General features: G+C 36.9%; 7 protein-coding genes across 7 annotated transcripts in view; 6 read left to right on the top strand and 1 right to left on the bottom strand.

Moving 5' to 3' along the window:
* Positions 1-5,817: 5,817 nt before the first annotated feature.
* Positions 5,818-11,854, bottom strand: snapc2 (small nuclear RNA activating complex, polypeptide 2). Its single transcript, XM_022678356.2, has 5 exons — positions 11,757-11,854; positions 9,881-10,089; positions 9,581-9,754; positions 8,422-8,944; positions 5,818-7,034 (listed from the first exon to the last, which is right to left on the bottom strand). The coding sequence occupies exons 2-5, from the start codon at positions 10,082-10,084 to the stop codon at positions 6,634-6,636; spliced, it is 1,302 nt and encodes a 433-aa protein (XP_022534077.2). The 5' UTR covers positions 10,085-10,089; positions 11,757-11,854; the 3' UTR covers positions 5,818-6,633.
* A 6,646-nt stretch (positions 11,855-18,500) lies between these two features.
* On the top strand, positions 18,501-38,100 carry nat16 (N-acetyltransferase 16). The gene is made up of 4 exons (XM_007248122.4): positions 18,501-18,731; positions 24,774-24,997; positions 26,554-26,778; positions 27,767-38,100. Exons 2-4 carry the CDS (start codon positions 24,782-24,784, stop codon positions 28,328-28,330), a joined length of 1,005 nt encoding a protein of 334 aa, XP_007248184.2. The 5' UTR covers positions 18,501-18,731; positions 24,774-24,781; the 3' UTR covers positions 28,331-38,100.
* A 13,871-nt stretch (positions 38,101-51,971) lies between these two features.
* si:ch211-196f2.6 (immunoglobulin domain-containing protein) lies at positions 51,972-63,514 on the top strand. Its single transcript, XM_007248123.4, has 5 exons — positions 51,972-52,272; positions 58,092-58,442; positions 58,976-59,105; positions 59,402-59,459; positions 62,853-63,514. Exons 1-5 carry the CDS (start codon positions 52,221-52,223, stop codon positions 63,111-63,113), a joined length of 852 nt encoding a protein of 283 aa, XP_007248185.3. The 5' UTR covers positions 51,972-52,220; the 3' UTR covers positions 63,114-63,514.
* Positions 63,515-68,878: 5,364 nt separating this feature from the next.
* LOC103040220 (histidine N-acetyltransferase) lies at positions 68,879-72,449 on the top strand. The gene is given in 5 exon segments (XM_049482903.1): positions 68,879-69,045; positions 70,519-70,731; positions 70,930-71,154; positions 71,327-71,425; positions 71,427-72,449. Coding segments are annotated over 4 exon segments (1,008 nt in total). The 5' UTR covers positions 68,879-69,045; positions 70,519-70,542; the 3' UTR covers positions 71,922-72,449.
* Positions 72,450-72,903: 454 nt separating this feature from the next.
* On the top strand, positions 72,904-80,945 carry LOC103040536 (histidine N-acetyltransferase). Its single transcript, XM_007248124.4, has 4 exons — positions 72,904-73,275; positions 78,813-79,022; positions 79,275-79,499; positions 79,726-80,945. Exons 2-4 carry the CDS (start codon positions 78,834-78,836, stop codon positions 80,305-80,307), a joined length of 996 nt encoding a protein of 331 aa, XP_007248186.2. The 5' UTR covers positions 72,904-73,275; positions 78,813-78,833; the 3' UTR covers positions 80,308-80,945.
* Positions 80,946-81,071: 126 nt separating this feature from the next.
* LOC103040840 (histidine N-acetyltransferase-like) lies at positions 81,072-84,591 on the top strand. The gene is made up of 4 exons (XM_007248125.4): positions 81,072-81,765; positions 82,313-82,535; positions 82,839-83,063; positions 83,261-84,591. The coding sequence occupies exons 2-4, from the start codon at positions 82,347-82,349 to the stop codon at positions 83,843-83,845; spliced, it is 999 nt and encodes a 332-aa protein (XP_007248187.3). The 5' UTR covers positions 81,072-81,765; positions 82,313-82,346; the 3' UTR covers positions 83,846-84,591.
* Positions 84,592-137,829: 53,238 nt separating this feature from the next.
* vgf (VGF nerve growth factor inducible) overlaps positions 137,830-144,179 on the top strand; it is a 7,078-nt gene continuing 728 nt past the window's right edge. The window contains exons 1-2 of the mRNA XM_007248126.4: positions 137,830-138,141; positions 140,774-144,179. The exon at positions 140,774-144,179 is cut by the window's right edge and continues 728 nt beyond it. Of these exons, the coding sequence (XP_007248188.2) occupies positions 140,814-142,772 (1,959 nt within the window). The 5' untranslated portion in view covers positions 137,830-138,141; positions 140,774-140,813 and the 3' untranslated portion in view covers positions 142,773-144,179. The remainder of the gene's footprint in view (positions 138,142-140,773) is intronic.

The raw sequence follows: 144,179 nt of genomic DNA on the forward strand, positions 1-144,179 counted from the left end.
TGATCAGAGTCCCTGTAAATCAGCAGGGTTTTAATATATGAGGCAGGAAAGCCTGAAACTTCTCTTGCAGGCTTCTCTGGACACTTGAAAGTGGAACTAAATGTTTTCAGACACTGCGCTGCAGACACGTATCAGGCGAACACCTGCTCTCTGATTGGATAGACGCATTGCGTTGGACCAGAGACTGTAAAAAAGATGGACGCCGTGTCTCCGTTCCCATTCATTCAATGAAAATGAAGCCAAAATCTTCCGCCATGTTGGCGATCCTGCCACCTGATTCTGCGCAGTAGAGACCAGAGGAGGCAGAAAGACTGTGGATAGCAGCCTACTCATTTAAATAACCCCGCCCCTGAGGTCTGCCTCGCGGTCACAGACTGCAGAGGGGGCGGAGCGGAGCTGACGGTCTGTTATTGGTCCCGCCCATAAGCAGCCCTTTTACCATAACCACACCTTTTTTGAATAGAGCTGAATAACGTTTTAAAAACTGAATTCTGGGGGGATATAAAATGTTGACAATATAAGCAGAGGTTACACTAACTGCTGCATTTAAATAATGGAGGTAGAATTACAGTATATCAGAAAAAAACGTGATTGAATGTTGTCTGTTTTGCCATTGAAACCTATGGGAATGGGTGGAGTTACACAGCTTTCTGCAGCCGAACAGCAGGGGGCGCCTGACCTGTGGTGGCTTCACTTTTAATAGACGATACTCTGTCCAGCTATATACAGTCTATGCGTTGGACGGATTCAATTGCATAAAGTTCAGCTCGGCTCAACTTTTCATCGCATCGCATCCCCCGCTCTCGACGCATCGGAGCCATGATGCACCGCGCGACTGCGTCTGATGGAGGCGGCGCTTCCCATTGAAAATGAATGGGATCCGTCGCTGTGCGTTGTCGCGACGGAGCAGTGTAACGGTGAATTTACACTGCTCCGTCGCGACAACGCACATGGTCGCACTACCCCCCTCCAACCGGTCGCATGTGGGCGTGACAAAGGCGTTCCCTGCGACCTCCAATTAAATCGTTTTAATAAATGGGAAATGCTTTTATATAAGCTATTATTATTTCCAATAATTAAAACATATAAATGTATCTTTATAGATATAAATGTTTGAATGAGCTTCATTACACTGTCTAGTGAGCAATATATAAGCTGACAAAAGCAAACTTTTCCAATTAAATTACATATTAATATTTTAAAAACCCACCAGAGACTCCAACAATCACAGCAGCCTTTCTCCTCGCTGACAGAGTCCCTGTGAATCAGCAGGGATTTTATAAAGAACAGGGAAGCCTGAAACTTCTCTTCCAGGCTTCTCTGGACGCTTGAAAGCAGAACTAAAATATTTTCATACGCTGCGCTGAGGATGCGTTACAGGCCAACACCTGCTCACTGATTGTATAGACGCGTTGGACGGATTCATTTGCATAAAGTTGAGCCGAGCTCAACTTTTCATCGCATCGCATCCCCCGCTCTCGACGCATCGGACCCATGATGCACCGCGCGACTGCGTCTGACGGAGGCGGCGCTTCCCATTGAAAATGAATGGGATCCGTCGCTGTGCGTTGTCGCGTCGGAGCAGTGTAAATTCAGCCTAAATTCACCCTTCAAAGCTGAATAGACATTTATAAATAGAGCTTTTGTAATTGATTTTTCTTTATAAATCAAAACATTTAGGTTATATAATTTCATTATTGCTATAGTAAAAAATTGGAAAAACAAATATGTTTAGTATTCACATTATCAAATACATTTTTCAAAAAGAAGTTTCCATTTTAAGATATCTAAAATTATTTTAACCTAAACATTTTCTGTATGTTTCAGATGTAATTGAAAGGTCAGCCACTGCTATAATAGAAGTCATTGAAAATTACCACCCTCAGTTTAGTAATACATCTTCAGTAGAATATAAAGAATTTGCAACAAACATCATAGATCAGGTAAGTTTTAAAAAAATCAATATGTAAACACCATTCAGCTGTACATAGCATGGATACATTAATGACATGGCACACAAATGCAACTCAGAACAAAATCTTATTTTCTTACAGCTGACGCCATTCTACACCTCCAGACTCAAGAACTTTGTAGCTATCATAAACATAATATTCAGGTAGAACTCTTGCTTTGATGTGAAAAAACAATCACACTGAATAACTGCATTACAAATATAAGATTGTTTTTGTGGAGGAAGTGTAGGAATTAATTCTTGTTTATTGTTATAAAAATATCAGTGTGTTTTGTTTGTCATTAACAGTGAAGGAAGCTCCATCAATGGTAAAATAAAAAGTAGATTGATTAGAAGAACAACCTCAACTGAGGCAAGGTGACTAACCTAAAACTGAATGCATTAAACTTAACAATCACACATTTTGCAAAACAACCATTGTTACATACCAGCATTTGTGTATTACCATTTTTATGTGTTCATGTTTTTTTTATATTTGATATAGAAATATATATTTGATTCTCATCTTTCTATTCTAGTTCACCTTCCAGTGTAAATGTTCAACATGACATTGTTGTAAACATTGAAAACAACAACATTGATGATGCCTATAATGAAGTCTTTGAGCAGGTGAAAGAAGCTGTATTAACAGTTAAAAACTGTTCATTAGACAGTGGTAAGTTGATTGTGCTTGACATTTAATTTATTTTGCCATTATTCATTCATTGCTGTTATTATATGAATCTATGTAATGTTATTTTTTTCCACTCAAGTCTGCCCAAACCTCACTGTTACTGCAGTAACTGAAGTTAGACAAACTGAACTAAATGAAACAGGTAATCAGATCAGACCTAAATTCATTATACAAAATCTGATACAATATTATACAACATTTATGGTATGTAATCTGAGTCTAATGTAACCCACCAAAACAAGATGTGTTTAAGAATTGTACATAATCTTTACATTTATGTCTGTGTTAGAGCTCTGTGAAAGTGTTACCGCTGTACTTCCTGAGGAGTACCGGCAGTATTATGCTCCTGCAACTGTGTCAGACAAATTTACATGTGTGAGCCAATGCCATCAAGCTCATTCTAATCCAAAAATCTGCATGAACAGAGGCACATGTGAGCTGACCAAGGAAGGCCCATCCTGCTAGTGAGTAACTATCTTTTATCTTTTTCTTGTATGTAAAATTACATTTTGCTCTGGAAAAAAAAAGATTCCAAAACATATACCCATTGTCAGAAAAATAGCTGCACCCACACTGAACTTATAGAATTGAAACTTGGTGGGCTGTTGCGATAGTCTGTCATGGAGTGACTCAGAATGGAAGTGGTTCATCTTCAGTAATGAGTCCTGCTTTTGTGTTGGTGGAGACAACCAAGAAATTTGTTGTGTAAAGACACATTGGTCAGCTTCAAAATCAACGATTTGTTGTCAAGCATAACCCATCCATCCAGGCCGGCTGTCATGAACTTGGCACTTCAGCAGCCCAACATTACATTACTAAGGTCCTGCAACCAGTGACCTATTACAACAGGACTATGCTCATCCACACACTGCTGCCTACTCAAGAACCCGCTTTAAAGTCACAGATACTTTTCTATGGCCATTCCTGATTGAAAATCTATGGGATGTTATTGGATGCACTGCATTGGATAAACAACTCCTCCCCTATTGTAAAATTTGCATGAACTGCTTGAGAATATTCAAGCTACATGGGATAGAATATCACAGGACAGCACACTATTTCTGTGTGTGTAGCTTAACATGACTAAAATGTGTTCATATCATTCTAAATGTTTAATCATTTATAGATCCTGGTAACTCTTACCTTCATTCTGAATAGGATTGCAATACCACACTTCTTTCTGGGTGTAACTATTTGTGTAACGATTTTTTAATGAGTGTTTTTGGCTGCAATGCTGACAAAGCTTTAGATTTTAGATTATACACAATTAGAAAATGCAGGGCGGCAAGTGGTCCAGCACTAAATAAATAAATAAATGAATAATAAAAAAATATTTTAAAATGCTTTGAAGACAACTATTCTATTTAGAAATGTATTGTCCAGGTAATGCAGAAATGTTTGTGTTATGAAGTGTATTTCTTGTAACAGCTATAGTATAAAGCACGCTGAAGATAATGTGATGAGATGACAAGACTTTCTCCTGAGTCATTTTCTGTGTTTTAGCTGTCTTCACACAGATGTAAATTGGTATCTTGGAGAAGACTGCATGTTCCAAGTTAACAAAGTGGGCGTCTATGCTGGAATTGGAGTTTTTTCAGTGGTAATGGCAATAACAATAGCTGTGCTGTCTGCATATGTCCTTATCACTAACAGGAAAAAGAAAAGGTAGAATTAATTTCGTGAAAATCTTAATTATTATCAAATTAAACACAGTTTGTAATCTACAGAGTGCTACATTTTATTTGTTAAATGCATAAGCGGTTGAATGTGTGAAAGCCAAATTTAGAATTGTGTCAGTGTAAATTATCATGACTGTTCTTCCTTTCCCTTTTCGAACAATGTTACATAGGAATAAGGACATGAAAGAAGAAATAGTCAATCAGTGGCTAGAAGATGACTTTGAGTGGCCTTCACGTAGTAGACCAATCATATCAGGTACCCACCTTTTAAATAAATCCACATGCTTTAAACAGGCCAAATTAAAATAAAAATAAAATAGACAAACATTTGCACATTACACTTTTATTCTGTCTTAGATTCTATCATATTCTCTCACTCTACTGTTAGCTAAATTGCTCTTTTTAAATGTTTTTTGTTGGTAAAAATGTTACATTTGCTTTTACAATTACAATAACAATTCTGTGTTGCAGTTAATTACACATCACGTGATAATCTAGCATACTCAAGAAGAAGTGAGGTTGTACAGATAGAAGATGTGAACTTTTACAGACACTTTTCTAGTCAACATTCTTCCTCCCAAAATAACTCCTCTTAACAACAAATTCCAATGGAGTATATTCACAGCAGTCACCCTGTAAGTACACTATTTTGAACTTCACTTAAGCAGAAATTAATTTGACATTTTCGGCCAAAAGAACTACAACAATGATACTAGGCCAAATAGCTACAATTATACTGACACTGTAAAGAAACATCTTAAATAATAATAATATAAATGGTAAATCTTGGGTAATTAGGTGCTGGACCAACAGAGGTCTAAATGTAAGGTACATAAATCTGTTCACATTAAATAATAAAAAATGTCTTTGTCTTCTTTCGAAACAGGTGAGGATCCGCATCCCCAAAATCCGTGCTTCCAACTTGAATCACAGGAACACAGAGTGGAAACTGTAAAGAATTATAATCACTGTATACCTATACATCACAGAAATGAGAATCGCTGTTCTAAACAGTTACAACCATTTCTTGCCCGAGGCCCAGTGGGCAGTGTCATTAGCAGGATTAAGGAACACTGGCCTAGATATTGGCAGTGCAATTTAGTTCACGACTGAACTCATTTTTCTAGTTCAGCTTCTTTATAAATCAGTCAGATTCATAACAGATTATTTGCTTTTACTTTACATCAGGCCAGGTATGACTGTCTGTATAGCCTTGGCAATAAAGAGAAATAGTACGGTTTAGCTCCCATTTACAATGCCACATTTAAAAACTTCTGATTAAATAAAATAATATGATCATATTCACAAAACCAACAGGCATGTCTCCAATACATTTAGCGCAGGTGTTTATTAATTTAGTTAAACAGGTCTGTAATAAGTTTTGAGATCTGGCAAAGAATCATTTTTAAAGAATCTAGTTATTGTATTATTACTGATTTACACAAACAGTAGACCACCGTGACTGCTTTGAAAAAGAAACGAGAGTAACAATCTTAAATCACAAAAATAAATTGTTTATTAAATATCTTTGATAAAGTATTAAAAAAACAACAAAAAACAACTGTACAACAGTCAAATAATTCTGACAACCATGATGCAGCAACCATTTGTCCTCAAATCTGTTCTTTACTTTTGTATGCCATTTTATTTGAAGTGTCTAAATAAATAAAGAAACAAAAGTGTAAATAAATCATATTTTAGTTAAGGTGTTTGTTTTACATTTAAGAAAAAACAATTAACAGAACTTGTGAATCAAAGACATTAATTAAGATCCTCTGTATTAAAGCTACATTCACATTAAAAGCCTCTTTAATCAATTAATAATTTTTTTGTTCAGAATTTGGTTTAAGTAATCTGAATTTGGCTTGAGTAATCTGTATCCAAGGGAATAAATCTGTCCCTAAAACAACACTCGTTTGCCATGCTGCTGGTGCTTCACACCAGAATCCAGCTGCTCTTATGTGATGTTTTGTTGTCAAAGGAAACTTCATATTAATAGTTATTCATGGTGCATGCTCATTAAAGGTGAAATATCCTTATATTGGACTATATGTGTGTGTCAAATCCAATTAGAAAAGAAAATACCTGTCCACACAGCCCTAAAAAAATCTAATCTTTATCACAATAAGAAAAAAAATCTGTTTTGATTCACTTCGGTCTAGTAATGTAAATGCAGCTCAAGACACTAGCGCTTCTTACAGAGCAAGTGGTTCCTTATTACCACGATATAAATTCAGTCTTAAATAACTATAAAAAACATCATACTTTCTAAAGGATGCCACAGACATAAGCTTAGATTATGCCTAGGGCTACTGACGTTTAAGAAGTGAAATTGGGAACATGAACGGATTGAGGGGAAACAGGCCAGATGTTGCCCAATTATCACGATCATTTGGTGGGTTTACTGGACATGGCTGGCCAGAGATATCATCAGCCATTTCACCAGCATTTCTCTGCTCTGTACCCGCACTTGTATCAGCTTCTGTCTGGAGATTCTGTCCTGCTGCAGTGTGTAAATGTTGCATCTGTGGAGAGATATCAGTGCCTTCAGCTCTAGCTGGATTAGCAGCTGAAGGTCTCTGGTCAGAGACTGAGGCCTCTGAGGTTAGACTTGAGTGGACCTGAAGCAGATGATGCTGTAGTTCTTTACAGTCCAGCAGAGGGAGCTCCTCAGGCAAAGACATCAGCAGGTCCAGAAGCACTGCACTCTCTGACGTTAGAAAAGATAACAGTATATTAGAATGGAAATATTCAAGTTGTCCATTAATTAAGTACGTACACCTATCTTGTACCTTTATACTAACTGGCAGCTTTATCTGAAACACCCACCATTTATGTGGACTAATTATATGCTGACTGTAGCATCCTGATAAAGTATCTGATACTACTTAATTTAAAGACTGAATGTTAGAGGAATAGGGTACTAAAGTATTAAGGACACTCTCTTACAACAGTAATGCTAGTGTGGAGTATAAGGATACATTTCTATTCAGCACCTGCAGATAAATTGTGTATGTGATTACATGTAGGTGTTGCAAGTCATAAATAGTTAAAAGTGTAATAATTTGTACAAAAGCAACACGGGACACGTGACACTGAGCACAATCTTCCCATGGCCCACATATTGATTCCAATGACTTATGAGAGTCAATATTAAAAATATTAACGTCCCATTTGTGTATGCAGCATAGTTTTACTGTGTAACAACAAATTCTCAAGATTAATCCTAAAGATTACAAATATAGAGGAATGTTAGCATTTACTTTAATCCAAAAGAGCCCATGGTGTTGTATGTCACACACTTTTAAAAAAATAGGAACGTTCCTTGCATCACTTTCTTAATCATTTTGAGTAACATATACTGCACATCCTGAGAACATCACAGGACAGTGAGTGTGTAAATGTGTGTTTGTTCATCTGACCTTATTTACAGAATGTATGTGTGCTAGACATAAAACTAGCTCCTTTTAAAATTTATTTTTAGCTTTTACATGTCCCTTATAACCATTTTAACAATTAAAATGCTTTAATTATTTTTTTTACAACTGTTAGAACCAGTATTGACCTCACTTTTGGAACATATTGTTGTAATATAAAGTTAGGAAATTATGTCATTTATGTCTGTTGTGTCATTTAATTTAGCCTTAAAACAGAATTTATGTGATTGAATTTTTAATTTTACATCAATATTTAGAAATAGGTCTGGGTTTTATGGGTTAAAGTACTTTTTGTACATTTTATGTTTTTTCTGTTGTTTTAAAACGTTATATTTTAAATACATTTTTATCCAAATAAATTCATTTGACTTTCATAGAAATGTCACATAGTTTAATGAATAGCTACTTAATTACTTATACACTTTTCTATTTAAATACATAGGCAGTTTATAATTCACTGTGTGTATCTTTGTCTATGCTATATATATATATATATATATATATATATATATATATATATATATATATATATATTCTGGATCAGGTGCGTGAAAATATACTTCATTTTCACATCCAAATGTTAACAGGAATAAATTAACTATAATAAAACAAAGACTATATGCATAACAATACAAGAATTCATCAGTAAAGAATACATACCCATTGCAGTGAGGGTTGATCTCCCTTTGTTTGTGTTAATGTTGCTCATAAATTTGTAAATCTTGCCAAAATCCACCGTAGAGTCCCTTTCCACTGACCTCTGCTGGTGAGCCTGCTTAGATTGCCCATGTGCACGATGCTTAGCTTGCCTTTTTGAGTTTGGTGGGATCGAGACTGTAGTAGCTCTTGGAGTGGTTGCTGGTGGTGGTATTTTAGAGACTGTCTCGCTCTGGTTGACAGAGGTTTGACAGAGGTTTGTTTTTGGCACAGTGGGTGTGGATACCTTTTCTGATACTTGACTTTCTGCACTGCTTGCCTCTGTGCCATTGGATTTTTTTTTTGTGCTGGAAATGGAGGAGGGCTGAACAAGGGAAGATGCTTTTTTGCTAGAGGGGCTTGAAGTTCCATTTGCCATGCCACGTGTACTGTTCAATTTATTCTCTACTTTGCTCGGAAGGTCAATCTGGAGCGAAGGTACAGAGTGCAGTTGGCTGAGAGGCTCTGTGGCAGCAATCACAAGCATCTGATGACAGACATATACAATTATTTCAGTTACTTTACATTTAAGTGCGTCATAAGGTATAAACACAGGCTTACAGTATAATTAAATGTGTTCAGATGTTTGACAAAAACACGTTTTCAATCTTAACCAATTTAAACTGCTTTAAATAAAAACGGAATATGTTTAAATGCTAAGTAATTACACTTATAGTCTCAAGAAACTACGTCATGAAGTGAAACATAAAGGCAGTTTTCCCACACAGGGAGTAAGCCTTGTCCTGGACTACACAGCATTTTGAATGGAGATTAATTACTATTAAAAAAGTATCAATGATAAACCCTGTTTGGGAAATTAACCCATAATGTACAGCAAAAAAAATTCTCAACTTTTGATACTTATTTGTACAACATGCTAATAAACTATCTAGTATTCTTTATTAGTATGCAGTTGGGACACACCCCAGGAGACCTGTGACTCCACTTACTTTTTAAATTTGTGAAAACCTACAACCAGTAAACCCATACCAGATAGAATTATGACAAATGAATGACAGTCATAAACTTTAATACAAATATCACAGCATTATAGGTCATAGTTAGAGAATTAGGGACACTTCTCTAAATGTTTTCTGTCAAAATGGGAAGGATGTTTACGCACTTGAGAAAAGGCGGTGGATATGGTTTCCTCATGGACAGCAGCCATTTTATGTGCCAGTTCATCCCATAATTCAATTGGAACTTTGCTCTTTTGCTCTTCATGTATTTGTTTTCGGACACAGTGATGCACTCGCCGCGCCAAAGAGGCCTTCAAAGATTTAAGCAGGTTCTGAATCTGAAAGCAAACATGTCACACAAACACCATTATTGGAATAAGATATTTTGCTAATATTATCAAAGCATTAATAAGCGTGGACTAAAACCACACTCATTAAGTGTATAAAATCTAGTGTGTACATACCTCAAGAAGAGAACGTTTGGGCACTCTTTTCTGAAGCTCCAACAGATCTGGTACTGCATTTGACCTCAGTTGCTGAGACAGACCTTGTATAAGACTTTGTTGCTCTTTCTTGTACCAAGAATTAGAGACACTGCGCTTAGTCTCAGTTCTCTTTACGCCCAAAAGTCGTGTTGATTTGACCCGTTGACGAACTGGAGGCTTCATAGTAACTGTAAAGAAGATTATATATAATAAAGGAGAATATTTTTTATAGCTAGTTAAATTGATTGATTTTTAGCTACTCATTATTCCCCTACTAATTACATGACATATAAGCACACATATACTTCTATACCTTTTCTGTACTATGTACTCAATAAACTAAACCTACCACATCATCACTCTTCTTGCAGTGGTCATTTAACAGCACATTAGACTGGAAATTAAAACTAAACACTTTTGATCCGCAACCTCACTGGTTGACAATCTTACAGTAAGAGCTAACCTAGCTAGTTAGTTATATGAATTAGTTAGGTTAGGATTTAGCTAGGGTATTTAAACAGTTAGTGCACCCTTCTATTACCTCCCTGACTGAATAGAAGGGATTAAAGGAGCAAACAAATGCTGGAAAATGTTAGAAAGCTCAGCTAGCTCAATCTGTACAGAATGGTTCACCACAAAATATCCTCACCTAAAATAATAATCATAGCTACTCAGAGTTAGGCCACACACACATACAGTGTACAAATACCAACATATTATACACCAACCAGATGCAGAACTATACAGCTCTGGAAACAAAATAAGAGAACAGTTCAGTTTCTAAATCAGTTTCTCTGATTTTGCTATTTAAATGTATATGTTTGAGTAATTAACATTGTTGTTTTATTCTATCAACTAAGGACAACGTTCCCCCTAAATTTCAAATAAAAATATTGTCATTTAGAGCATTCAGTTGCAGAAACTGAGAAATGGCTGAAATAACAAAAAAAGATGCAGAGCTTTTAGACATCAAATAATGCAAAGAAACCAAGTTTATACTATCAGTTTTAGGAGTTCAGAAATCAATATTTGGTGGAATAACCCTGTTTTTTTATCACAATTGTCATGCATCTTGGCATGTTCTCCTCCACCAGTCTTACACACTGCTTTTGGATAACATTATGCCACTCCTGGTGCAAAAATTTAAGCAGTTCAGTTTGGTTTGATCTTTGAGGTTTTCAATTTGGTAAAATCAAAGAAACTCATCATTTTAAGTGGTCTCTTATTTTTTTCCAGCGTTGTAAAGTATTCAAATTCAAATATACCTTATAATACGCAATAAATAAATATACAATACATATGTAATGTGCAACTGATATAGGTTAAGTATTCAAGGTTTTTGATTATACACATTTTTAGTATTATTTAACCTATTTATAGTTTACAGCTATTGTTAAACCTTTTCTCTGCTTCTGTGTGCTTTGATATTAATGTGCTGCTGTAATACTGCAGCTAAATATCCTTATTGTGGGGCTAAAAAAAGGACCATCATACCCCATCTTCTCTTAGCTGTCAACTAGCTAGCTTGCTAGCCTAGCTACCCAACTTTAACCAGAAAATTAACGTTTAACATTGCCCTATCTAGGTTACATAGCTATTTACGCTACCATACGTGACCATACGTTACATTAACTCATCTTCCTTATTTCTAAACGTAACCGTAACTTAATTTAGCCAATTCAGCTAGCGCAGCTTTCAGATAATCTGACCATGCTAAAACCCGTTTAACACACAAATAAACTGTATTAGTTATGTTAGTTAACGCTATGTTAGCAGCATTTTATTAAGTGAACCGGACAGCCGTTATAGCTCATTATAATCAGTGATAAAGTAAGATTAATCCGCATTCGTTCACCTCGACAGCTCTCTTCAGATAGACCCAGTTCAAAACAAACGCTCCTGCCTCATGTCTCACAACGGGTCGCTGCAAAGGCCATACAGTACGTCCCTCAAAAACGCGTTTGGTGGCGCAGCAACTAAAAAACGCCGCAGCGCTGAGTGAAGTATGCACCTCAAAACTACTACAGGCATCATACCAAATATATACCCCATCCTGCACTCAGCAAATCAAATCAAATTTATTTGTATAGCGCTTTTTACAACTGGTGTTGGCACAAAGCAGCTTTACAGAAACATGATTACAGGACAAAGAATCAGGCAAAACATTAAACATAGAATATACATAATACAGAACCCCCAGTGAGTGCACAACATGCACAACAAGAGGAAAATACAGGTAGACACTGAGAGCAAATCAAAAACAACTATCTTCATTTTGTTCATTTTTAGTTTACTGCATAATTTCAACACATACAATCCCTTGCTGCCTTCACATTTTTTGGGTCCTTCTAATTAGCTTTGTTGCTATTTCTTAATAACATGAATTCTTTGGACAGCAATGAAATGCGCATAATCAACAATGATTCAGCATCTCTTTTCTATCTTGAGTACCTATTTTTTTTTTTAAATAGGAGTACATCAGGCCAACAAACAAAATAAAAGTGCTGTAACAAAAACTTATTCCCACCTCACACAGTATGTTTCTCAGAAGACAATGCAACAATGCCAGACATCCCAAGTTGCAAAAAATGGATTCCGGAAGACTTTGTCTGATTTTTGGACATCAGAGAGCCTTTATTGATATGCGATAGACTCCCACAACTTCGGGGAGACTTGGGACATCTGTAATGCTGATTATAAAAAATGCTAACTAATCAATCAAATAACCATTAGCATAGTCGACTGCCCAAAAAAATCTTTAGTTACAGCCTTAAAAGACTATAGAGGTGAAACTTGTTTAACCACCTTGGCCACCATCACACGGTTTGTATGGAAGATAAAGAAAACCGATGAGATACGTTTGTAAAATGTATTTTAGGCTACATAACATATGTTGGTTGTGTATGTTTAAAATGTTTTAAACTATTACATTAAAAACAAGAAAAAAGTACTTTAATATTTGATATTTTACAGTTGGGTATATGTGTAGATACAGTGGAAAGTCAATAGGCAGCTCCTTCAGTCTTTAATTCCTCTCACTAAATGTTTGTGTGGCCAAGTAAGCTTCTCTTTTTGTAGTTGGGTGTTTTCTTATGCTTCTCTAAGTTTGCTAGTACTGAGATATACTTGAGTTAGGTTGCATCACATCTTGATTAAAGCCTATTAACATTTTTTCTGATATGCAGGTCAAGGGACTTTAAGGATCATTTTACAAGCTCCAATTATATGTCACTTCAGGTAGTAATGGTGGGGTTGAGGTATGATTTCTTTTTTAGTTTAAACCATTTAACATGGTTTGCTATTTGCTAGTACATATGGAATCCAATCTTCTCTCCACCTGTTTTAAATCCAAATCGCTAATGCCTCTGGCAGCAACACCTCATGGTTCTCAGCATGGTAGATTCCCCACCATGCTTCACAATTGCTCTTTTCATAAAAATCTGTTTCTTTTTTCTCCAAAAAACACTGTTGATGACTGTTGGCAAAAAAATATACTTCATATGCTCACAGTTTGTTTTTGAAACCTATCTGCACTATAGCATCTGCAGAGGTCACAGGTCAGATTTCTTTCTTATGACTATTCCACTAAGATTATATTTGTGCAAGCACTGCTGCACAGTGAAATAGTGCACTACCTCCTTGACAGTTGACTTGGTGACATGCCTTAGACCTGATTTTTTAAGAAAGGATTTGCTGATATAGGTTGTATTTTTAATTACAAAACAATTTTAAAAATTAAATCTCGAAAAACATTCTGTAGTTGTGGAAAAGATGTTGGTATTTTTCAGAAGGGTCAAATTATTGGCAGGCATCAAACTGAGAAAACAGCTAAGAAGATTATTAAAATTTTTGTGGTTGGAAAAAATAGTGTTTAAGGGAGCATGAGACATCATTTTATACATAGATTGGCCACCAAAGAGTCCAGACCTTAACCCCATTAAGAATCTGTTCAGGATGTGTTGAAGAAGGCAGGTTATAATCTATTTATATATATCCTATTATATGAATTAGTGTCAGAGTAGGAGACAAAAGGCTTTAAGTATAGTTCACACTTTACAACAATGCCTTTACCAAAAATCTTCAGAAATGCTGATTTCCAGACTGTGCACCGCAGCTTCTTTCAGCTGTATCTTCCTCTCAACTCCAGCCAGTCTATATTTAACACCTCTTTCTGAGTTTGTGTCAAAAATAGCATTTGGTGTCACTGGAGCCCACTTCAAAACAACTGATACCTCCAGGAAGTCGTCTCTCTCTTAATAAGAGCTGACTCTGTCAACAGAGTCTAATGGTTAGAGATGCATTCTGAAGTCTGGCAGAAACATTTGCACTTGTTTTGAGACCATGCAAGCAAAAGTAAAGACACTGGTACCACTCAGAGAAAACAATAAAATGTGACCAGTTAGATCTAAATATTTATTATAGGGGTAATCTAAAATAAAACATACTGTGATCTCCATCAGCTATGGGACAGTTTCAGTTAACAATTAAGTTATATTAATTACATAACAGTTAGGATTTTTATTGGGTTATATTTGAGACTTTGTAGATTTTGTTAGTATTTATGCTGATATACTTACATTACATGCTGTCCACATACCAGTCATAAAATCAATGATTTAAAAACATAATTCCTCAAACAGATATACAATTGGTCTTTTTTCCCCAGAACTGTCTACATTTAGACACTGATATATGCATTATGCATGTTAAAGAATACATAAAATAAATTAAAGGCATTGGTGAAGTTGGTGGCCTTCAAATAGTTTCCACTTTCTTCAATTAAGCTTTGTAAATTTGTAAAGGAATACTAAGTTCATATTATTTAAATGAAATAAATAATTTCCAGTTTAATTTAATTCATTATTATTATTTTTTTTTACCTTTTGAAACTAATGTTATTGAAAAGCAGATTTACAGGCATACATATCCAAACCTCTTGTTAGTGAGCACAAAGGCAATAGGGGCAGAAAACATCCCTCAGATTTAGAGGAAGAAACCTGGGAGGAACCAAGACTCAGTAAGAGGAATCCATCCTCCTCTGTTTGACAAGAGACAGCACGACAAATAACATAACAACAAAACAACTAGACAGATTGATAATGAGAAACCATGGCTAATGTGACAGCAGGTTATGAGTTATTATAATGTAAATGAATCAATGCAGGGATAAAAGAAAATACAGAAATAATGTCCACATTGGTATGAAGTATAGTCAATTAATGCAATTTGGCTAAATTATCTACCATTAAGCAACCAAAAAATTAATTTGGATAAATTATCTGCTTTGATTACTAGAAGCTATTGTTGTATCTGACATTGAAGCTCATATAATATTTACTGACAGGCTGCTCAATAGGGTAGTACTTTTTAGAACAGTTCTTAGCTGTTTCAGGTCTTATTTAGAAGGCTAGTGTTACTTTGCCACTGTCAGCAGTTATTAATCTGGCTATGACATAGAGAATCCCCCAAGGATCAGTTCTTGGACCGCCTTGTTTAATCTATATATGTGTCCCTGGGGCTAAATATGTCAACACAGCAGCATTGATTATCATAGACATGCTGATAGTACAGATATGCTTGGCTCACTTTGCTGATGATTGGTTGCAAGAAAAACATAAATAATTGGATAGAACATTTTTTTACTAAATATGAACAAAGTGGAGTTTATTTCGTTTAGCAACTTTTAACAAAAGACTTAAATTTTGTTCCCAACCCGAAGCCAAAGTTAACAACATCAAAGTTCTGACATCCTGTGATAAATAATGCCAAAAAATGCATAACATGTTACAATGCATTGAATTATAAATGCATTTTTTCAATATAATTTTGCTGTGATTCTAAAAGCTTGCAGAAGTTAGAAATAGTGAACACTGTAACAAAACACTGTAATTATTCCCAAACCTTATAAAATAGTGTTGGTGTCCTCAAGTCGTGTTCTCTCAGCGTAATGCTGTTAGCAATATGAAGCGACTGTGGCCAGTTGGCTTTACCAAAATCAAGCAAAAACACAAGGCTATCACAATAATGTTAATTTTCTTACAATGTTGTTACAACGTTGCAACAACCTTATCATTAAGTAACATTGTTTCAGATCTTAAGAGTACCAATCAGATACATTTTGACCAAAATGTCAACCATAATCCATTTTTAACTTTCTAAATATAATTATATTTTAGTAACAATGTAATAGTTTTTTGTTGGCCACACACTTCTCCATGTTAGTATTACCTGTAAAAAATCTGTTATTTTCCATTCTGATGTATGTTTAGCTCCAGTTTAGTATTCAGTTTTTGTTAAGGCTGGCATTAGCTTTTAGCCTAACATAGATCCCTTTTGTGTTCCCAATTTTTATTTTGCTTCATACAAAAGCTCATCTACTAAGCTTTCCGTTTTTATAACAAGTTAACAAAAATAATAAGCCTGTTAAAACTCATTTATATAAAGTAGCTTTACAGATATCTGAGTAAGTTAAATGTGAAGGTGGCTAGAAAAAAGTCTTTAGCCAAAAAGGAAGAAACTTTAGATGTTGAGATAACAGATAGGATAATCCTTTATTAGACCAACAATGGGACATTTTACAGTGTTACATCAGCAAAGAAATAGCAAGAGGCACAGACTCAAGATAAACATTATAAATACAGACATAAGACAAACATTATAAATAACAAATTAATTATGGCATGTATAACAATATTAAATTCTGCATCCTGTAAGTGTTTAATAAAGGTGTGTGTATACTGTATGTTTATGTGGTCTGCTGAGAGCAGTACCATTTAGAATTTAGCCTTTTTTTCAGCCATTATAAAGGAGATCATAAACTTGTTAGTTGTTTATTGTATATCATGTACTGAATATTTTAGAGCAGGCACTTTAAAGTCTGCTCCCAACATTATATCTTAATTTTAGCTGTTCTGTGCATTCATTTATTCAGTGCCACACTCTGTAGCTGTGCACAAGGCTAATTAACCTGCATGGACTTTTACATTAATACTGAACATGTGTCCAATACGTAGCCTTATACTATGCATACTTGAGCATTCATAACCTGTTCTTAAATTAGCTATAGCTTCCCATTAGCTTTGTGTCTTGTTTGTTTTTGTTGACCAGAGGAGGATGGGTTCATCTCAATGTTCATTTCTCTCAGTCTGAGTGTGCTTTCACACCTACCAGACTTTCAGACTTTTCAGTTTGGTCTGAACCAAAATAACAGGTGGGAAAAGGCTTAAACCATTAATCAGATTCGTCTGCAGTGTGAAAACGGTGGTCTTTCTGACCAGTTACAGGAATCTGACCCAATCATTAAACAAACCAGACGAAAAAAAAAGAATTGGTTTTGTGCTGAAATTCAACTTCCCTTGGCCTGCAGGCATGTCACGCAACAGTATGGACACAAATGCTTAGACTGGGAATTCATGTATTTACTATAACAGTAGATTAACTCGTATGTATAAACAGAAAAAAGAATCTGAGGATAATCTTATACACTCATCCTGCTGCAGGTATTGCGTGTATTCCGACAGAGAGCAGATTCTGAAAGACACCTGGCAAAGCAACTCACTAAACTGATAACAAGTATAGAGAGACGCAGACCAAAAATAACCAGACCAAATGTAAATAATGTAACAAAGACACAAACATTGGTGTAGACTCTGGTCTAGTTTTCACGTGTGAAAATGCCCAGAAAGAGTTTTTGTTGCCACTGTTGCCTTTGTGCTTATTCGTAGCTCTATATAATAACATTTTAATTAAATTGTATTACAATGGTAATTTATGTGTTTTTGAAGAACCATCCATTTTGAGCATTTTTGGGAGAAGAGGTAGCATATCTGTAGAGTAGTTAGTATACCCAGCTTTTACCCAGCTTAATATTTTCTGAATATTTACCGTTTTTAGACCGTTCAATCTATCGAATTTTCGGAATGTTTCAAGAAGGTATATCATTAACATTTTTAAACATTCTGGCACATCTTCACTTGTGTCAGTGTTACTTTTAATGTTTACATAATGTTAGTATTTGTCTAGCTGGGAACGTCATGTAAGAAACGTTCTAATAATGTTGTCATGCAAACCACAAACCATCACATTTCCAAAACATGCCTTCTTGAACATTATTTCTGTAAAATAACAGGCTAGCTGAGTAGGCTGTTGTGTTTTAATGCTGACCCACCTCTGTGTTGGCCTTGATCTTCACAGTAAGTCAGTTAAGATTTGTGAACAGTGTGGAAAAACCAACATAAAACCTACTGGTGCGAAAAAAGAGGACCTCAATTTAGTCCTCCTTTTTCTCACTGTAGGCGTTAAAGAAACCCAATGAGAAACAAGCTCAGCAGCATCATCCTGAGGATCACGAGAGAGAGAGAGAAAGAGAGAGAGAGAGAGGTAGAGTAAGAAAGAGGGATACAGTGAGAGAGAGAGGAATAGAGAGAAAGGGATAAAGTGAGAGAGAGAGGTGTGGATAAAGTGAGCGAGAGAGAGGGATAGAGAGAGAGAGAGGTGTGGATAAAGTGAGTGAGAGAGAGAGAGGGATAGAGAGAGAGGTGGGGGGCGACAGAAGCTGGCTGAATGACGTTTGAGGGGTACGTCGTCGTGCCCACTGATTCCGCGGGCGGTACTTGTGGGCGGGGCCTAGACGTGATGGTCTATATTGAGGGCTGAACCGGCCGGGGTTAAAATTTCTCTCATCAGCTGAGGCTCCGCGCGCTGGCTGTATCCCGCTCTCTCGCTCTCTGTGTCTCTCAGCACCTGTCTGTCTGTCTGACTGACTGACTGCCCGCCTGACCTGTCTGTCTTCTGCTCCGCTCCTGCAAACGTCCTCCAGGCGCCTTTCAAGGTGGGTAAAATTCCACCAACATTTGGCATCGTCCACCTCCTCTCTAGAGTCTAGAGTAGCCTAGATGTCATCCTCCATCTTCGGCGCACGCAGGGGCTCTGCGCGGTGTAGCCGGCGGGCGTGCTGCATGATACGGCGCGGTGACAATAGGCTGTGTTTGGTGTGAAGAGTAACCTCCTTTTTTCTGCAGGTTTTCTCCTTTTCTCTCCATCACTGCCACTGAATACGCTCAATCATTGAGTGCATTGGATTCTGTCTATACCCCCCAACCCCCACCGGCCATTTTGAATGGCCCAATTATGGGATTTCGCAGAGAGATTTAAAGGAAAATGGCTAAAATGATCAGAATCTGCCGTTAAATCTCGTATTTTGTAAGCACCGGGCTGTGGACACGTTTGGACATATCCAGGGCATGCTGAATGTGCGCGTATATTGGAGCGCAGTTCCTTCCTCTCCTCAGTGATGATCTCCCACCACACAAATCCCCCTCAAAACCCTCCTCCCCTCTCCCTCTCCCTCTCTCTATCTCTCTCTCTCTCTCACTCTCTCTCTCTCTCTCTCTCTCTCTCTCTCTCTCTCTCTCTCTCTCCAGTGTAGCTAGCTAGCTTTTTATCCATTGATCACTGTGGTAAAGGGGCTTTGTGCTTTCTAGCTAGGTTTTTTTCCCAGCGTAAAAAAATGTAAAATGTATACCCTGCATTTTTAATAAGCATTACTCATTTAATATCCCAGCTTTAATTACCGACATATGATCATCTCCAAAACGCCCTAAGCCTGCATGGGCGACCAGCTGCTGGTTTATGACTTAGTAGTGGGGGGCAGGCCGAATGCAGGTCATGCACGAGGAGAAGGAGGAGGAGGAGGATGATGGTGAAGAGGATGATGCTCAAAGAGCAGTACTTCATCATGCATGAAGCTCGCGACCTTGTGTGTCCATGTACAGTTGAATTATGTAAGGATTATGATGATTGGCCTGTTAGAGTAACTGCGCAGCTCCAAGGCTGTATAGGGGTCATTCAACAAATACCCATTTAAAAATGAGATTATGTGCAGCGGTAAGTTGGATTGCCTTCTAATTGTGTGTGCATGTGCGTGTATGAGCATGTGTGAGTGTGTGTATGTGAGTGAGAGTGTGTGTGTGTGTGTGTGTGTGTGTGTGTGTGTGTGAGTGAGAGTGTGTGAGTGTGTGGTGCAGGTTTATGTGTGTGAGATGTCCAAGCTTCAGTGCTTACATAAATATGTAGTGTATATACAGTAAGTCAGGTGCGTCCTCATGTTGGCTAAACTCTAAAAACTGTATATTTTACACAAAAAACGGTAAGGATTCATATGTCTTCATCATATAAAAATATATGAAGAAGAATGTGTTTTTCACTCTACGTATTTATGCGTATTTATGCAACCACACTTCTTCTAGCATTCAGCATGTGCTTAACATCTGCTTGAATACATAACGCATTATATAACAACCCATAGCCATGATCATTACCAACAGTAACACAGTGCTGACATACAGTGTTTGCATCACAAAATTCACAAACACACACACACACTGACTATAATATATACATTGCTGTTCAATGTGTTTATTTCACAGGTGTTTATTCTCATTAAGACAAAAAATGGTCACAGCTGTCATAATAGTGTTTAATACTAAATAAGGTCATGGAAAAAACCCACAAACATTTGTCCCCAGATAAGCGTGTTCTCATTTTCACAAAGCGGCAGTGTACCTTCTCAGGATGTTCCTGCATTAGCCCTCATTGAGGTGACACTCCAAGATTAATGGGCTCCTGGTGGAGGCAGGGTGCTGCAGTGATGGAGGGCAGGCACCAGGGTCGTGCTTGGCCAATTTTTATGGCTCTTGCTTAGTTTCTGTGCAGCCCAAAATACCGCAAAGTCATTTACCATCAGCACGTAATGACGAACAGGTATGATGCAGCACCTTTCCTTTAATAAAGGCTCGCAATAGAAACTTGCCTCTATTGATCAATCCTTTGTGGGAAAAAATGTAGATCAGCTGACCTATTATTAAATGGGTTATGAAGTACCATGAAAACGATACAAAACTAAATGTTCCTCACTTGTTTTTAAATAAAATAATTTGCTGCATAATGGAAACATTGCTCAAGTTGAAAACCCATATTAAGGACATTTACACAAATCAGTTTTAAGGGCACAGTAACAAAACAGCCTGTATAATTCCAGAGGATAAAGCAAGTTTGGAAACTGGACAAAAAATTGTTTTGATTGTTTTGGTCCATAAATCCACACAAATATTATAAGTGGATCTTAGAGCTTAAAATACACTTGAAGTTACAGGAGTGTGGAGTTCATGTCTGGAACCACAGACAGTTCTGTGGAGTTTAAGACAAAATACAAATAAAACTTAAAACATCCATGTAATGTTAAAGTTGTGCATCTTTATATAAAATCTCCTTTGAAATGTCTCTTTATTTCTAAGGGTGTTTTTACACTTGAAGGTCTGGACTGAAGTCTGAACCAAGGATTATGAGTTTGTTACGTTGTGTTGATGTCACAGAGTAATTTAATAAGCAGACTAAAGAACTTGTTCTGCTATGTTATGTCATCATCATTGCGTGGGATACATCTTTATTCTCGAATCAAGACTGACACTACCTGATTTAGTTGAACTAAATTTTGGTCTTTTGGTCAGCACCATGCTTCGCAGCACTATTCACACCTGCTTTTTTGATTCAGACCAAACAAGAGCTAGGGTGGTTTAAAAAGCAGATATTTTCCTATTCTGTATGCTTTTCTTTGCCACAAAATGTGTGAAAATCAGGATCGTGACTGGGGTGCAATTTGTTCCTGACCCAACATGTAAGCTCATGGCACTGTCATGAATGTGTCTGGACCAATTATGTCAAATAGTGTACAGTTCCTATATATATTTTTTTACCCTCAGTTTTTATGAAACCCACAGTGTGCCTTACACTCATATTACTTTCTTTTCTTATATGTTCATATGTTCTTGCTCTACAGTGAAAATGAAAATAAAACACTGTATTCACACAAAGAAACAAGCTCGGAATTTGAGTTTGCGAGAAAAACGGCTTGGACAGTACTAATGTTTTCAGTGCATGCTGGAATCTTATCCTATTGGGCAGTTCCTAAATCCCAGACTTTATTTTGGTCAGAGGGTTATGTTGGAGGTTTTTCATGCATAATCTGCTTTAATGATGCTTATATAAACATGGGATGAGACGACATTTATGATGCTGTGGTATTAGCTGAGCTCTATTTTTAAACACAAGTGCAGCAGAATGCAGTGTTGCTGAATGAGTGAGGGATAAAAAGAAAGACACAATCAAACAAGGTCAGACCATCTATCAGTACAGATACAAACAGACCAAATACATTTCTGTGGCTTAATCTGTAGGATTGAGTCTTTTTCAAATTAGCAGTCCCTTTAATTTTAGGTCATTAAGTAACACTAAGTAATATTTTGCACACTGTATCCTATTACCAGTCTTAATCATCTCTGAATTATAGAAGGATTTAAAGCCCAGATGGTGGTGAACTGTGAACTCTCCATGGGATCGCAGGCATGAGTGCCAGTATACAGCGTCATCGGATTTGAACCACGATTGACAAATACTGGAGTTATGTAAACATACAACAATTAACAAGAGGGAGAGCGAGGGAGGGGGAAAGAAAGGGAGAGGCAGACAGACCAAAAAATGTTTTCACTTTTCTACTTTTTTGTGTTATATGTTGAAATTAATGCATGCAATATGTTCTACATTGTGTAAACCTTCTACATATACACGTACACACACGCCACACACACACACACACACACACATAAAATAAAATTTGACATCTCAGAGCAAACTTTTGAGGTATGGTAAGACCTGAAACACCTCATTGCATGGTATTCTCAGTGCTATACCTTATACTGTCTGCAAAAACAGTAAATGTAAGACACTGCACACACTGCATTTGTATATTCAGATTTCATATTTATTTCAATTCTTACAAATAAAGCAACTTATGCTTGTTGCCCTAAAGTGTGGATGGTTGATATAGAATGCTTTGGTCCAGCAATCACCTAGATCACTTAGAAGGCAGCCTTGTGTTTTGCGTAAAATAAAATAATTGCATAGAAAAAGTTTTCTACATTCACAACTGCTTAAAGGCCCTAATGAGATCCAATTGTTGCGATGTGGACAGGCATCATGCTGCCAGATATCCTGCAATAATCCATTAGAGTGTGAAACCACAGCTCTGTAATCACCACAGTCCTTAGTGGAAATTAGGTAGGATCTGTAATGGCCTTATATTATTACATAATTGCACATTTATAAACATAGAGAACACCCATTTTGCTCCCCTTTAATCATATACTGTACATCACACACTCACACACGTCAAGGAATGAAGACAGGTGTTGTGTTGCATATATCACTTAAGAGTCTCTGTTGGCCATATAAATATTTCATGATAAGTAATTATTTATCATAAGACCGTAATTATTAATGTGTCATTCGCCAGTCCCTGCTTAAAAGCTCCTATGTTCCTTTAAAGAGTATTTTTCCATAACAGCAGCTGCATTTGATCCTATTAAGATAGTGGAGCCTTTATTCTCTTACTAATCTGATTATCTGAATTTGATAACTGGTGGCCTAAGATGTCCCAGTAATTTTTTCAGAGTGAAATGAATTTAAGGTTAATGACGGTCACAGACAGTGGACCAGGGGACAGCACATTAATTAGGCCAAAACAGGGGAAAGAGACAGGCACCCAGCGATTGATTCAGGTCAGAAGGATGATTTGACATCTAATCAGTCAAAACGTGCCATCCAGTACAAAGTCAAGGTCAGCACAAAGAGCTTCAATCACATGCGAGTCACATGTGCATCAGCAAATCAAACTGCGTAGACTGTCAGTGAATGAACCATGAATGAAAACTTTTGTTGCAGGTTCACAAATAAGCACCGTAATCCCTTTGTCTCTCGGCTACACCCAAATAAGCTGTCAGAGAACACCCCGATAGGCGATACTCCCATCACATGCTCGCAAATAAGTAGGCTAGCATAATCCCATTGTTTCTGTGCCGTGCTCAGATAAGCTGTCAGAGAACACATAGATGTGCGTTACTCACATTTCGACACTGTACTGATGGAAAAAAACAAGAGTGTTTTCCGACCAGCCTACCCTGGGGGGGGGGGGGGGGAGGGTGGGGGGCAGACAGTGTTTTCTCTGGGAATTGTCCATCGTTTTTCTCCCACTGTGCAGATATTTAGATCCAAAGTCTTTCAGTCAGTTCAATCCCTTCCACTCCTCTCTGCCCATGCATGCATGCCTGCACACATCTGCCTGCCCATCCGCTCTACCTTTCCCCGATACCATTCCTCTATATCTCGGCCCATTATCTTCCTAGGCCTGAAAAAATGTGTTTGTTTTCTGAAGGGAGCCGGGCCGGAGAGGCTGAGTGGGAATTAGAATGGGGATTAGGGGTTCTGGCAACAAGGGATGGAGATGTGAGAGAAAGGCAGGGAGAATTTGGTAATGGTTGCCAGTTGCCAATGGTCATGCAAGCCTGCTGCCAAACTGCACAGGGAGGTAAACATACTGCTGTTTTATGCTGCGTTTCATTTACCTCGAATGCCGGATCTGGAAATGATGTCAGAACCTAGTTGAAAATGTTCCATTTAAACATTACAACAATTTTACACAAGTTTGAAACATTTTTAAAAACAATTAGGAAATAACTCTGGCATTTTACCACAATTATTTTGACAGTCATTTAGCCTTGTTTTATTTGACAAATCCAAGTATTTTCCTTTTTACGTCCCTGGGTTAGAATTGTTAGGAATGCCACTTGCATTATGCAGTATTTTATGCATCCAAGCACATTGAAAACACACCCACAGATTGAAGTTAGACTGTGAAGTACTGCTGATTTTACTACTACTGTTGATGTTCAAGGCAGCCATCTTGGATCCTGAACTTGGGGTTGAAGCCTTAAAGCTTTGACGCACATCATCTCCATGACTCATCTTTTTGCTCTTTCAGCAATAACAATGAAGATCGAGAACAGCCTGCCTTGCCAACAGCTCCCTGAGGTGCATTCCCAGACTGGACTGCAATTCACTGTGGCCACTGAGGAGGACTTTGATGACATCATGGCCATGAGCCAGGATATCTATGGGGGCCTAGACTACCTTCCCACCCGCTATCAGTCTTGGTTGCAGGAGACCAACCGCACTGTCATCCTGGCTCGCAAGCAAGGCAAAGTGGTAAGATCGTCTACCAGTAGATAAATTCAAATTAGGGATGCACTGAAATTAAATGTTTTGGCCAAAGCTGATCGAAATGACACATTTGACTAAAGGCTTGTCTTTTTTTTAACATTTTTAATATCCTAGCTGACATACCAACAAAGCATGATGCATTTATTTCAGACGGCTATTCAATTGATGAATTATTTTAGCAGTGCTGTTGTAATCACACATTTAGTAATCATAAATTTACTTTCTAGTCACTCATTTAGCTAACATGGTAACTAAGAAGCTACCTCAGCAGTGCTATTGTAGTCATAAATTACTTCAGTTAAGCTGTTTAAAGTGATTTATTTAGCTAACTAACTAGGTTACTAACTAACTAGCTAATGTTACCTCAGTAGTGCTACTGTAATCATAAATTAAATTCCATTGAACTGTTCTAGTGATTTATTTAGCTAGCTAGGTAATTACTATCTAGCTACCTCAGTAATGCTCTTGTAATCATGAATTTACTTTAGTTAAGCTGTTCTAGTGATCTATTTAGCTGTCTAGTTAACTAGGTAATGTTAACTAACTAGCTACCATAGTACTGCTATTGTAATAATAAATTAAGTGATTTATTTAGCTTACCAACTAGGTAAGTAACTAACTAGCTAACGTTACCTCAGTAGTCCTATTGTAATCATAAATTAAATTCAGTTAAGCTGTTCTATTGATTTATTTAGCTAACTAGCTACCTCAGTATGACTATTTTAATCATAAATTTACTTCAGTTAAACTGTTCTAGTGACTAATTTCGCTAAATAGATAACTAACTAGGTACTTTAGCAGTGCTTATGTAATCATTAATTTACCTAATCAGATAAAGTTTACTCTTAAATGTACCACATCAGCGCTACTTACATGAAGCTAGCTAGCTAACTGGGAATTTACACTAAAAATGTACTCAGTCTTTTGGTAAACAAAGTTAGCTAGTTATCTAGCTAACCAGTTGGTTAGCTTAGTTAGCTCAGCTTACCTTGCTATCTTAGCTAGCCCTGTACAGCACGTTACTAACTCCTAGCTGGAAAACAGACAGTTGTGAAAACATAAAAACGTATTTATTTCATTAAATTATTTTTAATACAGTGAAAAAATAAACAAACCTGCCATTTCTCGGCTCTCTCTCACTCGCTGCTCTGTATAGAGGGTGAGGGGAGTGAGGACGAGCTGCTGCTGTTGTTTTAGAAAGTCCTAATTTTACAGGAAACTCAACAGTATGATTTAAAATAAATAATTCATTGTTTTGTATAAATTATTTTATTTTGCCACTTTCAGACAAATATTTTGGTTTTCCAAATACTTGGTGCATCCCTAATTAGAATGGTCACTTATGATAAACATTTAAATTTAAACCTTGCTATCCTTTAAATTGTTCTCTTGGTTAGACAAGCTTTTCTAAAGTATGTTGTTTCCATAACAGAAGAACGCTCAAATAAAAGGGAAAAAAACATTTCACAATAAAGGTTTCTACATATTCATTTAAAAACTTGGTTAAACACTTCGGTCATCCCTTTAAATGTATTTCCCAGATTGCACTTGAGTCAGTGTGCGTGATTGATGATGGGGAGACTATGCTGGTGGAGGGGCTTCGTGTGGCCCCTCAGGAGAGGGGAAAGGGTGTGGCAGGGGTGCTGCTCCGCTTCTGCTCTCAGCTTGTGAAATCCAAGTTCCCTGATGTTAAAGTGACTAGACTGACCAGAGATGACCAACTGGGCCCTAAGGACTTCCAGAAGTACAGGCTTATCACAAAGCAGGTAAAAACCTACTTCTATTTTGGGAAATTACTTTTCTCAAAATACACTGACATGCCAAAGGTCATGGGACAGGAACTAGTATCATGTCCTGTGACTTCTGCCATGTCCCATGAAAGGTAAAGAATACTGCACTGACATGTAGGATATGTTTGTGGGGTCTTCTGAATTGAATTCTGATGTGCTTTTTGCCCGAGTAGCTTGTCTGTTTGCCCAGACAATTTTAGCCAGACAGTGCCAGGCATGATCATTACCACCCACTGTGATGTTCTCTGTGAAATATATAATACCTTCTACGATAGATGTATTCCTGGTACACACATGACACTGTGGATCAAGTAATGGTAAATAGCAGAACCCTCTCTATTAGGCCTCACTTAAACATCAATAATTTAATCTTAAACCTCCCAACTATAGTTGTATAGGTGTGGGCATTCCAAAGCCATCCCCCGAGATAACACTTCATGATCCCTTGACTTTTGACATGTCAGTGTATATGGTGACTTTTAAGTGTCTTCATACCATTCTGTGCGAGTCCACTATATTAATTTCAATATCCCGTCAAAATGGCCATTAAAATTTCTTGAGTTTTTTTTTTTTTTAATGAAAATGCTCTTGCTTCTAAGAGTAAACTTTTAAGTCAAAATAAAGAATGGGCACCATTAATGTTGAACATTTATATATTAAATTTAGATGCTAAAGCTTCTGTGTAATGTCCTCAGACTGAGAAATAGATTACTTTTATAACTTAATGGCTGTTTTGACTAAAAATGAACTAAATCACTAACATATACATGGTACTGTATGTATATGGCCAATGCAAATCATTTAATTGTTTTTGACTGAAATAAATGTGGTGGGACAGGGTCACAGGAAGGTACTGTTGAGCTTATCGTCCTTACTTTGAACAATATACAGTACATTTTTGATACCCAAGTATATATGGGCCAGGAAACATTCTCTCATCCCATCACTTAACTCCTGTTTCAAGGCAATCCTCCTGGTTCGCTTCAGTGCAGAAGACCTTAAGCTACGTCTTGCTGATCTTGGGCTGAATGCAGAAAGTGCAGGGGACGGCCTGCCTCCTTCTAACATTCCAGTACGTTTGGAGCCCTTAGAGGTTAGTCAGCTCTTTTTGAGCAGTAGTTTGATGCAAGATGTCCTACCCAATGCCACCATTGTCCAGGACTGGCAGCCCTTCAAGCCTCTACCTAGCAACATGGCAATCCTCTTGAAGAAGGACATCGATTGGCTGGTGGACGACATCAGCTGCCCATCCATGGCCAGCCTCTGCACCTTCCCATTCCGTGTGCCCATCGGTGACGACTGGTACTACCTCAACATCGACATGTTTGGAAAAGACCTGGCCCTGGCTATCCAGCAGCTCCTGTACCACCTGAGGCGCCACACCAACGTCCTGAAAGGCCACGTGATGTGCCAGGTGTTCCTGGACCCACCACTGTGGAAGCCAATGATGGAGTTCTTCAAGGAAACCCTGAAAGTGGAGCTGGTGAAAGAATACACCGAGCAGTGCGTGGTGGAGCAGGATGTGTAGCAGCAGGAGGGATGATGCGTCGAAGAACGAGGATCTAAAGACACCCCTCTCCTCACACCCAGACGCCAAACTTCAGTAGAAACTGGAAGAGCTTTGACATCTCTCAGATGGTTTCCTTTCATATCTTGCCCCGAACAAAATGCTAAGCTTGTAGAGATAACAACAAGCTGAGGACAAAGATGTCCTTCTAGATTAATTGAAAATACTTGAAGTCTCACAGTTAGTTTAATAACAGCTCTCATAAGGAATCAATTGCAAAAAATGAAACAACAAACCGTTTTAAAAAAGGTTAAAACTTCATATGCAACACTTCATTTTAAGATACATAACTTATTTCAGTATGCAGTAAAGTGTGTGTGGATTTACACACGCTGAGTTGCGAATAAGACTGCACAATCTTTAAGGCACTTTATGATAATCGATAACGGAATATCTCACTATAGAGAGTGAGATGGTTGCTTTAGAGACTATTTTGTCTGAATGTTGCACTGTAGCTGCCAATGTTGAAGATAAAACAAAATGTATTTCAGCTCATTTTTACTCGCAGTATTCCCAGAAGAGATCTAGAAAACGTTGAAGATGTTGTGATTAAGTGAGTAGCATTTCCTGAAGTTAAAAGACAAAAACACACAGCTGTCATTTCCATTAGGTAACAAACACTCCCCAAACCTACAATATTTACTCACCTTTCCTGCAAAAATGCTTTGTAGTTCTTAAATTCTATACGCACAGTAGTTGATGTCAGACAGAGACATTTGCTCATAATTTTAGGTTACAGTCTTAAATGTTTGCTTTATTTTATGCACTTGACCTTATTTGCTAGTATTATTGTGTCATCACTATATATATATTTAATATATTTGACAGGAACGGCAATATGAAGAATATAATTTTATTAAAACAAATGCACTGTAGATGAAATGTGCAATTTAGAATGTACACTACATCATTTCTAATATAATTTGCTTGATTATTTGTGATATGATTAAGGGCAAATAATGAGACATAACCACTAACATCAATTTTAGTTGTAGGCTTTAGTTAGTAATAGGCGATTTGTTTCTGTATTTATCATGCAACTAACTGAAAGACTTTGAAAGATATGAAAAGAGGAAAAAAAGAATTCAGAAAGAGAAAAGGTAACTAAAAATGACAACTATTGGACACACTGTCAATGGACTTTACATCGTTAGCAATCCATTTGAGAGGATCCAGACAGCACCTAAACTGATATTTCTGAAGACCTATGAAGATCCACATGTGAGATATTGGACCTACAGGACCTCCAGTTTTGTAATGCACAAATGATTTTGGTACCCTGTAATGGTTAAAACATCAACTAGTGACTTCAAAAGTTCATTCCAAAATAACTGACCTCTTTGTCTTCAGACGACTCAGGGGATGAAACCATCTTATCAGGAATCAAAAATCAAACACTTCTTTTGGAACATCAAATCTCCTTATGGAAATAAAAACGGAGATGACAGCCGCATTCGTGTCGAACTCGGCAAAGGAAGATTTTGATTCAGCAAAGGATCCTATTTCTTCATCCTGAAACTAAAACCTGAAGAACATTGATCTGCCTTTCCAATATTTGGAACCTCAACAGATATATAGAGCAGAGATGGAGGAAAATGAGGACAGTCACGATTTCGTTAGCCCAAATTCTAAACAGTTTAGCCTCCTTCTGGAAGAGCTTGACGAAAGCAACTGCGAATGAACACAGCGTTGAGTCTTTATAAATAGCACGGGATGTACGACAGAACTGAGCCCTTCACTGACCCTGCTGCAGAGAGATGAAGAAAAGCAGCACAAATGAAGAAAGAAGGTTGACCATCACCACAGGAAGAAAGTCCTCTACCCCAAGGAGATGCTGCTCCTCTATTTCCTTTTAAAGAGGCACAATCTGTGCAAGGAATCCAGGAAATCCCAGCTCCTGCATACCAGCCTATTCTACTACTTCTATTAAATTGATCATTTGATTACCAAATTTTGACCCTTGAAGGAATGAAGGGGTTGTGAGTTAAGGACAACCCATTATAGTATCCGTACTGGCCATTCTGCCTTTTCAAATGTGTCTGTTTGTGTTTCCACTAAATCTGATGTGATGAGAATGAATGATGGTTATATATAAATATTTAATGTAAATATCAAATGTGAAGTTGAGCGTTTCTACTGAGTGTATTTTTCAAGTATATTTTGGTCAGTGGTAATGTTGGTTGTAATTGTACAATTTGGAGTATTTACTCTGAAAGTTTATTTTCCATTTTTTTATTTTTTCTGTCCTTTTTTATTTTCTTTTCAATTGACATTTATAGTAAACGACAAAATGGCCAGAATGGGTTATTATACATGGCATATTAGTCCTTTAGGAGTGTCTAACAGAAAATCACACTATTCTTACAATGTGTCTATGATATTAAATGAAGTGAATTTCCAGTAAAATTCCACACTCCTTGGTAACTCCTCACAAAACCCAGTAGATAGATTTGTAATGATGTTGGGACTCTCTACAACCACTAAGGAACAGGAAATCCTCCTCTTCAGCTTCACTTGGACTGGCCGCACTATGTGGTTCTTGTAATGATGTCTAATATACTGTACATGTCCTTAATGAATTGAGGGCACCTGGCCCATCCTGCTCTGTTTCTTGTACCTGAAACCTTGTCGGATTTTGAGCTCCTGTTTTTTTTACTATGCTAATAGAGAAGAAAGATGACCCAGGAAGAGCCTGTTTTAATATTAAAGGCCATTTAAAATTGGAGATCAAAATGAACTGATAACGAACAAAGCTACTGTCCATGCAATTTGATCTTTTTATTAAGCAGCAACTTTAAAAAATTAAAAATAATCTGTACTCAATAAATTTGAAAATGGATGGGGGCTCAAAATCTTAAGTAAACAACATACCATATCTGCACAGCACATTTGCCTGTGTTAAATCAACAATATCAGTGTTAAATTCACACTGGGAGTTTTCAGTTTTAACAATCACAGTGGAAATTTTACACGAACGGTATTGATGAAACACTAGCTAATTTGCTGTGTGGAAATCTGTAAAATTTTAAGTTAAAGGCATTTTAGGTATTTTAAAATGTTTTAAGTTACTACTGAAAATCAAAATATGTTCTGCTGTTTTTTTAAAGAGAGATTTGGCACTGGCTGTACTCCGTTATATTATATTGTCTTTAAGAAATGATTGGCTGTATAAAGAATGTAAACTTGTTACTGTATGTAAGTTGGGTGCTTTAAGAGAGGAAATCAGTTGCAATACTACTTCTTACTACAAAACGGTAAAGTGAGTTTCCTTTTATTATGCAAAATTGGAAAAGGGTAAAATTTCTCACAACACTAATTGACTTTATTGACTTCACATTATTAACTTACATTACCTCTCAAAAGCACACAACGTTGTGATCAATTTGAGTACATATTTCCTACGTTCTTGTGTGTCTGACCCAAATCATGGAAGGTCCATTTTACTGTAAAACCACTTTATAAAGAAAGAAGAGAAGCACATACTCAGTTAAGTGAAGGCATTACTGCTGTAATATTAGTAATCACACTGAACGTAACCTCACTGAGCTGAAGTGTGTGGTTTTCTTTTTATATATATGGTATACTGGCATGGTAAACATGGTGACAACATGTCAGTATCTCATACACTGTACTGTATATGATAACATGATTCAATGGCCAACACTAAGATGGTTTCTTGAAATGTGAATATTTGTCTGTGAATTTTTAAGCTGTCATTGTTTGATCATTGTTTGATGAATATATTTCCTTTTCCTTTCTTTTCTTCTTTTTCCTTTTTTTAATTAGTTCCTGACCTCCCTTGTGACCTCAGTTCATCCCTTCTGAGCATTCCTAAAACAGAAATAGCGAGTGACCTCTCCATGCTCCGCCCACAAATGCCTTCTTTCGTAGCAACTGTTGTGAAGTTGGGGAAGATTTTCATTAAGCTGGAAAATCCTGTTCAACTTACCAAGAAAACATCATTTTTAGGTTACCAGTTGCAAACAGTTACCAATCTAGTACCTCCTAAGGCGTAAATTAAGATAGAATAAAATTTTACTGCAGGAAATACATGGGCTACACTACACAACGATTTGCCTAAAGTTTCCATTGTGCATTTTGTCTCCTCAAGAACCTCCATTTAAAAAAAAAAAAAAAACGAAAATCTCTTCCACATGATTTGGTGAAATATTTACACATTTTAATTTAAAATAGAAAATGTGCTGGAATCTGGATGCAGGAGCTTGCATTCCGTAAAAGTGATGCATTTTAATAAGCCAAAATCACTGAAAAACTCTACTACTAATTACAGTCCCACCTACTGAAAATGAATTGAATAAATATTACATTTATGGTCAGTTCTTTTTAGAAGTAACCTAACCAATAGGAGACTCTGCTTTACCATTCATAAGAAACAATGAAGAAAATCTTCCTGATTGGATCATTTTTGTTGGGGTCATAATATAATGATATCATGTCCTACTATAGAAAAATATGAGCATATATACATGCAAAGTATTGTATTGTATAAATCTGTCCTTTTGTATAAATCAAAAATGATTAGGTCATCTTTCATCTTTACCTTTTAATCAAGGTAACAAAAAAAGCTGAATAATTTTTGCTAACATCCTGTAAAGCTTGCTGTTGCTATGAATGAACACATTTTGGGGTGGAGCATTTTTAGGTCAGTGGCCTGGAATAGCAGTGCAGTTCTGCCCGTAGGTGAGAAAGCATGTGTCCACCAGATATTAGGGATATATGACAGATATGTTGCTGCACGAGCAAGTGAGAAGGGACCCCGTTGCTCACGAAAAAGGCTTTAGGTTGCAGACTGAGCTGAAAGACAAGGCCAGGGTAATACGATGGGCAGGTGGTAAGGGTAGGATGGAAGAGATCAGGTTACAAAAGGACGAACAGTGTGCAGTTAACATAGCACATGCAAGTCACTGTTCAGGACATAATCCAAATTGGACGAGCAAAGGATCTTTTAAGAATGCCTGACCTTGGTTCGTGGCTAATTTTGAGCCATGCTGTTTTGTTAGTAAATACAGAGGCTTATAAACGTAACTCCATTTAATATGTTGTAACTTATTTTCCGTATTTGAAGCTCTGAATTAGACTGACTATATTAGATAGACTGTGCTCTTGTGACAGAGCAGTGGAATTGTCCCAGACGTTCACGTTTATAGAACACAGACACAAAGCCTTTTATCTGAAGGCTTAGAATGTCCGGCCTTGCATCTCAGACCGAATGAAACAGGATCTAGTGAGTGCTCTGTGGTGTCGTCTTGCAGAAACAGAGCTCATTCAGATTGGAGTTCCCTCACCTTCCACCCAAACCTAAGTCTAGCGAGTCCCTCTGGAAGTTTGGATGGAAAGAGTGAGGAAGGGAGGTCAAAAGAGTGACTGGAGAGTCAGCCCTGTTCTGATAATGTGGCCCCCATTGGCTCTGTACTACAGTTGACCTACATTACTGAATCCATCCCTTCGATCGATTTTGGGGATCTGTTTCTATAATCTGTTGATTCCTTTGCCTTGAAATGTGATAAAAGGTCACTTTACGCCAGTGTGTGAAGGACTTGAGCAGGAAACTTTGGTCCCTTTAACTTATAAAGCTCCTCCCATACAATATGACTGGGCTGCTGTCTCTCCTTTTTGTTTTCTTTAAAGAATTGGTGTAAAAACGCCATGTGATGACACCATGCAAATGCTATTTTACTAACTACAAGAAAAACACTGACTTATGTTATTTCATCTACTGATCTTTCTGTACTGTATTTTGAAAAATATTCTGCAAGTGGATGCCAGTGCATGTGTTTTAGGTTACGCTCTGTGAATGACCATAATTTCTGATTGGACTAGCATGCATCCTTCATGTATATATATATATATATATATATATATATATATATATATATATATATATATATATATATATATATATATATACATATATATATGTATAAATAAATTCTATATTATGCTTCTACTGTAAATACACAGCTAATCAGCTTCTCTTGAAAGTCGGGATACATGCACTGTTGCATCCTAAGCACTAGAAACTATCTGAGTACTACTTGTCACAATGTCACTTTTTGTACCAGTCATGGTCATTTAGTGGTCTAGATAACTGTTCCTCAGGTAGTTCCTCTGGAGACATTGATCTTTTTTTAGTTCTTAGGTGTACACCTTGAATCTAAGGACAGTTTATATCAGGTACATTTCCACCACTGCAGTGGCTTGTCCAAACTTTTATTAGATCATACCAAAGACTTCAGTTTTAGACTTAAGTCAAAGGTTTAACTTGGACCCCATGTGGCCCTGTCACTAATCTGCTCTGTTTTAGAGCAATCAGGATACACGCCCTCGTAGAAATTCAATCTTATTAGCTGTAAGGAAACAACGGCAATAACTGATGTGCCTGATAAAGATTTTTGTGATCTACCTGAACCATAGAGAGTTTTTTCACGGACATGGTCATTAACATTACAATGTCAGCCTTTTTTTGACATCTTTGCTATTTGCTCTTTGCATTAGGGTCCAACTAAATGACCATGGTCTGAATGAACCTGAATTTGTACATGTCCTAGATGATTGGATTTGGGGGTGAGAAACACACAAACTCCGGTCAGTACAGTCGGAACAGCGGCTCCCTCTGTAACATAGGAGTTTGAGTGTCTGTGTAGCGCATTCCCTTGATGCAGCAGTAACTGTGGAGTTTTCAGTTTTTAGTATTTTGTACACTGAGTACTGAGTACTGTAAAGCTAACTTCTGTAAGATTTAAAAGATTGAAAAAGATAATAATATTAATATATTACTAGATTGATTAAAAAACTCAAAGCATTATTGTTCATCAAGGGGGTGTATATACAGTGCTAATGCCATTCAGAGGCATTATGATATATATTTTTTAAAATATACTTTTCTGTAACCCAACAAGACTGCTTATTCTTAAGCAGTGCTTTCGAATGAAATGAAGAGTATTTTGTTATTTTTATTTGTTACTTTTTTTCAAAATCTGTGAGAGATGCAAAGGTATTTTAAATACAGTATGTTTTTTAAAAAACCTTTCAATCCCTGAGAGATCTTTGGGATGTGTATGTTGTGTGCGTGAGGAGGGGGGTAAGGGGTTGGCATTAAGCATGTGGCTAGGTTTACACAATCTTTCAACTTCCATTTAAATACTTTATGATCAGTTTTATTGTCATAGAGATTTGTTCTTATCTAAAATATGACCAAACAATTAAAGCGACCATTAGTGTAGTAGCACTGTGGGGAGATAACATTAGGTTTATTTAGCCTTTATTTTAAGGAAGCATATGCTCATATAAAATAGTATAAATACATGTTTTCACAGAGAGAATATTGTTGGTGTGAACCTAGCCATATACATTTTTTGGAAGCTGTGAAATTCTATACTTATAATTGTTTCAAATGGTAGAAACAACAGTAACATTTTTCTTCTTTTTTGTGTTATATTAATATTGTGTAGTGCTGTAATTGTTTGCATCTGGACATACCTCTCTTTCTTTATATACTTAATTCGTAGCTTAACTAGGTGCATTTGCAATTGTAATGAACAATATTAACCATTCTTATATATAAGTACAAGCAAGTGTAACTCAGTTAAGGAATGAGGAACAGCAGCGCAGATAAGCTTTGTAAATTGTAGACTACTGTGTTTTGGGGTAAGTGAAACACTTTCATCTCTGACTGAGGCCCTGTGTTGCTAATGTTTAGGAAACACAAAGGACAAAGGTACAGGACAAAAACCATAGTGCTTCAGAATGATGGACTCTTAATTCCTTTTTTTTTTAGAAATTCTTTGTTAATATTTTATTTTAAATCCCTCTGTTTTAAGTTTATTTCTATGAGGTGTTAAAAAGAGGGTACAAAAGGAAGTTGCATGCTGGAATGTTAAGCTCCTCTTTATATAAATGTTTGCCATTTGTTTACACTTCTTTTTTACATGTCTATTCCAAGAGCCACAATGATTTGTATAAAATGTGTTTTATAAATTGACCACAGCTAAACAAATGGCCATTGAAACCCCCCACTATTCTGCATGTCAGGACAAATTGTGAACTTTTGATATAGTGCACGAGTTTGTTTACTGCGTGCACTGTATTCAAAAGTGTGGCATTTTTGGTTTTCCTCTTTGTTTTAATCACACGGTTTATGAGTGAAAGCTCTTCTGGAATCAGTATCATCTCCATACTCTACATAGATATTCAGCTCGTTTTCTGAAAGCAAAGGAGGTGTATTTTACTGTAAAAATGGATGATTGTTACTGTTGCAATTGTAAGTAGTATTTTTTTATTTTTTGCTACTTTTCCATTACTTTTCCATGAACAAACTGAATCAGATTTTCATTGTTGTGCACCATTAGAAAGGCACATATATACTAAAGTTAAAGGATGTTATGTAATCAAGCTAAACAATTGATCAAAGCACAAATCATGCTAAAGTTCAAGGGTGTCAAATTTCGACATTTCCACTTTCAGAACTCTAAAATCAATTCAGAGTCATCAGTGAAAGTTTGACGTAATATGAAGAGAAAGTATGCAACTTGTATTTGACAGAGGAACGCTTCGACACGTGTCCTGTATTAGATGGCACGTGGTATTAACAGTGCACTCCTGATAGTCATCTAGAAAACGGTTTGCGTTTCTCTCGACTGATGTTTTTTTTACGATGGCAGGAGTCATGTTTAAAGTCAACAATCCCGAAAAGGTTTTTATTACAGTATTGAACAAGCAGTAAAGGGGGTGCAGTTCCCCGGTGAGTAGGTACAGTCTGGGTATCGAGTACAATGGGTGACTGATGTCATATGGTGCCATTCCAGGCTACCAAAACACGGTTGCTGTAACTATTTTTGTTTTACTTTGTGTTAGTAACAAATAGTGTTTGTAAATGCTGCTTGTGCTGTGTCACAAGGTTGTTACGAGCATATTAGGCAAGAACCCTCATTCTACATATTTAGAGAACTGCGTAATGAAAAACTGAGACAATAACATGCTATGTTGAGGCTTATTAATTCTACAGCCACAATCAGGGATTTTTCAGAACGAAAAAGTGGTCACTGAATTCTGTACTGAAAAAGAGATTTTAAAGCATATTGCTTTTATGAAATTTACACATAATATCACAACATATGATGGTTATACTCTATAGTACTTTGGCTCATATCTGAGAAGACTGCAAAATGATGCATCTTTAAGAATCATCTTTAAAAATAAGACCAAAATGATTCATAATTCCATCTACCAATCCCTGATTGTGGCATTAAGACTGGGGTTTTGCTTGTTTTCCATCATGTCTGTAGTACTCATCTTTGTAAATGTAGCATCTACAGAGGCTATTGAATGACTGTGTAAGACAACCAGTGGCAGATAGCTGCCATTATACTGGATGAATGGCTTTGTACAGAGCTGGAGCATTTAATGCTGCTTGCTGGAATTGCAGTGTGGCACACTGACGAACAACACAAACTGTTTCCATATAGCATATAGCATGGCAATGTTAACCGTAGTCTGTGCTGATAGTGAACCGTTTTAAGTAGGTTTTCTTTTAAATGGCCATGAAACTAATCTTAGTGGTAGAGATTTTTTTGTGTGTACTTATAATTTGTGAATTGTATTGCGCCAGCTAACAATAAACAAAGAAAATAAGAAAAAAAATGAACGAAAAAAAAGAAAAAGAAAAGTCAAGAAAAACACCCTCCCAAAAAAACATTACTCAAACATGAAAAGGCATACTCCTCATTGAACACACATTCATGTATTTGAACAGTAAGGGAGTAAGTCAGTTTACTAGAGTGGTCTTTTTATTACTGCGTCAGTACTGTTTTCTTTTTTATTCTGGGTTTTTCATCTACACTATTAAATAAAGGGGCTTAAGGTTATTCTTTAAGCAGTGCCATAAAATAACCACTTTTTTCATGAAGAACCATGTTTATCTCAAAGATATGTTAATGTGAAGACGTCAGATCCGACGTCTGATCGGACTTGAGTCACTGTCATAAATACGGTACGTCTTAAATAGGATACGTATCCTATTCGTGTGAATGGTCAGATTAGATTTCATGAGTTGGCCTGTATGCATGTATTTAGTGCTGTCGTCATCAGCCAGCACCAGTGTTGTGCAGAATCCTGAATCCGACTCCACTTGTGCGTGTGTGCACAAGCAGTATGGACACAACAGATTCCACTCACAAAATAAATAGTGTGAGTGTATTCTGTTGTGAGTATACTGCTGCATAATGCAGGTGTGGGTGAAGGCGAGTCAGAATTCAGAACAACACCTTCAGGAGGGCAAACAACAGGCAGTGTTTCAGGGACAGTTTAGTTAACATTACCGATAGATACAGGTCATTACATTAATGAGTGTGAACCGCCAAGATCTGATCTGAGCAACAAAACGGAATTGATTATGTGATTAGGTTTTTAATGTAAATGTACCTTAAGGTAGGGCTGCACGATATTGGAAAAATATGACATTGCGATATTTGGTTATTTAGTGATGTATAGTGCAAAATAAATAAAATACAGAAATGTTGACCAGATTTCTCTAGAAGTCGACGATCCAACATTCCATGATTATTAATAATGCATTTTGGGTATCAAAATTTGGAGTAAAATAAATTAAATGATAAAAGGGCACATATAATATGTGTCTGTAAATTTGTCAGGGAAAACAATGTGGATTTCTCTTTTGTCTCAAGCAACAAAAAAGCTAAGAAATTTTTATTTGTGCGTGCTTACATTGCGATGCAGTGCTGAAACAATACATTATGCAGCCCTAGCCTAACTTTACTGCAAGGTATCTCCAGTTCTCTATTAGATCTCTATTATAAACATGGTTATTTATGGAATTAAAAGCAGTTCTTCAGTGGCATTGCTGAAAGAACCCTCTGAATCACATATATATTTTTTAAAGAGTAGAAAGATTTAGAAACACTTGACATCCCTTGAGGTTTCATTTGAGTGGTGTGTAAGAAGTGTATATGATACACACATCAGACAGAGCACTGATTCTGGTGTTGTAAGGGATGGAAATAAGGGATACATGTGATATTGAGTGTTTCCTGATGAGTATTAGCCTAGCAGTGTTTTTTTCATTTGGGATGAGCGCATTGATCACTACTTACATGTTTATTGGCATTTCACAAACACAGTGGAGTGAAACCATATCAGTGGTCTTTGCCAGTGGGCAATGCTGGTTCCTAGAAGTAGAAATTTCCACAACACCACCCCTCGGAAAATACAATACTGACGAGACACTACAGGCTAGACAAAAACATGGTACACATTTACTGTAATTCAATGAGATGCAAAAAAGCAGATATAGAATGCATGTTCTCAACAGAGTAGTGCTGTCCATAACACTTAAAGAGTTTAATCAGATGATGAACAAAGAAACATATATATATATATATATATATATATATATATATATATATGAAAGGAACATCATACCTTCATGTGTTGGAAACCACAGTCATACAACCCCAAATTAGAAAAGGTTGGAACAGTGTGGAAAATACAAAACATAAATATATAAAACACAGTGTCTATTATATTGATTGTTATTTCATTGCAGACACTATGAACCCAAGATTTATTATGCTTTGGTTGAAAAAAGGTTTGTCCAACTAATCCCTTTGCCCATGTGGTTCTATCAACTACTGTTGAATGGTGGTTCTTGATGCAGTGCTGTTTGATGGATCATTGCTCACATGTATTTAGCTTAGGCTTGTGCCCTTGTCCTTTACATATTGAAATTTCTTCCCATTCCTGGCTCTGTAGAGTGAGAAATATACAAATTCTGCAAAATCTTTCTTGAAGGAACATTAATTTAATCATTTTCACATGCATTTGGAGATCTTCTGGAGATCATCTGCCCATAATTTCTCTTACACTCTTACCAAGACAGTACCAAATCATGATTACAGCTTTCGGTTGAACATATATTAACAAATGAAATGAAGGTGACCAGAAGGTGACCACATGATCAAAACATGTGTCAACAAATAGAATTCATGCTGTCTGCAATGAAATGAAAGTCGTATAAGTTTTATTTGTAAAGGAGGTCAGCAGGACGGCACATTTTGGGTACTTTATATTTCAGGAAACAACAAATGGAAAATGTGAGCAGTGGGTCAGCTGGACTTGTCTGAAACGTAAAGCAGGTGGTTGGGCTAAAGCTGACCCTCTCTGCTGACCTCTTACCCTTTTGGTCTTCTATCTAAAGGAACTTACTTAGGTGGGTGGTATTTCTGTTATGCTACTCAGAGCAAAAATGATGGTCAAGGACCAGGTTTTAACAAGGTTTTAAACTGGTATCAGTAACAAACGTTTCTTACAGAAATGGACGTTCCTAAACAATTACCGTCCTGTTTGATGGTGCCATGGACATTCTTAAAAGAGAAAACCCCATTTTTGCTCCATTAAGAATATTTCAGTTAAGTTTAGTGGAGTGTTTTAGAGAAATCCTCTAAAAGTGTCTTAATGGAACCAACTAGTTCTTCCATGAACCCGTTCTGACAAAGTTACATTTTAGAGTCTGAGGGTCAAATCCAGGAATATATCTGGAAGTTACCATAATTACCTTGAAAAAGGTTTTAAAAAAATATTAATAGATATGGGTATTACAATTTTTCATTTTTTTTTACAAATGAGCTGACAAAAGGGTTCTTTTGAAAGGATATGTCATTAAAATGATGACAGGTGTTACTCTTTGGTGATTCCAAAAGATAACTATTTTGACTCCCAAAAATGAAGGTGAAAAAGCCAACGAAAGGTTTTCTTGAGAGGAATCACATTTGGGTCCATAAAGAAAAATTACTTGTTTAGATGACATGGGTGTTACTTATCTTGACCAATCTCAAAGGTAATAAGTTTTTAAAAATAAGGGTATCAAAAATGGTCCTCTTGAAAAAAAAAAATCCAGTAAAAAATATTTAAGATTTAAGAAGAGAATCATTCTCAAGCGTCAATTCCCCAAACTTTCTGATCCACAAGAAGAATTTATTTTAAAAACTGTAAAATTATATGGATGTTCATTATTTTGGCCATTCTTAAAGAATATAATTTTGACTTTTACAAATGAAGCTGAAAAAAGAATTTCTTCAGAGCAAGCAATCCATCCAAGCAAGAAAGTCGATTTTTAAATATTTAAAATTATCATAAATATGAATATTTAGCAATTACTTTAGAATCCATAATGATGGTCTGAATTTTTTAAAATCTTAAATGATGTGGGAGATTTTTTGTTCACAACTCATCTTAGGGCAGTGAAGAGGGCTTTGGATGGAGAAACAGCTTTGGACAGACAGCCAAACATTATGAAGGGCCCACAAATGAGCAGTTTTTCTTTGAGATTGAACCATTAATTGGTTGAGTGAGGACACACAGTGACACACAGACTGGAGATTGTGTTCAGAGGTCAGACACATGGCCGTTTTGGACCCGAGGAGGACCTCAATGGGGAATTATTTAAATTCCTCAGCGTTAAACTCAATGGAGTGCTTTTGTGATCAGGGGCTAGAAGCATCCAGGGTCTGCTTTGCAGAACTAACTTCATTTTCCACAAATGTTTAACTAAAATCAGTTTTAATATCTAACAATGCTTTAACAATATGCTGGGGGGCTTTTGGGTTTGGTATGTTAGGTTTCTATTTTAAACCATAGCGAGGTTTAAAATAGACTAGAGATTAAAAAAGATTTAAGTTAACTGCAGCTACAGAGCTTATCTGTTCATTTCATTGGCTGCTGGCTCACACTGCAGAGCTTAGAGTTAATATGTTAATTTGAAACGAGCAGTGAAGTGAGCAGTATATGTGGCATGCCTGCATGGAGCCTGACATGAATGAAAAGTCCTCTGGCCCTGTCAGTTAAATCTGATCCTAGAGGTTCACAGCACAGCTCAGTTTAAGTACAGTTTTACTTTTCTTCTTCCTCTTTTACACATATAACTTGTGCTTAGTTAGCGGACTTGTTTAATCACACATAAAAGTAATATTGTTTTCTTAATGTGATGCACAAAGTCCTAAAAAATCATATAGCCTTATCAATTATCCATAAATAAATACGCTCTCACATGAGACAACAGTGCTTATTTTTTTAACAACTGTGGTAGATAATAACAGTTTAATACAGCTTAAGATAATTAAATTAGTATATTTCATATGCTGGATGTCTCGGAGCATTTTATAGTTAAGCCCTTCCATCAAATAACCATATTTGATTTTAGGTGCATTCACAAATGAAAAGAAAAATCAAAATAAAGTCTACAATTCTAGGTATATAAGTATAAAGCAAGAGATAATTAATAAAAAATGTTGTCATTGTCCTTTCTCAGATTTTATATTGGTATAATCTACAATACAGTGCAATGTTGCCTTGTGTAAAACAATAAAACAAACCAGTTAAAGCAAGCTTTGGGAAATAATTAAATAACAAAAAAGATGCAGAGCTTTCAGACCACAAATAAATCCCAGTTTTCATGCATCTTGGCATGTTCTCCTCCACCAGTCTTACACACTGCTTTTGGATAAATTATGCCACTCCTGGTGCAAAAAATCAAGCAGTTCAGCTTGGTTTGATGGCTTGTGATCATCCATCTTCCTCTTGATTATATTACAGAGGTTTTCAATTTGGTAAAATCAAAGAAACTCGTCATTTTTAAGTGGTTTCTTTTTCCAGAGCTATGTATATATATTCTCCAGTATTACTTCATACATTAAATTAAATCCAAACACATTTATATACAACCTCTAGTGGTGGAAAGGAGCTTAAAATTATACTCATCTGAAATTCATTAAACAGTAATAGATGCAGTTTTGTTGATACAATTTAATTATAACAATTTAATTCTCACATATGAGACCTTTATTTACACTCAGATAGCTTCACCCAGGAGGCGAGGAGTTCTCATCAATGGCAATGAACTACACAGTCACCCAGAGTGGAATTTACCCAGAGCCCGCCTCCTGCTCTTCAATACTAGAGGACACAGAGAGGTGGGGGTGGCGAATGGGAGTCCTGTATTGTTTGTGTGTGTGTGTGTGTGTGCGCGCACGTGGTGGGGGTTTAGAATGAGCTGGGGTGAGGGGAAGGGAAGTTGGCGGGTAAAAAGAGGGTGAAAGGGGGTGGGTTGAGCTGCCTCAGACACCAGCTGGCTTTGTCTCTTCCTTAGCAACCATGCCAAGCACATAACAATACTAACAGAGAGAGACAGAGAGAATGAAGAGGATAGGAGATACAGGATAAAAGTGAGTTATGTAATGCTTTTCCCTTTCCCAATCCCTTAAACAGTCCCCTCTTTTACTATTGGTCACTCTGACAAAATGAAAAGACACACACAGGACAGGACATGGGGTAGAACATGCGTGTGTGCTATGTGTTACAAGTAGTGCCATATCAAAGCTCTGTATCTTTTTTTTTTTTTTTGTATATTTTATATTATTTAAATAAAATAACTAAAGACTTTGATAATCAAACATTAAGACCTGAGTAAATATAAATATTTATATACATTTTTAAATTATGATTTCATTTATTAATGGAAAAAAATATCTAAACAAATTTAGCCAATTGTAAAAAAAAAAAAAAATTGCCCCCCATAAATTAACGGTGATTATTCACACTTTTTGGAAAGCTGAGTTAAATTTTACTTTGCCACAACCAGGCCTGATTACTAACAGCTCTGTAGAATCCACTTAAATAAGAATTCACTTAAATAGAACATGTCTGACAACATGAATCAGATAAAAGATCTCAAAAAGCAACAAAGTATACTGCAATTTTAAGAAATTCAAAAACAGATGTCAGTCTGAAAAAGGTTACCAAATAATTTCTAAGGTATTGAGACTCCAGTGGACCAGAGTAAGAGCTAATATTCATAAATGAAAAAACATGGGACAATGGTGGACCTTCCTAGGAGTGGCCTGTTGACCAAATTATTACAAAAGGGCATGAACAACTCATCCAAGAGATCACAATAAGACCCAGAACAACTTTTAAAGAACTGCAGGTCTCACTTGCCTCAATTAAGGTCAGTGTTCATGATTCTATAATAAGATAGGGACTGTAGGAGGGCAAATACTTGTTCATGCCACTGTATATATAATGTGGCTATGTTTAAATGTATACAAAAATAATCATAATGGTTTGTTTAAAACTTTCTTTTGTTTACTACATAATTCTATCTGCCTTAGAAAGTGCTTCTGAAATAGCATTATATCCACTGAAAATGTTATGACATCTCATTCTGAATTTATAAGCTTTAAAATTGAGTGAGTTTATTGCAGAATAGCATAGTATGGCTAGGGGCTTGATTTTATACACCTGTGACAATGGTGCTGTTTTTAAACACTTGCATCCTCTGATTAAGATGTGTCCCAATACTTTGACTGCAGTAACAAAATATTACATAACTATCTTTTTATGTTTCAGGAAAAAAAAAATATATATATATGATATATGATATTATATGATATAATATCAAATATAATATCACATTATCTAAAGGAGATGCTTCAAATGCACAATCCTTTAGATGATAGCAGAAAATAAAAATAGTGTGTAGGTCAAAAATACTGTGTACAGAGGTCCCCTCAGGGCACTCTAAGGACACACACACACACACACACACCACACACGAGGCATAACATGCATAGCTACTTCACTATATGGCATTACATCAGCAGTGGGTGACGGTAGACAGCTCAACCAAAAGCCAGAGGAGATCCACTAAAGCAACAGTAATAAGCAGCAGTTGTATGAAAGTGCTGCGTGTTTGCTCAACACTGCAGCACACTATCCTCACAGTAAGATATCCCGCAGTCACGACACACTCTCTCTCTCTCTCTCTTACACACACAGCTCTCCTGTATCCTGCTCTCCTCTGGAACGGACAGATGGGCAATGGGGGATGGAAGGAGAATGAGATGGTAAAAAGAAATGAGAGAGGGAGCATGAGACACCAGATTACAGGAAGAAAAAAGGCATGATTGTATTAAATAAAACCTGCTTTCCATGTGAGAAAAATAATATTTAATACTGTCAATGCAACTGGGACTCAATAAGGAGATGAAACTAATTTAAATTTAGGGACGACATATAAATCACCAGTCATAAGCTGATAAAAGGAAATTATACTTAAATAATGTAAATAAGGAACATAAAAGAAAAAGTGTGACCTACTAATTATACTGAATATAGAATTCAGTACTTACATTGGGCCCCCTGGTGGCTTAGAGGGGACTATGAGACTGTTTACACCAAATGTATTTCAAAATGAAATACTCTTTTCAATATTTTAAAATGTCGAAATGTCCCAGCTCTAAAAGCTATTAAATATTACCTACAAGTATTGATTTGGCTGTACCCAGATAATTGGTTAGATAATTGGTTTGGCTCATTTTTACAGTAGTAAAAATGTAAAGGAAAGGAAATAGCATCAGAACAGACCAACAAGCAGATTTGTTATACATTTAAATTTAAATTGAAAAAGTATAAGTATAAGATAATGTATGTTTTTTTTTAAATAATACTGCACAGTACATTTTCCACTCATTAAAAGTGAAGAAAGAGAGTCTGTGAGTAATCTACTTGTGAAACAATTCTATCAGCACTTCTACATTTTCACTAAGAGGTCAAGAGGTCAAGGAGGCTAATGTTTATTAATGTATTGATTCAAGCCTGTATGAAAAGAACCGTGTCTAACAAAGGCAGGAGAGTATGCTTTTTACTCTCATATGCCCTCACAAACCGATGTCCAGCAAGAGTCTAATACACTTTTCTCACCAATTTAGCTACGCCAATTATCCCACCCACTCGGCTGCACTCCCTTCTATCACTAGCAGTTCCCCAACACCAGTAAAGACTAGCACATACATGTAAAGTCAGCCACCGCCTCTTTACAAACTGCTGCTGATGTAGCATTACAGAGTAGCCAGCATGCTCAGAAGAAAGCACAGCGATTTGGATCCAATACATTAGCTTCATGCTGACCAACACCACCTTTTAAGTCATGTGGGGAGAGTGCCAACAATGTTGAGACACAGAAAACCTGAAAATGCAAATGGCACTAAGATCAGTGCGGGTCAGTATGGTTGTAGATTAGACATTGGGGACCTGCCCTGCAGAAACATATACATCTTTTGTTTATTACAGAAAATTAAAACACACAAACTGTCCCATACACTGTGTCAAAATATATTGATAAATTAACCAATATAAATCTATTTTACATTGATTCCATTGAAAGTTTTTATTTTATTTTTTTCCTGTAGAGTTGTGTTTTGAAGATACGTGTTTTTCATTGGACAGCAACGACATGCAGTTTAGTGACTGTTGGAAAAAAGGGAGACTGGGACTCGGTAAGGGTAAAAGCGAATAAGAATAAAATTCAGTAATGAGGGGTGAAAACAAAACAACAGTAAACACACACACACACACACACACACACACACACACACACACACAGGACTTAAAGGATCTGCTGCTAACAATTTGTGCCAGATTGCACAGGACACCTTTACAGTAGTAATAAGTAGGAGTCCAACAATTGGGACCCAACATATTAGGCAATAGTTTGTATGTTATGGCTATTCTATGTGCTGATCTGCTTTAGAAATAATGTATAAAGGTATGTGAAAATAATCTGTGTCAATTGTAGCAAAATGCCATAACAGTAAAATGTATATATATTTATTTACATGAACAAAAAGTTAATGATAAAACTATGGGCTTTCTATCCAGCCAGTGGACCCAGGTATGGTTAAGGATGAAATGCTGAAAAAAGTGAACCGTGGGAGAGATTTTTTTTTTTTAAATAGACAAATTCTTCAAGATGTGACTCATAACTTCATGGCTGTGGATACAGTCACACATTAAATAATGAAATATTTAAAGCAAAGAAAAAAGCAGAGCAAAAAAAAGAAAAGAACAAAATTCAATAGCCAGCGACAGACATTGTTTGAACTGGAGTCAAGTATTAGTCACCATGGTTACATGGTCTTGACACCCCCATACAGTCTATTTATTGTGTGTGTGTGTGTGTGTGTGTATGTGTGTAAGAGAGATTGCAAGAGTGTGAGAGAGAGAGAGTGAGAGGGAGGAAGAACGTGTTTGTGTGTGTGTGTGTGTGTGAGAGAGAGAGAGAGAGAGAGAGACAGGGGGAGCGTTTCTTATTTCTACTTATACCCAAATCGTTAGTCTACACTGATGGTCTCTAGAGACCCACTGTCCTGCAATCATTAGAGCTTTCCCTGCTCAAAGCACCCCTGACCCAATTTATCCACTCATTATCTAATAAAGCTCAAGTGAGTGTGTCAAAGCAAGCAAATATAAAAATGTGCAGGGCAGTGATTCTCTAAGATGAGTGTTAGGGACCACTGATCTACACAATAAAAAATAAAATACTGGGGGATAGAAACAATCAATTTTGCCAATGCAACACTTTCCCAATGTAGTACTTACTTAGCAGGAAAAAGTTACAAAAGTCCTGCTATTTACTAAAGAGAACACTGAATAAAAAATGTTGTTAAAGCAAAAAACAAACAAAATATACAGTATATTATATGTAACGATACATGTGGGCAGGATTTCTATGTATGTATGTAGTCAAACAAGATATCCAACAGAAATGCTGCTCAAAAGTGACAAGCTGTTCAATAAAAATCTCATTTTTGAATTTCTAATTTATGCTTATCATGCAGATGGCATGTTTATACAAATCTAAAAAGTTAAAATGACTTAAATTTAGCAGCTAAACGTACAATATTTCGCACTAAGAAACACCTTATGTAAATAACAAGTCAATCATTACAAGAAGTTTAGTGAAATACAGTATCTAGGCTAACCAGATTTGTTTGGTTAGCTAGCTAGCAAAGTTAGCTAAGTAACAGAGTGTGCATTCTAAAGTAACATAACTTAATAATTATTACACAGATAATGTTAATTTAATGTTGACTTAAAATGTACATTTTCAAATATAAACAACATAAACATGGGCTACAGTTACTAGTAGCCCTCTGAAAAAACAGTGAAAACATATCGCTTCATAGCAAGCTAATGTTAGCTAATCCTTTACCTGAAAAAAAAAAACATACATTGGTTTGTAGATTTCCAAGATTTCCAAGACGTCCAAGCATTCTTAAAGCACTAATAAACTATACTATTTGTTACTGTATTAGAAATACAGTCTATTATATTGCTACACTTAGTATGTTTACAATCAGTCTGCCCTTACATAAATGTGGAATGTTGCCAGAAATGCACATATCATAAAGGGGCCCAGTTTCAAATAATTTGTTCTTATATATTTGATATATTGCTATAAAATAGTTAATCATAGGTTCAAAAATACAGTATTTTGGTAGCGGCCCTAATGCTGACATAGCAACGATGTGTAGGAGTGTATTCTGTTGGTGTGAGAGTATCAGGTATAGCAGCGTTACTTGAGCTTATAATAACTCTGCACACTTAGTCACAACGTTTTTTCAGTGTGCTGGTCTTCATCTAGAATGTGTTTAGCATCTTCTCTAAAGAAAAAGTGCTGTGTGATTTTTTTTGTGGACTATTTTAATAAACAGGACATTGATGTGTTTCAAAATAAAATGCATCCAGATCTTTATTTGTTTGGCGCAGAAAAATAGCTAAATGGTGGTGTAGCAGTTTAAGCTTAAATATTAAAATTATGACTATCCATGATGTTTAAAAAAATATTTTTTGTCAAAAGATTTTAAACTAATAAATTAAGACCATGACTTCTATATGTAAGATGTATTTGGTGGCATACTTAATCATACTTATTGTTTATCAGTGTTAAACTAGCCTCTCTTAAAAAAAACTAAAGAATCAATCACCTGTGATGTTTTGGCTGATTAATTATATCTGAGAAAGGGAAAAAATGATTATACAATTTTGTAAATTAGATGTTCACTTTTTTAGTCCTTTAGGAATTTTCCACACAACATACAGTAAAGGAGCAATTCAGTAAAAGCTGGGACTGTAGCATACCTGTTATTGTAGCTAATTGTCACTGGGCAAAGACCTGCTCTTAAAGTCCTGGGAAATTGTTTTCTAAAAATAGTATGAACTTTGTTATCAGAGTTCATGCCAATAAATGACAGAACTGCCAGTCCATTCAATTTATTACTACCTTGTACCTGCACTCATTGGAAATTGGAAAGGAACCAACAGAGGATCATTCACTGAGCAGCTTTTATGTTGGAGGTGAACAAAATACACAGCACAGTAGTGACACCAACATAGCAGTTCATGAAAGTGTGTTGTTTTTGTTTAAGCATACCTGTGTCAAGCACTGAGGGCTGAGAGACATTTTAAACATATATTAGCATGAATGATATTGATTACAGTCTTTGTTAGCAACATTAGCTTGTTAGCATTTCCTGTTCCTGTTCTAAAGAAGCAAACTACCGTATTTTTTGCACAATAAGGTGCACCATATTATAAGGCGCACTATCAATAAACGTCTATTTTCTGGTTTATTTTCATACATAAGGCGCACCGGATTATAAGGTGCATTATGCAACCCTAGTAAGGAATAAGGGTGTCGCCATGTTTTCCTTCTAATTCAGCAGGTCTCACCACTGGGTATGCCAGTGACCTGTAAAGCTAAGCTAAGTAAACAAAACTGTAATTCTTAAACAAAACAAAAAAAAAACTCATAATTTCAACATTTAATTCAAACAAGCGCTGGATGTTTATTTACATAGATTTCTCTGAATAAAGCGCTTCAATTTATTTATAGTTACCGTAGATTTTCAGATTTCCATTAATACCACTAATCCCGACAGTGCTACACTGAAGAAAGCACCCCTAATTAATCCACTCACTAACTAATAAAGCTCAAGTGAGTGTATCAAAGCAAGCAAATATAAAAATGTGCAGGGCAGTGCTTTTTCAAGATCTTTCAAGTTTTAGGGACCACTGATCTACACAAAAAAAAATAAATTACGGTAGGGTTAAAAACAATTAATTTAGCCAGTGCAACACTTTCCCAAAGCAGTACACTGAAGAACCCTGAGTGTTACTGTACCCCAGGGCGATAGCTACGAGTTTGTCATACTCAAAGTGAGGTATTAGGTAACTAGCACCTAGTGCAGTTAGCAAGTACTGCTAATGCTGCTCCAGCAGTGCTAGCCAGGGTTAGCAGCAGGCTACAGTCCGATACACTCGCCTCTAAAGTGTGAAAGAGCGAACGCTAACTGTATTTTGCAGCTAATGCTAATATTACTTTAGTCTCTTTGCTGGAGAACTAAACTGAAACTCTTGCTTCAAGACTGTCATGGAAATTGACACAAAGTGTCAAAAGAAAAAAGTATAAGCAACGAAATGAAATTGAGAATCAGAAAAAGAGTGAGCGCGCTGTCACCTCCTCACAACGGTACACTTATATACCTTGAAAAGGGTGCGGCAACGCTTATACAGGCAGTAATCTTCCTGTCTTTAGCTGCCTGTTCTTCTTTTGGAGCTGAGAGCTTGAACACTCCCCTTTCGCCCAGATGCATATGCCCCTAAAAACAGGAATTGAAAACTTGCTCGTACTAGGACAAAGATACATGGTGTAAATTATAAGACACATGATGTACTGAACATTCAGATAAAGATACTGTATCAGTGGGCCATTGGATGGCCCTCATCGGTTTCTAGGCAGAAAAGGTTTTCTTTCCAGACCAGCGCTTACACAGGGTCTTTATGAAACATACATTCACATTAGAGGTCAGGAGTAAAACACATAAAAGTAATATAATGTAAAACACACAAGCAAGTAATTTAATGGATAACAAACAATCAAATGAAGGAAAGTCAATTAACCAAGAATAAAATACTGATTTGATGATTAGAATGATAATAAGGATTAAGGAGTAAACTGCTGATTTTGCTCACAAGACAAGACATATTTTTTTCCTTAATTTAAAAGCATCCATTGCCTGTTCATAAAAACTCCCCCTATCACTAGTAGCTTATACCCCAGCATCACACTGGGGGTGATGTGGGGTGAGAGCGCCATCTACTCATCCAGAAAAAGCAAGGCCAATTGTGCTCTCTCAGACTCTGGCTGCTGATGGAAAATGGATTAGAAACAGAATCCCTCAGCCCCTCAGAGCCCCTTCTGGACACATCTTATGTGATCTTCATATAAGCATTACAATAATTAGATGTATAGAAATATTAATAATAGCAACACTCTGAACTGAATGCAGGCAAAAATAAATCATTCTTACCATCCATATGACCCATTTCATTATTAACTGGAGCATTATATATATATATATATATATATATATATATATATATATATATATATATATTTATTTATTTACTTTATTTTTTTTTTTTAAGGCAACATCATTGAAGAGACACTTTTTGTTCTTTCGGCTGGGTGTTTATTTTCTGCCACGGCTCTAAAGAGCCTTTTCTGCACCTTTTTTTTTTTAAGTGTAAAAAAATTCTACAGCATCATATTCAGCTATTCACAACTTTATGCGCTGCATGGTCTGATTTTGCAGGTGCAGTTTGAGAGTGAGAACTGAGCTTTATGGAAACTCCCACATGTTGAAGAGCTCACCATCACTTCCTTCCTCCGAAGAATTGCCTAATTATGATTGAGCTGACAATGAGGAAATAAGCGAGGAAGAAAAAAACAGGCAGAGCAGGGCTTAGAAAAGTCACTGACTCCAATTTTGATAAGATTAACATTTGAAAAGAGCAGCAGTTTTTTCTTTTTTTTAGTCTTTGTCTTCGTCTTCATACTTTCCTTAGCAGGTGCCAAGCGAGGTTAAGAGAGAACAGTGAACAGGAACCAACCCAACAGCGCCTGAATCGAAGAGGAGCCATGAGTGAGAAATCGCTTTGTGTGTTTTTCATCTTGGCCTTTCTCCAAACAGGTACAGTCTATTAGTATGTATATATGTACAGTCATATCCATACTGTCAGTCTCCTTTTTGGACATTTTTTTTTTTACTTTTTGGCATCATGTGAATCTGGCATTTGTTTTTCACATTGTCATATTTTGTGATAAATACAATTAAGTTGAAACACATTTTAACGCTGACTTCCATTGAAAGTTGAATAACTTTCGCCTGTACAGTTGCCAAGTTAGTGATACAAGGTTTCTGCTTGACAACAGTGATATACACCCATCTGAAAGCGGTAATATATGCTCAATATTAATTAGTGAATTACTGTGCGTTATTACATATTTTTCGATCTCGTCAAAAACTGTATTTTTGTCATACTGAAGCATCGTGTTTATAAAAATCAGCAGTGAGAGAATTCAGTGATTATTGTAGTGGTTTTTATTAGAATAAGTCAAATTAATACGCAAAATGGCAATAAAAACATATGATGTTCCAGCTTGGATAGTTTTTGCATTGCGAGGTTCTGAAACTTCATAAGTGAATAACCTTTCCCTTAGAAGGCAAAGACTTGCCTTTACCTGAAATGTCGTAGTTAAAGCACCTACAATGGAAAGAATGGCTATTTATATTACTTATATACTGTAATTAAAAAACCTAGGACGGAATAGAGTATCATTGCTCATAAAGGCACACTGCGATTATGGAAAGAATGTTTTAAACAGGATATCACACTTTTTTTTGTGTTCGTATTAAAAGAAAAAGCCAGTGCTTAACTGCATCATGTAAACAGTGAACAAATCTTAATGAGGAATAATTATAGATAAACTTCTATAAGATAAACTTATAGAGTCAACAGTTATGTAAATACATTGTGCAGACATGACTCCTGAAACAATTTATACTCATGACCTATTATCAAAACTGGATTTTATAATGTGTCACATGTTTTCTCATTAAATTCTGTATTATCAGATCACTTATTAGCAGCCAGACACATCAGAAGCTGATGAATCCTCACTGATTGGCACTGTGACAAAACAACTCAAAACTGCCAGCGGCTGATTCATTTCTCTATATTAGCAGCACATATTGTACATCTGTTTCAATCACAATGTGATGGGATTTAGTTCACTGGTTCTATGCTGCTGTACAAATGAAATAAAATGAAAAATATCTGCATGTATATAAACTGCGATGAGACTGTAGGCCCATTATTCTTAGAATCGATAACCAACTGACACAGTTACAGGGCTGAGACAGGTTTGAAAACGCATTCTTTAAAGGTTCTACAAGACATTTTTGCACAGTTCTTCAAATAAACAGTTATTAACCAGTTCTGTTTTTTTTACATAAAAAATTAAAATGTGAACAATACAAAAGACTTTAATGAGACTGCACTGTAATGGAGTCACATGTTAAGTTAATTATGAATATTATGTATACTTTTATATTTTTTGCTGTATTTTGTTGTTATGTAAACTGTTCTTCCTTTAGCTCTCTAATTCCTACTGTCATATTGAATATTAAAATCAAATGAATTTATTAATTAAAAAAATATGCTTTATTTAGATTTTTGGATTAAAATAAACAGATTTATCCCAAATTGGGTTGATATACTGTTAATACATATTTGTTGAAATACCTTAATTATAACTAATTATAATTATAATTGCATATGACACAAAAAAAAACATTCCATTTATGATCATCTGACCACAGTGTTGACCATAATTTCCATTAAAAACACTTTATTTATTATTACATTTATAATGGGAGAATTTGGACTTTTCTCACTGTTAACGGTTTTGAATGTATAGGAAATACTGTGTTACGACCAAAACCTGCTGCGTGGAGGCTCTCCTTTAATATTTTAGCCTGGCTAGATTTATCTGTGGGTTGTTAGCATGATTCAAAATGGTGCCGTATCACACAGACCCAGAAGGAGAATAAAATAATATTAGAGAGAATTTATTCATGGAAATATACACTTTTATTGTACTTTATATGAGAAAATTAACAAAAGCATGTTCCATTTTTTTTTGGTAGAATTATAAAACAGTACAAAAGACAAACAAGCATGACAGTGGAGAGGGAGTCTGTTGCTATTTAACATGTACACAAACTTTATACAGCTCTGGAAAAAATTAAGAGACCACTTCAGTTTCTGAATCAGTTTATCTGATTTTGGTATTACAGGTATATGTTTGAGTAAAATGAACATTGTTGTTTTATTCTATAAACTACAGACAACATTTTTCCCTAAATATTTTTGGCTAAAATAACAAAAAGGATGCAGACCTTTCGGACCTCAAATAATGCAAAGAAAACAAGTTCAAATTCAAAGTTTTAAGTGTTCAGAAATCAATATTTGGTGGAATAACCCTGTTTTTTGCAGCTTTCATGCATCTTGGCATCATGTTCTCCTCCATTAGTCTTACACACTGCTTTTGGATAACTTTATGCCACTCCTGGTGCAAAAAAATCAAGCAATTCAGCTTGGTTTGATGGCTTGTGATCATCCATCTTCTACTTGATTATATTCCAGAGGTTTTCAACTTGGTGAAATCAAGCAAACTTGTCGTTTTTAATTGGTCTTATTTTTTTCTAGAACTGTATATATAGCATGTACTATATGTAATGTTATGTTTAACTTTCTCTTTTTTTTACTTCAAGCATGTTGTAATTGCACGACATCCTGTTGTAAGTTGTTACATTTTACCCCACATGTTTTTTGCAGCTGCTCTCTCACTACTGATAAAAGCAAGAAATAGCTCTCTCTCTCCAACCCACAAACCACTAGGGGCATTTATTTTAAAGAGTAGGGTCTAATAAAAAAAGCGATGCTCTGAACAGACACACCTGCCCACTTACAATGTGTACATTTAAAAAACAGAAAAATAATACTAACTCTCATAAAATAAAACCTTTTAAAATGCAAGCAGTAAAACAGTAAACATAATAGCTAATTTGTTAAAGTCCTAATGAAACAGAAAGGTCTTAACCCTTCTGTTAAAAGTGCAGATATTTTAAGGAGCCCTCAGGTCATCAGGAACAGGGTTCCAAAGATTGAGGTCGTAATGGGAAAAGGCTGCCTCTCCACTTTTGAAGCTGGGCGGCCGGTACGGTCAGCATGTTCCCGTTGGCTGATCTGAGGACTCTTGAGGGAACAGCGTATAATTAGATCACTGAGATACTCTGTGGAGCAAGACCGTGAAGGCATTTCTAAATTAGTAAAGAATCTTTAAATCAATTCTAAGTGACACTGGTAACCAGAGCAAAGCTAATAATCTGGTAGACATGGAAGCTTCTCAAAAGCTTTGGAGCCTTAATATTATTTGTGCGGACAGACAAGCATTTAAAAGCAGAGCTTTTTCTTAGGCCTTTAAAACAATTGCCCCAAAATGACCATTTCTTTGTTTCTTAGTTTTTCTTTCTTTCCTTCTGTGTAACATTTTGTGGAAAATGAAACATCTTTAAAGACTCTCAAAATCTCTCATATATTCTCAGAAAAAAGGTGCTACAAAGGTTTAACTTGGTGATCCCAAAAAAAAAAAAAAAACACTTTTGGCTCTTAAAAGAACCATGTTAGTAAGAAAGCTGTGTAAGTGTGAACAATCTTTTAAAGTTTTTAAGATTGTTAAAGAAGAAGATGTTAAAGTTTTAAGGTTCATCATGCTCAGACATCATTTACAACATCTGACCTTATTCCCCAACCGTTCATAACCATTAAATATTCTGCTCAACTTTTTGGTAGAGCACATTTTAAGATGCACATTTTAAATATTAAAGAAGATATTGATCTGAACTTATTAACCTGACCCTGCCATCTCTCTGGCCATCTCATTCACTGTGTTTTAATAGAATGTCTTTTCATTCTCAGTCCTAAATTACTCCACACATGTGGATTGTTTTTGTGGGATTTTTGAAATGGAAGCATGCTATTTTATCATAATATAGTTTCAGAGGTTTTTGTGAAAAGGTTTGTACAAAAGCAGAAGAGTTGAAATTTCAGGATTAAACAGTTGATTTTCACTCTCAAAGTGTGATTTTAACTCAGATTTAAATGGTGTTATTTGGTGTTTATATGGTAGTTATTTGACAGAGTTGAATATTTCAGTATTGACCCAAATAAACCCAATCAATACTGACCAACTCCACCTAATTAAACTCATTATTTGCATAATGGGCATGCACCCCCCAATCCTAACTTACCATCAGTGTGTAGTCTTGCCCACCAGGGCTACCTTCCATTGTGTATTCTATTATATTTTGTGTAATAGTTGTTTGCCTAGCCAACATATTATAGGCTATTTGAGCAAGTTACCATCTACTGTACTGTAAATTGTGATAAAGTGTTGGCAATGCACTGAAAACTGCAACGCAGGATTAATGTTCCAATGTAATTTAAAAATACACTGGCAGGAGGTAATCAGAAATGTTTTATCTTGTATTCGCATCAATTGGACAACTGATTATTTTTTTTAACTCTTTTCAGTTACTGTAACAATTTAAGAAGTTTAATTTAAGAAACACAAATGTGAGTTATAAAAGAACTCTGGCAAGGTGTTAAATGTTGAACTATTTTGAAAGTTTTGATTTTACTCTAAAGAGTGTGGAGCTATATAAACCTGGCTAACGAGTTGAAATCAACTCTGTGGGAGTTCATTTAACCCTTGACTTTTTGCTGTGCATGTCATTGCTCTTTAAAATGTGGTGTGTGTATACTGGATTTAGAACTGAAAGAATCTGAAAAGAACTACTGTTTTAAAATATTGTATTCTTTTATTATTGCCACAAACAAACAAAAAAAGTACAATCTAAAGAGCAGTTTTGTGAACAATTCTGGCCACCAAATGGAAACAAAAGTGCTTCTTCTCTGGCATTGCTAAAAAAAAAAAAAAAAAACTTAAAAAAACTTAAAGAGTACCAGTTGGCTAGCTCTTGGCTTATAGTTACCTTGGGGAGTTCATCCTCTGTAGAAGGGGAGGGGTGTTAAGAACCCAAAAGAAAGATATTATGCACATTATTAATTATGTTTATGCAAATAATGTTCTAACGTGGATTTCTAGAACATTTAGAAATTGGTTGGTTTTACCTTTGCCCATTTTTATTTTTGTGTATCCTTTTTTGTGTGTATATTCCAATTGTAACATACCTGTTATCAGACATGTTAGATTCAGGGGAGTATATATACTAAGAGTATATATGCTTTCTGAAACAGATGTTGGGGAGCTTAGGTGGGAAATTTATTTTTTGCTCTTGTCCTAGAAGGTAGCTGATGCTCAGTGTTACCTTTGTGTGGGAATAATTTGGTTTTAATGACTTTGTAGTCATTTTAGTCAAATCCTCTAATTAGAGGCTTTTTGTTTTCTTTTGTTTGTTTTTATTTTTTTGAAATGTGCGCTTGTAAATAGCTCCACTGCTGGTGAAAAAATAAATAAATTCCAAACTCAAAGGATTTCCTTGCCTTCACACATTTTTTCTACTTTTACCCGGTGCCCAAGGTCATTCGCCCAAACACTATCCATAGGGTGTTTTTTTTTTTTAATAGCTTTTTAATATTCGTGAGGGGCACCTTATCACAAATGGTGGCAGCGAACTTTTTTTTTTTTAAACCCACAAGGGTGTGAATGGCAGTGAGTTGGAAAACTGGCATGTCTGTAAGGAGATAATGGCTTAGCCAAAACAATTTCTGTTTTTCATTAGACTTCCTTTAATCATGTAAATGTGGCGTACCACTGTGTACCTCAAACACAGCTTTCTTAATAACTGTAGTATCTTAACCATGATTTATTTTTTTCGGTTGTAATTCATGCTTGTCTTCTCTGCTGTCTCTCCTTCCGCAGGCAGTTCTGACAGTAGTGTACATATCAGTCAAAGACACGAGGGAGCTCGTCTGAATGTGACCTGTATCCTGACTGGACGAGAAAGTCTCACTCAAGTCGCCTGGGAAATGGTGCAAGACTATAATTACACCAGTCTGGGTGTCTTTCATCCCAACCTCGGCACCCACATTCCATCAGAGCATGTTGACAAAGTACAGATTAAGGGGAGTCAATCTCCTCACGCCTGCTCCTCCGTTTCTCTGGACATGACGGCATCAAACATCAGCGGATCAATCTGCTGTACTGTCACGACGTTTCCTTCTGGCAACCTGAAGCAGTGTGCTGAAATCACCAGCGCCAATACAGAAAAACGTATTCTGACATCCTTTTTACACTCATATAACAATTTTATATTTGATTTACAATGTCGCTAGTGTGGCAAAACCTCATTATGTATGCCCATTTCTCAGGAAATGTTAGGAGTTAAGATAGGGTGACCAAACGTCCGTATTTCCCAGGACATGTCCGTATTTCACTTCCTGTGAGAAAAAAGTGAGGAAATGTCCCGGAAATGTCCTGGTTTTTAAATTACCTTCATTGGACCAGAGAGCAGTAGACAGCGTGACTGTCAGCGTGCAACACCCCCCCCCCCCCCCCCCCTCCCTTCTGGTGCAGTCTCACAGTAAGAGCACACACACAAGACTCCACGCCTCAACCCCCCAACCCCCTCCCGCCACCAGGTGTCCTGGTTTACCCAAATGAAAATATGGTCACCCTAGTTAAGAGCTATGAGGTTTTAAAAAAGAACTTTATATATATACTACATCTGAATGTAGTAACATAATTTGTGTATGTGAGTGAGCCCAAAAAATTCTCTTTGTATCTATTTGTGTGTCTTTCTCCAGCTGAAGCGCAGCTAGCAGGCCGTGAACTGGGCTTACTTGGACAACTTGGAGTGTTGATAATTGTCTCCATCCTTTCTTTGGGGTTCTTCATCTTAACAGGGTATTTTTGCTACAGCTGTTGCTGTACAAGGTAGGGCTATCCTTTACTTAATTTATTAATATATCATAGGATTTTTATATAATCTTTAATGTTTGACTCCATCATGGCTTAGAAATAATAATAAAATAAAAAAAATACATTTTGGAGAGTAAATAAATATAGCGACATCGGTGCACTTATAAAAAAAATTCAATCATAAATATGATATTTCCAATAAGCTGAAAGATTGTTCTCACATTGTTTGTTGTGATTACATTTTAGTGTATATGTAGTATGCAAAAATGTTTATGTATTATTTACACTGAAATCGTTTAATATTAATTCAGGAAGCAAGTTTTTCACGTGCAGCAAGCAAACCTTACAGCCCCACTGGCGTCTACTGAGGTGAGTAGATAAAATCAACCATATTTTAACTTTAATATGAAATTAACCAGGATTTAATTTAAACGTGATTTATTTTCAAAAGAACTGACCAATTAAAAACATTTAATTTAAAAAAACTTTTGTCACAAAGCAGTAGCACATGAGTAATGAGTAAGTACCACAGTGATAGTGACAAGTGTTGTAAGAAAAAACTCCTTCACAATAGAAGAGAAATTTTTGGGAGGAACCAAAAACTCAGCAAGAGGAACCCATCCTCCTCTGGTCGACCTGAACAGCACAAACAAATAACACAACAAAAACAAAAGTACAGAGAGATAATGGAGAGCTATAGCCAATGTAGAAACAGGTTACGAATTACGAGTGTAAGTAGGTGCTGGGCACAGGCTCAGTGTTGATGTCCTTATTGCTATATTCTAAATCAATTTCACATTTAAAAACATAGGTTTTAGTACAAGCTAATGTTTTTTTAGCTCAGCCTGTAGTCGGGTTTCAAACTGACCTTAGCAGCAGCTTACAGTTGTGGTGTGTGAGTTTCCTGTGTTTTCTGTTTCAGTTGTATTTGTACTGTGTGTGTACCGTGGTTTAGATGTGTTGGCCACTGCTCTTCTCAGCATGTTCACACAGATTGCAATCTTAACATTTTCCATTAAGTCACGGCAAAAGATCAAAGGCAGGAACCAATCTAAAAAAGATCAGTCATTTTTTTTGTTTTACATTTCTGTAGAAGGTCAGACTTGCGAGCATATGTTTAACTGACATGAGAAAATGTGTGTTTTAGAAAGAATAGTCTACTAAACACGGCTCTCTGTTAGCAAGCTGTTAGCAAATCATGCAAGAAAGGCAGACAAAAAGAAGAGATCCTTTTAAATGGCCTAATGTATAGTATATAAATAGTAAATAGTAATATTATTTTTTTAATCTAAGCACCTGTAGTACTTCACATCCAAAATTATAAGTGCTACAAAAGGACAAAACAAAAGACGAATGAATAATGTGAGTGCCTTTGGCGATCATTACACTGATTGGAAAGTCCTTTTAGTTTAAAAGGTGGCTAAAAATAGAGGCTGGGTATTGAAATTCAATGCTCATGACCAAATTACTTCAGTGTTGTATGATACTCAATTTAAATAACTGAGCAGCCAGCATCACAGCACAAGTCAGATAAAAATCATGATTTAAAAAAAAAAAACAGGCAAAAAATACATGCTGCTTTTAGTATTTAGAAAATAAATTAAATAATTAATAAAAAAAAAAAAGATTTGAGCTTTAACTCAATACTTTTTGTACTTAAATCGTGGTATAAAATTTACTCTTCAGAATTTGAAAGTAAAGTCATTGTATTGATATTTGCATGCTTGGTTAGCTTGCCCTGAACTGTATGGAAATATGTAAACCAATCACCAGAGTTACTACACATTTTAAAATATACCACAAGCAGTTAGTGGAAAGTATTCTTTGGTTCGGTTTCAGTTCCTTTTGTTTCCACATCATCGCATAAACATTTCTAAGATTTATTAGAAACTGGTCCTCACACCGGAAAATGTTATTTGCATAAGTATTCAGGTAATTTCAAGTTAACACACATGACAGAGATGAACGTTTACAATTGCTCCTTACCAGTAAATCATTAACATTTAGAGTTTCTGGATGAATAAGATTCTCTTGTTCACATACTACAGATCAATACTACAGAGGTGAATCTGAAAAATAGATAAGCAAATTACAATCAAAGGGAATACTAGGGAAATCAGAGATAAACCTATGTATATATGCACAAGAAAATAAAAGACTACAGTGTTTAGATATCTCAGTCACCCCTGTTGGATTAAGAGGTCTTAGAAGCTGCATTATACCACCCAGATACCGCCTAGGCAAGGTCGTTTCTCTAAACTCTGCATCAGAACAAGAAGTGAAATTGTAAGGGAAACCACAGACAAACCTCATCATTCTAAATGAACTATAAAGTTCAGTGGCTATGATGCAGAAGGACTTATTCACTGATTCTGGCTTACATGAAAGCTTTGTCTTTAGATAAGACAAAATTACTTTTGACCGAAATTCTAAATGCAACTTATATGTACACAGACCACTCCTTAACAAACACTACAACAAATGTTAAGCATGAGGGTGGCAGCATCATGCTGTAAGGATTCTTTACCTCAGCAGAAACTATGACTATGGTAAAAATGTAAAAACAGGTGGAGGGTGCAAACATAAGGAGATACTGCATACCTAATACCAAAGCTTGGGAGAAAGATCACATTGTACCAGGACAGTACAATTAAATCAAAGAAATTAATAAAATTTATATAGAGAAATTATTTTTGTGTCTTAAAAAAATGTCATTCAGGGTTTTTTGTTGCAAATGTGGTTTTATTTCCTTTGTTTATTCCTGAATTAATTAGTAAGAAGGTCAGATAAACAAAATACTTTTAAATATTTTTTGACAATCTTATAATGTTTCAGACCCTGAATGGTTAAAAGCTCAAAACCTTGTTTTTGTAGTCATTCATTTTATCGTCGCTGATATCATATCATATCATGTCGTCGCTGTCCAATGAAAAACACTTATCTACATTTTTGTCGATTTTTAGTTTACTACATAATTTAAAGAGACAAACTGTCCTTTACACTGCGCCAAAATTTCTTGATGAAAAGGCCAAAAGAAACTCTTAAAAATGACCTGAAATAAACTGTTTTTACATTGACGTCCATTGAAAGCTTACAAGGTTTTTTCTCCCTCCTGTAAAGTTGCTTTTGCTAGTATTGATCCACGCCCTTGACTGGGCAGAGAAGAAGAAAAGAGGGGGAGCGAACTCAGAGTATTTGGGGTGGAGTTCAGGGCAGCTTCGCCGGTAAAGCTTGAAGCAGAAGCCCCCCTCTCACGAAGAGAAACATGAGAAGAGAATAAAATTAAAGAAAGAGGAAGATGGGGAGAAGGTGGGTGCGAGGTTTGTTCAATGAACAGGTAGAGAGGAAGTGATGGTTTAAATAGGGAAGGAAGTGGGAGGACTTAGTTATGATACATAACTCCAAGTTTTGGAGAAGTGTTTTTCATTGGACAGCGACGATATACAGTATATACAGAACAGTAATCCTGAGCTCAAGGCAAACAATACAGAAGTAGTTGAAATCAAAGAGCATAAGGGGTTAAGGCTGCAGCAAATGATTAAGATCTGCTTACAAGTAATGAATTTTGACTTTGAGAATTAACTTAAAAAAATACACTGGTTTGCTATAAAAATCCTGGCTGGAACAATTTGTTGTTATTTATCCAGACAAATCCGATTACTTAAATACCTCTGCAAGGCACCACATATGCCCTGTTTGTGGTCTAAATAAAAACGTAACTTCTTGATGTACAATGGACTAATTCCACTTTTCTTTCTTCAGACAAATACAGAGGAGCTGCATGAAGACACAACTCCTGGATTTGACCCTGCAAAGCTTTACACAAAGATCAAAGTGGATCTTTATTATGGTCGCCTTTGGAAGTCCTACCAAGGCAGAGCCAGAGTCCCGACACAAGGGTCACCATTTGCCCCGAGACAGATTTACTACCGTCTAGGTGAAAGACCCCTGCCACAGAGAGAGGAAGAAAGCACACCCACAGGCACTGATTCAATAGCAGCACCACCAACAGACAGCAACTAATGAATGCATCCTAATTTATTACGGACTACAAGCTATCATTTGCACACAGTACCTAACAAACAACAGCCCATACCGCTGTGCAAGAGAAAAGAAAAAGAAAGAAAAAAGCAATACGTATATAAATGGTATGTAAATATCCTGCTCCAGCACATATGTTTCAATGTTAAAACTCTATAAACACCGTATATTGTATGTCTTTATGTTTTATTTCAAGCTGCTTAGAGAGCTTGCATGAATCTAATGAGTACACTTTCTGTAAAAAGCTGCATTTTAATTCTGAATATATTCATTTTAACTCATATTGAATGTACAGAAAATCGAAAAGGATTTTCATGTTTAATTACATAAAACATATAAGATATGTTTTTTGTATTTTTTAAATGTGTTCTTTTCATTCTTTAAGTAATATTTTAGTAAAATAACAAAAATAAAATAAAAAATGAATCATTTAAAAATGCAACCTCCTTATTTTGAAAACACTGTATATATGTGATATATATATATATATTTCTTTTTTTTTTTCTTTTTTAATTACTTTATGCCAGGAAAATAATGGTAAAAAAACAGCATTTTACACCAACTTAAAAGGAACACACTGTTAATTATTAAGAAAATTGTAATATTGCAATTGGAATATAAAATTTTCCAAAATAAATAAAAAACACATTTTATCCTGTTTTTAAAATTGAGTATGCTACTACTACTACTATTACTGTACTAATATAAGTATTTCTAATGATGATGAATTATTCTGAAATACTGTTATGTAAGGTAGTATATGATTTTTGACTTTTCATGTATCATAATACAGGATCTCATGACCCCATCCTGCTCTTGATCTCCTCCTGAACTGACCTCATTTCATTATGGGATGCAGTTTAACATGACGATAGCTCTGACTGCATACTGAAATATTTGGCTTATGTGCATGGCCTTAGAGTCTGGGTATATTTGGCACACAGGTTTAATTTATGTCTCAGATAACATTTTTCTTATGACCTGAACCAGGTCAGCATCTGTCAGTTTATTTTCTGATTGTGGCCCACATTCCTTACTGAAAGATGGCACAGAAGAGGGTCAGATATGGTTGATAGACCACAGCCTGTTTACAGCTCTGATCGGGTCAAATCGTAGCTATATTTAAACTAGTGGACGAGTGGAGAGTCAGTTCTGGCAGTGGAAGCATGAAAGTGGTTGATATGTGGCCCTCTCAGTGCTACAGCTATAGTACACTGCCTGGCCAAAATAGTCACCACCTGGATTTAACTAAAGCAAATGATCTGGGGTTGATGCTGCAGTTGGTCAGGTCTAGGTTCAGCAACAGTATGTGCTGAAAGAATGAGGTCAGCTGACTACCTGAATATACTGAATATAGACCAGGTTATTCCTGCAATGGATTTTTTCTTCCCTGATGACATGCCCATATTCCAAGATAACAATGTCAGGATTCATGAGGCTGGAATTGTGAAAGAGTGATTCAGGGAACATGAGATCATAATTTTCACACATGGATTGTTCACCACAGAGTTCAGACCTTAACCCCACTGAGAATCTTTGGGATGTGCTGGAGAAGTTTTCAGCGGTCAGACTCTACCAGCATCAATGCAAGATATTGGTTTAAAAAAAAAGGTGTCTTTTTTCTCCTTATCTTAAGCGGTGCACAATTATATATTAGGATTGTAATTTATGGAGTCAAATTGGGGTCTTTAATGCTGAAGAGAAATAAGACTATCACGCAAAAAATCTCAGCGAATTGCAAAATAAATCTGATATTGCAAACAAAGAAGAGAACATAAAACGTCAAAAAGGGGTCAAAATAGACTCGCAAACAAAACGGAGGAACGCAAAGGAGGGAAAGAACTGCAAAAAGAAAAAAGGAACGCAAAACGCAAAACACAAAGAAAAAGTGGTGTTGCAAAAGATTAATTCTAAAAAAAAACATTACAAGTGAAAAAGGTAACTTATGTTCTCTTTTTGTTTGCAATATCAGATTTTTTTTTGCAATTCGTGGAGGGTTTTTTTTCGTGACAGTTGTATTTTCCCTTCAGCATTAAAGACCCCAATTTGACTCCATAAATTACAATCCTAATATATCTTTTGACCAAATACTTAGTGTGTATGATTTCAGTCTTTGCCTCTTTATATAACTGAGTTCTGTTATTAATTATTATTGAAGTTTTACATTTCAATCTATATGAATTGTCACAAAAATAATTGCAACAAACAATATTATTGTTCTTGTGATACACTTTTTGGTACAAATTAAGTGAAAACCTAATATCAATATATATAATAGTGTAGTCACACTTTGTAGTCACTACCATTAAACTTTAGTTATTAAGAATATTCAGACATATAAAATATGTTTACACACCCTAAATAAATAAACCAAAACACTGTTTATAGGCAAAACTGAAACTGACACTAAGTACACAGTGGACAGTACTGAGGGCAGTAAAAATAATTGAGGTCAAGTAAATATAAAGTACAATAAGCTGAAAACATTACAATTACTGTGACAAGCCTACATGTGACCTATACAATTTTATTTGATTTGATTCTATACTGATAAACATTCTTATTCATTTTAGTGATGATATGATAATGATTATTATCTATTACATACAGAAAAAATACATATTTTTTGTACCAAAAGCCACATTTGACCTTCTTCTGTGTCATCACTCCATGAGGTAAGTGGGACACAAGTAAATGCAGGATGTGCCCCAGATTCAGATCGTATCAGACTTGCTGCTTTGGCCACATTCTGCGTACTGCTTTAACATCAGGCCCAAAAGATCCAATCTGCCTTTAAACCACATCACCTCTATCATTATGTGTCAAAATTCAGAACAAAAGTGTAATATAGTTCAGTCTAGTAAAAAACAGGTAGGAACACCCTAGTATAGTCTAGTCTAGTTTACTATAGTGCAGTATAGTCTTGCACAATCTTGTGTAGAATAATCTAGTCCAGCACAGTATACAGTACCTGTCAAAAGTTGGGACACATTTTCTAATTTAATTTTTTTTAACATTAATTCTGAAGTCATCCAGACTATAAAGGAACACATAAGGAATCATGTAGTAATTTAAAAGTGTTAAACAAACCAAAATACCTAGTTCAGCATTTAAGTGGCTCTTATCTGGGGTGCTATTCACTTGCAGTTTCCAAGGCTGGTAACTCTGATGAACTTATCCTGTACAACAGAGGAAACTCTTGGTCTTTTTTCCTGAGGTGAGCTGGATAAAAAAACATTTTCATCATATCTTTTTTTGATGGTCTTTGTGACTGAACTTTAAAATACTTTTAAAGTTTTTAAATTTTGATGTCTTCATGTCTTAAAAGTTTTTTTGCCCTTATTTATTAAAGTAATTTTTGCCATAATATGGATTATGAATTTTTTTCAAATAGCTATTCACTGTATACCAACTCTACTTCTTCACAACTTTACAACAGATGCTCTCAAACACATTAAGAGGCAATAAATTCAAGTAATAAACTCTGGACAAGTTTAGCACAGCTGTTAACTTAAAGCCATTCCAGGTGACTCTACCTCATAAAGCTGACTGAGAAAATCCAGACATGATATTCAAAGCTGTCATCTAAACAGCTGTCATCAGGTGCTACTTTTAAGAATCTAAAATATAAATATATTCTGGTTTGTTTAACACTTGTTTCAGTTTATTGAATGCAAGTTTTTCTTTATAGTTTGTATGACTTAAGTATTAATTAACAATGCAGAACTTTTTTTTTAAATAATGGAAAACAGAACAAATTTTTGACCTGTGCTATTGTCTAACATAGCATAGTATAGTATTGTAAAACATGAAATAACCTAGTATAGTATAGTGTAGCAGTCTAGAGTGTAATCTAGTTTAGTTTAGTCTAGTGTTGCACATGCAAGTGTTATTTAAAATAGTCTAGTATAGTATAAACACAATGTAGCATAGTCTAGCATGTTAGACTATGGTAGATAGTATAATATATCATAATATATTAAAGTGTAGTAAAGTCTGGCCCTGCACAGTCTAGAACATTATTAAATAGCCCAGTATAGTACAGTCTATTTATTTATTTAGTATGTTAACTAGTTGGTTGTTTGATTTTCCATCCATCCATCTATCCTGTCATCCACCTAGGCAGTGTACAGAGATGTGGTTTCACTGAAAATGAAACGGTTTGTCTTGTCCTCTTTTGAACACTAGGTGGCGCCACAGTACAGTTTTTGAGTTTTTAATGTTGTACTTAAAAGCATAAAAACGTTCTCAGAATAGGGTTAAATGCTTATTTAAATAATACAGTGACTAGATTTCGCTCTGTATAATACACTGAGTTCAACTGTTTAGTTACTTTATTCATACCGTTCATATAAAGTTACATTACTCTGTTTAGACTCCAGTGTTTGAACCTTGGAAAATGTTTCACCCTTTATTGAGGTTGAAGTGCATTTACGTCTAATGTGTCTAAGAACTAATGTGTCTTATTATATAGTTTTTTTAGCCATACAGTTGTTTACAGCAGAATACTCCAGGAATATAGTTAAACTGGCATTGATTTGTACAGTAATGATGCTGAAAAACTGTACCTAGATTACCATTTAACCCAGTAACCTTAAAGCTATCAGCACCACCTTTACACTGAGAACACAGGGGGAACATATTTAACTAGACTCTGAGAAAAGGAAAATGTTTCTTTTCTCACAGTCTGTCTTTCTTTGCCTTTTACTGTTTTTGCACTGATCTATCATGTGCTTTAATGCACTATGCTCTGTTTTTGTTTTGGTTTGTGTCTCCTCCCTTGTACCAGCCTTCTATTTAATGTGTGCAGACATATTTTGTTTCTGACCAGTTTTCCAATGTTACCAATACCACGTGTTGCCCATTTTCGTCTATGGCCCTTAGTTTATTTTATTTTTTTGGTGATGGAAGTGCCTGCTTCAGTTTTCTTTTTTTATGTTTTGTTTTTGGATTTGTTTTCTGGATGTTCTTTTCTCAGTCCAGCCGTGAAACTGGGGTGTTTAAAGACTCCAGCAGCACTGCTGTGTCTGAACTGTACATACCAGCACAACTTACATTAACACATCCAAATAATAGCTGTTCTGCAGGAGTCATGTGGATATAAAACTATTATACAAAGTAAAAACAAACAAACACAAGACTTATTTAGCATCATACTGTAAATTCACTCCAGCTTTATTAAACTATAGGGGAAGCACTTTTCTCAGAGTCTACTTAAATATGTTCCCCCTGTGTTCTCAGTGAAAAGATGGTGCAGGTAGTTTTAAAGTTTTTAGATGACATGGCAATTCAGATATAGTTTAGCAGCATCATTACTCTACTTTAAATCCACACCGGTTTATTTCTGTTCCCTGAGTATTCTGCTGTACACAACTATATGAATAAAAAAGCTGTAAGACACATTAGTATTGTAAAAGTAAATGCACTTCAACCTCAATAAAGGGGGAAACATTTTCCAAGGTGCAATTTAATCTAATAATGAAATCTAATAATTGCATTAGTTTACTGCTTTAAAGTACAGAAGTACATGGACACTATTTTTAAAAAAGTAAAAAAATCGCAGACCCAAAGAAGCAGAAAGAAACCAGTGCAAACACGACTATCTGAGCTGTGATTTCAACATGCTCCATACAGAACAGGGGGAACAGGGGCAACTGGCTCAGTGCTCCACCAAGCTAAATAACTTTAATTTTAGTCAAACAAAGAACACCAAAGCTGTTGGACACTATTTCGCCACTATTTGGCAATAACACAAGCTCTGCAGAGAAACCATGCAGGTTTATTATTATACGACTTCTGTGGTTTAATATCAGAACTTCAGGGTAAAGTTAATCAATCTAAACCTGTTCACACTTCACCTCTCCTCCACACGGACTGAACTCTGACCAAGGAGAGACTTCCACCAAACCACGAGGTAAGACAGCCAACATCTCTGAACCAATATTTATTTTTATAGTAAAATGTATTATTCTGAAATTCTTAAACTGATCCTTTACACTTGTTTACCTTTATTTATCGTCACAGTCTACTATGTCTATACCAGAAACTTTTAGCATGTGTTAACTAACTTTGAGTATCCGTTCAGTGTTAAGAGTGGAGTACAACTACTGGCATTCATAAATATTGGAACTTTTAAAAATAATATCTCAAGTATAACTGCCATTCAGTTATATCATTTTGATTAAAGTCTAACGAAATATAAACATGCTAAACGCAGAACATTGTTAGTTTCAAAGGTCAGTAACACTTTACAGCTAAGCAAAAATGGGCCTGCATTTAGAGGTTTTCCCAGGACACTAAGTCTGAAATGCAGAAATACTGTTTACTCAGACAGGATGTGTGTATAAATGACAGCACAGTTAAAGCGGCAGTCCGTATTATTTTTTTCTAATTTGAAAGAAGAAACATTTCTGAGTGGAGAAGGGACAAAATATTGTGTTTAATGGCACCAGTGTGCTGGAACGACCATTCCTGCTAAGCCTAATATATTCATTCTAAAAACTGTGGTGTGGTTCTTTTGACCACGTCACACATCTTTACATACTTACGTCACATGTACAGCCTCTGAAAGAGGATCCGGCTCAGTTTTACTGCGAGCATAGTCTCGCCGCTTATCAAATCTTTTGCCCGTTTTCCGTGCTACAACTGTGCACTCTCGTCGCTTTTAGACTCTTTGGTCCGTTTTCTGCGCTACAAATGAGCACTCTCGCCACTTTCAGACTCTTTGGTCTGTTTTCTGTGCTACAATTGCGCACTCTCGCCGCTTTTAGACTCTTTGGTTCATTTTCTGAGCTACAATGGCACACTCTCGTCGCTTTTAGACTCTTTAGTCCATTTTCTGCGCTACAATTATGCACTCTCGTTGCTTTTAGACTCTTTGGTCCGTTTTTTGCGCCACAATTGCGCACTCTCGTCGCTTTTAGACTCTTTAGTCCGTTTTCTGTGCTACAATTGCGCAATATCGTCGCTTTTAGACTCTTTGACCCGTTTTCTGTGCTACAATTGCGCACTCTCTTCGCTTTTAGACTCTTTGGTTCATTTTCTGAGCTACAATGGCGCACTCTCACCACTTTCAGACTCTTTGGCCCGTTTTCTGCGCTACAACTACACCCTCTCACCGCTTTTAGACTCTTTGGCTAGGTGGAATTACCCATTCTCACCAGAGAGGGCCCTCAATCCCCCAAATCCCTAAACTTATGTACATCAGCTTTAAACACTCATATCTAGCAATGATGTTTTAACACCTAGGAAATGTCAGGATGTACAGATTTATCTTTATGATTTGGTTACACAGACCTTTGTCACTAAATTGTATAAACAGCAAGGCATCAAGTTAGCAGGCAACTTCCAGTTTCATACACTAATATTGGTTTACAACATTTTTCAGTAGTATTTTATTATCAAGAAAGCAATGGAGGCACAGTGTGTAGGAGAGAGCGACGGACTCACATTCTGGCTGGCCAAACCACAGGACTATGATGAGGTGATGGCAATATCACATGGCATTTATGCAGGCAATGACTACCTGCCTCATCGATACCACATCTGGATGACAGAGAAGGACAGAGTCACCATTATTGCCAGAAGAGATGGAAAGTTGGTAAGGCAGGCTGAGATATGTTAAGTGCTCTGGTTACTTTTAGAATTGCTTAATCACAATGAAAAATGTATTAGAAATAATTACTTTTCATTTAATTTTATTATCTTTTTCTTAAGGTTACATCTAATAAACACAATGACAATTATTCTAATAAAAAAACACACGTGTCCTCAGCACTTAATATCTCTTTCCCTGTAGATTGCACTGGAGTCTGGACAGGTGGTGGATGGAGGCAAGACAGTGGTGGTAGAGGGGCTAAGGGTGTGTCCCAGTGAAAGGGGGCGTGGTGTGGCTGGTCTGATCCAGAGAATCACTGACGTCTATATTAAACAGGTTTACCCAAGTGTAAACATCAAACGACTGACAAGACGTGATAATCCAACACCTGAACAACTCTCCAAGTTTAATATTCTCGCTCGACGGGTGAGTTAGAACACAATTATGTTAAAAGATAACTGTAGGCAAACATTTAGGAGACATCTGCAAAAATTCTGTCCAGGCGATGTGGCTAATTATGTGTCCTTTTTATTGCAGTTTTTTCATCTTGTCATTTCAACATACTTTGTTACAGTATCTACTTGTGTCTGTGTTTCAGGCTGTCCTGTCTTTAATTGGAGAAGCCAAGAGCTTTAATAGCTTTGTCTTAGATCTGAAAGCCAAACTGGATAGTATAGAGAAGACCACTACTGGTCTTCCAATCCACTACTACTAACAACCAACTGACTGTTCTGAAGGATGATCAGCAGCTCAACGCAATACTCCTGGATCCTGACCTTTCCACAAGACTTCAGCTTCCAGGAGCTGCCATCATCCAGGACTGGCTGCCTCTAAAAGCAGTGGAAAGCAACTTGGAAATCTTAAAAAGCACTAATCTTACATGGTTAGCTGACACTTCTAATGACAAACCGAGATTCGTGAGCTTCTATACACCTCCATATCCTATTCCTTTCAATGGAGGTTCCTTGAGGTTAAACATTGACATGTATGGGGAGGACCTTCCTCTTGCAAGAAAGGCACTGATAACCCATTTAAAGCAGGTAACAGGGGAGATTCATGGCACTGTGCTGGTTCATATCTACATGAATCAAACTCTGTGGACAGGCATGCAAAGGTTTTGTGAGGGAGATGAGGGAGTGAAGCAATTCCAGGATTACTGGGAGCAGCTGTTTCTGGAAAGAGAGTTGTCATGATTGGTAGGAGTGGACTAAAATAGAATCTGCTATGATGTTAGGCTGTCTCATGAAAAGCACTTTACATTATTGGTAAATCATAGGTGATATAACGCAGAGCATTAAATAGCAATATTTTTAGTAATTCCAGTTTGTTTTGTCAGTTATAGATAGTACATAGCAATTTTTATGCCAACATCTATTAACACTGTAATTGCATCTTCTTATTAAATGAAACACATCTTTATGTAATAAAGCTATAGCTTTGTATTGTATGTATCTACCAATATTAATAACAGACATTTTTTACGAATAAAATCACAAATGATCCTCTTACTTGGATTTGCTGCTGAAATGTTCCATGTGCCACTTTTAATAAAACAGTTGAATTCCAGGAATTCAGGCACCCCATTCAAATGGAATTCAGGAAATAGTAGTCATGTCTTGTCTAATATAAAAGTCTAGTTCTTTCTTACGTACTTTTTGAATAAAACCCCTTTTTGTATCACTATCCCTCTAATGCACAACATGGGTCAAAAATAACCTGCGTTTATTTTCTATGTAAGTTCATGTATGGCTAAGGGTTTGTTTAGCACAAATCTTTATTTTTATTTTATTTTCTTACTTTATGAAGAAGCTCTTGTATTTCTTCATCAAGTTTTCACACAAAGACATACACAGGAAGTTACATAAAAATGATATGGGTCAAAAGGGTAGGCAAAATCAGATAAAGCTTTAGCCTGTACCTTTTTCTTTTCATTATTATCTATTTTTAACCTTTCTTTATGTATGTATATGTTTGGCAAAAACCGAAATGAACCATACTATATATGTTGCGCATTAGAGGGGGTGTGCATATGTTGTGCAAAGGGTTAATTAGTCTGTATAACGGGTGTGGTGAGCGGGGTCATTGACTCCGAGCTTATAAAATGGTCTGTTGTGTCCTCTTTTGAACGCTTGGTGGCGCCACAGCACAGTTAATTAGTAAACACAAACACCAGCCTGAGAAAACGCTGCCACAGTATTACCCATGAGCCACGAGTTACCGGCTTAATACTTAACTGTTTTCTAGTTAAATAACTTTAATTTTAGTGATTAAATTGTAATACAAACGACAGAAATCAAAGCTGTCGGACCCTTTTCAGCACGCGGGGGTGGATGTTCTTCATCTTACCTCAAGAAAAGCACGGCTAAGAAACAACACCAGGTTCTGCAGACAGAACATGCGGTTTATTATTTTACTAACCTAGGTTGACGAAACCGCAGCAGTATATTATACGACTTCTGAGGTTTTATAAGCACTTCAGGGTGAAGTTCATGTTCCTGAAGGTCTTCCCCACACTGACTGAACCTCGACCAAGGAGAAAATCACAAGGTAAGAGTCCAGCAGGATTAAATCCTTTATAAATAAGAAACATACAATTCTAAAATGCCTAAATTGAGACAATGTCCTTCGTAAATCCCTTTTTTAAATCAACATTTATCCTGGGACAGACTGCAAGTAGCACCAACATGTCTTAAAATAGAAACTGTTAGCCTTTAGTCAGCTAGCTTTGGGCATTTTGCCCATTCAGTGTTAAACATGGAGTAGAGCAGAGTGAACTCATGCTCATTCATAAACACCTCTGGAAAAAAATGAAGAGACCGCTCCAGTTTCTGAATCAGTTTCTCTGATTTTGCTATTTATAGGCAGTGTTGGGAAGGTTACTTTTAAAATGTAATCCCTTACAGATTACTGATTACATCACTCAAAATGTAATTTGTAACGTAATCAGTTACATTACTTCAAGTGAGTAACGTAATCTGATTACTTTGGATTACTTTAAATATTGTCATTTTTTTAAGCCTGAATGAATGTAACAAATAGATAAACAAATAAAACAGCCTTTTCAATCACTCTATAAAAATACTTATGAAACCATTTCATCAAACAATTTTATAAAACACTTCTATAAATTGATGATAAAACCATTTAAAACCAAACAATGTAACAACAACCGTAAGCTATCTATTTGCAGGTTTGCCTCCAGTGTTAATTTTGACAACAAATTGTGATTTAGTCTTAGTCATAGTCTTGTGACGAAAATAGTATTTAGTTTTAGTCACAATTTAGTCATCTGAAATGTTTTTAGTTTTAGTCGACTTAATGTCATAAGAATATAGTCGACTAAAATTACAGTAAATTTAGTCGACTAAAATGTAAAGGGTGTAAATGTAAATGCTTGTTCATCAGTTCCCTTGAATTATTAACTATACACTTATACGAAATGAAACGTTTAATAACCACTTGAGTAATATTGTTAATGTTTGAAAGTGAAATATATTTATATATGATTTAATGTATATTATTATTATTATTGTAGGTGTGTGACTATACATATTTTACATTTAAAATTTTGCTCTAGAAATCAGGTCATAAAACATCTGAATAGTTAAATTATAGTTTAAACAGAGCTGTAGATGCAAAAACTTTTAAAGGATCTAGTTTTATCTCCAGCACATCTACTGGAGCTACAGTCTATAAATGAACACACATTCACACACTGTGCTGTAGAGATGCTCTCAGGATGTACTGAGAGACTTCATGAGTTAAAGTGAGAAACTTATGAGAAAGTGCTGTAAGGAACTTTACACAGACTTTTGGGTTCATAGATTCACTTATTTTATTGTTTTATTTTCGTTATATTATTGAGTTCCTTTCTGACCTGCTGCTGATTTATCACTAGCTATATCTTTCCCACTGTGAGACTAAGCAGATGATCGGATCTTAATGAGTTAGGGTTCTGTAACAGTTCTGTGTTTTAGTGCACTGCCGAGTTAAACACATCAGCTCATGAAATAACATCAGTATTAAAACGCGGATCTCTGCATGGAGATCTGTGTGACTCTGGTCTGCAGAAGCTGAAAGATTAGTGGTGTTTTTTACCGGTAATGGAGTCGCTCCACGCGGTTTACACGTTATCTTGTTTTTCGCGACGTCAAAAGAGAAATATATCGGCCCTCTCTCTCTCTCTCTCTCTGCCTGCTGAACACTGTGGAGTTAACTTCCAGTCGAGCTCCGTATCGACAGTTTAATTCCGCGCGGCGCTGCTGCAGGAGAGGCGGGTACTCCACCTTCGCTAAAGTAGCAGTGATTGGATCTCTTCCTAACTGGTCCCTACCTTTCACAGACCTAAATCAGTTCTGATTGGATTTCGTCCCTGCCAAACATTTTCGTCTCGTTTTTATTCGTTGACCAAAATGTCAGTTAATTTCGTCTCGTTGTGTGAGCGTGGAGCCGCTGTGAGCCGCTGCCCCTCCTTCCCTGTCATATCAGAGCGTATTCACCGCAAAATGTTATTTGCGTTTTGTCAGTGTTGGATTGGAAGAGCAAAAATAGGAAAGTACCGCAATGTAACCCTTTTATTTTAGCAGAGTAACTGTAATCTGATTACCACTTACTGAAGCAGTAACTGTAACGGATTACAGTTACTTATAATTTGTAATCTGATTACGTAACGCCGTTACATGTAATCCGTTACTTCCCAACACTGTTTATAGGTATATGTTTGAGTAAAATTAACATTTTTGTTTTATTCTAGAAACTACGGACAACATTTCTCCCAAATTCCAAATAAAATACTGTTATTTAGAGCATTTATTTGCAAAAAAAAGAGAGAAATGGCTGAAATAACAAAAAAGATGAGAATCTTTTCAGACCTCAAATAATGCAAACAAGAAACAAGTTCACATTCAGAAAGTTTTAAAAGTTCAGAAATCAATATTTGGTGCAATAACCCTGTTTTTTAATCACAGTTTCCATTCATCTTGGCATGTTCTCCTCCACCAGTCTTACACAATGCTTTTGGATAACTTTATGCCACTCCTGGTGCAAAGATTCAAGCAGTTCAGCTTGGTTTGATGGTTTGTGATCATCCATCATCCTCCTGATTATATTTCAGAGGTTTTCAATTTGGTAAAATCAAAGAAACTCATCACTTTTAAGTGGTCTCTTGTTTTTTTTTTTAGAGCTGTATATTGGCACTTTTTAAAATAGTCTCTGTTATAATCAGCATTCATTAATGTAATCATGAGTAAAATATAAAAAATGCTTTTAAAGCACAAGAGGAGGCATTTACACAAGCGGACAGCAAAATAATCTTAGTTTCAAAGGTCAGTAACCCACTTTCTCTGTCCATGTTTGCCTCTCTAGATTAGGTTAGACATTTACAACTTGTTTTTTCTCTAAATTTATTGCATGGCACTGAAAAGCCAATTGACCAATATGATGAAAAGAGATATGACAACATATTACAATAAGGGTCACAAACAACAGTTCTAGTTATAATAATATCTAGTTATATCTGCTGCGCTCAGGTGAACCTTACAGGCAACTTAAAACAAGGAAAAAACGTTGGAGAGACCGTTTTTATTAACAGGGCCATATCTCTGTTAAACAAAACCATATAGTTAATGTATAGGCAAACCTGGTTCTGTTTAAATGGGTCCAACTGATGCTGCTTAAGGGAACATTGTGCAATAATTGATGCTGCAGTTGTGTGGATTGTGTATAAAGGATAACTTACAATTTATAGTAAATAATTTTTATTATGCTTTACTAAATTTGTTTACTTTTGTATTTTATTTTTTATTCTTATTTTTTCCCCTTTTAATTGCACCAAGGGGGTTAAGTAATGTAATCCCGTAACTACAGTTGTGGTCAAAAGTTTACATACACTTGTAAAAAAACATAATGTTATGGCTGTCTTGAGTTTTCAATAAGTTCTACAACTCTTATTTTTCTGTGATAGAGTGATCGGAACACATACATGTTTGTCACAAAAAACAGTCATAAAATTTGGTTCTTTCATAAATTTATTATGGGTCTGCTGAAAATGTCACCAAATCTGCTGGGTCAAAAATATACATACAGCAACAAAATTTGTCAATTTTGGTGATGTAGCGAGTTGTGTCAATCAAATTAGCTTCATGTCATGGCCTCTTCACTTCTTGTAAGTGATTCTGATTGACTACAGCTGTTGACTTCTCATGAGCCCATTTAAATAGGGCTCATTTGACCCAGTGATTAGACTCAGCTACAAAAGCTACAATGGGAAAGTCAAAGGAAAAGCGAATTATTGACTTGAACAAGTCAGGGAAGTCACTTGGAGCCATTTCAAAGCAGCTACAGGTCCCAAGAGCAACTGTGCAGACAATTATACGCAAGTATAAAGTGCATGGAACAGTTGTGTCACTGCCACGATCAGGAAGAAAACGCAAGCTATCACATGCTGCCGAGAGGAGATTGGTCAGGATGGTCAAGAGTCAACCAAGAATCACCAAGAAGCAGGTCTGCAAGGATTTGGAAGCTGATGGAACACAGGTGTCAGTCTCCACAGTCAAGCGTGTTTTACATCGCCATGGACTGAGAGGCTGCCGTGCAAGAAAGAAGCCCTTGCTCCAGAAAAGGCACCTTAAGACTCGGCTGAAGTTTGCTGCTGATCACATGGACAAAGATAAAACCTTCTGGAGGAAAGTTCTCTGGTCAGACGAAACAAAAATTGAGCTGTTTGGCCACAACACCCAGCAATATGTTTGGAGGAGAAAAGGTGAGGCCTTTAATCCCAGGAACACCATGCCTACTGTCAAGCATGGTGGTGGTAGTATTATGCTCTGGGGATGTTTTGCTGCCAGTGGAACTGGTTCTTTGCAGAAAGTAAATGGGATAATGAAGAAGGAGGATTACCTCCAAATTCTGCAGGAAAACTTAAAACCATCAGCCCGAAGGTTGGGTCTTGGGCGCAGTTGGGTGTTCCAACAAGACAATGACCCAAAACACACATCAAAAGTGGTAAAGGAATGGCTAAACCAGGCTAGAATTAAGGTTTTAGAATGGCCTTCCCAAAGTCCTGACTTAAACCCCATTGAGAACATGTGGACAGTGCTAAAGAAACGGGTTCATGCAAGAAAACCATCACATTTAGCTGAACTGCACCAATTCTGTCAAGAAGAGTGGTCAAACATTCGATCTGAAGCTTGCCAGGAGCTTGTGGATGGCTACCAAAAGCGCCTAGTTGCCGTGAAAATGGCCAAGGGACATGTAACCAAATACTAATGTTGCTGTATGTATATTTTTGACCCAGTAGATTTGGTGACATTTTCAGCAGACCCATAATAAATTTATGAAAGAACCAAATTTTATGACTGTTTTTTGTGACAAACATGTATGTGTTCCGATCACTCTATCACAGAAAAATAAGAGTTGTAGAACTTATTGAAAACTCAAGACAGCCATAACATTATGTTTTTTTACAAGTGTATGTAAACTTTTGACCACAACTGTAATTATTAATTGATACTAGTTAAGACATTATTAAACATTCCTAAATGTTAAAGCTAAAGAATGATGTAATTAAAAGTGAATTGAGGCATTAATTAAAAGTGTTCTAATGATTAATAATGTCTGAACTAGTGTTGATTAATAATTAGCTGAGACATTCTGTCATAAATACTGCTAATTAATGTACCCTTATTGTAAAGTATTATATTAATGAGAGATATGAATGTTTACATGTGTACACGTTACACAATTTACAAATGTAAGGATAAATTGGCTGTTTCTGAAATGCAGATACATTCTAAGTCAGAAAGAACATAGTCATGTCTAAATTAAAGTTCAGTAATCTAGCCTCATATTTCATTAGGCAAAAATGCTAATGGTTAAGCACAGGATATCAGATCGTAGCAGTGATCTGTCAATAACATGGCAACATAAGGCTGTATAGATATACTTATGCTTTGCGTACAGAAACCTTCATCACTACACTGCCTGGACAGCAAGGCATCAAGTCAGATAGCAACGTCTAGTTTCAGACACTTCTAGTTTTAGCCTTTGTGAAAATACTAATATTGTTTTTCAACTATTATGGGTAGTTCTTTATCATCAAGAAAGCAATGGAGGCACAGTGTGTAGGAGAGAGCGATGGACTGACATTCTGGCTGGCCAAACCACAGGACTATGATGAGGTGATGGCAATATCACATGGCATTTATGCAGGCAATGACTACCTTCCTCATCGATACCACATCTGGATGACAGAGAAGGACAGAGTCACCATTATTGCCAGAAGAGATGGAAAGTTGGTAAGTCAGACTAAATATGTTAAGTGCTCTGTTTGCTTGAAGAATTATTCAATTACATCAAAAATATAACACCATGATTACATATTTTCTGACATTTGATTACTTAATTTTATTTATCTATTACAGTCACTGTTTATTTTTTGAACACCGACAATAATTAAAATAAATAAAACAAACATATTCAAACAAAAATAAGGGATGAATAACATTTCTGGAAATTACAGTTTTTTAAAAATGTATCTTTCCCTGTAGACTGCACTGGAGTCTGGAATTGTGGTGGATGAAGGAAAGTCAGTGGTGGTAGAGGGGCTGAGGGTGTGTCCGAGTGAAAGGGGTCGTGGTGTGGCTGGAGTGATCCAGAAAGTGACTGACAGATATATTAAGCAGATTTACCCAAGTGTCAACATCAAACGACTGACCAGAGGTGATGATCCAGGACCTGAAAAACTCTCTAAGTTCATTTTTCTGGCTCGACGGGTGAGTTACAATGTGATTTTTTCACAAATCCAGTCTTTGTCTTAATTGTTAGATCAATTGCTAGAGCACTCTAGAACCCAAAGGCACCAAAGTTAATTCTGAACAAAAAATTCTGCAAAAAATTAGTTCAGGCATTCAGTTAAATTTTTTTCCTTCTTTTCTGAGCAGGTTTTTATCTTGTCACTTTCTTATACTGTTACTTTATCTACTTGTGTCTGTGTTTCAGGCTGTCCTGTCTTTGTGTGGAGAAGCTGAGAAGTTTAATAACTTTGTCTTAGGATTGAAAGCAAAACTAGATAGTATAGAGAAGACAGAACAATCTACTACTAACAACCAACTGACTGTTCTGAAGGATGATCAGCAACTCAAAGCCCTCCTCCTGGATCCTGACCTTTCCACCAGACTTCAGCTTCCAGGAGGTGCCATCATCCAGGACTGGCTGCCCCTAAAACCACTGGAAAGCAACTTAGAAATCTTAAAGAGAAAGAACCTTACGTGGTTAGCTGACACTTCTAATGACAAACTGAGATTCTTGAGCTTCCACACACCTCCATATCCTGTTCCTTTCAATGGAGGTTCCTTGAGGTTGAACATTGACCTATATGGGGAGGACCTTCGTCTTGCAAGAAAGGCACTGATAACCCATTTGGAGCAGGTAATGGGGGAGCTCCGTGGCACTGTGCCTGTTCATATCTACATGCCTCAAACTCTGTGGGCAGGCATGCAGAAGTTCTGTGAGGGAGATGAGGGAGTGAAGCAAATCCATAAGTACTGGGAACAGCTGTTTTTGGAAAGAGAATTGTCATGATTGGAAGAAAAGTGCGGAAGGAAAATCAGATATGTTTTTGAGAATCTAGTGAAGAGGGCTTTACATTATTGATTTTTCCTACTATGCTTTACTAAGAAACAATGAAATACTGTTTTACTACAAACTAGTGTAATTAGTGAGTTATTGATAAAAAAAAACGTGTCAAATTTAATAAATCATAAAAAATGAAACTGTTAAAACACAGAATGACATGTCAAAAGCCATGAGACAGAAACTGGTCACATGTTCCATTAACTTGTGCCATGTTCTGTGGAAGCTAAGGAAGACTGCAATGATATGCTGGATTTTTAGTATGGTGATTCTGTATTAATTGTGTATGTGATGTCTGTTTACACTGTTTGTCTGGTACACAATGTTGATCGAGTGATGTTAAATGATTACACAACTTGTGGAAGGTCCCATCCATCTGGCACCCTGTATTAGGCCTTGCTCAAACTATGATCATTAATAATGCCTTGCCATGAGCACACAGGCCAGTGTTCAACCTGACTCACATGGCATTTTGATGGTTGTTAACAGTAGGCTACTGAGAAGGAATCTTTATAGGACATATATAATAGTATATTAAGCGTGTAACTGATTTATTGAGATAAAAAATCAACATACATGATAATCAACTGTTTTTTTGTCTGCATTATATATTTTAATGTTAACAATAGGGGAGAAAACCACCATTAAATAACACTGCCCTATAGGTGTGGGCAGCTGTCAAAATTTCTTGCAAGTAAAGTTTAATCAAAATAATACATAATACACAATACAATAAAACATCAGTGTTAAATCAAGCTAAGATCAGTGTGCACAAATAAATACATTTTGACGTTGGAGATCATTGTTTCAATGCATTGGAAATGAAAAAATATGTACAGTCTAGTGTAGTCTTGTATAGAATAGTATATTGTAAGCCGGTGGTTGGTGGTTCAAAAAAATTCTCAGAAGTGTTTTCATTCATTAATACGATCAATAGTTAATTGAACTTATTAATTAAATAAATAATTTATTTAACATGTAATTAATTAGTATCATGGGTTTAACTATCAGGTGTCTGACTCAGAGACTAAGTTAATAAACAGACACCGTTTGTTGTGTCCTGTTTTGACCGCTTGGTGTCACCGCAGCACAGTTTTACTGAGTGAACACAAACACCAGCCTAAAAAACGCTCCCTGTTCATCTAAATAACTTTTATTTCAGTCAAATTAACTCAAACGACGAAACCCAGCACTGTTGTATATTATTTCACCATGTGGGGGACTACATTTATTTTTAACCTACCTGGAGACAGGCACGTCTTTACGGAACATTAACAGGTTTGCAAAGAAACCAGTCAGACCTCAGTGGTTTTATAAGAACCTCAGGGTGAAGTTCATGGTTCTGAAGCTCTTCCCCAGCACACTGACTGAACCCTGACCAGAGAGAAACCTCAGCCAAATCACGAGGTAAGAGTCCAGCAGGCTTAAAACACTCTTTCTTTTTCTAGTGAAATACGGTTCTAAAAGTTATGCTTAAAATGTGCCAGTTTTCCTTCTCAAACACGTTGCTAAAATGAGTTTAGTCTGTTAACGTTATAGCCTTGGGACAGAGAACAAGTAACAATACATCTCTTCCAAACAGAAATTGTTAGCCTGAGTGTTAGCTTTGAGCATTTTGCCCATTTGAGGTTATTAGGTATAAACACCTCCCAGTAATATTAACATTTGAGTAAAATTAAAAAAAAAATCCTATAAAATGTTAATGGGGCAAAAAAACCCAAGCTGAAAACACAGAATAGTCATAGTTTCAAAGGTCATTAACACATAACCCAGTATACTTAGTGTTGCTTGTTTATCTGTAAAGCCACTTAACTTACCACTACAAGTGAAACAACCCAATGTTCTGTTGTTTACATGTGTAGACATGCTATAACATGTACAGATAAGCCTAAATAAGCCTGCTATAAGTAGTTTACCCAGAAATCTAAGTTAATACACAAATATTGATCTTCAGCAATTTCGGGTAGTTCTTCATCATCAAGAAAGCAATGGAGGCACAATGCATAGGAGAGAGTGATGGACTAAAATTCTGGCTGGCCAGACCGCAGGACTATGATGAGGTGATGGCAATATCACAAGACGTCCATCTAGGCCACGACTACCTGCCTCATCGATACCACACCTGGATGACAGAGAAGGACAGAGTCACTGTACTTGCCAGAAGAGATGCAAAGTTGGTAAGACAGACAGGATTATGTTAAGTTGCCTCATTGCTTGAAACATTATTTATTCATATTGAAACTTTTAATAACAAAGTGTCCAAAATTAAATATTACATTTAGAGAAATAATCATACTTTTATATAGTTGTAATAATTGTGTAATACCTAACCTTTTTCTATTCTATATTGTTTTCTTACAGTTGCATTTGATTAGAAAAGCACACTTTTCCTTAATATATTTATTAAGGATCATTTAAATATCTGCAAATTACAGTTTAATTAAACTTGTCCTCAGCAGTTAACCTCTCTTTCACTGTAGATTGCACTGGAGTCTGGACTGGTGGTGGATGGAGGAAGGACAGTAGTGGTGGAGGGACTCAGGGTGTGTCCGAGTGAAAGGGGTCATGGTGTGGCTGGAGTGATCCAGAGAATCACTGATGGATATATTAAGCAAGTTTACCCAAGTGTAAACATCAAACGATTTACCAGAGTGGATGATCCAGGACCTGAGAAACTCTCTAAGTTCATAGTTTTGGCTCTACGGGTGAGTTAGAACACAAATTTGTTTCCAAATGCAGCCCCCTTATGTTTCTACTTATTTGTTATACCTGTCACCAAAACACTCCAAAGGTGCATAGGTGCAATAGTTGACATTCAGTCCATGCCTTCTGATTTATTCTTTTTCTGGCTTTCATATTTTCACATACTTTGTTACTGTATCTTCTTGTGTCTGTGTTTCAGGCTGTCCTGTCTTTAATTGGAGAAGCTGAGGGCTTTAATAGATTTGTCGTAGGACTGAAAGCCAAACTGGATAGTATAGAGAAGACAGAACAATCCACTACTACTAACAACCAACTGACTGTTCTGAAGGATGATCAGCAGCTCAAAGCCCTCCTCCTGGATCCTGACCTTTCCACCAGACTTCAGCTTCCAGGAGGTGCCATCATCCAGGACTGGCTGCCCCTAAAACCAGTGGAAAGCAACTTGGAAATCTTAAAGAGGAAGAACCTTACGTGGTTAGCTGACACTACTAATGACAAACTGAGATTCATGAGCTTCCACACACCTCCTTATCCTATTCCTTTCAATGGCGGTTCTTTGAGGTTAACCATTGACATGTATGGGGAGAACCTTCCTCTTGCAAGAAAGGCACTGATAACCCATTTGGAACAGGTAATGGGGGAGCTTCATGGCACTGTGCTGGTTAATATCTATTTGAATCAAACTCTGTGGACAGGCATGCAAAAAGTTTGTGAGGGAGATGAGGGAGTGAAGCAATTCCGGGATTACTGGGAGCAGCTGTTTCTGGAAAGAGAGTTGTCATGATTGGTAGAAAAGGGCAGAAAGGCAATCTAATGTGTCTTAGAGAATCTAATGAGGAGGGCTTTACATAATTGCGAAATTAGATCAGCAGGTGTTGAGTAGCAATAGTTGCAGTAAGCCCAGTTCATTCAGTCATTTATAGATATTACATAGCAGAAACTTGCATGAGTGGATCAGACACAACAGTATTGATGGAGATCTTGTACACCTTTGTGTCACTGTTGAACTGAATAGAATAGTCCACCAACAGTGTCCTGTGGGCAGCATCCTGTTGGGAGTGTCCTGTGACCCCTAACAAAAAACCCGAGGATGACCAACACAAATTGTGCAGCAATTGATGTGTTTCTGTCTCTGACTTTATATGTACATGGTGGGCCAGCTAGGCAGGAGTGTCTAATAGTGTGATCAGTGAGTGCATACATTGTTTAAAAACTCCAGCAGCACTGCTGTGTCTGATTAACTCATTCCAGCACAACGCACATTAAAACACACCGCCATGTCAAGTGTCAATGCAGTACTGAGAATGACCCACCTTCCAAATAATACTCTGCTCTGTGGTGGTCCTGTGTGAACCTGAGCACTAAAGAACAGGGTGAAAGGAGTATAATATAGTGCAAAATGTAAAAAACTCTGATAATAAATTGTTTTCCTTTAACTGGTCAGTCAGTCAGTTAGCATAAACAATCTTTAAAAAAGTGTGTTAAACAAAGCTGTATACAACCAAAACAATAAATAACAGGGAACAGGGAGTTTCTGTGGATAACCCTTGTTGCTGTTTGAGGTAGCACAAAATTGAAGGAACAATTGATGGAGCAAAAACGGGGGTTAACATTGTGGAAAATCAGCCTCTTTTCCTGTTCCAGCTCTGCGTAATTGCTTTTCAATGCAGAGACGTGCACAAAGAATCCTCAGAGGAAATGTAAGATGCATGTAAAACAAATCAATGTTCTGAGTGTGCCAATAATTTATTCAGTAGAAATCTATTAATTCTGACTTTCGCTTTATTTAGTTTTTTTTTTTTATGTTCCATTCATATCTGGATTTATTTTCAGATTTTAGCTTGCCTATAACTATGTCTGTTTCTCCTCATCCTTCCTGTTTTTTGTCCTTTTTGTCCAGGTATAGTACCTGTCTCTGCTGTGTTCTTGCTTTTCTTTTGCTTCCTCCTAAGCTTAAGCTCAGTGATGGAATCAGTGGAAAGCTATTTTTTTTTCTTTAGATTTGTCATACACACATGATATGCTGCGTCAGAAGGATATATTTAGGACATATTATGTTATAAAAGATTGATTTGACATGTACATTACCAGATTGTGACAGCCCCATTATCCATGTTATTATACCATATACATGAACATTTACACCATTACTGTCTCTTGCACAAGACCAGCACTTGAATGTGCATTCACTGTGACACTGTGTCTCATCATCTGCTCTTACACAACACCCGATCTCAGTGAAATTATGTTACAGAATACTAATTAGTAGGTGAGAATTTAATATTAGCTGGGAAATAACTATTAGTGACTAATACACAAGCAAAGGAGCAAGGTTAAAGCCATTTGCCGTATATTAATCTCATGGCAGCTTGCTTGATTGGTTTATTCATTAATCAAAGTCATTTCAAAGCACAAACCTTATACACCATTAGTAGGGGAAAGGCTGTTTTTTCCTTTGCCTAATATTCTGATATCCTTATTTTTTAATTGCCTGTACATTCTGATGTACTTTTGCTTATATGAAAATCATAAATCATCATATAACACTGTAAGCACTGATTACCACAATCATTATACTGTACATATACACTCTTAAAAATAAAGTGATGCTTTTGTAAATCTCTTTTTTTTCAGCTTAAATTATCATAGTAGGAGTTTCTGTCTAATGACTTTTGGCATGTTAGTGTAAATGTGACATGTCATATGAATAATAAAAAAACAAAACCTTTTTAGCAAACAAAAATGGAAAAAATCTGATGGACTGCCTTTGAACAAAATATTTATGAATGCATGATTCTGAAAATGTTTGAATTAGTTCCTCCTCTCAGACACCAACAGGAACAAACCATTCCACTTTGAACCTTCTCCGTATGAATGCAATGAGGCACAGTGCCATTGTGGAGTACAGTAATGATGGATGATATGAGCAGACAGAGAAAAAAAAAAAACACAAAGCCTGTACCAATATCATGCACATTAGGAAATCAGTCTTCTTTAAATTAAATTTGCCTTGATGAATAAGCCTTGATAGAAGAATTGAGAATGACATTTTTTGTGAATGAAATGTTAATGCCTGGGGTTGATAAAGAAAAATGGAACACAGACTGTAATTTTTTTTTTCTTTTTTGTAATTATCTCATATGTTGTACGCACATTTTTGGGGCCCCCTGGATAAATTTCAGATATATTTTTATTATTATTATTATTATTATTATTATTATTATTATTATTATTATTACTATTGAGAAGTTGTAAACATGCCTTTTATACCTAATCAAACTAAAGTATTACATCAGAGGACAACTTGGGAATGAACACACCTGTATAAGCTGTGAGGTGTTATCTTGTGGATTAGGTTGAACACTGGCCAGTGTGCTCATGGCTAGGCAACATGAGTTTTTACTATTACAGAGCTCACGTGATGCCTGATTGTGGGTAAAAGATAACTCCTCTATGAAACTGATTGAAAATATGAAAACAAAAGTAACTAAGGCCACAAAGCAGAGAAAGACAAGAGGAAGAAGAATTTGAACTTTTAGCTACAGTATGGACAGTTATTTAGAAATGGCATTCCAGGAGAACTGCGGAGGTTAAGGTAAGATCCAGATCTAGAATTATCATAGTGAGAACTGTTCATATGACTGCCAAGAACCTGCAGAAAGATTTATAATATCATTTATAATAATAATACTTGAATAATACAATATAATCTTTACTGAAGAGTCGAAAAAAGGAAAACTTACCTGCGGTCCTGTTACAAAACTAAAAAAACAATTAGTATTCTACAGAACATTTATAGCAAGGAACTGCATTTTAATGGAAAAAAACATTTTGCCAACTGTGAAGCATAGGGATGGATGTATTATATTTGGGTCCCTAAAGCAAATAATGGATGCAAATTTCATACCACTTTAGTCTCTTTATCTACACATCATAGAATGCATTCTTTACTGCTATGAACAGATCTCATGATGCTAATCATCTGTATATTACACATGCGCAATGTACACTTCATTTTGCTGGTGTATAAGTGTTAGCAAAAAAGCTAAAGTGATATTAGATTCAGCTGTGAAATGTATTTAATCATTTATTCTTACATAATTATTGTAAGAATACTTACAGGTTTACAGGTATCACGTCTTGCAATCTAATATTCCTATTACTACTGCTGTGCAGCATCCAAATCAATTTCTATGAAAATAAGTGCCTTCCTATGAGCACAGTAGAAAAGTCAATGCTGCTGCTTCTTTAAGATGATCCTCTGCAAAAATCTGCAGTGATCTCTTTTTCCCTGCTCACTGCTTTTTCTTGTGAATGGGCCGTGTGTAGCCATTCAGAATGTAGCAATGCAGGCAAAAAGGTCCATTAACACCACGTGGAACACAAATATGTGTGCAGCAGACCAAACATAATGTATGTGCATTGAAATGGCAAGTGCTGGCATCATAAAACTTTATATCCTCTGCATTACAATGACGGTCCAAGAGCCATTAATATAATTCCTATTTTCTACACCTGCACCGTTGTCTTCATGGGTTATTAAAGGCTATGGTTAAAAAAAAAATGCAACTTCAAGCAGAAAACTTGAAATCTGAAATATCTACACCAAAGTGTGATGTGAGTGAATAGGCATTTCTTGCTTAGATGACAGCTTTGCACATATTGGCAATGTGTTATCAGTACAAATGCACACAGACAACTTCCATGTAGAAATATACAATACAATAAGAGTGTCTGGAACTATGTCTAATGCCAAAATCAGGATAAACTAATTTTACTTAATAAATACCCTTGATGTTAGAAAATACAGTGATTGATATACATTCCAATTCATCTATTTATCATCCATTATTACCTAATGTAAACATTTGCTGGATTTTAATGATCATGACCATCAAAAATGACATATAAATGCATATACATTATGTATATTATGTATATATAAGGTATCAATTACACAGGAAACAGTAAAAATTAAATCACTAAAGCCCATTTTTCTTTCTTTTTTATCCTCAGTTTTTATATTATGAAACTAAAAAAATTAAGCAAAGCACACAACAACAAATACAACAGCAGCTCACACAAAAACCACACTGACTCATTTCAGACCCATCTCAAGCTGAGCATAATAACAGCGACTGCAGCATTCCCATTCTTCTCTCCCCACCATTCTTACCTTCTTCTGTGAGCATTTTTGTGAATGAAATGTGGACTAGTCTGGATACAAAGAAGGACAGATGCACTTTTAATCCAGCAGTTGGCAGCAGTCAGCAGTCGGCTGTCTCCAGGGCTGCTTTACAGCACTGTTGGATTTTACTCTGTTCTGATAGAACTAAATCCTGCAGACCAGCTCTGCTCATCTAGTCTGGGAGCGCATGAAATTACATCCCCTCTATGAACACTATTTCTGTTCAAATACATCTGTTCATTTTTCTTTTCTCGACTGAGCTCAGCCTCGCTTTGTGACTCATACACATAATAGCAGATAGCGCGGTGTGCAGCGGTTGGGGAGCAGGCCGAATTGAGGGAGGTCAGTGATAAGCACAGGAAATGCTTGTCAATAAAGACTTGTTGGAGTTGAAGGTATAAAGTTAGAAATGTGCAGGGAAAGGTTACTTTCATTGTAAGCAGTGTGGAGGATTCTGAAATGGCATTGATGACAATTTAACCAAACAGGAAGAATGTTAGAAATGCTGCCAGATGAAATATTATTGCATCTCTCTCTTTTATTACTCACCTTTTATTCAGTTTTTTAAAGATAATTTTCTCTCTCATGGTGTCTCTTTTTGTTTGCTTCTTTTTTTGTGTCGTAGCATCTTTTCTGTTTTCAAACTTCTCTCTTGTCTTTGTCTCTCATTGTTCCTCTTCTCTCTATCTCTGTTTCCCTCTATGACATAAAACATCCCTTTTTAGGCTTGTCTTTGTCTCTCTTCGTCCCCATTTCTCCCAATCTTGTCTTTTGTCATTTTGTCATTGTTTCCCTTTTTTGCTCCTGGTTACTCTCATTTTATCTCTTGTATTTATATCTCTCATCTTTTTGTCTCTTTCCCTCAGCCTTTGTCCCTCATTCCTCTCACTTTATTCTCTTTCTCTCTCTTTGTTTCTCATTTATTTGGCTTTTTCTATCTCTTATCTACTCTTACTTTTGTCTTTATCTCTTTGTCCCTCATTCCTCTCACTTTTGTCTCTTTCTCTTGCTTTGTCCCTTATTCCTCCTACTTTTGTCTCTTTCTCTATCTCTTTGTCCCTTATTCCTCTCACTTTTGTCTCTTTTTCTCTTTGTCCCTCATTCCTCTCACTTTTGTCTCTCCTTTCTTCCTCCCACCTTTTATCTCCTTTACTCTCTTTTTCTCCACTTTTGTCTTTTTCCCACTGTCTTTGTACCTCATGTCTCTCACTTTTGTCTCTTTCTTTGTCCAAATTCCTCACAATCTGTCCTTTTTCTCTATTTTTGGCTGGTTCCTCTCACTCTTTTCTTTGTTTATTTCTTTGTCCCCATTCCTCTTAGTCTAGTCTCTCTCTTCATCCCTGTTCCTCTCACTCTCGTCTCTCTGTCTAAGTCACTGCTCTCTCTCTTTTTCTCTCTCTCTCATTTGCTGGTACTTGTACACTTTTGACTCAGCCAAATGACACATCCTAGGGATGGAGAAGAGAAAGGGAGAGAGAGAGAAAAAGAAGTGGGAGGAAGAGGAGAAGGAGGGGTGTCTGCCTCAGCTACTAGTGCAGATAATCATACTTATGATGATGGTGATGATGATGATGATGATAATAACCTGCTCTCTGTGTGCACTTCCGTTAAAAATTACCACACATTTTTAACGTTCAATGGGCTAACCATGGGGCACTAGCTTCCCACACAGGTCTCAAAAACCCTACTTTTTGGAGAGATGAGTGTGTTGCACGCTGTTCCCAAAATATCAAACATAAAAGCATCCCAAGTTCCTTTTTTGATGCATAAGAGGTAGGCCACGTCTTTATTGTTTTGATGGAGGCTTATATTCGAATATGCACAGCTTATGCTCACTTAAATTAACTAAGTTTAATTTTAAGTTGAAATATTTTTACTATATGGTTCTAGGAGAAAATAGCATTAGTATAGACTTATTACATTATGTAGAGATTGTTTGACCTTTGTGTACATGCTACTGTTACAATTGCATAAGTAGAAAGCAGTTTTAAAGGATCTTTAGGGGTCTACAGTGTATGCCATTGTATGCCATTGGTTCATTTAGTAGGATTTGGTGTTACACTGCTGTTAGCATTTAGTGGTATTTAGCATTACACTGATGTTCAGCATGCAGTGTGGTTTTGTGTTACGTTGCTTTTCATGCAGAAAGAAAACTGCAGCTGTTTCTACAGCTTGGGCTCATTGTGTTCTCTTGTAACCCAGATGACACTGGACAGAACCTTACTCATAGTCTTGATGCAGTGTGAGTCGTGTCCTAATTACACACTGTAGCACAAAACACAACACACCAGTCCCACATAATTTCCCAAACAAAGCAGCCATTAATCTAGCCGCACTTCCTCTTCGGTTTAGCACTAGGCTAATTAGCCGGCTGCTTGGAGACAGAGGAAGGGCTTTAATTGATAAACGTGGGTACGTGAGTGTACAGAAGCAACTGCAGTGACATGGCAGGGCTTAATCACAGGAAATAAGCCCAGGAATGGGGGACCACGAGTGCCATTAGGCCCAGAGCATGCTGGGTAAAGAGGCAGCCATTAGAGAAACATTAAATTAAACTAATTCTCACTCAGGGAGGAACAAACTGGTATGCTAAAGAGAACGAGAGAGAGAGAGAGAGAAGAGATGAGTGTATAAAGGATGAGTGGGGTATGGGTAGGGTTCCTGGGTTTTGGTGCCAGTGTGGGGTAGAATTTGGTTATCATTTCACATTGTTCATGATTTTTTAGATTTGGCGAATAAAGTAATGAGGGTAAAAAAAATCAGAAACAGACCCTACCCCAGCAGTTATATGAAGCCAGTGCTCATTTGAGGAGGGGAAATGGTGAAAAGAAAAGCTTGTTAATAGTGTAAAGTAAGTCAGAAAATTTCATACTGAAATAATAACAGGTCAAAAGTTTAAATTATAAATTTAGCGGATGTTTAACTAATCCAAAGAATAAACCAAGAAAATCCCTTGACCCTAAAATTTACATCATTGACACACGATGCACTGTCCATTATGGGCAGTGTTGGGCACGTTACTTTGAAAGTTATCTTACTATACCTTAGCCAATCATTGCTTAGGCGGTTATCTCATCCTACACTCCCTTGTGACTCACACACACTCACTTGCGCCTTTGTCTGTAAAAAAAGTTTTTAAAAAAGTTTATTCAGCTGCTAAATTAACGTGCAGTAACGGGGTGTCGGAAATGTTAACGCCGTTATAGTTACAGTCAGAGTAATTAGGTAGATTACTCGTTACTGAAAAAAGTAACCGCGTTAGTAACGCCCTTTATTTCGACGCCTTTATTCCCATCACTGACTATGGGTGGTAAAGTCTTCTATGCTATATTCCTGGTACACGTATATGACACTGTTGATTGAGGAATGCTAAATGTCCTCAAAACATTTAGAACCCTCATTCCTTACTATAAGTTGTGAGATGTTATCTTGTGCTATCTTATCTTATCTTATCTTATGTGTGTTTATAAAGGTGTGGGCATTTCCAAAATATCAGATTTAGTTGACATACTGATATCCCTTGACTTCTGGCATGTCAGTGGATTGTATATTTGCATATTTGTATTTTTGTCTAGTATCAGTTCATTTTAATATTGTATGCCTGGAAAATAAATGATTATTTTGTGACAGATAAATAGGTTTACATATCTCATACAGCAAAAATAATACATAAATTGACTTGCTTTACAGAAGTAAATGATAACTGACTAAACCAAATTATACACACATGCTTAAAACTATTCTTTTTAGTTCAGAAACATTAATTTATATACATTTTATTTAACATTACTTTCAGTAGCAGATATCACAAAATATATACAGTTAGGGCTTTAGGGGTACAAAGTTATAAACCAGCTTTAAATAAATAAAGCAAGTTAAACTCTTTATTGTCCTTGATTTCAGAATAAATTAATGAGGAGCTGTCCCTAAACTTTTGTTCATATAGTGTACTGTATGTATGTATGTGTACAGGTCCTCATGTCATATTCATGCATATAACAACATTATTTTGTTGTTTTGCAAGCAAAAAAGAGGGAAGAAAGAACAGGCCTTACAGGCCTTTAAGCTTTGTGAAGTTATCATGCTTTGTGTTCAGGGCAAAATCAGAGAACTTCACAACAACAAGCCTTTATTGTTTAATACACTTCAGTTTGCAGTAAATGAGCAGTATCATGCTGTCACATTTTAAGGCGCTAACAGTGTCTCATAATCGAAAGCCATCAGGAAGCTGCCAGTGGTCGATCATTTTCAATAGCAATTCTTATACAACTACTTCCTTGACCCAAAGTATGTTGAATTTCTCACTTCCTTTTTTTGCCGGTGAGTTGAGCATTTGACAGGCAGTTATTGAGAACCATCAGGAGGTAAAAATCCTTCAATCAAAGTTCAAAGTGCTGGTGTTAGGAGCAGTGCAGGAAATCATAAAGTAACAGCAGTAGCTCTTAAATCACAAAATAAGATTCACAGAGATTTTTGGAAAGCAGTTTCTGACTAAGCAGTGATTTCTAAAGTTTCTGAATTACAGGTCAGGTCAAGTTTCTGAATTACAGCATATGTCTTGTTCATGTGATATGCAAATTCAGACTACTGCATCTCCAGAAAGTTAGACCCCTGTCCAGGGCTGTTTCAAGGTATTTGGGACCCAAAGCAAAATATATTATCCCAGTAGAATAATTAGCTTAGCAGAGAGGCTATGCCACCTTAATCGAAACCAAATTTAGGAATGTGAAGCTTTTGCAGTGTCAGGTCATTAAATCTAATACATATTTAGAAACTATCAGCCCGTTAAAACTATGTCACTATGTCAGGTTTTGCAGCATGGAGGACGCAAGGAGGACATAAACGCAAGTAATTCATTTACAAGTAAACAAACAATAAACCAAAAGTAAATTAAAAACAAGATACAAAAACAGACAGGACTGCTATAAAAAATACGGAACAACAGTGTTGCTCTTTCTGGCATGGAACATCATATAATTATTTTAAAGGCACGCTAATACAAAGTTTGATGTTTATTCAATTAATTTAACCAGTCGTTGTCTGGAGGCCTCAGGCAATTGATTGGTTTGCTTGCCTTGTTGCAACAAGCCTGGAACTTGTTACATGTATCCACATGTATTTTTAAAAACTGAGATTTTATCTGTTTTATGATCTTCCATCCACAAAATACACAGTCTTTATTTTATATTTTAGTATTTTATTTATTTATTTTTAAATTATGTAAGTGTTGTTGTGTAAATAGATACAATTGAGTTTTATAAAAACAGTGGTATTAAAATGCTATAGTCTATATTAAATTTCTGGCTCATTCTCTAATATTTCCTTAATGTGTCTATAGTGACAGGTTTTCACATAGACTACTAAATTCTAACTTATGAATAAATGTAGGCCGAAATATTTCATTTCTTGCAGATGACTTGTATAGTCCACTACTTAAGAAATCATGTGTAATCTAAGATTAGTGTAATGGTGGCTCTCTTTATGAGGTACTATCACCCACTCATGCAATTATTTTCATCTCGGTTTGGGTAGAAATATACTTAAAATATATATATTTTTTCTTTCCTAAGAAATGTCTTTTTGTTCTTGAGAAAAGTTTATTTTTTTAAACAGAGAATTGTCCTAATGATTCCATTGTTCTCTTAAATTAAACACATTCCAATTAAGAAAAGTAGCTTTTAAGACAACATTTTTCTAAAGGAACGGTCGGTGCATATGGCTCATTGTCAATATATCCATTAGCATTGCTGGCGTAATGCCTGTGCAGCCAAACACGATACAAGGAAAGGTGCGCTCCTTAAATAGTAGTTAACACTGTTTGCTTTTCGTGAAAGGTTGCTGGTACAAATGGCAGGCAGTAATTTCTCTTAATTACTAGTTGAGTGATTTAATGCTGCAGCTGCTCACTGGTTTGTCCCTCACCTGAAACCAGAATAGACCTGTTTATCTTAATGAGAGTGGAACAAGGAAGGTAGAAGAGAAGCTTTGAAGGGGACAAAGAGATGTGTGGGAAGGGGAGTGAGAGAAAATGAGAGAGAAACAGAGAGAGAGAAAGAGATAAACAGCATGTGCTCTAAGTCATATGCTTTGCTTATAGGCGTTACGTGTAATCATTCCCACTGAAACAGATGCACAGGAGGCTGAAAATGCTGAAAAATGTATGACTGGAAGAATATGAAAAAAGCTGTGTAGACATTAGACAGAAATAGGCTGTTACAAAACACATAGAGCTGCTTTTTAAAATCAGCAACGTCTGAATTAGATCTAATCTCTCTCTTTCTCTCTCTCTCTCTTTCTCTCTCTGTATGCACGTGTGAAGGTGACATAAAGGGGCTGATAAATTCACTAACGAATCTCTAAATCATACATACACTGCAATAATCTGTGGTGAAACGATCAGCACTTCAGATATTACAGTTTTTCTTAGTCTCTTTGATGCAAAACAGTTTGTACAAACAGTACCACATAATGCATAAGCAGCTAATGTCCATACTTCATTCACAATCCTTAGTTTATGTCCTAAAGGTACGAATTTCTATCAGCAGACAAACCAAGTCTCCCTGAAGCTGCGGGAGTCTCCCGCATTTCGGTAGTGGCTCCCTGATGCCCGCGAGTCACATATAATCTCACTTCGATTCAGAACGAGTGCCCCAAGCGCGCACACAGGTGACAGACTTTTTTTCTCTAATCGCGTGTGGGAAGGAGAGAGAGAAAACAGAGAGGGTTCGGATTGGCCTGTTCTCTGCAAAGAGTCTGTGAGACAGCCAATCAGTTTTTAGTGTGGGCGGGCAGTGTTTCCCCCCCCCTCCCGGATGGGATTTGTTCAGTGAGTGAGAGAAAGCAGATCATGGCAGAGGCAATATTAATAATTATTGAAATATGATTTGAAATGTTTTTGATGTTGTGCAATTTTTTGTGATATTGTAACTGTCAATTTTTGTCAAATAAAGACAAGCAGAGGCAGGGCCTTCCAAAAAGAAAAAAGATTAAACTAATTTCACCTCTGAATACTCAAAATTTACTTACAAAAATATATACAAAATATACAAAAAAAATATACAATATACAAAAAATCAACTTTTGCAACTTGGGATGTCAGTGTAATAAAAAGTACTGAAGTAATGAATTATGAACAAGTCAGTCTAAATGACTAGTTAGGTGGTCATGTTTCACTTTACTCTGTAAGCTAATGTTCTCAATGCTAATGTCTTGATGTCAGATTGAAAATATTTTTTTAATTTAAAATTCAAATGAATGATTCCTGAGAATCATCAGTTTGCTAGTATTGACCCACACTCTTGACTGGGCAGAGAAGAAGAAAAGAGGGGGAGCGAACTCAGAGTATTTGGGGTGGAGTTCGGGGCAGCTTCCCTGTAAAGCGTGAACCAAAGCCCCCCCTCATACGAAGAGAAACATTAAAGAAGGAGGAAGATGGGGAGGAGGTGGGTGCGAGGTTGTTCAATGAGCAGGTAGAGAGGAAGTGACGGTTTAAAAAGGGAAGGAAGCGGGAGGAGTGAGGGCGTGGATCTACTCCCAAAACTAAGCTATAATACATAGCTCCACTTTTACCAGTATAAAATTACACATTACTGTTTATGGGAGTCTGATTGCAAAACATTTTACAGAATTCACCTTTATGATTTTACTGTTTGTACAGTACTTTATTAACAGACGTGTCAATATCATGTCATTATTCTACAGAACAGATGAAAACACTCATTCAGATTTATGAATTAGTAAGAAGGTACACTTGATTTCAGATCCATTATGTGCTACATCCCAGAAAATACAAAATTACATTTATATTATATTCATTTTCATTTCGGACAAGGAACAGTTATGTGCACATATTTCATGTACAGATTAAACTTATTGTACTCTATATCTTTATACACTGATCTAGCATAACATTGGATTACATAGCAGTGAACTAATAACTAGATGTTCTGGTGGAAAGGACAGTTCAGTAGAGTAAAGTATAATATATTGTGATCTGCATGACCGAAGCAATTGATAAGGTGGAAAACAGAAAACAGTTATACAAAATAATTTGCCATAGCACTTCAAACATTTGCTGTTCATATAAAATGAATGAAAATGGCTTCTGTATTGTGCAAAAGTGACAAGATGGTTTGGTTTTAAGAAATTCATTTCTGACGTAAGAAATGCTCCAAAGCGACCGAGAGAAACTGTAATATCAGCCATAAGCAATCTGCATTTGCTCTCCACTCTTTCCATTTGCCCACACTGACCTTTCCTATCAGACAAAACTGACATTTGTTTTTGACATTTACCCTCTGCTATCACAGAAGATATTTCTTATTCTTTTTTAGTGTTCATCCTGGTCTCATTTATAACAGAAAATCTCGTAACACTGGACAGACGAGGCATTTACTGTATACGTGCAGTGTTTCAATCACCAATCACAGTCCTTGTACTCACAGTCCCGGCTTAACCGGCCCTTTTAAAGATACAGGCTTCAAGATTTCAGATGTGTGCTGCTTCACTCAAGCAAGGCCCACTGGCAGTGTGTGTATTTAAAGAAAAATAAAGGTATAGTTAACATGTTGTTAGAACCTTGATACAACCTTTACATTCATACATATTTACCTCTTTGTCTCTGCATACTCACACATCTTATTTCCAATAATGTTTACAGCTATAGATATACTTGCTGTTAACCAGGCATTAGTGTAAAATCGACTTGGGATAAAGTTAAACATGATAATGAGTATGACCTTTTGTCAAATAGCCCACCTCCGTCCACTGGTACATCACTGGTAGCTGATGCTCCCAACAGGCTTACAATGTTAGCAATAGGGGCAATAGTTTACATTATTTACAAGCTCAATGTACATGTAGGTTAAACCAGTGTAAAAACACTGTTTATACACACAGTACCTTAAAGTGCCTTCAGGCCACTGCCATCTTGAAATTAAATCACAATTAAGTTGATAAACTGTAGAAATGCATTATTTCCAGCTGTTTCTAAAAATATTTATATTTTTCATGCATTTCCAGGAACTTTTATTTTGCAATCTGATCCACTATTCTACCTATTTGTTTGTGCTTGTCACTTAATTTCAGACGTGCACTTTCAAAAGATCTCAGTGCCTCGTTTTAAAGTTTTGAAGACCGTGTAGCCAGATATCAGTATGATGTGTCCTTTATTCTTCATACTAACAAACATTCTTATGAGAACAGCTGTCGAGAGATCAGCATTAATTTTAAAACGCATTTTGGAAACCTAAAAAAATAAATAAAAAATGGCAAATGACAGAAAAAATATGGTCAGTGTGTAAATAGCATGTAAATAGTTGCACTCAATATGCAGCCCTTTGACTACATGAATACATGTCTAAACATCAAGTGTATCTCTAGCCTTAAAAGTCAATCCATTTAATGTTTTTCAGGGAACGGCTTTGCAACATTAGTTGTAAAATTTCTGTTAAAATAAATTTTATATTTATTTGATATTTATTGTTGATTAAACGAAATCTGTCACAGTTTTTAATAAAACTAGGCAAGGTGCAGGGCTATGAGGGGTCCAGCAGACCAGGGCGCTGTCAGTATAACAGCAGCCCAGTGGATTAGTGGAAGCCAAAAGCCACACATCACTGGAGAAGTGATCATGACCCCAACAAGTAAATACAATGGTACATATTTGCCTAATGTGTGTAACATTTAAACAGTTGAAGTGTACCGATAAAATAAATCCGTCAAGGTCTGTGGATTTCCTTTTTTCATAGGAAAAGGGGTTCAGAAAAAAAGAAGCCACAGTTTACAGAACTGAGTGGCAGTGAATGAAAGGTTTTAAGTTTTAAAGGTTTTTTTCAGTGTAGTTCTTCTGTGGCATCACAGCAATTATATGTAAAATGTATATATTACATGTAGGTTCTTTAAACATTTAGAAGGTTATTCCTGCTTGCACATCTTATTAGAGTTTTACATTGAAATATCTTTTAAGCCAAAAGTAGGTCTTTAAAGTGGTATCACTCCAAGAACATTTTTAACAGAATATAATGTTTACATCATGTAGAGATATGGAGATTTGGGTTACATTCAATGGTACAAAAGACTTATCATGTCAATAATTATTTTTTTTTTCTGATTGAGCTATATTGGCAGTTCACATTTGTAAATGGAAGTGACCTTTGTCTTGTTGGTATAGAAAGTATGTTTGGAGTAAACTAAACAAACTGCTAACAGGAGCTAGAGAAGCTTTAGCAACCTAGCTGCTAATTAACTAGCTGCTTTTGTCTTCAGTAAGGGGGCGGGTGGTACAGCAATTAATTACTATTGTATATTCCTTAATTCCTCTGTGATTTGGAGCTGAAATTAGCTTTTATTCATTTTTCTGTTCCACCTTAAATGCTACAGACTCTGCCATCTCTTGCCGCATTTAAGGTGGAACAGGAAAGTTAGCAAGCTACCGAGACAAACCACTAGTGATTTTTTATGCTTGGTTTAAAGAAAATGGATATAAAACATTGAAATTACACATGGTAACTATAAACAATGGTAATGTAGTGGTTATTATAATTGTTAACAAAAGAAATACTTTTATTTGTGGGTTGTTTAGTTGCTTGTGCCACCATATTGCCATATTGATTCTCTTACTCCTCTGTTTAAGGTGTGCCTCTGAAAAATCTCTTTTTGAAGGGTCATATAGCCCTAACACTAACCCTTTCAAGCCTAACAAGAATTGGGACACCCTACCCCTAGCAGGGGTGAAATAGGATTGGGGATTAGTCTGATTTGACTTCAATTTGACTTTGACCTTTAAAAAAGAGGTTGTTTTATGGTCTTGATTAATGGACCGTATTTTTGTACTGTTTATTTACCCAGTATTTCACAGTATTTTTCATTATGCTTCTGTCCAGGACCACAATAGTCACATGATTCATACAATTAAAAGCTATTGTTCCTGACTCCAGCTACATCTCAGCTTTTTTCCAAACCAATACAGTGCCCACCAGTTTTGCTTTCTGCTCTGTCCTCTCATTAGCTAGGCTAAGCTCCCTCAAATCAAAGCGATGACTCATCACCACATCGCACGCTGATGCCCATAATTCCAGACTCTCTCCTCCTCCTCCTCCTTCTCCTCATAAACCCTTTTACCTTTTGCCCATTCACATTTAAATTAGCTTAGCGCTGCACTATTGTGTTGCCAAACCAGCCGCACAGTGGCCAGCGGTAATCTGGAGTGACACAATGGCAGAAGGTACGGGGGCTCGTGCGTGTGCCTCAGGCAGATCCACAAAACAATGCTGAAGCTTTGACTGCAACATCCCAATATTTACTCCACACTCTGGGTAACCTCCTGCTAAGCACTGTCCCACATGCGTTTGCACATGCAGGCTCTATCTGGTGTTTTCTGTAGAAGAAGCTGCTGTTTCAGTTGAAGTGAACATCTAGCCAGCCCCTTCTGTGACACTCAGTGAATCAATTTTGAAATAGCAAATACAGCTCTGGAAAAAAATAAGAGACCACTAAAAATGATGAGTTTCTTTGATTTTACCAAATTGAAAACCTCTGGAATATAATCAAGATTATGATGGACGATCACAAGCCAACAAGCCAAGTTGAACTGCTTGCGTCTTTGCACCAGGAGTGGCACAAAGTTATCCAAAAGCAGTGTGTAAGACTGGTGGAGGAGAACATGCCAAGATGCAAGAAAACTGTGATTTTTTCCCATTAAATATTAATTTCTAAACTCTTAAAACTAAATGAATATGAACTTGATTTCTTTGCATTATTTGAGGTCTGAAAGCTCTGCATCTTTTTGTTATTTCAGCCATTTCTTATTTTCTGCAATTAAATGCTCTAAATGACAATATTTTCATTTGGAATTTGGGAGAAATATTGACCATAGTTTATAAAATAAAACAACAATGTTTATTTTACTCAAACATATACCTATAAATAGCAAAATCAGAGAAACTGAATTAGGAAGTGGTTTCTTAAATATTTCCAGATCTGTCTGATGTGCCTAAATATCGCTCTAAACTGTCTGATATCAAACTTGTCTGATGTGTCTAATCACCCAGTAAACACTCAGAAATCCTCAAATCTAAAATATAGTGAACTTTCGTCTTCTGAAACCAATTAACAGCTCAAAATCATGTATAACCTACTATTTATTTTGTCTGTGTAATTATTTGGTGTGTTTACAACCTTGTTGGTCCTGCTGTCATCCCTTCATGTAGCCCTTTCATCTTCCACTTCCCCACCCCTGCTGCGGGTCCCTGCGTCTGTTCATGGTCTAGCAACTGGACTGCAGGCATGAAACCTCATTACAGCAAAGAGAGAGAGCAAGTGAAGAGAGAGACAAGTGAAGAGGGAGAAACTGAAGAGAGAGAAACTGAAGAGAGAGAAACTGAAGAGAGAGAGAGAAGTCAGCAAATGATGAGAGAGCAAGTAAAGAGATAGAAAGTGAAGAGTGAAGTGAGAGAGAAAGTAAAGAGAAGGTGAAGTGGGAGTAAAAGAGAAAACAAAAAAAGAGAGGAGAGAGACACATAGAAAGTGGAAAGTGAAGTAAGAAAGAAAAGAGGTGAAAGGGTGAGTGAGAGAAACAGATTTGTGGATGGCTGAGGGACAGACAAAGATGAAAGGACAAGAGGATGGCACAAAGGAACAGAGAGACTAAAGAGATACAAGAAAGAGATGGGTTAGGAGGGGAATATAAAAAATGAGGGTGAAGGACAGGAGAAATAACAAAAATAGAAAGAGATAGGAATTGGTAGAGTGGAAATAGAGGGGCTACATAGAAGAAGGAAGCTAAAGAGAGAGAGAGACAAAGAAACAAGGTATAAGATGGATATGGTAGAAAAAAGAGACAGGATGAGCGGAAAAAGTGAAGGAAAAAATGAGGATAGATGGTTTGGGTGAGAATAAAAGAGAGTAAGAGATTTGAAAATAGAGAAAAGGGGGTGATGAGGTGAGAGACAGTAAACCATTGGAAAGAAGGGAAAGAGGGAGTATAGAGAAGGACAGAAAGAAGGAAACAGAGAAAAAGGAGAAAGGGAATGAGAGCAATGTGGCAGGAAAGGAGATGGGATGAGAAAGGGATACAGAAGAGTGAAAGAGACAAAGAGGTGGGGAATGACAGATCTGATGGGAAAAGAGAGGGAGACAATAAAGCAGAAGATAGAAGATGTGAAAGATGGTGGAGGATAGAGTGAAAAATGAGTAAGAAGGGTTAAGAAAGAATGGGGAGAAGAGATTGACTATAGGAGGGATGAAAGGTGATTTTGGTGAGTGATGGAAAAAGAGTAAAGAAGAGAAAGTAATCAGGATTGAGGTAGAAAAAGAGAGATGTGGCAGGAAAAAAGATATTTAAAAAAACAGAAAGAAGGCGAAAAATAGAGAGAGAATGGTGAAGTGAGGAGTGTGAAAAAGAGAAGTGGGAAATATGGAAAAAAGAGTTGGACAGGTGTGGTGGACAGAAAGAGAGATGCAGGTGATAGAGAAAAATGAAAAGAGAGAAAATGAAAAAGAGAAGGGGCAAAAAAGAAAGAACAGAGAGAATGAAACAAACGGGAAAGAGGGAATAAGAGTGAAGTGGCTGGGAAAGAAGAAGAGAGAGAATGATTAAGTGTTAGACATGGGGAGAGAGAGAGAAAGAAAGAGGGAGAGCAATGAAGTTGGAATGGAGATGGGGTGAGAGATAGATAGAGAGAAAGAAAGAGAGATAGGGGGTGAGAGAGAAAGAGAGATTTAATGCTGGACCTCCAGAGTGGAGTGATCAAAGCCTTTATAACCCTCAGTGAGGAGATAAATAAAGGTAACAGAGGAGCATAAATCAGTGGGTGGCTGTCCAACCTGAAATACACTGAAATACGTGCACTGCTACACCCTGTTTAAAGCAATAGCCAGGTAAGACCTAATATCATAAGTTCAGAATATGTGAACAGAGCAGAGTCATAAATAAAAGCTGGCTGTCCAGCAGATAAAAATAGTTTTAGGATAGCGTTGAAGTGTGTCTGAACTTAAATGACCCTCCAACATTTGTTCACAGACGCACTGAGGTATAGATTCCGCAAGACCACTGAAGGTGACCTGTGGTATCTGACACCAATATCCTTAAAGTCCAGTGAGTTTAGAGGTGGGACCTCCATGGATTGCATTAATGAGCCTCGGCTATGTTCACATTACCAGGCTAAAGTGACTCAAATCTGATTTTTTAATGGCTGTGTGAACGTGCCAAATCTGTTTTTTTTTTTTTTTTATCAGATTTGAGCAACTCTCATATGTGGTCATAAATCGGATGCATATCCGATCCATGAACCTGTGACATGAATATGAACGGTCAAATTGGAATTCATGCGTCTACGTGCTTCTCTCTTGTACCCACACATCTCTTGGTGCAGCTCTGCAGCTATAGCTGCAAAAACAGCAAAAGCAAACCGCCTGGTATTTTTTTCACCTCTTTGACCTGAACAGCTGTTTGCTCTCCATTTGAGCAAAAGATGCTCCACATATGAGCTGCTAACACATCCATTTCACCTTTATAAAGCTACAAGTCGTCTCTCAGATATGATGTTTTTTGTTGTTGGTGAAAAAGGCGACTTTTATACACGCATCGATGTGCGCATGTGAGGCGTTTCAGGAACAGATTTGTTCACATTACACACAGATACAGGTCACTTACATTGGTACCACTTTAAAATAAGACTACCTTTATAAAGGGTTTATAAATGGTTTACAATTATTTTATTAATGGCTAATAATTAGGTTGTAAATGCCTTAAAAATCATTAATAATCAGTTATAACACATACGTAGAAAAGGCAACAATATAGATGGCTGTGGGTACAGTATTTGACAAACAAGAGGTCATTGTTGCCCTTTCTATGTATGTGTTATAACTGATTATTAATGATTTTTAATGCATTTACAACTTAATTAGTAAACATTCATAAACCAATTGTAAACCATTTATAAACCCTTTATAAAGGTAGTAATATTTAAGGTAGTAAAAGTGGCACCCTTACATTTGTGAATGTGAACCGTCAAGAAAGCCAAATTTGATCTGAGCAAAAAATTGGATTTTAACAATGTGTATTGTAATGTGAACATAGCCAAAAATGCCAATGACGCTGTTGCCTGTTCATCGGTTGTCCTTCTTTGAACAACTTTTGTTAGGTACTGAACACTGCATACCATTATGGAGATGCTTTAACCCAGTCATTTTGGCCCTTGTCAGTGTAGTCAGATTGGTATGGTTGTCAATTTTTCACATAAATGTAGGAACTGTCCATTCACTTGCAGAATAATAGAATATATTTCTCTCCCTGACAGATGCTACTGTAGATGACGATAATGAATGTTTTTTTTTACTTTACTTGTCAGTGGTGCTAAAGTTATAGCTAATTAGTGTACATGATACAACTGTACATAGGTATTTGGACAGTGAAACAATTTCTTTGATTTTGCCACAGTACACCTGTGATGGTTCTCTGCTGGAATCAATGAAAATCGTATTCATTTTTTGTAAAAAAAAAAAAAACATATATATATATATAATAAAATCCTTGCACTGTGTGAGAGGGACTTAAACAGGACTGCTTTTGTATTAAGTTCTGAGTATTGATTGTATTCCTGTTTGATTTCTTGTTTTTGACTTCTTGCTTGATCTCTCATATGAATACGATCCTGAGTGAATAATATCTGCCTTCCTGCCTTCCTGTTTTTGTATTAAAAAGACCCTAATAAATTCTCTTTGCACTTGCAGTTTGCCCCAACCCATTAATTATATATATATATATATATATCAATAGGTTTCATATTTGCCCAGTTTTTTTGTACTGTAGTAACCTGTATTACTAAGTCCCCCTTTCAAAATAAGGAGAAAGTTGACTGGTACACAGATTCGTGGCCAGGTGTGGCCTGTTCCCTCATTCTTTCATGACAAATTAAGGAGATAAAAGGTTTGGAATTGATTCCAAGTGCTGAATTTGCATTTGAGAGCTGTTCAGGGGAACTTTCAATAAGCGGTCCAAAGAGGTATTGTGAGTGAAAGAGACCATCATTAGACTGGAAAAACAAAACAACCTATCAGACAGAAGGAGAGAGGAGGAACTTAAGGAGCGGTCAAATCATTCTTAAAAAAAGAATGAATATAATGGTGAGCTCAGCATCATCAAAAGTGCTGCAAGATCACAGATGAAAACTGTGAAAATGTAAAATATTTAGTGCTTAGTTGAAGTCAAGCACACTTATGTATCCTTGCCAAAGTCTATAATCAAGTTGTCATCATAAAAATGTACAAAAGTAGCATTAAAAAAAAGATAAACCAAATTAGACTACTAGAAAGCATCTAAAAAGGTCTCCCCAGTTCTGAAATGGGATTATTCAGACACATAAAACCAACATTGATTTAAATAGACAGAAAGAAATAAGAGTTCATGATTTAAATCAACATCATTTGTTAAACATGGTGGAAAAGTTCCTTTCATTGACCACTGACTTGCCAAAAGACAAGGGACAGGAACTAGAATCATGTCCCATTACTTTTGCCATTTCCCATGGAAGCTAAAGAATGCTGCAGTGGCCTGTGGGGTATACATGTGGTTCTCCTTCTTTAAATGTGTGTGTGATTTCTCTCAGAGTGGCTTGTCTGTTCACATATGCAGACATCCCAAGTTGCAAAAAATAATTTCAGGGAGATTTTATTTGACTTGCGGGCATCAGGGAGCCGTTATTGATTTGCGGTACACTCCCGTGACTTCCGGGAGACTTTGGAAGTCTGCAGATGTATACCGGAAATACATCATAAAAGGCTTTGCACCCACAGTGGACAGAACTGTGAATGGTACACTTGTGGTGCTGCAGATTGAGGAATGATAAATGCCTACAAAACTTCAGAAATACAATGTCCCATCCATCAATCCCCCACTATCAGACCTCACTTAAACTCTGTAGTTGTGTCATGAGAATGCTGCCCAGTGTTCAGCCTCACTCACAAGATAATTCCTTACAACCTATACAGGTGTGAGTAACACTTTACGATCAGTTTACATATTCCTATCCCATTACTTTTGGCATGTCAATGTCATGGTGCATGTAGTGTGCATGCAAGTGTTATAATGCGTTTAACTCCAAATAACCTTCCTTGTGTATCACCCAGCAGACACACTCTTCTTTCTCTCACTCTCTTCAACACACACACCCACACACACCCACACACACACACACACACTTGAACACAGTATCATTGGCTTAATGAATCTCCCAAATGTAGCAACTGAGTGGATGATGGACTGGCTGATGGATTAAAGGCCGAGTGCTGTGCTGTAGATGAATGCACTTTGAGGAAACGTAAGAAAAGGTTTTGTGCAATGACCCATAGAATTATCATGCTAAACCAGCACTGGATATGATACTATTATAGATATTATTATCATATTTGTTCAGATTTATTTGTGTATTTGGTAATTCCTCCAAATTAAGAATAATTTAATCTCTTTAAGTAACTCCAGAGTGTGAAGTAATTTATATTTTCTTAGTTAAATATGGATTTGTACTTTTTCTCTTTTAAAACTTTTTCCCGCTTTTTTCCTAATTTAGCTATGCAGATAATCCCACCCAATCAGCTGCACTCTAGTGAAGACTAGCACATGCCTCCTCTGACACATGTGAAGTCAGCCACCGCCTCTCAGAAGAAAGCGCAGCGGCTTGGCTCTGATACATCAGCTAACAGACGTCTTTGGCGTAATGTGGGGAGAGAGCGCCATCTACCCTCCCAGAGAGAGCATGGCCAGGTGTGCTCTCTCAGTTCTCTGCATTACCGGGATTCAAACCAGCGAGCTGGAGAGCTTCAGCTCCGAGCTCCGCCATTACTACTGGTGCCGGCTGCTACGCTATGCTGTGTATATATACATAGACTCCGCATAGCGTAGCAGCTGGCACCAGGAGTAATGGTGGAAAGCTCGCGTTATAGTATATTTCTAAATTATTAATGCCTTGCTTTAAATGTCAGGGCTCTCCGTATTCTAGCAAGGAGGTGTGGAGCTACTTTGAGCCTAGATAACGGTGGAAAAGGCAATTTATCAGGGCAAATTATGCCCCCTGTCACCCAGTCTGAGGGGTGTTTGGACAAATTGTTAAAATCTATAGATCTCGGAACACTGTGGGAGAACGAAGATGTGCTATTTATGTTCAGGTAAGTACTTTTTATCATGTTTTACTACAACAAAAGTCCATTTTACACCGAAGTTCTCCTTTAATATTCAGCAGCTGATTAGTTTGTTCAGCTTAATGTTTGTTCTAATTTGCATCTGGTCAAACCGCAAACCTCAGCTTAAAAACACAGCTCTTAAATGTAATAAAATTAATTTAAAGTAATTTTGGACCATTGCTATTGGTCCATTTACCAGAAAACAGTATTATTTTCCATGCAAAAATGTTTAATATTCTATGAGAAATTCTCTACTTTTATACCTGTAAAATAATAACACTCTGATAAATAAAAATGGCTTATCTTTTTGAAATCATTTTTTATAATATATGCAAGTCCTCTGCTGCACATTAAGGGGCATGATGTCTTTGACCACAGAGAGTATCAGCGAGGAAACATCTTGTCAGTTTGGCCAAACCATCTGCTTGGCCTCCACCTCAATTAACAGTTATTTCCAGCCATCTCCCTCTGAAAGCCTGCTTGTACAACTCATCTGTCAAAGTGGAGTCCCAAATGCACCGCAGTGCACAGAAGCAGGAGCTCGAGTTTAATAAAAATCACTAGTGTTTCTTCCCCCACAGCATTCGCTTGGCTTTGAGTAGAAAAGTTTTGGTAACACTTCCTATTAAATCTTTATCCATAATGCATTATGATCCCATTTATTATGCACTACATAGCATACATAATAGCTTATAATAACCACCATAAGCTTGCATAATATTCTGATGTATAAATACATACATTGTACATGTCACGGAAATGGGGGTGACCCAGGCAGGGTGACGAGGAAAGCGGACACAAGTGCAGGTAAGGGCGAAATAAATAAATAATTTATTAAATAAATAACAAATAAACAAAGAAACAAGAAAATGCGTAACAAAGATAATAAACCAATAACCAAAATAAACAGTGAAACAAAATAACATAAACCTAAACAAACAAGATATACTAGAAATAAGGGCTAGGAAAATATATACAAGGGAATAAACTAATAAACACAAAGCAGGGGTATCTACAAGGAGCCAAGGAAGACGGAAATAAACAAGAAACTAGAAACATGAACAAGTGATAAACATAGAAACTACGACGTGAAGAACAGAGGCTATGAAACACTGAGAAACTATGAAACACAGAGAGAGACGAAACAACAGGGGAAGGTGCAAAGACCGACGGAGGACAAGGTGGCAGGGGAGGGCTATTTATAGTAACATAAAACACACTAGAATTGGAAACACCTGGGGAAGGGGCGGAGCTACAAATGAGAAACACATGGTGGAAATCTACTGACAGGAGACACAGAGAGGCACAGGTCACGTGGGGAAGACACACAGAGACATGAGACAGGGCTAAGACGTGACAGTACATTATAAAGTAGAAGTATACGACTTAATAAAGACAGGTTTTAAAATGCCTTATAAAAGTATGTTAAATTTTCTTAGGAAGAGATATTATAAGGCATTAAGATTCTTTTTTATAATGTTACATACTTATGCTACATACTTATCTCCCTTTAAGTCCTACTTAGTCATTATACAAGCTTATGATATTGTATTTGCCACATACTGCATTATATGGCATTTACAGCTCTGGAAAAAAGAGAGAATTTCTGAATTAGTTTCTCTGGTTTGCTTTTTATAGATACATATTTGAGTAAAATTAACATTGTTGTTTTATTCTATAAACTATGAACAACATTTCTCCCAAATTCCAAATAAAAATACTGTTATTTAGAGCATTTATTTGCAGAACATGAGAAATTGCTGACCACAAATAATGTAAAGAAAACAAGTAAATAATTATAAAGTTTTAATAGTTCAGAAATCAATATTTGGTGGAACAACCCTGTTTTTTTAATCACAGTTTTATGCATCTTGGCATGTTCTCCTCCACCAGTCTTACACACTGCTTTTGGATAACATCTGGATAACTCCTGGTGCAAAAATTCAAGCAGTTTAGTTTGGTTTGATGGCTTGTGATCATCCATCTTCTTCTTGATTATATTTCAGAGGTTTTCAATTTGGTAAAATCAAAGAAACTCATCATTTTAAGAGGTCTCATATTTTTTTTTCAGAGGTGTTTAGCATCTGTTGCCCCCTTTGCCTTCCTTCTGTGGTCCAGCTCACCTCAAACCATCTGGATTCGGTTCAGGTCCAGTGACTGTGGAGGCCAGGTCATTTTTTGTTAAGTAAATAAAACTCCACATGTGTTCATTCATAGTTTTGATGCCTTCAGTGAAAATCTACAATGTAAATAGTCATGAAAAAAAGCATTGAATGAGAAGGTGTGTCCAAACTTTTGGCCTGTACTGTATGTTATAAAGTGCCTGATATAATTTCTTATATTAGTATGTTTGTTGTTCTCATGAACTGATATTGAAAGGATTTATGGTGGATTAGAAAGTAATTTATAAAGCATTATGAATTCAGGATTTATTTGAAAGGTTATGTGAAATTGTCATAGACCCTTTAGACTTATTTAGTTATTTAGAAATGTTCTACTGGTCTACTGTTATACTTCATTAAGAAAAATGCTTCTTTAAAAAAGGATCCGTTGAGAATTTCTTAAGGAACCAAAACTGTTTATGTCATTGCTATTGTTCTTTTTTTTATTTTAGACTTTCCAGCGCTGAAAGAACCTTTTAATCCTTTAACACTTTACATACTCAGGCATATTGATTGGTAAAATACTTTGGCTATCATTTAAAAGTGTGTAATGATGTGTGTAATGGCTTACTGGCGAGTGGTGCAACTGTCTAAGCACTGTCTAAGCAATATATTGGAAATAGTTGGTGATGTCACAGCCGTTTGTGGGCAGAAGTGCCAATGAGCATAGTTAGCATTGTTTTCTGTGGGCATAGTTGGCATTTTTCTCTAGGCATGTTGAGCTGTTCAGTAACATTACACTAGCAGCCCCTACAGTTAAATACATTTTAAAAAAGTATCCTTGGAGTTCTTATGGCATCACAGAACAAAGGTAGTGGGTATGGGCTGGAAATTGACAACGAAAAAAAACAAATTATGACTTTAAAGACCCTTCACATAGCTGTATCAATTTAAATGTTCTTCATTAAATCATGTGCATTGAAAGCATTTGTAGCACATGCCAATTAAACAGCTGCTTGCAGGTGTCTGATAGGTGTTGCTAATATTAAGATGATGTATTTCATCACCCGAGGCCGTTGTTATTAATCATGTAAGTGTTTGTAGTGTTTGTTGGCGGAGATGGTATGCGTTCAGAGAGAAGCAAACAGGGTTCGTCACTGTCACTGCCACAAGCTGTTCCCTCATCTGCTCCAACAGCAGTTTACTCACCATAGAGGAGCCAGGCCTGTGTGTTTGTGTGTGTCTCATGGATGTAGATGTGTACACAGCGCAAACACACACTTTTCAGGAGGAAGCACAGCTAAAATGTACACAGCAACAGAGATTTGTGTTATAGAATAGTGATATATGTGCATTATAGAACAAATGTTCTATTCTGAAAAAAACTATTCACAAATGTTGTACTATTCTAAAAATACTTATAACAAACAGGCTTGAATTTCAGAGTCATACAAGCAACATACAAAGGCTAACAGCAATGCCAACATGCAGCAGTAAACAGTTATGCTAAACTGTATCGAAAAACAGAAAGACCAATAAGCTGCAGGAAAAAGTAACACCAACCTGTTGCAGAAAACAGTAACGCCAACAGGTTGCAGAAAACTGTAATGCACACTTGCATCATTAAATACTAACACCAACATGCATCACTCACTAAACAGTAATATCAACATTCAGCATTAAATGAGAACTCTGGTGTGAAATTGACTTTTAGATTAGTAAAACATGATAAAGAGTTAGAGGTTAGATCGGGCCCAAAAAATCCGACCCGACCCAGCCCGAGTCCGTGCACGTTAGCGCGAGCGCTCACAACTAACACCGCGGACTGCGAGGTGCCGGCGCGCTGCCGCTGTTATGCCGAATCCGACTCCCTGCTGAATCCGACTCTGGATAGCTTATTGAGATCCAGCAATTTTTTTTTTTTTTAAGTTTGTCCAAACATGCTTTAGAATGCATGATAAACCACTGTCTTACTTTAAGATGGCAGCGTCAAAAACAGTGTTTTTTAATAAGCTTCTTATGCACTTTTAAAGTTCTTAATGCCTCTTTTCAAATGTCAGGGCTCTCTGGATTCTACCACTGAGGTGTGGAGCTACTTTGAGCCTGGATAACAGTGTAAAAAGCGTTTTATCTACAGAGGCAAAATATGCCCCACATAATCCTTTCTAAAGCATGGTTGGACAAATGGCAAAAAAAAATGACTGGATCTCGGAAAGCTGCGGGAGAACAGTGTGGGCCAAAAGTCAATTTTAAACCGAAGTTCTCCTTTAAACAGTAAGACCAACATTCAGCATTAAACAGTAAGACCAACATGCCAGATTAAACATTAACACCAACAGGCAGCAGAAAACAGCAGCATCAATGCATATCTTGGCATAACTGTTTTCTGAGGAAAACAGCAATGCCATCATGCACTAGAAAACAGTAGCACCAACATGCAGCAAAAAACTGTAACACAGAAATGCCTACTTTAATTCCAACACTAATGATGAGATTCAACCCAGAACAATGACTCCAAAATGCAGCAGATAACATGTTCACAGACATTTAACCTAAAGGTTAAAAGGTTAAAACCAATTTAATGCTTCTTCATACCCACAGCTTCTTTACAATGGGTTCTTTACGTTATCGATCAAAGAACCTTTTGTAGAATAGAGTGTATAGTCTGGATTGTTGGAATAACCTTGAGAGGACATTGCTTGAGTTCAATACCTTTGGTTGGACTGTGACTGTCTGCCTGTCTGTCTACTAATTCTAATAGGATTGAAATTCTATTGGCCTATTCTATAGTTTACGAAACTGTATGTGTTGCATGTGTTATATAGATTGTATATATATATAACATGGATGTTACTAACCTTAACAATCAAGATCAACATTAAAAAGTAGGTTTTATGTCTGTCCTGATGGAAGGTATAGGTTCTACTCTCATAGGTAAATCTGTAGTGGAACCCCTGCAAAAAGGAATAACTCAAATATGCAGCTAAAAAAACATGTAAACATACAAAAAAATGGTACATGATGCTATTTGCTGTTTATTTACAGTGATTTTCTTTAATGTCGTAATCTCCCTGCTGTGTCTTTATTGCTTTTGACTTTGGTGCCTCATTGATCTCACTGTCGTCATGTTATTTGTGTATTGAACTAGACACGGTGCTTTGCAGCAGTGGCAACAGTTGCAGCACTGTGTCACTGAGGCATGTGTGTGTGTGTGTGCCTGTGTGAGTGCTTGTGTCAGAGAGTGCAGGCATGGTTAACCTTTTTTCAGTCAATCTCCACATCTGCTCCTTGATTTTGTTTTTTTTTCTCTCTCTCGTGTGTATCTGTGTGTGTGTGTGTGTGTGTGTGTGTGTATCACTCCAGTGTGTGTATAAATTGGCAGGCGGTAATTAAATGCAGAGCTCTCCACTATCTCCTCCTCCACACAGCCCAGCGCCAGTGACGCACGAGCCAGCAGCAGGAGCATGAGTCATACAGCCCCCGGGGATCCGCACCCCTCCCTCTCTCTTTCTCTCTCTCCCTCTCTCTATCCCTATCTCTCCCTCTTTCCCTCCATCACTCACTCCTTTTGCTCCCACTTTCCTGCTCTCTGCGCTCCTTTTGCTCACTTTAACACTTCATACCCCCTTAAAGCCAGCTTTTATCTCACTATAACCCCCTGTCCTGACACTGTGTAAAAGCGTGTGAGTGTGTGTGTGTGTGTGTGAGTGTGTGTAGATTGAAGAGTGCCCTCACTCACCTGCATTTCCATTTGTTGTTTCTTGATGTTCCAGCAACTGTCTATCTCTTCCCCACTCTTTTCTTCCACCTGTAACTCCTTGAGGTTTCTTTTAGGTTTTTTTTTTCACCTCTAGAACACACACACACACACACACACACAATGTTTTTATGCAATGTCACACTTTTCCATTACATACACTTATATATTTATATTTATATTTATATTTATATATAGAAAATGAATCATCAGTATACCAATGCAGTACAAACACAATGTGCATTGTGTGGATAAGGTGCAGATATATGTAACATTCTGTTAACATACTGTAACATATATATATATGCAACATAAATATACAGCTCTGGAAAAAATTAAGAGACCACTTCAATTTCTGAGTCAGTTTCTCTGATTCTCAAATTCCAGATAAAAAATAATGTCCTTTAGAGCATTTATTTGCAGAAAAATGGCTGGATTAACAAAAAAGATGCAAAGTTTTCAGACCTCAAATAATGCAAAGAAAACAAGTTCATATTCATAAAGTTTTAAGAGTTATAGTTTTTAATCACAGTTTTTTATGCATCTTGGCATGTTCTTCTCCACCAGTCTTACACACTGCTTTTGGATAACTTTATGCCACTCCTTGTGCAAAAATTAATCTGAAAATTAATCTGAAATCATCTGACAGAAATAAAACTTGGTGGGTAGTTTTGGCTTTGTGAGACATGCACATCATTCAAGCTTCATGCTCAGACAAAAATGTGATGTAAGAAGGCAGGTTTCTTATTACTGTCCCGTTGTGCTTGATTTCTATTCTGACTCCATTCTGAGCTGCTGTGTTGTTAGCATTCATTTTCAAGTGAAGTATGCTTCTGAGAAGAGTTTGAAAGCAATTCCAGCAGTTGAAAAGGCTTGAAAAAGACCTGAATCACAGGGCTCAATTAATTCCTGAAAGCATGATGGTCTCACTGATGTATTGCCAATATTATCAGAGCATGCTGTTGAACAAAAGAAGGCGCTGCAAAAAGTGGCCATACCATTTCAGAATGCACACTCAGGTGTGCTATTCTAAAAAGACAATCAAGTGCTTGGTCAGCTGCATGACTAGACCTATTCCTGATTGAAAATATGTGGGGTGCTTGTATATTGAATGGACTATCAATCCTCCACCCTTTCCGCAAAATCTTCAGGAACTGTATGAGAACATTGAAGCAGCGTAAGATGGATTATCTCAGGACACCATTAGGCATTTGCTTTACACACTATTTATTTTTATTTTATTAAATTTTTTGTCTGCACTGGAGATCTAGCCTAATAGTGTTTCGTTTTACTGTACAACCCTGTATCAGTATAATGACAATAAATTGAAATGAATTGAATTGAATTGAATCGAATTATTACACATTTTTATAACTATTATTAAATGTTCCATTCCAAGATATTTTGGAGCATTTCTATTACTCCACTCAACATCAAAATTCACAAAAAGACAATGTGAGGAACAACTGTCAGATTTAGACTTTATGTTAAAAAGTGAATGAGGACAAAATTAAAAAAAGAAACACGTTCACAATCATCTATATGTAACAGTAATCTCTCAAGTTATATATTACCTGTACTTTATTTTTTCTGATTATTTGTGTCCAGAAAATGTATGAAAACAAACGCACACATTCACACACACACACACATTCATACACACAGCATGTGTCGCCTTATCCTGTGTTAGCTGGCCGACTGGCCCCGGTGCAGCAGCCTGTGAGCCGCATTCTGCTGACGAGTCGAGCTATTGACTGCGCTTCCCCTGCTGAGCAAAAGCAGCCTTTTCAAATCGAATAACCGAAGGGGGGCAAAGCTTATTTAGCTGCGCTACATAAACCTGTCCACACATTTCACACCAGGCCAAACATCCAGAGAGCCGGTGTGTGACGACCTGCCCCATTACATGTTTGCGGGAATGTGGATTCGTGAGCTGGGGGGTTTGTCTGTGTGTGTGTGTGAGGTTTGGTGGCGGAGTATAGAGGGAAAAAGAGAGTGTATCTTTTGCAATACAGAGCAGCAAACTGTATCAACAGATGAATCTGGTGTGACACGCACCAGCTGGGGCTCACAGTGTATCTGGAAGGCAGCAGCGCACACAGTCCCGGCTGCATACCTGTCTGAAGCAAATGTGTCTGCACAGTGGGACGAGCCAGTATGAATTATGGCCATTGTAATGATTTTAATTAGAACTTGACGTGCCTTATGTTGCATCTAAAGTGTGAAAGACAAACGTACACAGGTTAGTGTGTGTGTGTGAGTGTTTGTGTGTGTGTCGTCATTGAAAAAGTGTCGAGCTCAGAAAGCACAGCGGCCATCTCTCTCTCTCTCTCTCTCTCTCTCTCTCTCATCGCCCACCCACGCGTGTGCAGTGAGGGGTGAAAGTGCGTGGGAGAGAGTCCAGTACCAAGCAAGGTGGTAAATTGTCAGGTTCAATACTATCAACTCCGCCGCACTGTCTCTGTGAATACAACATGGAGAGGAGCAAAAGGGCAGAGAATGAGAGAGTCTGTGTGTGAAAGAAAGTGAAGGAGTGACACAGAGAGAGAGAGATAGAGAGAAAGAGGTACGGTTTAGACGTGGCTATCGAAAATGGATCTGAATGAACGTGTACATATCCATCTTTAGATGGATACTACTCAGCTCATAAACCGAGGTCAGGTTTTACCTTTGCAGCGTAACACATACTGTGAAAGATTTTTAACAACAACAAAAAAATAACTCAGGCCAACACTGTAAAAGAAACAAAACTTACAACTTTTCTCCTTAATGTGATTTTTAAGCCAGCTAAACAAAAATACTGAATTGCACCCTAAACTTTTACAAACTAGTTGCCTCAACTAACATTGTTAAGTTTCTTATTAAAAGTTTATGATCACTATGATCAGGAGATTGCCGGTTCGAATCACGTTCACGTAGCTTGCCGTTGGCTACCAGAGCCCTGAGAGAGCACAATTGGTCTTGCTTTCTCTGGTTGAGTAGATGGTGCTCTCTCCCCACATCACTCCAAAGGGTGATGTCCGTACCACAATGCGTCTGTGAGCTGATGTATCATAGTGAAAGGGGGAGTCCTAATGAGTGGGTTGGGTAATTGGTCATATAAATTGGGGGGAAATGGTAAAATTGGGAAAAAAGAGAAAAAGTTGGTCTAACTAAATAATGGGTGTTTGCAAAATTTACAATTTGTAGTTAAGCCCTAGTTGGGACCAAACCAACTACGTTGCACCTACTCAGTTTGACTCTTCAGTTGGTCTACTAAACAATTTTGCAGGGCTTTTCACCTCATGCGGTTTGTTTTGTGTGCGCTACAGCTATTTTGAGGAAAACTTACACCTTTCCCATGAGGGAAAGTGACTTGGGAAACGTCATCAGTTGCAGCCCAAATACTGTTCCATTTAGTAGTTCACAGTTGGCCAAGTTCACTACAAGTATGTGGAAGAGTTCTAGCTCCTCCCTTATCATAGAGGAGGCACAGAATGTGACTTGTGTGGACTTCTTACAGTCCCATAACCCAGAATGCACCTCACAGCCGTATTGGCGGTGGAGAAAGTACATACTTGAAAATACATTTTGAAAATACTACTGCTGTGTGATAAAATAGTTATTTTCCTATTTTCCCACACTTCCCATGCCCTGAGAGGGTGATGTCATCAAGTACGCAGCTGTTTCAGTTACAAAATAAAATTTCCTCGTCCTCAGGAGTATGCACTCACAGGCCGAACTTACCAGAGGCACAGAAGGTCATATCTGCAAGTCATACGTTTTAAAAATAGTACTGCTGTGACTGTGCAGGATCTATAGACCCAGCTGCAACATCTGTGGATCTTGAGTAGAAGTCAATCAATTCAATTCACATTAAGATCTTTATCATTAACATCTTCGCACACACATTTTTACTGAGAGCTTGTGTGCGCAGATTTACTCATTCTTGGGGAATTTATCTCTTTCTCTGAATTACATTTCAGTTTTCATTCATCACTTCTACTCCTCCCTCTCCTGGCCCTCTCCCTCGCACTGATGTTGTCACACACCACAGAGCTCCCGTCTCTTCCACTCCCATCACTCCTTCCTTCCTTCCTTTCAGACAACTTTCAATTTCCACCCGTTCCGTTCCTCAGCTATTTACATTCACAATACATCACTTTTTCAATCAGCTAAAAAACAAGCACTACAGACTTGGGTAAAAGTCACCGATCCTATAAGGATAAAGCTTAGGATAAATGTCAGGAGAGTTCTCTCTCTCTCTCTTTCTCTCTCCCTCCCCCTTTCTTTCTCCTTCTCTCGGTCCAAATCGAGAAACTGATATCGAAGGACAGACTTTTTCCCTGCATGGAGATTAAATCCATTTTTGATGTGGTTTGTAGTCGACTGAAAAAACACGATTAAAAAGTGCTGTGAAGCTATTAATCACAGATAGAATCAGAAAACAGAAATGGGGGAGAGCAAAGTAGATAAGAATCAAAATGACGTAGACAGTCAAGGTAAAAGACAGGGGAAGCATGGGGAGATGTAAGAAGTGAGAAGGGCAGATTGAGTACAAGAAAGAAGGACTTTCATCACTCTTCTGGCAGACAGAACATGCCCTGAAAATGAGAAGTGTCACTTATCAGTTATTAGCTATCTGTTCACCTTTCCCTTTGGCAAAGCAAGCCAGAAAAAAAAAATAAAGGCACAACGACTTCAAAAGACAAAGGCTGAAAAGAAAACATACAAGTAGAACATGTTTAGTCAGGCTGGGTTTATTTAGCCATCAGTTATATATCACTCATAGAACAATCACTCTCACTTAAGCCCTATCTGGACTGGATTAGTTTCTCAGGTAGACATCTGTGAAAAATATTTCACACTTCTACTAAGTTATAAAAATCTTGCATCTGGACTGCATTTGAAAAAAATAGGAGGACCAGTGAGTTTTTAGTCTTTTTCGGTCACATGACATCGCGTTCAGTAGCTCCTCCAGTTCCACTCCAGTTCCACACCAATGTTGTGTTGACATGAAAAATGAGTGTTGTGAAAAACGCGTGCCCAAAGTGTAATAACGGTGCGTGGCAGTGGACAAATATTTTATTAAACGTGAAGAGATGAAACTTTAAGATATGCCTCCAAACAGGAGGAATTACCGGAGGACCACAGAGTTCAGTAATAAAACAGCAGGTAATTTTCTTAGAGGACGTCTAAAAAAAACACATACTTGGTCGTTCCGGACGGGAATGAATTCACAGAGGACCGCGCCATAAAAAAGAAAAATTTTAAAGAAAAAAAGAAAGATACTTTAGCAAGGCCCTTAACCCTTATTTAGTGCCAGCAAACATGTATTAAACTGTGCTCTTCCCACCAGTGTGTTCTTACCAGTTCATGTCAGTTTTATTAAAATCCCAAAGGGAAGTTCAATAATTGTTACAGAGCACTGGAAACATTGCTGTTGAAAATCTGAGTCCATTATGGTATTATTGGTTGGGTGCTGGTGCCTGCCTATCCTCTGGATCAGGCTCTTCCCACTGTGTAAACTTGGGCCAATATTTGCCAGCATCTGCCTGACTCATTAGTTTCCTTTTTTTTGATTTCCCTTTTTTCCCTTGTACTGAGATACAAGAGAGATACAACTGAGATTCCTACTGCATTCTGTTCTGGTGCTGCCTGATCTGGTTCTCCATCACCCAGCCGCCTGATGCAGTGCCGTCCTGCTATGGAGGCTCACATTGATTCATTCACTCGCCACTGCACACAGCTGTGCAAATGACTGTTTAACCTGCATGGACTTTCACATTAACACTGAGCATGTGTCCTACACTCACTTGCATTCCCATAATTCATGACTCACATTAGTCATAGCTTTTAATTTTCTCACTCTTTCTGTCAGGATATTCTTGTATTTTACTTTTTGTTGTGCTATCCAGTGTTGGCTCCTCTTTAGGCTTCTTCCTCTTGATTTAAAGGACTTTATTCTTATCACTGTTACAATTGGCAAAGTTTGCTCGACAAGGGATTGGATTCCGCTAAAGCTGCTTTGTTGAGAAAAGCACTACATTAATTCATTGATTAAAAAAAAACAATGGATGTTTTTGTAAAAAAAAATTGTCTTCTAAAATTGTAGTGAATAAGTGGCAGCAATTTTTCCAGCATGGTACTGTTATTTTACAGTGTAACTTATTTTAACAATATTTATCTGTATATTTAATTACAACATGTTACTCCTATTTTGTTTATCCAATGAAATTGAACATAAAAATGTCCAAATGAATGCAGCACAAATTACCTCTGGTGGGCAAGACAACACACTGATGGTGAGTGAGTGTTGGGTGGCTGGACAGTGAGGACATGGCCGTTATGCAAATATATTACACCAGGAGCCAATAGGAAAGATGGGCTTTTTGTGTAATGTACTAGGAAATGTTAAAATGTAAAAATGTGGAAAAATAGTTTTAAAAAATTAAAGTATATTTTAAAGTATATACGTCTATTAAAGTACATTTACCAGTACAATGACACCACCACATATAAATGATCAATTTCTTTTAGAAGTAAAATAACACAAGAGGAAAAAGTAAGGCAAGCCAACTCTTTACACTGCTAGTTTTTCTCACTAAGCAGCTAATCTTCCAGGATCCGGTGCTATTTTTAGTTATTAACTTTAATTAGGAATTTCATGGGGGTGCTGTATTTACAGCAATGTTTTTTTTGTATTTGATTGATATAGTAATTTGATGTCACTTAAGGTTCATGTTTAAAAAATCTGAGTGATGTTTAAGTAAGGTTAAAGGTGAATTTTCTTACCAGTGTGAAGGCTCTGAACCATTCTATCCTATAGAACTTAACTCCACTTTACTATACACATTATATTATATTAGAATTTTTTAATGCTCTGCCAGTAATGTCCATTATTTCAACATACTCATTATTCTTATAGTATGCGGGTTTGTTTAGTAGGTGGCTTTCTGAGAGATGCATGAAGAGGTCAAATTATTTTACACAGTAATTATTATTTTTATTATTATTATTATTATCAAATGATCATGATTGTATAATTATTTACAAGCATTTAACAAAAAAAAAATCCTCGCTCTGATTTGTATTGTACTGCTCCCCTAGCAGCTCAGCTTGAGGTTAAATCCCAGAAAAGGCGGTAAAGCCCATGCTGTTAGATGAGTGCTCTGGATACATAATGCTGGTGATGATGCATTATCAGTCTTATTGCAGATACCACAGGTCAAAACCACACATCAGGCTCTAACTGTGGTCAGACAAATGGCAGGATACAAGAGAAGGTAGAAACAATAAACAGCAAAGACATATATAGTGGCGTGAAAAAGTATTTGACCCCTTAAAGATTTCTTTTGTTTTTGCATATGTGTCATACATAAAGTTTTCCGATTATCAAACAAACTTTAATATCACAGACAAATATAACCTGAGTGTATTTAAAATGGCTTTTTAAACGATGATTTTATTTACTAAGAGAAAACCTTTTTTTCATGTTTGTGAAAAAGCGTTTGCCCCCTACAAATGAACTGTGATTAATGACACTTTTTGGAAAGCTGAGTTCAATTTTATTAACCACAACCAGGCCTAGTTACTGTCAGACCTGTAGAATCAAGAAATCACTAAATCAATAATCTAACATCCATTGCCTGTAATTTGGGTACTAGTAGCCTTTTGTGCCCATCTTGCCACTGTCAAAAACCTTGTATCTTCAAATAAATATGAATTATAAATGTTTGTGTGGCCTTTGGGTCCCCAAAAACAAGCATAGATTTTTGGCAAAGAAAATCTCGTTATGTTGTTCATATTTTTATGTGAATATGAAGCTGGTTTTGACTTAGTCTTGTTGTTGGTAAAGTCTTATTCAGGATAACACCACAAATTCAAGTGGTCACTAAATTAATTGCAGAAAATAATTGTAAAAAAACATGATCTGCTAATTTAAGAGCATGGTTTATATGGATTAATGACACTTTTTGGAAAGCTGAGTTCAATTTTACTAACCACAACCAGGCCTAGATACTGTCAGACCTGTAGAATCAAGAAATCACTAAATCAATAAATACAACCTGTCTGACAAAATAAAGCAGGAAAAAGTTCTCAAAAAGCAACAGATTATGCTGCAATCTGAGAAAATGTAAAAACATATTAGAAAACAAAGTCATTGATCATGTATCAGTTTGAAAAAGGCTACAAAGTCGTAAGGCTCATCTAGGAAGTCACAACAGAACCCAAAACAACATTTAAAGAAATGCAGTTTTCACATGCTTCAGTTAAGGTCAGTGTTAATGATTCAATAATAAGAAAGAGACTGTTCCAAATTTGTATCCATGGATGAGTTCCAAGGCAAAAACACTGCTGACCAAAAAGAACACAATGGCCCGTCTCACATTTGCCAAAAAAAACCTTGATAATCCCCAGAACTTTGGGTAAATATTCTTTAGACTGATGTGACAAAAGTGGAACTTTTTGGAAGGTGTGTGTCCCGTTACATCTGGCGTAAAATTAACACATCATTTCAGAAAAAGAACATCATACTGAACGTAAAACATGGTGGTGGTAGTGTGTTGGTCTGGGGCTGCTTTGCTGCCTCAGGGCCTGCTGTAATAGATGGAACCAGGAATTCTGCTGTTCATCAGACGATCCTGAAGGAGAATGTATGTCCGTATATCTGTTCACGAATTCAAGCTCCGGCATACTTGGGTTCATACATTAATAAGTTTAATTATTTATTAAACACAGCTCAGCACATTACATTACATTACATTACATTACATTACATTACATTTGGCAGACGCTTTTATCCAAAGCGACTTACAATAGTGAAGTAAAAAAGTAATAGAAGTTAAAGGTAAAACATTATTTATATAGGGCCTACAGGAGGTCAAAGGGAAATAATAGGATAGAGAAGTGAAGGAGGGGAAGAAGGAAATGAGGTTAGAAGTAGTTAGTGTGTTAGAGGTGTTAGGAGAGTAAGTGCTCTTTGAAGAGCTCTGTCTTCAGGAGTTTATTAAAGATAGTGAGAGATTCTCCTGATCTGGTAGTGGAAGGTAGTTTGTTCCAGCATTGGGAAGAACTCTGTATGAGAACAGTCTGGATTGCTTTGTGTGAATGTTCGTTTGGTAAAGCGAGGCGACGTTCACTGGAGGAGCGCAGCGGCCGGGAGGTAGCGTAAGTCTTCAGGAGTGAGTGCAGGTAGGAAGGAGCTGTTCTGTCATCACCTTGTAGGCGATTGTAAGAGCTTTGAATTTGATGCGAGCATCAACTGGTAGCCAACACAGTTAAGAAAGTCAGCTGTGTGTGGACATTATTTGCATTTCTTTTTTTAAATGAATTATTTCTATGCAGATATGCAGAAAGTATACAGAATGCTGATACAGAAAAAGAAAAAAATACAATCCTAAACTTTACAGTACAATCCTAAACATTTCAAAGTAAATATATAATAAATATGTGTCCTACAATTTCATTGTGACTAATGAATGTCATCAAACTACTGGAACAGACATTTAATTCTTTTTGGCTTTGATTGAATAATTAAATTTGTCAAACTTTTGATTACCTTGCATTTACTAAATCTCTCGCTGTGCCACGTCCAAACCCCCTAAAACTCTGTTCCACCTTATAGCTGCCCCAGTCACAGTGTCCTGGACCCGTTACTGAACCATTTATTAATTGCAAATAATAAAATGTTTGTAGGTAACAGTTAAGCTTACAGAACATACTGTCCCATAAGGCTTCTTCTCACTGATTTATTCCAAGATATTAATAGAAATCTGTATGGGTCCAAGAAAGCATCAGATGAAATACAGTTATCTTCAATTATTCGTGGCACACCATTGCCTAAAAGTTAGAAATAATTCAATAATCAATAATCTAACATCAATTACCTGTAATTTGGGTACTAGTAGCCTTTTGTGCCCATCTTGCCACTGTCAAAAACCTTGCATCCTCAAATAAATATGAGTTATAAATGTGTGTGTGGCCTTATAGTTAAATCTGCTTAATTTAAGACAAAGTTTTAAGACAAAATTAGCCTGAACAATAACAAGGGTTCCCAAAAGCAAGTATAGAATCTTGTAATGCTGTTCATATTTTCATGTGAATATGAAGCTGGTTTGGACATAGTTTTGTTCATTGTAAAGTCTTTTTTAGGATAACACAACAAATTCAAGTGGTCACTGAATGAATTGCAGAAAATAAATTGTAAAAAGCCACGGTCTCCTAACTTCAGAGCATAGTTTATATTTATTTGCTGAATTTAACATACTACTGTTCAAACTTTGTCAAATGACTGTATAAAAATGTAAAAAAAATAAATAAACAGCCACTGGGCTTACTTGTCCACCAACACTCACAGTATCTGAAATGTTATGACATATCTGAAACAGCGATGACATATCTGAAACTTTATGGAAAGACTTGTGGAAGTAGAGCTTCCACATTGCTGTAGCAGAAGTAGAAGAAATAATAAAATAATAAGTGTAGAATAATAATACAATATCTATGAACTTCAAATCAGTATCACTGTAAGAGGTTAAGTTGTTCGCAAATTATATAAAACAAGTAAATCAATTAGTTAAAGATAATCAATAAAGAACAGGACATCATATCAGATTTATTTGACTGACAAAATATTACAGTTTAAAGAATATATACGAAGGTCTACAGTAAGAACACTTTCTTAAATTGTACTAAAACTCTACACTCTGCTACTCTAAATTGATTGATTAAGGTTAGGGTTAGGGTTCATTTTACTATTAATACAATTATCTTTCCATGCAATAAAGGAGATTTTTTTATGTTTTATTTTTATGAAGAGATGCAGAGTGATTGCACAGCTTAAGGCATTCTAGGTGGTTACTAAGGTGTCACAGTGTGGTTGCTAATGTGGTCCATGGGCTTCCTAGAAAGTTGCTAGGTGTTTGTGAGAGTATCTTATGTGGTTACTAGGTTGTTGTTAGATGATTGCTATGGTGTTTTTGGTGGTAGCTAGAGTGTTGCTGGACACTTGTTGCTGGTATTTTTAGTTTATTACTGTATTATTTATGTGGTTGAAGTAGAATTCCAGGTGGGTGTTGTTAGGTGTCTCATGTGGATGCTTTTGCTATGATTACCTTTTCAGTTGTGTGGTGGCTATAGTGGTATTTCGGGTGGATTTCATCATAGTAACAGAACAATGCATAGACATTTTCCCACATTGTTGCACTATTCATTGCTAATACACTCTAAAAACAGAGGTACGATATGAGTACTTTTTTGCACTCAATGGTACACTCTTCATTATTGTACACTCAAAGGTACAATATTGGTCTTTACAGGGTCAGATTTGTTTCCTCTGAAGTATAAAGTAATTTCTAACAGCAATAAGTACAAAATTGTACCATTTATTCGGCCAAAAGGTACATTCAGTATTCTGTATCACTGTACTGATAAACAATATATATTTTAATTGCACATTTTTTATTTGAAAGCCAGACAATTTTGGATCATCAAGTTCTTGACACATATTCAGTTGATGATGATAATGTTTATAATCTTTGTAATCTTTACTGGCACAAACCATGGGTACAAAAAAGGACTTTCACTGAAAGATACTTTTTTGTACTTCAATATAAGGTACAGCCCCAACGACAAGCTTTGTACTCTTTTAAGTACAAATCTGTACTTATATTTCTTAGAGTGTAGGGACAAAAAAAGGAAAAACACTTTTTATATGTTTCAATTACACAAACATTCTAGATTTGACTCTGTAAACTAGATTACAGTTACACTGTATAACAATTAATTCCAGTGTATTACTGTGTTTTACTGTAAATCTAAATCTATCTATATTATAGTAAATATGTACTGTGTTGTTTATATTGTATTATAACTAACAGCCAGTAATTCACTATAAATTTATAGCAAAATATTTTACAGTGATATCTCTAGCTGTGTCCTTGAGCAAAGCAATTAACCCGTCTCTTCCACTGGTGACACAGTGCTGCTCCCAGACTGGATGCCGTTAGGCAGTATAAAATTAAAATAGATGAATAGAGCACAACTCCAGCCAGAGAGACAGATATCCTGACTAATGTTTTTTTTTTTTTTTGCTATCATGTGAAAAGTATAAGATTAAGTGACTTTTATCTACTATTAAACTAACATGAGGCTCAGGAAGCATGTTTACGTTCTTACACTTTATATAGCGCAGAGCATCAAGTGCATCACTGTGGCACTGTGGAATAAAATAAAAATAGCAGAGCTTATAAGTGAAAAACTACATTCAGCTGATGTACGGTCTAATTAAGATAGATTCTCCTTCCTCTGGCTGGCTGTGGCAGGCTGCCCAGTTCTGAAGGAAAGCTATATGAGCCCAGCCAAATACTGAATCATTCATTTATATGTCCACTGATTAAAGGTCAAATCTCTGCTGCAAAAATAGCTTAAGAGGCTGGGGTTGCCTTTAATGCTTCTTCTATCAAATCTAGCTGCAGAATCCAGATCTTGCAGTGTAATAATGTGTATGAGTTGTTTATTATTATTATTACAAAGGAAATATCCACCAATAGAACAATATATGTGTATATATGGAATTCTAATGGTTTTGCCAACTAGAGCTCTCAGACACAAAAAAATTAAATAATAATCAGTAAATCAGAAAAGCAGCTTACATTTACATACAACTGAAGTGGCGATCTCTACTGATTTTGTGTATTCATTTACAGTGAAGTACGGGATCTTTGGGCAAACTATGGATTTTTAAGAATGAATATCAAACATTTTGTAAAAGAACAATAGATCAAAAAATCTATTTAACATGATTTTTTCATTTTACCCCATTTTTTCCACTGGCTAAGTACACAATTCTTGATCATTTGAACTCCCTCTATTACTATCAATATCCTTAACACTTAAAGGCAGTAAAGGCTAGAACATGCCTCCTCCAAAACATGGGAAGTCAGTTACCTCCTCTTTTCTATCTGCTGCTGGTGCAGCATCACAGAATATTCAGTGCGCTCAGAGGAAAGCACAGCGACCCAGCTCTGATACATCAGCTAACAGATGCCTGTGCTGACCAGCATCACACTAGAGCTGATGAGGAAAGAGAGTGCCCCCTACCCACCCAGCTGGCAACAGAATGATCAAGCAGTGATCATCGGATCACAGTGACAGCGCCTACGTCTGCTAGACCAAAACAAGCATGATGATTTATCAATGACACATGCATTTGATCAGCCAAGACAAGTTTGATATGTGTTTACTATGTGTTTAGTATGTGAGTCCTTATTTTCTACGGAAAGATGCAAAGTTAACATTGCTTACAAACACTGGACTTGGACAATTAACAAAATGTTCTCTAAAAAAATACAAAAAGTCTATTAAATTAATATGTTTAACCCCTTAGCAGGCCTTGGCCTGTATACAGGGTAAGTGTAGGTGATACAGAACAAATTTCTCTGCTGTAAAATTATTTTTTTTACATTCTGAAAACATTAAGGGCTTTGGAGACTTTTCTAGAAGACACTTAGAGAAGCTGTTTGTTCACTCTCTACTCCACATAATAATTTTAGATCAGTAAGAGGAATCAACCCTAAATACTGCATATTTGACAATAGACATAAAAACTAGACAACAGTGATTAAACAAAGGGTTTGAAGGACACAAAATGTTTGACTTGTATTCAGGAAAATATACATTTTAAAATGTTCATACCAATTTTATGAATTTTATAACAGTTGCATATTTTCTTCCATTTTTTTTATTTATTACAATTATAATTATGATTTTTTTAGTAATGTTTCCTATTAAACATGAAACCTTAAGTAATGTTTTGATACAAATCCTCAAGATATAGGTGTGTAAAATCAGGCAGAAAAATATAAAAATTGTATAAAACATTGAGTGTTATGGGGTTAAACATTAAGGCTTGAACAACATTATTATTCGCATTGCGTATCCTCTCTGTAGAGCTATTCAGTTTTCAAACTGCCCCACAATGCATGGATTGATAACACATAATGTGCTGAAGTCATCAGTATATGACCACAATGCAACTTAAAAAAGGACCGCAAAGGAATATGATATAGTAATGTCCCCTAATTGAGTTAGGGAGAGCTGAAGACAGTGGCTTATCAGCCCAGGGACAGTGACTTTGTGCAGTTATTGCAGGATTGTATTTTATGTGGGCACAAAGAATCTTCCCCCAGACTCATCTGCTGATTTGTGAATGCAATGTAATGACTGTAGCCCACTGCAGATAATATTTCAGTGGATAATCCATATGTGTAATGGAAAAGTAAATGAGCATTACCTCCCTCATTACCTCCTGCATTTTAAAGAGCTTTTAGAAAGAAGGCTCCATGCAGCTGATGTGCTGCAGCAATCTTAGCAGTTAAGTGATGCTGTAGGTTTGCACAACACTTCAGTGAACTCTAATTAGAACAAGGCTGTTAGTGAGCTAGGGGAATACTCTAGTGATAGTACACTCTAAAATAAAGGGTTGCTGGCACGGTCATACAGTTCTGGAAAAAAAGAAAAAAAAACTTCACATAATGTGGATCTTCATTAAACTTTAAAAGGTTCTTCAAACATTGACATTGATCTTATTAACAAAACTATTGCTCAAAGAACCAATCACTGAAAGGATTCTGTAAAGGATATACAAGTGTTTTTTCTATGACTTTCAATGACTTCACAGAACCCTTAATGCCACCCCATTGTAGCCATGCCATAGAACTCTTGCACATTTTGCATTTCACACTTCACTTTGCACAAAATTGACCAATCCCTGTATTTCACACTGTTATAAAACTTCCACTGTGTAAATTAAGGGATTTATAAATTAAGTATATTATGTGTATTTTTATATGACTACCTCTGTATATATGCAATCCCATTTTCTGCGATTTGACATATTTGCTTTTGCTTTATATTTTTAAATAATACTACCTTCATATTGTATCTTATAGTTTTGTGTGATAGGGCAGTCATCAACGCATTTCACTGAAAGTTGTGCAATATATGTATGTGACAAACTACAAATTGTAAGCCTGAAGACTGTAAAGAAATGTAGTTCAATGTAGTCTAGCAAATAAATGTGCTGATATTGGGAAACATTAAAATACATTTCAGGAAATTTATGGCACTTTTCCACTGCATTGTACCTACAATACTTAGTTATACTTTTTGCTTTTCTATTAAGCAAATTTACCTTAAATTTAAATTAGTACCTGTCTGCTCTGGGTTCTGTTCAGCTGAGTAGGGACTAAATGTGACATGTACACCTTGCAGAGTTCTGTGTTGCCTAATTGTGACTCTATACATGCTTCTAAAAATCCAGCTGGTCATCCAGAAAAATATACCCTATACTGGTAGGCTAGCTCGCTAACTAGCTCTTGACCAGCATAGGGAATGTTTTTTCTGAGTGACCAGCTGGTAATGAGCTGTTTTTTTAGCAGGGTAAGTTTGCAAAATCTTTACATTACCAGATACATTTCTGCAGGGAAATGTGGTAGTGGAAAACAATAAGAGAGTATTGCCAAGTAAAGTGTAGGTAACATGCAGTGGAAAAGCACTATTGGAAAATGCTTCTCAATACCCCACCTAATATGCAGATTGGATTCAAAACCCACAGAGTTTATAAATGGTATTGTCTTGCCTTGTTTGAGTGTGGTATGAAACCCCCGACCAAAATATTCCTTTCTGCTTCAAAGTTACTGTCTATTATGTATTTTTCTTGTTTTGACAGTGTGTAGACCTGCAACTGTCCACTAGGGGAACTCTAACTCTAAAAGAGTCTAGAAAAGACTCACCTAAAGAAACATTTAGGGCTCCTACCCTTTCACACATCCATTTTATTTCTGTTAGCTTGATAGCTAGCTCTGTTTACTTTATCCTATCTTTGAGGAAAAGAAGGGGGTGAGTGACATTTTGTTTTAACAACTTTTTTCTCCTATTTTAAAAGCATGAAGTTTGTGTTTTATAATTTTTTAAAATAATGGTTGGTTTCTTTTGTTTCAGGTTAATTAGCTTGTGTTTACATTAGCTATTTTGTGTGGTGTTTTGGCCTATACTCACCCTTGGAACCAAATTCCGATTGAATAAATTCATACTGGTTCATACTAACATATAGCATCTGGTGTTCTGTCTGGCAGAGGGTCTGGGGAAAGAGACCTATGGAGTGAATTTTGTGCCAAAAGTTTTACGCAAAAAATTTAAATAAAAACCATAATCAAAAGTTTAAGAATCAAAAGAGAAAAGTGTATTAGGCAAATTCAAAAGAGAAAAAATATATAGCAAATATATATATATATATATATATATATATATATATATATATATATATATATATATATATATATATATATATATTTAATATAATTGGCTACTTTATTATTCTTTTGAGTTATTCAGTTTGGATTTTGTTAGTCTCTGCTTTCATTTTTGTGTTTTTGTTGATTTTGCTGCTAAAGACTTTTTACATTTGGGATCTCTCTTTTGCTTCTGCTTCATTCTTTTGCAGGTTTGGCACAGTTTTTACGGGTGGGTGCTTAAAGTATGCTATTTATCTAGACAGTGAGTTAGCTAGGGTTAGCTTGCTGGCAGGATGGGCATGGCAGGTCTTAGACAAGCATTCAGGGTAAGGTCAGTGCAAAATCAGCTGACCAATGATCCCCACCCACCTGTGAAAAGTGTACTAAAATTCAGAAGCCAAAAAAATTAAGTAGAAGCAAACGAGAGATAACAGAAGTAAAAGTCTTTAGCAAAGTCCACAAAAACCCACAGATAATCCACAAAAACATCAGTAGGGCTGATAAATACAACATAATAATGTTCTGATATGACTGTATACATCATCTTAAAAGTATGTCTCGATCTCTGGTATTCTAAAAATTGCTCATTAGAACTTTATTTCAGTACCGTTTTTTTTGCTCCTTTTTTTTAATCTAAAGTACTTTTTGAGCAAATGGTGCCAAAAAAGAGTTGGATAATTATTTAGACATATAAATAACCTTTACCTTTACATTCTTTACCTTTACCTTTTCCTTCCTTTAGGGAGCCAAAACGTTTCTTCCACAGCATTTCTCTAAGATCCCCTTTCTGTTATATGTATGTTTTGCCCAAGTAGGTCAAGCCAGTAAAGAATGTACCATCAGTCCTTCACCAGTCCCTCACAATCCACTTTCTCTGCTTCTCTTTTGAAAAAGCTCTTGTGTCAGAGCCTCGCTTGGCGAGGAGCATGACTCACACTGGTAATTTGACCACTCATGCAACTGCAATCGGCTTTAGATTATTACTCTGTCTACAGTATGACAAGGATTATCATTATCTGCAAGCCTCTGATAAGATGAAAAATCAATAGCACGACCCACCATCACAGACGCAGCTAAAGCAATGACTAACGAGAGAAAAGGCCATATAGTTGCCTGTGCTTCGTAAAATTACTGATTGGGGGCACCACAAAATGAATGTGGAAATGAACCTCACCAACATCGTCAGCAACAAGATGCTTTTTAAAACATGAGCCCTGGGTGAAGCAGAATGTATGGACTAATATGTGTAATATTTTGAGTAGTTTTTGTGATCAGTATTGCTGACAGTCTGTTTACGTTTTAACCTCCGATTCCCTTATCTGCCCATTCCCCAGTCCTATTTCCACACCTGGGTTGCCAGGTATGGACCATATAAGTGGGCAAACATAGTGTGTTGCAGCCTCAGCATCCTTCTAAAAAGCATCATGACCATAGAGAAAGTAAAACACAAATAAACAGCCATGAAATAATGTTTGTCAGATAGGTAAAGCTGCATGTTTTTCAGATAGGTAAAGTGTCCAGACTAGTGCAAACAGACACAGCTGTTTACTACTTCTTCAGAGACCAGCATGGAAAAAAATTAGAGACCACTTAAAAATGATAAGTTTCTTTAATTTTACCAAATTGAAAATTTGGAAGAGTGATGATTACAGCCATCAAACCAAGCTAAACTGCTTGACTTTTTGCTCTAGGAGTGGCATAAAGTTATCCAAAAGCAGTGTGTAAGACTGGTGGAGGAGAATATGCCAAGATGCATGAAAACTGTGATTAAAAACTAGGGTTATTCCACCAAATATTGATTTCTGAACTCTTAAAACTTTATGAATATGAACTTGTTTCCTTTACATTATTTGAGGTCTGAAAGCATCTTTTTTGTTATTTCAGCCATTTCTCATTTGACAAGTGAAAATATTTTATTTGGAATTTGGGAGAAATGTTGTCCGTAGTTTATAGAATAAAACAACAATGTTAATTTTACTGAAAGATATACCTATAAATAGCAAAATCAGAGAAACTGATTCAGAAACTGAAGTGGTCTCTTAATTTTTTCCAGAGCTGTATGATAAAAAAAAAACTTTGACTCTATGTTTATTCAATTTAGAGACAAATGTGATTATACGCTCCCTGGCCAAAAAAAGGTCACCACCTGGATTCAACTAAGCAAACAGTTAAGAGTCTCCCATTGGATAATTACTGCATGGGTGATTATGTTTTAACTGGCAACAAGTTATTTAACTCGAACTGATACAGTATTTAGCTTTTTATTTGTTAAACAACCATGTAAAAAGACTCATCCTGTGGTCATGGAAAAGATGTTAATCTGTTTTAGAAGGTTCAAATTAATGACATGCTTCAAGCAGAGAAACATCTAAGGATATTGCTGAAACCACTAAAATCAGGCTAAGAACTGTCCAATGCATTATTTAAAAAAAAAGTGGAAGGATGGTGGGGAAACATCATCTTTGAGGAAGGAATCTGGTCCGAAAAAAATCTTGAATGATGGTAATCTGCAATCACCTAAATCTTTGGTGAAATCAAATCATGATTTGGTGAAATCAGCATGAGGTCAGCTGACTACCTGAATATACTGAATGACCAGGTTATTCCATCAATGCATTTTTATGGCAGGATTCATCGAGCTCAGATTGGGAAAAAGTGAGGAGTTCAGGGAGCATGAGACACCATTTTCACACATGGATTGGCCACCACAGACTGCAGACCTTAACCTCACTGAGAATCTATGGGATGTGCTGGAAAAGGCTTTGTGCAGCGGTACAAATCTCCCATTATCAATAGAAGATTTTGGGAAAAATTATTTCAAAAATTAATGCAAATCTGGAAAGAAATGAATGTTGTGACATTGCAGAAGCTTGTGGAAACAAAGTCACATAATCAAAGCTAAAGGTGCTCCAACGAAATGTTACAGTGTTTGACCTCTTTTTGGCCAGGTATTGTACAGGGCTTGGACATTGAAACTAAAACACCTGTAATTTTAGTTTGGGAGGTTTCGTGGCTAAATTGGAGCAGCCTGGTGTTTAATCTTCATTAATTGCACATTGCACCAGTAAGAGCAGAGTGTGAAGGTTTAATTAGCAGGGTAAGAGCACAGTTTTGCTCAAAATATTGCAATGCACACAACATTATGGGTGACATACCAGAGTTCAAAAGAGGACAAATTGTTGGTGCACGTCTTGCTGACGCATCTGTGACCAAGACAGCAAGTCTTTGTGATGTATCAAGAGCCGCGGTATCCAGGGTAATGTCAGAATACCACCAAGAAGGATGAACCACATCCAACAGGATTAACTGTGGACACAAGAGGAAGCTGTCTGAAATGGATGTTCGGGTGCTAACCCGGATTGTATGTTGCTATTGCTAAACTTCTTGAACTTGTTTTTTGCTCGTTCATTTATTAAGGTTCAGTGATTTTAGCTCTGTTAAGCTTGCGTAAGCTTCGTGACTAGGGGAGATGGGGCTGACGACTCTCTTTAGTATTTTGAACGTGGACAATGGTAACCATTTTTCACGCTTGCTGTCTTTTGGTACATATTGTTCCTTTAAAGACAGCAACACGATGCCTAGAGAACAGAATTACTCACTATTACCATGGTAATAGCAGATAGCAGAGCCTATGTTCAAACACAGAACTCGCTTTTGCTGTAGGCTTTTTTTTCTTGGATAAGAAATAAGAAGGCAATTTTTTTTTCTCCTCTATAGAAAGATATATGCGTGCGTAAAAGATAAAGTGTGTGTGTGAATGTGTAAAATGTTTCTCTTATCACTCTCTTTCTTTCCCTCTCCCTCAAACACTAACTCACTCTCTTACGCACACACTCATACGCCCACGCCTAAACTAAGGAAAAGCCCTAGAAGAGCGCTTCGTGTTTGCACGCCCCCACACAGAGGCTTTTTTTTTTTTTGCGAGCTTGCGTGGGCTGGGTGGCTTCCCGCCTGATTTCCAAACGAAGGACGACACGCTCCTCCCACGCCTTGCCGTCTGCCTCCATTACAAATGGGCTCATTTAAAGAGCTCCCTCGGAAAGGTTTGGCTGGGTGAAATGATGGCTGCTGCAGCGAGAGAGATTGATCTGGGGGGAAAGACTGAACCGCAGCGCACGCCGCCTCATTAACTCCGAGTCAGAGTCGCGCGCGCAGGCGATCCGTCTCCAGCATGAACGCGCGCGGCAGGGCGGAAATGAGGAGTAGGAATCCACTGTCCTTTTAAGGTCCCACAGGCCACAGGGAGCAACAACGCTTTGTCAACAAAGTGTTGTTCACTCTCTGACGTAGAAAGAAAGCACTGGAACACTTCCTTTTGTGTCTCAGATCGACTGCTGTGTTTGGGATGCTTCGCTTGTTCAGTGGTCACAGTGTAGCAATGGTTTAGGATGAATAAAATTTTAGAGAGTCCTGGTTACAGTATGGTGGAAAAGCTAGAAAGCATTATGTACGAGTTACATCACAGTAATGAGGCTGACAACCAAAACTGTGGTCTTTAGCACTTGGGCAGCCTCTAAAAAAGCCTTGGGGCTGGAAATTGGGGTGGGTGAGGGTAGAAGGGAAAGTAAAGGTGGTAATGCATTGTCATGCAAGCATTTTGTAATGTGTGGGCTGAAACATGCACTCTTGAAAGGGGTATCCGGTTAATGGAGTTAATTCTGTTTACTGCACAGGGCTCATAGGCCTGACATATTCTAAAGAATGCAATGATTTGCAAACACTAGAACATAAAAAAAAATAAAAACAGAGAAGATCATGTAAACATATGACATATTATTTGAACACGCGAACAATGCTTTCTGGAAGTGTTCCTGATCTCATGCAGTGATTTCCTGTATAGAATCATGCTTGGTTTTAATGCAGTGCCATCTGAGGACCAGAAGATCACCAGCATCCAGTACTGACCTTGCCTTGTCACTTAAGCACAGGGTTTTCTCCAGATTCTCTAAATTTTTTGACGATAATAATATGTCTTCTAAGTGGTGAGATACCCAAAGTGTTTGTAACTTTATAAATTAACATGAATAAAAAATTCTAAATTGTTCAACAATTTTAAGACATGTTTTTGCAGATTGGTTAACCTCTGACCATCTTCGCTACTATTTGTTTCTAAGAGATTTTCCTCTGTTTTTATTAGTGCAAATTACTTTTCCAGCCCTTTGTTGCCCCCCACAAACTTCTGTTGCTGACATCAAGTTTTTCATGAAATTATATAATGTTTCAGCATCACATGAATTATGTATTCTTTCTTCTACTGTGAATAATATATGGTCTATGAAATGTGAATATCTTTGCATTCTGTTTATTTACATTTATCTACATTTTACACAGCTTCCCAACTTTTTGGAACATGGGTTCTTTTGCACTTTGGTGTTTCAGTGTTTAAAGGCATAATATGCTGTCAGTCTTTCGTTAGATGTGAGTAAGTAATTTACCTAAAAGTGTTGTAACATTCCAGTCAATCTCGACCCCCATTAAGTCTTGATCAGACAGTAATTCACAGAAGCAAGGCTCGATTTGAGATGCATCACTTATGTAGTGTGGACAAACAGCCGCCTCCATGTGATGTTAATGTAAGTCGACAGCTGCGTATAGTGACCTAAAATCTTTCCTGACAGCCATGCTAAAATGTTGTCCACCCTTTCTCTGCGTGACCTAATCCAATTCATCCTTCTTAAACTATAAAAATGTGTACAGCCTATTTCACCTAACTTCTTTAAGCTTTATTTGTTCAGCACAGTAACTGAAGTTGCATAGGATATGAGGACAAGTTAGTGAGTACATTGCCAAGACGTTTTCATACTCAGTGTAAAGGTGTCATAAACATTAAAAATGCTGTAACAAATAATTTCCTGAAGAAAAGATTTGTTGTACTGTAGGGTACATCTCTAATCTATCTCCTGCTTTGCTTGGCTAAAGTTGCTGAGTGAAATGCAAGCGAAGCAGGAATATGAAAAGACAGATGTAAGCTATTCACTTAGATGATACGGTGAACGTGAGACCTGAATTTTCAGTTTAATGGAAAAGGGAAGATTTATATTCATGAAAAAAGGGATATTACAAGAGAGCCAGCCACAGAACTAAATCTGGGATTTTCCCTCAGCACTTTTTTCTGAAACTGGAACAGAGTTTGGTGCTGAGCCAAGCAACCCATTCAGATATTTCTGAGAGCCTGTTAGGGACTTCCTTTGTGCAGCGTTTGTGCTATTTTTTTTTTTTTTTTTTTGTGGATTGTTTCATTACTGCAAATTAACAGTGAAATTTCTTTGATTGCAGATGAGTCTGCATCACACCTAAAGTGTAACGATTCTGCGGCAGGATGCAATTGCGAGTCAGCCTTTTTATTAGTAGCCATTTCAAAACAAAACCTAAGAACAAAAACTGGGACAAAGAAACAGCTACACTCAAGATTCCACTTTTGCAGCTTAGCTTCCCTTTCGCAATTTGACGATTTAAAGCAGCATTACGAGAGAATTAGTGTATTGGTATTTCTTGCCCCTGGACTCCCACTACAGTCGGGAAATATAATTTGTGCTTTAAGCCACTCCTAAAAGGCACCCTTTACACATGCATTTCTGGACAAGCTGAGGGATACAGAACCGTCATTTAAAGTGAAAGAAGCACTTGAAAGACTGTCAGGGTACAGAAATATGACAGGATTTGACATAAATATAAGGTTAGGCAGCGTTACACAGAAGCATTGTCTTGCCTTCTTAACCAAAGTTACATAGTGCATCCTGGAGTTGCCATTAAAGGAGAACTTAGAAGTAAAATTGACTTTGGGTGTAGTAAAACATAGTAAAAAGTACTTTCCTTTGTTAAATAACCCACCACCGCTCTCCTACAGCTGAGATCCAGTAATTTTGTGCTATTTGCCCAGCACTCTGTACAACGGCCATATCGGGTCATTTTGCCTCAATAAATCGCTTTTTAAAACATTATCCGAGCTCAAAGTAGCTCCAGCCTCCTTGCTAGAATCCAGAAAGCCCTGCCATTTAAAACGATGCATTAATAATTTTAAAAGCGCACAAGAAGCTTATTAAAAACCATTGTTTACCTCCCGTGCCATCCCGCCAACATTGTACTGATAATGACAGACATATATACATACACTCTGCATAGCCTGCCTCCTGGCGCTGGCTGCCAGGAGGTGTGGAGCTACTTTGAGCCTGGTTAACGGTGTAAAAAGCGATTTATAGGGGCAAAATATGCCTCAATAAGGTTTGATGGGCAAAAAGCACAAAATTACTGAATCTCAGAAAGATGTAGGAGAGCGGTGGTGGGCTATTCATCAAAGGTAATTACTTTTTTATAATGTTTTACTACACCCAAAGTCAATTTTACACCAGAGTTCTCCTTTAAATAGACGCTTTTCTTTTTATTCCACAATTCAGTGAAGCATTACAATGATTGTATAGCTGTTTATTTGATGTTAAATGCTATGTCTTGTTGATTTAATATGAACAAGAAAAGGCTACATTTGAAATATTGAACCATAGATCATCATTTATATACTACTACTACTACTACTACTACTACTCATATAAACCCACCCACATGCATACACACTTCAATCTCACATTGATAAAAATATTCCTGAGCGAGAAAGAAAAAGTAATTATAAGTATGCTCTGAAAGATCAATCCATGTTTCAGCCATGTTTTGAAATTCAGCACTTATCTGCTGCTTGGATTTCTCCCCAGTACACAAACAAGATTGTGTGTTGGATGAGCGCGAATGCAGGGTGAGGGAAGGTGAGTCACTGAGTGGGAATGGACGCTGCAAACAGTTTCTCCTCTTAGAGCTCAGCGGCAGTCGATAACGTTCAACACCTATAACACAATCTGCCCTTTGGCACCCTGTTAGGTCGCTGTCTCCTCTGCCACCTCTTCTCCCACCCTGCAGGAACACACACATCCACATCCACGCACCCACACATACATATATATGCTGCTTAGACTGTTATAATGCATGCACACATGATCTGATGAAACATATAAATTAACTATTTTCTTACAAGGTCCTCACACATTGATGGAGCTTAGGTACCCTTTCAAACCTTTTTGCTTGACAGTGATGATAAATTGCATATACTGTACCTATGTTAAGATCTATTTACACACTATAATTGCCAAAATATCTGCTCGTCTGCATTGTGTTGTGGTCACTCATGATATGAGGCTTGGATGCAGCTGCTCAGCAATGGAAACTCTCCATTGAGTCTTTATCTATGTTCCAATGTTCATGAGCTAATCTGAAGGCCACATAACATGTGGAGGTCTGTAGTCAGTAGCTGCACAGCCCAAAATGGGCAAAAGGCATGTACTAATTATTCTTATAATTAAGCATGGGTGTGTTTTGGGCGTAACATGAAATAAACAAATCAGCCTGTCACTTGTCATTCATTTCCCTTAATAGCCAGAAGCGCTTTTGTGATTCTCAGCAAAGAAAACTTCTGCTTATTCTTAATGTAAATGTTGGGTTTGTGCACTGCCGCAAATCCTTGTGTGTATAACGAACAAAAGTGTGCATGTGCATGCTCTGTGCGCATCTCTGTTGCCAAAATAGCAATGAATGTCTGACTGTTGACCATGTTCATTTCAGTCAGTGGCGCACCTGTGTTTTTGCTATTCTGTTGTCAAGATAGCAATACGCCAGAAATGTGCATGAACACACCTCACTTACCTTTAGACCACCACCTCCATCTACAGTATTTAGATATATTTGTAAGCTCTGTCATTATTTAAGTGACACAGACGCAAGGCGTAAAAATAGACTTGCTAGGGTGTAAGCAAGGTTGGCAATGAGCATCGAAACACACCTTGCTCAGGGTGTGTTGCACCCTAGTGTTACAAAGCAACATTTTTGTTTATTTTTCTCTGCAATCCCATGTATGCATTGCACCTTTCATAGTGCATACGTGCAGTATGTCTGTTACGGCTAGTCAACATGGTCAACATGCAATTGCAGAGGATTGCATTTGTGCATTTTTTGGACTGCAACAGCTCTTTAGGAGTCTCTCTCTCAGTCTCTCTGTCCGCCGTGGTGTTGTCTCTAGCCCCCTCTCTCCCTCTCTCTCTCAGCAAGAGGGAAAAAAACCCAGAGTACTATTTCATTCATCCCTCTCGCGCTCATTCATCTGGGCACTGCAGCGTAGCGAACGCTCGCGGCTTCGATCGACGCGGACGGTCTTATCAATGGAAAGCGGTGACGTCAATGGGCTCCGGTGACGCGCCGTCACGTGGACGCAAGAGGGCCCGCATATAAAGGCGGGGAGTTGTCCAGGGTGCTGAAAATATCCCTCAGCGCCGTCACGAAGACGTGCTACAGCGGCGTAAGCAAGAAACACCCTCCTCCTCCCTGATCTCACTCACTATTATCACACTCTCCTCTCACTCTCCACACACTTTATACCTTCATACAAAAAGAGGAAAAAGCTCCATCCAGACTACCACCACCACCAGCAGCAGCGGAAAGAGAGAATAAACCAGTAAAACCAGTCCTGACGTCAAACTTCCACCAGCAGAGCAGAGGGAAGGGAAAAGCGCACCGGACCACGTCACGCTCGGGATCCCGGTAAATCCTCATTTTCATACAATAACAAAAGATCAAAGTGAGAGAAAAAGTGCTTTACAGCGCTCGTGCGCGGCGGGAACGGCGCATACTGTAACTCTGAGCGCAATAATGTAACGCATGCGTGTTCGGGAGGGTTTAAGAGGCAGTTACAGAAAGATACATGCGTTGCGCATTGATGACTGTTTTTTAGCCTAACGATCATGGAGAAGAAGGCATATAAAAAGACGTTTTAAAACGTGCGCTGCTCGTTAAAACTGCATGGAATTTAGCTTGAAAGCGAAAAATACATTTATGTGACTTGTTTACCTATGCATATGTTTGTTTAAAATAATTAAGAGTTAAAAAATAAAATAATGTCATTTGCAAGATGTTAATTTTTTTTTTCAAACACGTTAAAAAGATATCGTTTTACTTTCAATCAGAATGGCATGTGTTCTATTTCCAACAAGCACGCAAAAAATGTCTTTTTTAACTACATCCTGCTTACTGTGACTGAATCTGCTCACTGTTGATTGTGTTTAAAATGGTTTAAGGTTTTATATTTTTAACAATAAATAAACAAACAAACAAACAAATAAATAGATAAATAAATAAAAATACTTTCCACTGTTTTTACTGACCATTTAACGAGGAACAACATCACTGGGTGGAGTCGGAACTGATGCATCAGCACCATCAGCACCACCATCATCATTATTACCACCACCACCACCATCATCATCTTCATCATCATCCTCACGCTCATTTGAGTCAAATAGAGCTCTAGATCAGGCGGCTTGCCAGTAAATGACGGCAGTACACAGCAGAGCTACTTGTTTGTGATGATGATGTTATGTTTCCTGGTCACGATGGAAGTTGTGGGAATTCAGGAGATCAATACGGCGGTCTCCAAATTTCAGCATCGCCTACATTATTAACACCGCCACTCCCCCGCTCTTTCTCCTCTCTTTCTTCAGCATTCCCATCATCATAGCTAATAATAGATAATAAGTGCTCCCTTTGGAGACCGCAGAAAAAAAGGTTTCACTTTTTTTACTTAAAATGTTTAGTTTTTACCTGCATTTTGAGATGTTTCTCCTGACCAAGCCCATTCTGAACGAGATTGATGAAAACTACTGGTTTAAAATAGAGCTCATAGAGAGATATAAAGAGTATTTGTTACTATATTGGTTAGAGAATATTTGAATATTTTAAATGTGAAGCAGGTCATTACCTAAAAGGTGTTGAAACTTAAGATACCGTATCGTGGCTTCCCCAGTTCTTCTTTAAAACAGTCCGGCTTAGCGCAGAAGATTACGCGAAGGCACGGCGTCTTAAAGGCGGATTACTAATGTGCTTTGGCGCGGTTACCTCCCCAGAGCATCCTACTGGAAGCGAAGGCAGTAGAAAGGGACAATAGAGAAAAGGCAGTTACTTCTTGGAAGAGAGGGTTTTATGATATTTTAAGCGCGGTTCTCCGGGTGCACATATCATTTTTACAGACATAAAAATAGGTTTATTCCAACAAGAAGCTCAAAAAAATATCTAAAAAGTTTTTAAAATATCATAATTTGATTATTGTTTCAAGCACGAACTGACTTTTGTTAATCTGTTGCATCTGTTAATTTAGTTCAATCTTATATATGACCGTCTAAATTATGGTAAATGGTTGTACACATTTAGTTAATTATATTAATTGATGCAGGTTTCTACATAATGAATAGCAAACTCTTGGAAAATAAATCCTTATTAAGTTCAATTTACTTTTTTAATCTATTAAGTGCGATGTAAAAAAGCATCTACATCTGTTACATATAAGAATTACCGATGTAAAATAAACTCCATTTCATTTAGTATTTACAGCCACCAGTTACAATGTAGACCCTCAGAGACTTTATCTCTAAGGGTCTCTCTCCTTTTTTAGCGCACCTTTGGTGCCGCACTCTTCATGCCTCCCCCGAAGCGCCTCTCGTCAATTTGCAGTCAATTAGAAGAGCAGAACATGCAACAGACATCAATTATAATCAGAGCAGAGCATGTGTTCATCTGCTGCGCCCTGACTCACGTCATTCCTGCAGTGTCTGCTCTTTTGTTTGTTTGTTTATTTATTTATTTATGATAGATCATGCAGTGCGCACTTGATGGTGACAGAAATCCATCATCTCTTATCTAAATAATTAAATGCAAATGTGCTGCAAAATAAATGCACTGAATCCATAAAAGCTTATTATGTTAAGCATAAAGCTTCTGTAATAAAACATGTCGACTGAAGTAGAGAAGTGTGTAAGGATAGTTAAATTAATTGATTTATATATGTATATAATTTCCTTTTTTTCTTTATTTTAATGCATTTATTTCTACATGAAAGGATGTCTCACATTAAAGGACATTAGCTTTCTTCTACTGTGGACATGGGTTGATCCATTGTGAATCATATAAAACTGCGCACCATGCCACCAGGAAAAATGTTCCATGTGCACAAGGCAGCTGAGCTTGTGCAATGAGTGTGTGGATACTGCTTCTTATGAGTATTTTTTGTTTGTGCAGTAATATAAGTAATGAGGCATTTGTGAGGTCAACATTTGACCTATGTTTGATCTTCTTTGACCTTTTCTTAGTATGTCCTTTTCTTTCTTTCTCTCTGTCTCTAAAGGCGCACCACCTTCACACCTCTCCCCAAGATCTGCACGGTCATGATCCGGTGGCAACACGTTTCAAGTGCCCCAGTTGTGCTTCTGTTTATTCTCTTCAGTCTTACATTTGAGCCCACAAGCACCAGCCCTGTGCCCGAAGACAAAGAGACACTACGCAGTCGATATGGACCACCTTCTGCTGATTACACAGGGGCGCAGATTCAGTCCACCCAAGGTGGAGATGGTCATCAAGTGGCACAGGATGAAGAGGAGGACGAACTTTTCAAAGACGTCGATCCCAAAACCCTAGCGGCGGTGCTCTTAGGAGCCCTCAACAAACCTCAGGGGAAGATAACGAGTGAGGGAAACAAGAACGGAGAAGAGGGAGCAGAAAAGGCAGAGGAGGTGAGGGACAATGAGGGGGCTGACAGAGACAGAGATGGACATCAGGAGCTGGAGCTGGTAATGGCAGCTGCTGCAGCGCAGGGCAGAGAAGAGCGAGAGAGAGAGGAGGATGAAGAGAGAAAGAGAATAGAGGAAGAAGAAGAAAGACTCACAGAAAAGGTGACAAGTCATACCACCAGTCAGACAGTGCCTGTAAGAGAACCTGAAGCTGTAACAAAGGAGGTAGTGAACAAGGAGGGGCAGCAAGAGTCTGAAAGAGGAACAGACGGAGAGACAGAAGAGCAGCTGAATCCAGAGGAGCTAAAGAATCTGGAGACCATGCTAAAGGAGTTTCAGAGCTACAGCACAGCCACAAAAAGAGAGCGCGACTCCTCAACTGGACAAAGGGAGAGCCGCGGAGAATACCTTGATTATCTGGACCGAAATGGCCTCATGAATAATGAGATCAAGCCCAAAGCCAAGAGCTATGACCTTGCCATGTCCAAGAAAAAGCTCAAGTGGCAACAAGAACAGGAAAAGGACAAGAATCGGCCAGTGTATAAGGGAGGAAACTTCATGGATGATTTTAATGAAAACCTTGAAGATCAAGAAGTGGGAATTGGTGAAGATGAAGAAGACGAGGAGTTGAGTCCTGAAGAAGAAGAGGCTAGGGCAAAAGCTGAACAGGAGGAGGTCCGTAGACAGGCAGCTGAAGCCCAGAGAGCTAAAGCAGAGGAAGAGAAACTTGCAGATATTGCCTCAGACATGGTCCTACAGTACATGGTCAAGCAAGATGGGAAGAAGTACCAGAACAATAATGCAGCTGAGGACAAACGCTCAGAGGAAGATACAGATGATGATGATGATATCGACCCACAAACTATTGACAAGCTGATTGAAATCTCTAGCAAGCTTCACCTCCCTGCAGATGATGTGGTTGATATTATCAGTGACGTTGAGAAGAAGAAGAAAAAAGATGCCCCTGAAAATCTGCAATGGCAGCGACCTCTTGTACCTCTTTCACCCCCTGTTGCTCCATCCACGATCTTAAGAACAACACCCCCCTCAAAACCACCTAAACCCAACACAAACCCATTTAAAGCTTGGTTTAAGGACAGGGCTTCTATTAAGCCCAGTAATCAAGACTACTGGATGCAGGAGCAGTGGCCCTTTCGGACCTACCCCTCCTACCGATTCTACCAAAAGCCTTACAGTAGCTATTACCCCATCTATATCCCACCTCCCAAATCTAAACCACGATACTATGCCAAGCCCTCCTACTCCTTTAATGACATCCTGGGGAATTCATTGGACTATGACTTTGATTACCCCCTCAAACAAAGGTACCGTTCCTGGACACAACCTCGCCCAAGAGCTCCTCCGGCATTCCGTCGGAACCTCTATTTCCCTAACTACATTGTCCCTCAGGCCCGGACTTTCCAAGCCGTACCCATGCCCAAACCCCGGTCACCTCTGCGTCGTCGGCCTGCCTTCTATTACCCGCCCCCAGGTTCTGTAGTCACCAGACAGGGTGACTACTACAGCCAGTTGGCGCAGCCACAGCGGGACAGTGATGAGGAGCTAGAAAACTTCATCAAGAAGGTTTTCCTGAAAAGCCCCCAAATGTTTCAGTGAAGATACAGACAAAGCAACGAGAGACGAGAAAGAAAAATAGGGACAGTGTGAAAAGGAACAACTGAAAGACTGTTTTTTTCATCCTTCCATTTTTGGTTTCATCAACAGAAGTACGTTAGTTGAGTCAAATTTCTGTCTTTCTCCATTTAGTTCCTTTGAACAATTTCCCTAAAGACTGTTGCCGTTTTCAGTGCCGTTCCTCACTCCAGATGAATAGCACAGTTTCTGTTTCGATCAGAATGTAATAAGAGATGATGTTGAGACTCACATTCATTTCACCTCATCTACTAGCCTCCTCCCCTAAAAAGACTGAGAGACAGTGGGAATGACATGAGGAAAGGGTGCTTTTGTCTAATATGTGAGGTGCACACAGGGCTCAAATACCCAATTTAAATTCTTTCCATACTCCGAGAAGGCCTTTAAAAAGTACAGAGATCAATGGGACATCCCTTTGTAAGCCTTACCTTTATGTTTTGATTGTAAAGTTCTGAAACTTTTTTTAAACACGGTCATTTCACAATGAGACAGAAGAACAGCAAAAAATGTCGAAATTGCACCTTTAAAGAATGCATGCACCAAGAGCATGTTTATTCAACTCCGTAAAAAAACTCAGTCATGCTGAAATCTTAGAGTCAGAAATCAGTGCCATACTGTTTGGAAGTGTTCCGGTTTGACTCATCCTACTGAACAAATGTATTGTGTCTTAACTATATCTAGAAGTATTCTGCTTAAGCATTTAACACGTGTGTTTTCATGTGTAATGATAAGAACACATTCAGTCCTGTACATAGAAGTAGTCTAATATTTTGTTTACTTTCAACATGTTTTTTAAATCATTTTTCTACGCAAAAACACTGAAAGATGGTGTAAGGGACGCTCATACATTCCAAGTATTTCTAAGAAAAAAAAACAATGATTTCATAGGAGATGTTTTAAATACAGTTATTTATTGCCTTATTAAGACATTCTCGTTCCCTTTTTGAGACAAGCAGCATTTTTGTCATTGTTGGTTTAGCAGGTTTGATCCTGGTCACAGGAATTTTTTAGAGATTCCTATAAAAAGAAATTCCTATAAAAAGAAGCTACACCACTTTGGTCAGTTTACTAATAAAAACAGACTGATGGATAAGTCACATGAAAATTCTGTCATATAAAATGACTTCTCAATGATCCATGTTTGTTCCTAACTCTGTCAGATGTCTATTGATTAATGTCTATGAAATACATGAATGAGATGTTGTCTTTTAGACGTTTCCTCTTTGTGAACAACTGAACAATGTGCACAAGAAGAGATTTCTGAGTCAATGAAAGTTCTTTCTAAACAGCATTGACAATCTTCTAATTGAAATTGATCCTCTCTCACACATCCCTTGGAGTTTCGATCGATATGTACTTTCACACAATAGT

This window comes from Astyanax mexicanus, chromosome 8 (genome assembly GCF_023375975.1).
Source record: "Astyanax mexicanus isolate ESR-SI-001 chromosome 8, AstMex3_surface, whole genome shotgun sequence".
Lineage (NCBI taxonomy): Eukaryota > Metazoa > Chordata > Actinopteri > Characiformes > Acestrorhamphidae > Astyanax > Astyanax mexicanus.

Excerpts from the sequence above, each read along its gene's own strand:
- snapc2 (XM_022678356.2), bottom strand. The coding sequence starts at position 10,084 with ATGAAGCCTCCAGTTCGTCAACGGGTCAAATCAACACGACTTTTGGGC. Across the intron at positions 9,755-9,880 it reads CCAAACGTTCTCTTCTTGAG|ATTCAGAACCTGCTTAAATC; the intron begins GTATGTACACAC and ends GTTTGCTTTCAG. Across the intron at positions 7,035-8,421 it reads ATCAACCCTCACTGCAATGG|AGAGTGCAGTGCTTCTGGAC; the intron begins GTATGTATTCTT and ends TTCTAACGTCAG.
- nat16 (XM_007248122.4), top strand. The coding sequence starts at position 24,782 with ATGAAGATCGAGAACAGCCTGCCTTGCCAACAGCTCCCTGAGGTGCAT. Across the intron at positions 24,998-26,553 it reads CTCGCAAGCAAGGCAAAGTG|ATTGCACTTGAGTCAGTGTG; the intron begins GTAAGATCGTCT and ends TGTATTTCCCAG. Across the intron at positions 26,779-27,766 it reads ACAGGCTTATCACAAAGCAG|GCAATCCTCCTGGTTCGCTT; the intron begins GTAAAAACCTAC and ends TCCTGTTTCAAG.
- si:ch211-196f2.6 (XM_007248123.4), top strand. The coding sequence starts at position 52,221 with ATGAGTGAGAAATCGCTTTGTGTGTTTTTCATCTTGGCCTTTCTCCAA. Across the intron at positions 52,273-58,091 it reads CTTGGCCTTTCTCCAAACAG|GCAGTTCTGACAGTAGTGTA; the intron begins GTACAGTCTATT and ends CTCCTTCCGCAG. Across the intron at positions 59,460-62,852 it reads CCCCACTGGCGTCTACTGAG|ACAAATACAGAGGAGCTGCA; the intron begins GTGAGTAGATAA and ends TTCTTTCTTCAG.
- LOC103040536 (XM_007248124.4), top strand. The coding sequence starts at position 78,834 with ATGGAGGCACAGTGTGTAGGAGAGAGCGATGGACTGACATTCTGGCTG. Across the intron at positions 79,023-79,274 it reads CCAGAAGAGATGGAAAGTTG|ACTGCACTGGAGTCTGGAAT; the intron begins GTAAGTCAGACT and ends CTTTCCCTGTAG. Across the intron at positions 79,500-79,725 it reads TCATTTTTCTGGCTCGACGG|GCTGTCCTGTCTTTGTGTGG; the intron begins GTGAGTTACAAT and ends TCTGTGTTTCAG.
- LOC103040840 (XM_007248125.4), top strand. The coding sequence starts at position 82,347 with ATGGAGGCACAATGCATAGGAGAGAGTGATGGACTAAAATTCTGGCTG. Across the intron at positions 82,536-82,838 it reads CCAGAAGAGATGCAAAGTTG|ATTGCACTGGAGTCTGGACT; the intron begins GTAAGACAGACA and ends CTTTCACTGTAG. Across the intron at positions 83,064-83,260 it reads TCATAGTTTTGGCTCTACGG|GCTGTCCTGTCTTTAATTGG; the intron begins GTGAGTTAGAAC and ends TCTGTGTTTCAG.